Raw genomic sequence first — 113,894 nt, forward strand, 5'->3', positions numbered from 1 at the left:
AGACAGATGGATGGATGTAGGGGTGGGTGTTTAATGGATAGACAGACAGACAGACAGACAGACAAGTGTGTGTGGATGGATGGACAGACAGCTGGGTGGGTGGGTAATTGGGTGTGCGGGGATAGACAGACAGATGGACAGACGAATGGATTGATGGACGGACAGCTGGGTGGGTGAGTAATTGGGTGTGTGGGATAGATATCTATCTATCCCACACAATTGGGTGTCTGAGATAGGTAGATATTAGAGAGATTTAGAGAGCTGAGAGAAAAATACTTTGAAAAATTCACAAACCACATACCACAGATTTCCATTTCAGAAACTGATCACATGCAGGTGTTATTGGGGGAGAACAGTAGATCACTGGGGAAGGATCACTGCTTTGATCATGATAATAAAAGGGAAAACTATGTGCAATTGTTACAGTATTTCTCTCTCTCTCTCTCTCTCTCTCTACCAGCCAAACGTCACTCCTCCAGCAATGTCATTGTCAACCCCAGACAGGCACATAGTGAGGGGGTAAATACTTCCTCAAACACGCCGCACTGTTCAGTCTACACTCAACTTACACATCAGGACTGAAGAGGAGACGCGGTACAGAAACCTATCGATCTTTAAAGTTGGTAAGTTTTGTGCTAACAACTTCTCACTTCTAGAGCGCTTTGTAGGAGAGCGTAAATCCGGCCATTAGGATCAAACATGACAGGAATGTGTAACATTGAAACGTTTGATTTCAGAAACGAGCCGCTTGAAAAGCTTGACGCAGAGCAACGAATGGAACAGAACGCAGGTGTCCCGACGTCTAGTGCAGGTTTAGATAGGAAAACAATAATTAAAAAAAATATGTCCGGTGTGAACTGCCACTTTCGCCGTCAAGATACGCGGAAGAAGCAAAGCTGCCTGGACTTTTCGACAGTATTTCATAGAATGCGCTGTAATATGTTATGTAATAGAAAGACCAGACAGACCATTTTCACTGCTGAAATTCCCTGCCGTCCGAAAATGTAGAACCATCGTTGAACTTGCTTAACCTCACAATAAGTGAGTGCTGGCCTACTGCTCCGTCTTGTTTTTCAAGTTTTCTGACACGGAGAAATACAAAACTCTTGACGATTGCGATTTCTTCAGGTGACGTGTGGTGAAGCTGGTGTATTATGAAATAACTACTGATACTAAATACACGTGCTTTACATGCGAGCTTTTCAAAAGCGTAATCGGTGTTGCCATAGTTACCAACTGCCGCTATTGAGTTGTTAAACGGCATTTTAGAGACTGATGCTGAAACATACTGTATCATCTTTACAACTTAACTGGGTTCCCATAACCCAGTGAAACCCACTGGTTATAGCTCACCTGTAAACTAGTGTTCCACCATCTGCCACCACTTTATGAGCTGTGTAGACTATTATGAAATCTCTGTGACAATATTGACTAAACCATCAAGTATGACAACAGTTCGTGGATGATCTTTGCATCCACCCTTAAACAATAGAGAATATGGTTCATGTCTGTTGGCTTTGGTGTGTGAGAATATGGTTGATGTGCAGATGGTTTGCGATTTTCATTGTCTTTCGCTCTGTTCGCTTTCTAATTTTTTACAGTGTGTACCAAAGAACTTGGATATTTGCTTGGTATGTGTTCAGTATCCAGGGAACATTTGTAAGCGGTTGAGTGATACTGTGCTTTTTATGGTGGTTTAAAAACCTGCCAGTGGCGGTTCTGGTTTACTTGGTGCCCTAGGCGAGATCTGATGTGATGTCCCAGAATTATATTAAACATGTACATTATATAAAAAGAGCTTAAATTGTACAATTAAATGATAGAGTCGGTAGATAAAGAAAATGGCAGAATACATACAGATTGCTGCTTGTGCTATTACACATAATTCTTCATTTCAAATTGAACACTTCCCCTCCATGTTTTCATTTATGCAAAATCATCAATGTCTTTGTCAAATTTGTCCATCAAACACATGGTTGATACCTATTTTCTCAAGACCACGGAGTCGATCCTGTGTCACTGTGTACCTGTACTGTTGATTATGGTTATGTTATGTTCCTTCCGAATGTTATTATGAACATCTATAATCCTAACCATTTAGAGCCTTTTAGGCTGAGTAGCCTGTCAGGAACAACTCGGAGCACCTCTCTCCATCACGAGCCAGGGACGGGGTGGCACAATTCAGGGCACATTTCTCCCATCACGATCTTGTGAGGTCTGTGAAGGGGCGATCGATCAGGTACCCTATCGTATCGTTTTATATGCTCTAAATTTACATTAGAATATGTTTATGTACAGTTGAATTGTTGACCAGACAAATTGACCCACAACAATTATTTGTTAACTGTTTTTATAGCAACATTTATAAATGTCAGGTAGTTTCAGACCAAAGAAGTTAAAGTTAAGTTGATGTAAATCGGTGTTAAAAGTTGTCTGAGCTGGATTCAAGGGTTAAAATTGGGGATGCACCGATATAGAAATATTGTCTGGAATAAAACTGGAATCGGGCATCAGTTATAATATAAAGTAGAAAATATTCAAAATTATAATACAGCAGACATTATAATATACAGTAGATTTTACTGTTTTGTGGATTGCTACTTTTGTAACTTGGCACAGAAGAGAGTATACAGTTTAAATTGGAAATGGGAAGCCCTAATATAATTTTCTTCTAATATCTTCCAATATCTGTAAGTTCATTGAATTATAAAAAATAAAATAAAAATCACAGCTGCCAATATGGTCACCAATATACTTTATTGTTCCTCTTGAGTCCCAAATTCCTTAAAGCAATAGTCTCATCATTTACTCACCTATGCTGTCTAAGGGTGTGTTCACACTTGGCAGGTTTGGGTCGATTAAAATGAACTCTGGTGCGATTGCTCTGTTCGTGCGGTTAATTTGAACAAGTTTGAACGCTGTCGCCCGAACCTTGGTGTGCACTAAACAAGTCGAACCGAGACCATCTGAAAAGTGGGTCTCGGTCCGCTTCCAAACGAACTATGGTACGGTTTGATTGATATATGAACACAACATGGACCAAAGATGTCTAAACTGACCAAAAACAGGAAGTAATTTGCCTAATACTGACCACAAGCATACCTGGATCTTCTCATAAGATGTTTCCCATTACAGTTCGGAAGCTGGAGGTTGAACCCTCCCAGGCCATGCCAGTTCTCCTCATGGGATCTCACCGCGGTCCTTGCGGGCCTCCAGAGAACCCCCTTCGAGCCTCTAGATCAGTTGAGCTAAGTGCCCTCTCCCAGAAGACAGCCCACCTGTTTGCGCTCGCTTCCATCAAGAGGGTCGGAGACCTGCAAGTGTTCTCTGTCAACGACACTTGCCTGGAGTTTGGTCCGGCAGATGCTTATGTCATCCTAATACCTTGACCGGGCTATGTGCCCAACATTCCTTCGACCCCTTTCAGGGACCAGATGGTGAACCTGCAAGCGCTGCCCTGGGAGGAGGCAGACCCAGCCTTTTCTTTGCTGTGTCCGGTACATGCATTTCGTACACATTTGGACCACACACAGAGCTTTAGACTCTCTGAGCAGCTCTTTGTTTGCTTTGGTGGACAGCAGAAAGGGAACGCTATCTCCAAACAGAGGCTTGCCCACTGGCTAGATGACGCCATCGTATTGGCCTATCAGGCCCAGGCCATGTCCGCCCCTTGTGGGTTCGAGCACACTCTACAAGAAGTGTGACATCCTCGTGGGTACTGGCCAACAGCACCTCTCTAGCAGACATCTGTAGAGCAGCGGGCTGGGTGACTCCCAATACCTTTGCGAGATTCTACAATCTCCAGGTTGAGTCTGTTTCATCTGGGTGTACTGCTTGCGCTTGCGCCTTTCCCCTCCACTGAGGCGAACATGTGCGCTTTTTCTCCCAGGTGAGTCCACTAAACTCTTTGCTCCCTGGATGTCTTTCCTCCCTAACCCTCTGGTCCGCGAATTCAGTGGAGGAATTCCCGACCAGACCCACTATGTATACTAACTACTCTCTACTGGAATAGGTGCTCCACAGGGTTTGGCCATCACGGATTAATCCCCCTGTGTGTATTTTCCGCGGTACGGTCCCCCTATCGGCGGACCCACATCTCCCTTGGGCAGCCCCCTCTGCCCCCTGTCGCTGCGTCTGTAGGAACTCCTCCCTCGCTAGGTAGGATCTACCACTGCACCTCTTCCACATGGGGCCTGAAAGCCTATGTGACGTATTCACCGCATTTAACCTCCCCCCAGTCTGGGCAGGATGTGGTCTCCGCGGGGTCTTTTCCCCCCTGAAAGAATAGGAGTTGGAAAAGAACGTCTTCCTCGATGCGTTATAGCGTTAAATGGCCTCAGCCGCATCAAACACTCTATGAGGAGAAACATAGAGAAAACGCCGCGACTGGCATGGCCTGCTCCCATGCTTGCCATGTCGCTTGTTCCAACCCCCCAAGAGAATTCTTGTCGGATGCCGGGAACCTAATAAAAAACTATATGACGTCTTAGTGGGACGTCGGGGAGGGTTACATACAGTCTGATGCTCATGCTTCTTGGCACACTATATAAAGAGATGTTGTGTCCCCCCTTGCCACAACACTGTAACAAGCCGCTGTGATGACCGAACCTTATTCTCGGCTCCTCTGTCCAGAACTTGACTGAACAGATGCACGATCCCTGCCTTTTATACCCGTATGTCCGGGGGCGGGACATGCAAATTCTGTTTGCCAATTTGGCATTGGCCTTTTTCATATTCAGATGTATCCAAGGCTCCCGAAAGAAGCCCCTTGTGTCACTACAATCGACAAAATGTCTCATTCCCTCCGTCAGGGAACGGGGGTTACACTAGTAACCTAGACGATTTTTTGATGAACATATGAAGTGTTTTTCCATACAATGCAAGAAAATGGGGTCCAACACTTCCAAGCACCAAAAACCATAAAGATAATCCACACATTTTGAGTGGTTTATTTTAAGTGGATGTCTTCTGAAGTGGTACAATCGGGTATAAACACCTCATATCTCCATAAAAAAAATATAATTTGTTTTCCACAGAAGAAATAAAGTCATATAAGTTTGAGACGGCATATGGGTTAATGATCAGAGGATTTGTTATCTTTTTGGGGTGAAATGTTCCTTTAAAATGGTTGCAAACATGTTGCTCTCCTAAGGTTCTTCTTGATTGCTTATGCTACATTGCACCATTTTCTAACTGACCACAAACTTGGTATACTATTTTAATCTTGCCAGCTTTCACACCCTGTATCACACCATTTTATTTTTCTTTCTTCCTCTTTCACACATGCACTAGCTGTTCTGTTCTCCACGTTAATGCGACTCTGTAGTTTAAACAGTTTTTAGTGTTTGTTTTTCCTAACGTAATGAACGCTTGTCTATCATCACTTTCTCACTGCACGTTCACAATCTGTATAGTGGAATGAATCAACACACTGTTTTAGCCGGAAGGCACATGTTAGTAAAGGTCTTTATCAACAACATGTTCCTCCTCTGAATTATTTATCTGCCAAACTGCAGGGGAGTAGAAGTGAGTGATGATGGTGCATCTTCACCCTCTCTGTCAACATCTGTGTTTTCTCCGTAACAAACCACTCTTTTACAAGCTTGTACCATTAGGAAAGTTCAAACCTATCACCAAGCTTTGTTTTTTCCCTTAGTCATAGTGCATTCAGAAAACACATATACAACGCACTAACACTCTGTGATATTGTCTGCAGTCTGTACTTTTTTGCATGTCATTACTTAGTTTTTCTTGTTGCGTAGCTTTTAAACACACATTAACAAAAGCTCTGATTTGAGTCCTGATGCAAACACAAACACACATTTGACAGCAAACTGCCAGTCACACAGTAAACCCTGTTTCAAAAAGGAATTGGCTTTTCCACTCTAACCTAGAATGACACTGTGTTTATGGGTGTGTGTTATTGAGAGAAAGAGGCAGGCATAGGGTCTCTTGTTTCTTAGCCAGAGGGAACAGAGAGGGCGAGTAATCAATGCTACACTAAAGCGAATGTCACATGGCACTCGACACTCAGCTGACCTTGAAGTCGCTGATCTCTCACTTTCACTGTTTCACTCTCATGCACACAAACACTTCCTTAATGTGCATTATTTTAACCCAATAACCCTGTGACATTAGTGTAAATAAGAACTGCTATTGCCTATAATCTAACCCTTACACAATGACATTTTTGTTCTCATCCATTGATTGGTGACTAATTAAACTCACTCGCAGCATGGCATTTATTTTGAATTTCAGATCTCGTTTGCAAAAACGATATTTATTTGTATTTGAAAAAGAGATAAGGACAGTCGGTCTGCCGTGATCATGAAGGAAAATAACAGTACAAAAGTAGGAGGAAATGCATAAAGTAGACAGATCGGCCACCTGTGAGACAGCGCATCCTGCCCCATTGGGCTGGATGTCTCTGCCCTCACAAACCACAAGCCACAAAGTGGTCGCCTCTGATGCAAAAAGATCCACTTCTGCTTCGCAGAACTGATGCTATATGCTCTGCACCACATCTGGGTGAAGCCTCCATTCCCCCTGATGTGGAAGATACCTTGAAAGAGCATCTGCTGCCTGATTGCTCGACCCCGGGAGGTGACCCGCCCTCAGTGATGCTAGTCGGGGAAGAGACCAGGTGAGAATCTTGTGAGTGAGATGCAAGGACTTGTGCGACGTCTTGCCACCTTGATGGTTCAGATGGAACACCATTGAGGTGTTGCCAGACTGAATGAGCACATATCAGCCTGCCAGAACCGGCAAGAAATATTGCAGGGCTAGGAAAACCACACATGGCTCTAGGTGGCTGATGTGGTCTGTGGACTGATCTGGAGACCAACAGCCACAAATACCCCTGTGATTCCACATTGCACCCCGGTCCATGAGTGAAGCATCGGTCGTGGTCTCTTCCTGATGAGAAGGAATGTCCCCTAGGGGTACACCTGTCATTAAAAAATCCTAGCGATTCCATTGTGTCAATGCATGAACACAGCGGTGTGAAACAACAATTAATGATAATGTCTGGTGGGGTTCAAATGCAATCTTTTGTTCCACTGCTGGAGAGGCCTGAGGTTGAGTAAGCCCAGTGGAATCACAGAAGTGGTGGCAGTCAGCATCCCCATAAGTTGTTGTAACACTCTGTATGGCAACATCATTCCCAGCCAGAAATGAGCTAGGAGCTGCAGAATATTGTCGGCCCGAGCAGAGTGGCAGACATTGCATGAGAGTCCAGAGTCATTCCAAAGAAAGTAATCAATTGCACCAAAATCAAGCAACACTTTGCCTTGTTAACAGTGAGACCTAGTTTTTGCAAATGCTCCAAAAGCAGTCTGGTGTCATGGAAAGCTTGATGCCTTGTGGGGGCACAAAGCAACCAGTCATCCAAATAAGGTAGCCACAGATGCACAACGCTTCTGAGTCCATGTTGTCGGCGGTAATTCTGAATCCCCGAGTTTCACCGTCGAATTAGGGTCTAATTCAGTGAGATGGAGCCGCCTCTCCGACATAGGCAAAAGACTACATTGCATTACAGCGTTTCGCAAAAATCTGTATTAAGATTAAGATAACTAAGTTAGTGGGTGTAGGATATTTGGTATGCAACATTTAGGAGGGAACTTTAAATTGCCCTCATTTTCCACCATTATTTGATATGCGATATTTAGGAGGGAACTTTAAATTGCCCTCATTCTCACACCATTATATGTAGGATATTTGGTATGCTAAATTTAGAAGGGAATTTAGGGTCTTGAATTATATGAGCTATGAACTAAATTAAACTGTCCTTATGGTACCTTATTAAGTAATGAAATGTATAACGGAATTAGTCACGTTCGACAACCATTATAAATTAGATCGTAATACAATGCCTAGTTGTATCAGCTCACAATTTCTACTGTAAGGAATTAGCTTTAATAAGTGAATTATGATTAGTTCACTTATTGAAGTGATATTATTGTCATGGCGTATTGAAAATAATAATCACACTTATTTAGGTACAGCTTTGAAGCGAAATCTTCTAGAAACAGGGATGAGATTATTTATCAAAATATACCACAGTCACAACGTCTTTGAACACAGACAAACTTTATTACTATTCTAAACATAAATCTAATCTAACACATATATATACATGAGACAGGTTGGTGATAAGAGTGACAGAATGTGTAATAAATGATCAGTACAGTGAAAATGAACTTTATGGAGTCTGATGACAATAAATTAAGAACCATTTATCCTTCTTTGAGTTTACATCGGATTGCCCAAATTATTTAATTAATACACCAGCACTTTGAGCACAATATTGGAGATGTACTTGTGTGTCTTTGTGGTGTTTCCTTGCGTTCGTTGTGTTGCTTGGTTCTTGGCACTTGGTTGAAAGTTTGTTCCGTCAATGTTTTGACCTCTGTATGATCGAAGAGTTATTGTCTGTATGAATTATGGGGTTAGCTTTGAAGCGAGGCCTTCTCATGAATGTGTGAACCGTAGAGAGTGACGAGCTTTCTCGGGACACCCAGTCCCGAGCTTCCTTGGAACCTCACATGGCGAGGAACTTGGCAGTCAGCAGAGCGACCAGAAGTGACTTTTCAGAGTCACATGGTCGACTGGGCTGTCCTGTCCGACAGTTGATTTATTATCCCTAGTTCCAAAGTCTTAAAAATCTCCTGCTCAAAAATAGTGCATATTTAATCATGAGCTTTTATATCTTGAGAATGGAACAAGAGACATGATATTTGTTGTCATCAGCTTTCTCTGCATATGCCAGCGAACGCTTACATACTAAACATGAAATATTTTTCATGGATGTTATACGTGTAGGTAACAAAACATGAAAATCCCTGGTTACAAAATAATACTGGTTAATTCATGGGTTATACAACATTGATTTTATCAAGTTAAGCCTTATAGTTACCATTCTTAGTAGAATGATACTATGATTGTAGAATTAAAGATTATATTTATATCAATTATAGGTGATTGCACATCACTAAACACTAGAGTTGTCAAAAATACCGGTACTCTGGTACCAAGTCTGTACTGAAACAAACAATTTTTTACGATACCAGAATTTCTGAAGGTACCGGAGTACCGAGTACCGGGTAGACCCATGCAGATTCGGGAACTTTTGAACGCTCACAACAAGCAAAAGATGGCGACAAGCAAAGGTGCTGCGGAGTCTCAACTGAATCTTGTCGAAAAGAAAAGTAAAAAAAGCCAGGTTTGGAAATTTGTATTTGAGGCTAATGAAAAGGGAAACATCATAGATGAGCAAAAACCTATTTGTAAACGGTGCTTTCGCAATTTTCTGACGAAAGGAGGAAACACATCAAACTTAATAAAGCACCTGAAAGACAAGACACCCGGATTAATTCAAGCAACCAAAGCAGGTTAGTTTAAAAGCATATTATCATTTGCATTAGGGCTGAAACGATTAGTCGACATTATCGACAATGTCGAAAATAAAAAAATTACGAGAAAAAGTTTCATTGTCGAATAGTAGTTTGATCTCATTTAACGTAAAATGAAATCATATTAAACTGTGAGAATGCGAGAGCAACATTGCAGTTCACGCCTGATGGAGGAGAGAAATAATTACACAGATCACAGTCCAGATGCACTCTAAACTTTCACAGCTTCATTTTATGTAGATCCCAAAGTATTAAGGAATTATAAAAAAAGAAAAAGAAAAAAAAAAGTCAATTCAGAAGCAGTCTCATTGTGGAATAAGCGGAGCCGGAGCTCTTTAAAGGAAACATGCGTTACATCTTAAATGCAGTTATATTTAATGTGTTATAGCTTTATTAAAGTTCAAATAATACAGGTCATGTTAATAACTTTAAACTCAGAAACTGGCATTTCTCTGTGTGGTAAGCACCTCTTCAATGAGTTGTGCGAATGTCCCGATCTAAGGGGGAGAGATTGAAACTGCACCCGGCTGAGAGAGACTCTGCCTTGGGGACGCTCATCCCACACTTAATGCAGCTAGATTAGTACGCAATTGTTCACGACTTATTTAATCCTAATATATGTCGCTGTGGATTTCTTGTCGTGAAGAAAAATGGCACTATTCAGCTTTATTAATACGAGAGCACTTTGCACATTAGTTTGGAAATAGTTTTTATTCATTCTGTTGTATGCTTGTTTGTTTTTTTTAGTTTTTTAGTACTTGGTAAAAACTTAAATTAAAAGTTGCAAAAGTTGAAGCAAATCTTATATAAGTGTTCAAAAATACTTTAAGCATACATTGTACAGTTGTGTTATAATTTAAAAATAATATATTTAAATTAAAGTGTTGCTCAATGGCATATTTCTGTTCTTAGTTCTGCTGCTAATGTTTTGTTAACTTTGTTAATAGAAGAGTGTTGTTTAGTAACCTGTTTTTGCTTTGGTACCAAAAATGGTATCGAGTACCGTTAAATTTCAATGGTATTGGTTCCGACTACTGAAATTTTGGTACCGTGACAACACTATTACACACATTTTAACTCTTTCCCCGCCAGCGTTTTTAAAAAAAAGTTGCCAGCCACCGCCAGGGTTTTTGACGATTTTCGCTAAATTTTAATGGCCCGCAGAATATTTTCTTCCATGAATATATGAAGATGCTATATATCACAATAAAGATCTGAGCCTCTGCTTTTAGGCAAAAAAAAATTATTTTATTTTATCTTCATTTGTTCTTTTTTTATTGCGACTTGAACAGAGGTCGGTTTTGTCAAAAAACAACATTTCAGACAAAAAGCTGAGAAAAAGGCATGTTTATGTCTGATATTTTGAGCTTCTCAGTACTCCACTTCTTCATGTTTGAGACGATCGCAGTCTGTTTCTTTGATCAAAGAGTTGCTTACTCTTTCAAAACATGCGGAGGGGTCTTCCTTACCGTATAACACCTAAAACACGGAAACCCGGAAAATTCTGTGTTTGGCGGGGAAGCGTTTTTTCATAAAACACGGAAAATTCCGTGTTTGGCGGGGAAGCGTTAAAGAGGTCCATCAGTCTATAATCATTCATTTGTCAGGTACAAACGTTACCACAGTTCAAAGCGATTTTCAGCATTATCTAGCAAGGCTAGATTAAGATGAAATGTCTGATGGTCCTTGTAACCGTACACAGAACAGCCTGATTTAACTCTGTGTGGGGGTTCCGGCTGAAGGCCTGTAATTTATGACGTTGAAACATTCCAAACTGAAAGGCTGGGTTTTTCCTAGACTCAAATCATGTTGCTGATATTCTTCTGCATATTTAATCTTACATGGGGGACCACCAACCTTTCAGCACAGTAAATTATATGTTGGTGCACTTTATTCCAAAGAAAAGAAAAATGTTTGTCTCCGTAATCATTTTGCAAAACATAATCACTTGCTCCTCCTCTTTACTTTACTTTTCAGCTGACGTCACCAATCCCTCTTTATTAACCTACATTTTCTTTGTCAATGAATATTCTTTTATTCTAAAAAATATTTGTAAATGGATTAATAGAAAGGAGGAGGCAAGAACCAGCTTGATAATATAAATAATATGAATACGAAATACGAATTATTAATAATACATAACCAAAAAGACAAACACACAAAGGTGTCGGACAGCTGTCCGTAAATCTCTCTCTCTCTCTCTCTCTCTCTCTCTCTCTCTCTCTCTCTCTCTCTCGCACTGCTGTTTCCAGTCAGCCCTTATCCCTCTCTGAGGCTTAATTAGCCTGATTAGGGGCCGGGTGTGTGGAATCACGACCCAATATTACATTATGGAAGTACAGTTGAGTTGTGAATATGTTGAAATGCTGGACTTCTGCATACTGAATTGCTAAACTGTAATTATGAGGACTGCTATGTACAGATGGTTTTTGGGTGGTTTGAGCGATTCTTGTGCTTCACATTAACAAAGTACAAACAGCAGCATAGTGTCTTATACTCTGCTAATGAACTCTGTTATATGTGTGTGTAATTGGATTTAGAGGATGACTGTGCATAAAAAATATGCAACTGCATTATCCGGAATAACAGGTTTTGGATGATGTTTTTTGAAGCATAGCTGTTTTCTTCTAAACTTTCCGGTTCTCTTGTAAACTTAAACTTGTTCCCAAATTTCATTATGTATACACCACACTTCTGGACAAATGTTTTGCAGACATTACATGTTTATTTGTATTGTTCTGTAATTAGTGAAGTTCTACCTTTTTATGTGCCTATCCATTGCCAAGACAAACATCTAGGGCTGTCATTCAATTAAAAATTGTAATCAAATGAATTACATGACATGCTGATTAATTAATCACAATTCATTTATATTAATATAATAATTTCAGATCATTCAAAGACATTACATTATTGTGACAGATGATTAAAGCATTGATTAGACAATACAGAAAGTAGCTTTTAAAGTCAAAATATTGTTTGGTTTATTTCCATATCATTGAACATAAGCCTATCACTGGCCTACTGTCCACAGCGATCTATTTTAAAATGGATTTATCTGTCTGTCCGAGGTAGATGTTCTCACCGACTCTTTCTTGCGCTCCAATTGTACACGTGCGATGGACACTTTTGGTCTGTCTCACTGGTTGCGATTCACTAGTCATGTTTCTAGGCATAAACGATGTGGCAAAAGTAGTTAGAAATGTAAAATATTGCTCACTTTGCACTGCCAAGCTGTCTTTAATCAGTTGTCGGTTTGTTGTCTTTAGAGTCACGTGCTACCTGCAGGGGCGTTGCTAGACTTCAGTGTAATCTGGGGCTTAGCCCACATGCCATATTTTTTTATATAAAAATAAGAAAAATCCTTCCATGTCTTAAAAGATTACCATCCTACCTGTCAAATAATAATTATATTAAGCGCAACACTGACTCCTTTTCAGAACTTTAAATAAGCAAGCGTCAGGTGGTTTAATTACGTAATTTAAATGACGGATCAAATCGAGAATTACAACTTGTCGTCTCTTTGTTCATTGTGCAGAAATTAATGCTAACAATAAAATAAAAGTAATTTAACTATTTAATTTCTTAATATGCAAATGTCATTTATCATAATATTTTGAGAATAAAGTAAAAATAATGAGAAGTCGAAGCCTTATGAGATAAAAGTTGTAATATTTTGAGAATAAATCGAAAGGAAAATAACATCAAAGTGATGTGGTGGACAACAGCAAAGATGAGTGTCTGGGTCTTTACATACAACACCACTAACCAGGGAGATAACTTGGCTATGCAACCGAGCTGAATTTGTGGGAAGTTTTTGCAAGCTCTCTGTTCATGAATGAGGTGTACATAAGTATAGGAGTTTTCAACATGTAGCGCCTGTCAATATACATAGGCTCACACTCGAGTGAAGTGAAAAATAACTGCTGTGAACTTATAAACTAAAAAAGAAATGTCCTCTCACTTTCAACTGCTTTTATTTTAAGCAAACTTAATGGGTAAATATTTGTATGAACGTAAAAAGATTCACCAACTAAGATATAAACTGAACAAGTTTCATAGACACGTGACTAACAGAAATGGAATAATGTGTCCCTGAACAAAATTAGCAAAAGTAACAGTCAGTATTTGGTGTGGCCACCAGCTGTATTAAGTACTGCAGTGCATCTCCTCCTCATGGACTGCACCAGATTTGCCAGTTCTTGCTGTAAGATGTTACCCCACTCTTCCACCAAGGCACTTGCAAGTTCCCGGACATTTCTGGGGGGAATGGCCCAAGCCCTCACCCTCCAATCCAACAGGTCCCAGACGTGCTCAGTGTGGTGATATTCTGAGTTGCGTTTAAGGAAATTCCATTACAATAAACATTCTTTGTTCCCACATACCGAATCCAGACGAAAACCTTAAAACCATTCCTTTAACCGAATGGTAAAAAAGGTAACCTTGCACATCCCTACTACAAATTATCAACGGATAATGATAAATCCAGATATTTAGTCACTTGGCTACCTGGCTTTTGGCATAAGAATCGTACATCATACAAATCTTATCTTTGTTAAAGTTTTATTGTACTGAAGGTATTGTTACTGACATACAATTTTCATTGTGATCGAATAATTGTAAATAAAGTCTGGTTGGTTCGCCGTTCAGTAAACTGGCTGCTAATTTGATATCGGATGGTAATTCTTAAATGCGCTAACTGATTTCACCTAGGAAGTCCATCAGAGGGAGCGAAGAAGGGATGCTCCAAACCAGTTGACTGGTGCATCCATTAAAATCTACTTGATGTATGGATTGTGAACAAATGGAGATTAGAAATTAGATTTATAGATTACTGTATATATTTAGAAATAAACTTGCATAAGAAAACCTCTGTGCCTGAGAAAAGCTGCACCCTTGTGAGAGAAAATAGAAAGCTACCACTCGAGGCGTTCATAACATGTCTGATGAACTTGAGCACGATCAGTGATAAAAGTCCAATTGCAGACTGGGCTCACTGATCGGAATTCATTTACATTTGAAGCCATAATTGCAGCCCACTTGTTGCTTTTGTACCCTGATATAACAAACATTACACCTTTACACATTTTTCATCACAAAAAAACATTAACTAAAAATCCAGGGCTTCAGCCCTATCAGCCAGGGTCTAGTTAAATTAAGATAGAAACTGTCTTTTTTTGCCATGGCCCTTTATTTTTTACTTGTATAATCTCTCACACACGTCTCATTCAGGAGGACCATGATCCTCATTAAACAGTTTTGTATGTTGTATTAGCCTGTAATCCAAACCTCCATCTTTCTCACGCACAGGGTTGGGAGGGGTTACTTTTGAAATGTATTCCACTGCAGATTACAGAATACAGAATACTCAAGGTCAATAATGTATTCTAAATACTTTGGATTACTTCTTCAGCACTGGCAGATTTTTTCACTTGTTTTGACTAGAAAAACTCCATTACAGTACAGTAAGACAAAATACACATGTTAAAAAAAATACATTCTCTGAAAAACCTAAATACCTTATGTAATGTTGTTTCTAAAACAAGATAAATCAAATTGATTTGTTTTAAGGATTTTTAGATATTTTTACAAGAAAACAATATCAAAATTATCATCAAGAATTAGATTTTTGCCCTAATATCAAATATCTTACTAAGAAATTATGATCCAACATTAATTTTCTTAATAAAAAAATATGATCATGCCTGGTAAAATGTGCATGTAAAATGGCTAGAAAAAAAATACATATATATAGCATTTTAGCTTAGCGTGAAGCTGACAATTCTCACACAGGATTTATTTATATTTCTTCTGCTCCAAACTTTCTTCAAACTTACTTCTCTGTCTGCTCGTATGAATGTAACACATCATAAGAAAGTGTTTCACAGCTGTTCAAATGCACTTTGGATCGCATCATTTATATGTATACATTTTTCCATCTGAAAGGACTAAATATTAAATGAAAAAATATTACAATAAAATGCAAAGTAATCTCTTCAGTAATCAAAATACTTTTTGAATGTAACTGTCTCAGGAGATAAAAGCACACATTTCAGTTTTTACGTAATGAGGACACTCTTAAACTGTGTCAAGGACAAAATTCAGTTCTCTTAACACACTCTGTTTAATCTATTTTACACTCAGACAATCTGAACATGTAAAATATGTGCTTGATTTTAGCCCAGTGTTCATAGAGAGCAGTTTGTAGACTTTTGAGTGTGTGTAATTTTGTGCATGCGTGGAGCGAGTCTCTTTCACTGGGACAGCACAACACACCATAATTCTTACCAATTACTTCTACACAATCACACCCACATGCGGAGATCACCAGAACAGACAGCCAGTGTAAGATGAGGCTAATAGCACAGAAAGAAGAGTGTGTTTGTCTGTATGCATTTCAATATTTAAATAGTATTAAACAGACAAACCCACGACAAGTCAAGCCAAAAACAATAGAGGTGCAGCCTTCATATGAATGTTTTTTAGTGTTGCTGTTTGTTAAGGCAGTCATCATTATTAGTATTGTTCATACTTTTTATATTAGATTGCACACAATTAATTTAAATAAACCCTCAACCTTAAGTATTTAACTTAACTGCATAAGGCACCATTTCAGCTATGGACATGAATTATACATTAAATTGTGGGGCTTGTTGAGAAGAGGTTTTTACATTTCTAAGTATTTCGTTTTAAGTTTTTTGCTTGGTGCATGATAAAATGGCGAAAATATCCAACAGACTTGCATTGAAGGAGAGACCTGAGTCTTTACATTTATTTGCCATATAATGAAAGTAAATTGTCACTCAGGTCTTTCAAACTTGAAAAAGGACCAAAAAAAAACCACAAACCCACAGTTAAAGTAATCGATACGAGTCATGTGCTGTATTCCAAGTTTTCTGAAGTGGTGCGATCACTTTGTGTGATGAAAAAAAAAAACTTAGTCGTTATTCACACTAAAATAAAATAAATTAATTGATAAAGTGCTGAAATCAAATGTGGCGGCTACTTCGATAACATCAAAACACATTGGTTCTCATAGCGTGTTGTGACCAAACATCATGATATTCCAGGAACAAATGGGATTTGATAAAGTTATATATACAGTTATAACTAAGCCATTTCTACAATTAATTTTCTCAAACTGTAAACTCTCTGTTGCACTATAAAAAATCCTCTGTTTTGAGCTGCCCATCCGGCCCTACAAAACAAAATGTATTCAACCAATAGTTTGAGATCAGGGTGGGACTTTCTGTTTGCTCAAATAACAGCAAAAGAGGGGCGTATTCAGAGAGCTGTTTGAAAACAATGTCTATTTTTGCAATTCCGTTGGGTGGAGTTAGTGGCACAAAATTACAAACTGCAGTTTTAAATCATTATTCACTATCAAATTGATATTGATAAAGCTTTAAGACATTATGTTGCAAGAACTGCAAGAAGTAGCTTCCATATTTGATATCAGCACCTTATTAATGATTTGATTAAAGGGATAGTTCACCGGGTGAACTTCACCCAAAAATGAAAAAATCTCTCATCATTTACACACCCTGTGTGTGACTTTCTTTTTTCTGCAGAACACGATTGAAGATTTTTAGAAGAATATTTCAGGTCTGTAGGTCCATAACTCCTGAACTCTGAAGGTCCATATATCACATAAAGGTATGAAAGTAATCCATATGACTTCAGTGGTTTAATCGATGCTTTCTGAAGGGAACCAATTGGTTTTGGGTGAAACAGACCAAAATGTAATTCTTATTTCACTATAAATCTTGACAGAATTCTCCTTGGAGATCTTGATTTCAAGCTCGATTACACCATCGCCATCTAGCTCTGTGCATGCGTCAAGCATTAGGATGTGCAATCGAGCTTCAACTCATGATTGTGCCTAGAGACTGCGATGGCAATATGTACACTGAAAAATTTGTTAGAATTTGGTGTATTCTTACCCAAATTCAATTGAATCGCTTCAGAAGACATTGAATAAACCACTGGAGTCATATGAATTACTTTTATTATGCCTTTTATGATATTTGGACCTTCAGAGTTCTGGCCACCATTCACATGCATTGTGAGGAACCACAGAGCTGAGATATTCTTCTATATTCTTAATTTGTATTCTACAGAAGAAAAGAAGTCCTACACATAACATCTACGATGGCATGAGGGTGAGTAAATGATAAGATAATAAAAATTTTTGGGTGAACTATCCCTTGAACAAATTAGTTAATATTAGACAAATTAGTTATATGTATTAACCGCATGTTTGTGACATATAACATTAAGTTATTTTTAGTAATGCTAGCTGCTAATTTTAACCTTTATTCTAATGTGTTTTTAAAGATAAAGTATTGCCTTTCAGGAAGGATCTGTTTCAACTGAAAAGTTCCTCATTCTTAAACTAGAATCTTTTTCCTCAGAGACGTTTACGTAATCTTCTAGTAATACATTGCTTCATTTGTTTAGCATAGCATTCTGGCGGTTGCCAGTTTTTGCATCTTCAACAGCAAAAGAGAGTAGAGTTTAAGTAGTAACATTATCACATTTCGACACCACAAAAATACCAAAGGGATGTGTGTTAATTAAGCAGTTACCCATATGAATATGAAGGAGGTGACCTCTCTTGACAGATTAATGGACCACTGAGAGAAACCAAGCAAAAGACACACACTAACACACACACGCACACACACATACATGTGCGTCTGTTTGTTGAGATGGGCAGACGCATTTGACATTAATGTTGTTGATGAGACTTTGCAGTAATGTGTTTTCTGTACACTGTGGACAAGGTAAAGTCATAGGTGTCCATTAGTATGACTGTCAATTAAGTGTATGAATAGTTCTCAGTGAAAGAGTCAGAATTTTTAGCAAGCATGTTTAACTTCCCCTATGCTATAGACATCACTGCTCAGTGCTTTATTTCTTCCCTCACCCATCCCTCCCTTTTTCCTTCTTCCTCTTCGTTTTGTCTCCATCCCCTCCCTTGCTGCATTGGCTCATTTTTCCACTCTCTCAAGGGAAACTTTTTTTTTTCCAAAGTGATATGAGTGTAAGAGGTTTATGTTTGACAGAGTTTCATTATCTTATATAAAATATTTTTTTTTGTTGTAACATGTGTGTGTGGTCTCAGATTATCCTTGATCCTTATGGTTTTCCCTGTATCACTCTCGATATCATAGATTTTACATGTTTCAATGTACTGTATAGCACATCATAAGCACAATCATTATGTAGAACAAGAGACTTATTTCTGTACCTCATCATTTGAGAAGATGTGTGGTTCCAACTACCTTTTATGATATAATTCATTGAAAAATTTACCCTTTCACAGGCTGTCGCATAGGGGTGTAAACAGCATTGCAGTGTTATCGATACAATGCATAAATATCAATATAGAATTTTTTTTAAGATGCACCTTTAGTTTAATACTCTCATGTCAGCCACGTCCATACGCATTTCCGTTGAAGCAACCTTATTAAATTAATTTCATTAAGAGTAAAAATAAACCATGACCTCTATAGAGTTTAACACAAATCTCTTATTTTTTCTTTAATAAAACAGCTACAACAGTGATTATAAGGGTCATAATCTGATGTTCCACTATATTTTTAGAGTTTGGACATAAACCGTCTTAACACCTGCTGGTGGACTCTCCAAACTGCAAATAAAGGAACTGAATTTTAGACTGTGCTGAAAACAGATGTGCTTCTGAAATGTCTTAGAGCTATTACCTATTTTTCAGGAAAATAGCAAATTGCTCTTTGCGCCACTTCTTTAACATACATTACACCCACGGTTTGCGCACATACACCCACAGATAGCACAAATACTCCTATCCACGGTCACTTGCACTTTGCACTCTCACGAAAATTGTGCTTGGAATTAGCACGATCACAAAAATTGGATAAGACATAACGCACAGTGGTTGCACATTGTGCAGCGTTAAGCGCGGACACAAAAATAGAGCCCAATGTACGTATAGTGTGAGAGAGAGAATATTGCTCAACCTCATGTGCCTTATTGCTTTTATAAAACAGTTACTTGTATATTAACATAGTTGTTATTATATTGTGGAATGTAGCATGGCTGGAGCGCTGCATTCACCAATCAGCATTCTGGACCATTTCAACATTCAACACTTGTTTTGGGCTTGAAGCATTTGGCCCAAAACTGTGGCGCTGCAGCAGTAGCGGTTCTAGATTGTTTTGCACCCTGAGCGAAAATCGCTTCAACACGCCCCCAAAGTTGCCCCACGCCACCCATGCCTAAATCCGCCACTGCACTGCAGTGTTGGAAATGGATATATCTCAATTAGTCTCTCAGTATTCTGTCATCTACAGTGTCAAAAATGGTCCCACTTCACCTGCTTCACATTTCAGCTCTCAGTGATCAGTTATGCATTAAAAGCAAACACAGAAAGCTTCAAAAATGCACATTTTAAATATATTCCAGCCTCTTTGTAATCATTTTGTATTATAATCGTTATGACAACAAGTAGATTAAGTTAATTTATTAAAGAAATACTAAGCCAGAAACTTCAGTCTCAGCTATTTGTTTTCCAGGAATGAAAACCGATATTGTGACAGATTTCTGTATAAAGCTTCCATTCATGGGCAACATTTACTGATTTTTGCTTGTTTTTGCATGCTGTGGTCATGTAAATTCCCTTGTCACAAGATTTGTGTTTCTTAATTCATTTCTTTTTTCATTGTGTCTGCATGTGTGCATGCCATGTATTTGAACTCTTAATCCTAGTGATTCAATTGTGAAACCAAGTAAAGGACTGGAGGTGGCTAGTTCTGCCCTAGACCCCCTTTAAAGCTCTATGAGCTATTGTTTATAAAGTAATACCGCCAGGAATCTGGTCCTGCCTGAAGGTTTGGGTTTGAAAATTTGTGCAGTTTTTCACCTTTATGGTTTGTGATGTTATATAACAAGTTTAGTGTCCACGCTACATTTTGCTTATTAGGAAAACAAAACTATCAGGTTGGTCACAGTGAAACTGATGTAAGCGGAAACCTAAAAAGAAACATTTATGAAAGATTTGGCTTTGCATATTAGGAAGTTAAAACAATCATACTGAAACTTTCTTTAAGAAATCTTGATGGCTTTTATGAACGTTACTCATTAAAGATGCAGACTAAAATGTGATATACTCTATTTATAATTGATTGAGGTTTGCATAAAATTAATAAAAAGTAAAGAGTATTTATTTGGGAACCTGCTTGATTAAAGGGCTATACTTCTATTTGTTTTTGTTGAATGAGAAATTATGACACTTTTCCTGCAGACATTTTCCTCATTTGATTATAATATTGCTCAAAACGATGCACAGTAACGTCTAATCTTTATCTTTTTTCTGTGTTTACATGTAAGTGTGTGTAAGCAAAGTGATTGCTTGCCATGGCTCCGTTCTTGCGGATTGCCTTCAATGATTTTAGCCTGGGAGACCTTCCTCCTATGACGGAACAACCGTTCTGTGCCATTAAGATGAAGGAATCACTCAGCACAGGTTAGTTTGTAAGAATAACTTTAATTGGGTGATATATTCTTTTTTTGGATGAACTATCTATTTAAATATTTCTCACTCATACTATTTCTTGCTTTCTTTCTTCAACCAGAGCGAGGGAAGACACTGGTCCAGAGGAAGCCCACCATGTATCCCGCTTGGAAATCCTCGTTTGATGCGCACATCTATGAGGGACGTGTCATAGAGGTGGTCCTGATGAAAACAGCTGAAGAAGCTCTGTCAGAAGCCACAGTCGGGGTCTCGGTTATTGCAGAGCGCTGCAAAAAAGGCAACGGCCACGTTGAGTTCTGGGTGGACCTGCAGCCCTCTGGAAAGGTGATGATGTCTGTCCAGTTCTTTGTAGAGGATTCAGACCCAGGTGAGCATATGCATGTATAAACACACACACACTTAGGTTGAACACTCTTTCTAACATCCAACACAAAAAAACTCCAGATACATCTCTTCAAAATATCATAGACAGGGTTCAAATTTACTTCATTAAAAGATATCCTGCAGAAACTATATAATGTCTTCATGTTTGGCAGTGATGAGCAAAAACATGAACTTTATTTAAATTAATGGGAACAGTTTGACTAATGGAGTGCTAATTCACTTACACACTGTTTGTTATTTGGGAGGTTTCTTTTTAATATCCTATCCTTTTCAGGTTGCCTCAAACACATCATAGTGAAATGTTTTTTCAATGGTTTAAAATGCCTGAATGCCATTCTCCATTCATTGTCTCCGTGGCCTCAGGGAGACTCAGCCAACTTCCAAGGGGCCACAGTGTGATGTAAAATGACTTAAAATAAGTTAGATTTAAATAATCTACTTAATACTTCAATCAATTAAAAGTAAAAAAGGTTAAGAACCACTGCCATAGACTGATCAGAATGTTAGCTCATTATTCATTTTCTCACTGCTTTTCTTTGTGCCACTCTGGTTTTCCCCTGTTGCTTTAAATTCAGTCTCTAATTCCTCTTTTGTTCCTATTATCATAACCTTCAGATACCAGCTCTGAAATCTGTGCTGTCTTTGCTTACTCATGCTGTCTTACTCATGTTTTCATGCAGTTTTTTTGGTCTTCTTCCTCTCTCTCTCTCTCTCTCTCTCTCTCTCTCTCTCTCTCTCTCTCTCTCTCTCTCTCTCTCTTCTTCCCTTTGTTTTTTCTGCCTCATTGAAATTTGCACCGTACAGCAAATTCTTTACTGCACTTCTGTAATTTATGTAAAGAATGCTAGGTTAGGTTTTCCACAGTGATATTTTAAAGACTGTTACTGAACTACAACAATATTTGTTGTTGTCTTTGACAACACAGAGAGCAAAACTCGCTCACAGCCTACGAGAACTCGGTTGATTTATTACTAGCTCTCAGCAAGAAATACGCTGCTAGTGATCTATAAAATTGCTGTTGGCAGCATAAACAGAACCATCATTCTCTCACAGTGAATCACACAAATGTAGTTAGTTTCTCAAAGCTGTATGGCCCAAGTTAATGTTAAAACTTGAGTTGGGGTAAAAACATAGTAATAAAATTGTAATTACTATAGTCGAATTTCTTTATAACTAATCAATATATTGAATCCATAAATCCACTTAACTCTTTACCACGGTTACCACGTGAAGTATGCGGAAACCAAATATGGAATCTAGTCATAAAAATGCCATTACCTAAAAAATGCAGAATCAGAAATAGAATCAGCTTTATTGCCAATTTGTCTCGGTGACAGGAGCTTCTAGTGCACAGCAATACAAAAAACAATGCAAAAACAGCAGCAAGACAATAAATGCACAATTCATAAAATTAAAATAGCGAAATGTCCTAATGTGATCATTAAACTGCAAAAGTCTGTGACTTAATTGAATAAATATGTAATCTGCAAGTGATGCGTGCTTCAAAATAAATGTGTGAAGCTGCTCATACACTAAAAAACACTATCAGGATAACGCGCTCACTTCTGTGTGTATTAGATGACAGAGAGCGGAGCACTTTGAAGTGTGCAGCACATACAGACTATGTACTGTATTTATTTAATTAAATCACAGCTTTACAGGCATTAATAATCACACTGGGCCATGTAGCAAATTACTTATCTGGAGGTGAGAAACTACCGTCAAAAACAAACAGAAATATAAAATAAAAAAAATTAAACATTTGCTTAAATATTACACTTGTCGGGCACATAAAATGTCCTGGAAAATTGTGCCATGAAAAGAGTGGGAACCCCGTTTACTTCATGCAGTCCATTAATAAAAGCACATTAATTTTTATACAGTGGCCCCAAAAAGCATGTATTTTGTCCTATGCCTTTTGTCCTATGGGCCTGGGTAGCTCAGCGAGTAAAGACACTGACTACCACCCCTGGAATCGCGAGTTCGAATCCAGGGCATGCTGAGTGACTCCAGCTAGGCACGGTTTCTAGGGAGGGTAGAGTCACATGCAGTAACCTCCTTGTGGTCGTGATTAGTGGTTCTCGCTCTCAATGGGGCGTGTGGTAAGTTGTGCATGGAGCGCGGAGAATAGTATGAGCCTCCACGTGCGGAATCTCCGTGGTGTCATGCACAGTGAGCCATGCGATAAGATGCACGTATTGATTGTCTCAGAAGCGGAGGCAACTGAGACTTGTCCTCCACCACCCGAACTGAGGTGAGTAACAGTGCTAAGGACCTACTAAGTAGTGGGAATTGGGCATTCCAAATTGGGGAGAAAGGGGGGTCAAAAAATACACGTAGACAAAACAGTCTAAAGTACTTTGCTTTATGCCTGGGAGCGAACAACAGCGTGTCACACATTTCTGAGTGCGTGTGCTCCTCCATCCTTATGACTTTACCGACTTTTTTGCAAATGTGTCAATAAACCTGCACTTCAGCACAGTTCAAGTTTGTATTCTACATTTTTGCTCTGCAAACTCTTTGCAGGCTTTGGATTTTCTGGACACCAGTATTTCAGGATGACTAGAGCAACATTTCTGATACATTGATTGGTCCGCTGGTTAGACCAGTAATGAGTTATTAATTTGATGCTCATCTTGTATTCGTATTAAATTAAATTGGAGCTTATTCAGTAAATGTGTTTCCATCATAGATTATGCACATTTCTTCTTATAAAATAGGTTTTTAAAATAGGTCTTAGGTTTTTTTATGTACATTATGTACATCCAGCAGTTTTTATGCATTAACCTAAAATGTTCATACAAATATGTGGCTAGTGTGAAAATAAAGCTCATTTTAAGTCAGTTCAGTGTGGTCATTTTTTTATTTGAATTTAAGTGTGCATTTCCCACTTGTAATCTAACTATATATCTAAAGAATCTGTTATGACCTGCTTCACAGAATCCAATTCATCAGTGACTGGGAAAGAGGAAGACAGCGTTCTTACTCTAAACAGAAGGAGAGGAGCCATCAAACAGGCCAAGGTTCACTTTATCAAGAACCACGAGTTCGCAGCCACTTTCTTCAAACAGCCTACCTTCTGCTCTGTCTGCAGGGAGTTTGTGTGGTAAGTAAATAAATAAGTGAATTAAAGAAAAACAAATGAAAATACATAGCCAATTTTATTGCACAGTGATTGCCCCAGCTGGCATGTGCACACAAACTTTCATCCTTCTTAAAAGGAAAATATATTGCATTACCATTTTTAAAAGAAACTGTGAGTGGTATTAGTGCAAAAACTGTCACCACAATGTTAAAGGTTTGTTAATCCATTGCTATATGGTTGCTTGGATACTCTGAGCAAAGTAAAATGAGTCTACCTCCAAGTCCAATATACTCTAGTTGCTAAGGGTTTATTTTCTTTCCATTTTATTGTCAAGCAAAATCATTAGATCACTTAGAAAAGTATACATTTGTACCATTTATATATTGTCTTTAGCACAAATAGTGCAGGGACTCGCCGAAGATTAATACATGGTTTTGTTCCCACTAACATAGCAAAAGTAACATGCTGCTTCTCTCTGTGCCTCTATGGTTTTGTAAATCTGCACAAAGCACAATACAAAAAAACAAAGGTTGCTAGTTCAGTCTCAAATTGGAATAACCCAGAAACTGGAGAGTTACTGAGATTAAAATCCAGCTCTGTTGTACCCTTAAGCAAGGTACTTCTCATTCAAAGTGACGCATAGCCCTCTGATTGGTGTGCTATAACAGATTAGTCCAAAGAGACAAGATGCAGGGAGTCCATATGTCAGTTTTATGAAAAGTGCTTAATATATAGAAGTAAACTAGCTACCATTCAATTCCAAAAATGAGTATGAATAGCCAGAAATCTGTCCCTCCTTTTATCCCTTTTAGAAATCTGAAATGGTGTTCTGAAATACATTTATTTATTAAGCGGATGCTTTTAACAATAATACATGGAAGCATAGTTGAAACAGAAGCTGCTCATAGCCAGCAAAAAAAGCATGTGGTCTAACTGTAATCTTCGTGTGTTTATGTTTGTAGGCCATAGTATTGGATAGCATCTGTGTTAGTGTTTGTCTGCGCAAGCGCACTTGGACTTTCCTCTGATATTTCAGCCGCCTCAGCAAAGTCCCTAGGGCAGTCTCCTTCCTGTGCAGTGTGAGATAGAATTTTGTGCTTTGGTGCTTTGTTCACTCTGGTGTACTCGAGAATTTGTTATTGGCCATAGATCAAGTGTTCTCAAGTCTTCCTGACAAAAGATTTCCATTCAAACTGACACTGCATTTGCTGTGTAGATTTGTAAATCTCCAACATACTCTCTTTGCTTTCCAGGGGCCTCAACAAGCAGGGCTACAAATGTAGACGTAAGTGTCTTCACAACATTTTCAATCTATTTTAGACATTCCCTTCAGCTGCACAGTAAGAACACACATTGTACATATGGAACTGTCTTATCCAGTTCTTAATTTAACTGTAGACACCAATAGGAAAGTCAAAAAATGACAAACTGAAGTAATTTAACTTGTTACAATTTCACCTATTTTTCTGATGCTCAAATCATCCACCTCTGTGGAATTAAAGAGATTGTTCACTCAAAAATGAAAATTCTCTGATCATTTTCTCATCCTCATAATATCCCAGATGTATATGACTTAATTTTTTCAGTAGGAGTCATGCACATCTGGGATGGCATGAGGGTGAGTAAATGATGAGAATTTTCATTTTTGGTGTGACTCTTTTGAAAAGCATGTTATACTTAATGGTATAGTTCACCCAAAAATGAAAATGATCTCATAATTTACTCACCCTTATGCCATCCCAGATGTGTATGACTTTCTTTCATCTGCTTAACTCAAATTAAGATTTTTAGAAGAATTTCTCAGCTCTTTTGGTCTATACAATGTGTGAAGTGAATGGGTGCCACTACAAAAATCAGCATAAAAGTAATCCATATGACTCCAGTGGTTAAATCAATGTCACCAGAAGCTATATGATAGGTGTGGGTGAGAAATAGATCAATATTTAACAACCCCAATTCCAAAAAAGTTGGTACAGAAGGAAAAATGCTAATAAAAACAAAATGTAAATTATATTTACCCTTTGCTATATTGAAAGCACAACAACTACACATTATATGATGTTTTACCTTCAACCTATTTCATAGTTTATTTTTAAGTTTTTTTTTTAAATGTAAAATGTTTTAACTTTACAGTAATTTCATATCAGATGATTGCAACACGCTCAAAAATATTTGAGACAGCACTTTAATTAGAATAATAAATTGACAAGTTGAAATATCAAGGCGATGTGAAACAGAAGTTAAACATGTGAGGTATTTGTGCAACTGTATACTGTATAAGGAGCCTCCAAAAACAGCCTAAGCCTTCAAGAGCAAAGATTATTCGAGATTTGTCAATTTGCCAAAAAATGCTTCAGCAAATAATCCAGCACTTTGAGAACAATGTTTACCAAAGGTAAAATGGAAGGATTTTCACCCTCTACAGTGCACAATATAGTTAAAAGATTTAAGGAATATGGTCAAATCTCTGCGCGTAAAGGGCAAGACAAAAACCACTTCTGAATGCGCGTGATCTCTGATACCTCTGATAAAAAACGGCATTCATCTGTAATGAATATCAGGAACATGGGTTTGGGATTACTTTAGTAATCCTTTGTTAGTCAAGACACTCGCTGCTGCAACCACAGATTTCCAAAATAGTTTTTGGAAAAAACAACCATTGTGTTCTCTTGCCCAAAGTGGAAAAGTACCATACAAGCTGTTATTAGCATCAGATCCAAAAGCCAGTGTCTGTATGGGCCAGGGGTGTCAGTGCCCATGGCATAGGTAACTCGCACATCTGTGAGGGCACCATGAATGCAGACAGATTTTTTTTTAAATTGGAGCAACATATACTGCCATCCAGCACTGTGTTTTCCAGGGACGTTCTTGCATTTTCCAGCAGGACAACACCAAACTACATAATGCTCGGATTACAAGTGCATGGCTGTGTAAACAGAGATTGTGGGTGCTAGATTGGCCTGTCTGCAGTCCTGACCTGTCTCCAATAGAGAGTGCGTGGCGCATTATGAAGCACACCATATGCCATCGAAGATCCCATACAATTGTGCAGCTAAAACCTAATGGATGAATGTGGGGAAATTCCACTTTCTAAATTAAAAGTTGTGTCTTCAGTGCCCAACTGCTTAAGTGTTATTAGAAGAAATGGTGATGTTTCACAGTGGTAAACACTTGACTATCCCAACTTATTTGGAGTGTGTTGCAATCATCTGATTTGAAATTACTATAAATAAAAAAAATATATATATATCAAATTCACTACATAAAATATCATATAATGTAGTCATCTATATGTATGTCATATAATATAATTGTAGTGCTTTCAAAACATTTTTGTAATTGGGGTTGAACTATAAATTCTCCTCCCCGCTCAGGCAATCTCCACTTTAATTTCACATTCTTCTTCTTGTATTTTGGTGACTTTTAATGCACATCGCATTGGGAAGAGAGAAGAATTTTGCAATTTAAAAAAATGACTTAAATATCTTAAAGATCTGTTTCTCACACACATCATATCTCTTCTGAATATATGGATTAAAACACTGGAGTCGTATGGATTACTTTAATGATGCCTTTGTGCTTTTTGGAGTAACATTTTGGCACCCATTCACTTGCATTGTATGGACCTACAGAGTTGAAATATTCTTCTAAAAATCATAATTTGTGATCTACTGAAGAAAGTCATACACAACTGGGAGGGCATGAGTAAATGAGAGAATTTTCCATTTTCACCCAACCTATATTATTCTATCATTTACTCCCTCTCATGTTGTTCCAAACTGATCCAAGACTTTACTTCTTCTATGGAACAAAAAAGGAGATATTTGGCAGGATGTTTAGTTTGTCACAATGCACTTTTATTGTAAGGAAAAATATGCAACAAAAATGAATGGAGACTGTGGCCTTACATCTCCTGTGTGTCACAAAAGAAAGTAATTTACATAAACATTTATGTGGAAGCTGAGTAAATGGCAGAAAGTAATTTTGGGGTGAACTCTCCTTTTAAGATGATTGTTTGTGCCATTCAAGTTAATTAAAGAAGTTAATTAATAAAGCACTTAATAAACTGTGAATTTGCCCAGATTGCAAACCATGAGTGTACATTAGTATCTGCCCCCTTCCTTTTTCCAGAATGCAATGCTGCCATTCACAAGAAGTGCATTGATATGATCATTGGAAGATGCACAGGAACAGCAGCCAACAGTCGAGATACAGTGGTAAGCGTCAGTGTCTCCTTAAAGTAATACTATACCCAAAAAGGAAACTTCTATCATCATTCACTTACCCAAGTTGTTCCAAACCTGTATGACTTTCTTCTTTGGAAGACAAAAGGAGATGTTAGCCTCAGTCTCCATTCTCTTTATTGCATCTTTTTTTGCATACAATGGAAGTTAATGGTGACTGAGACTGCCTTATATCTCCTATAGAACGGCAGTACAACCTATTAAACAGACTGCACAGATCCTTCAGCCTTGTTTTTATTTGCATCAAATTAAATATGGCTGACTGCCTTGACTAGAGGTTCTCCCCTTTTCTCCCCAATTTGGCAGTCTCAGTCAGTCTAGGTTAGTGTCTGACTGGCCACTGCATCATCGAGTTTTATGGATTCCTTTAATTACTTTAAAGTCATACATATCTGGGATGGCATAAGAGTGAGTAAATGATGAGAGAATTTTTGGGTGAACTATTCCTTTAACTCCATTATATTTATCAATGTGCTAGTCTTGACTTCAGTTTAGATTTTTGTGATTGCATTAGTTAGCAGACAGTATCTCTTCTTTGCATCAGGGGTCAGTACAAAGGCTAAGATTGGCTGTCTGATGCCAGAGTCCTAAAGGACATCATTTTAAGACCTTTTCAAAAAAGAAAAAAAGAAACTTGTAAAAGGGTGGTCCATCTGCTCTCAATGCCAAGCAAAGCAAAGATCAGAGTCTGTCAGTGATCAATAGAAATCCATGACATTATAAAAGTTGAGCAGCCTCATCGTGAATACATCTGTGTCAGGGTCACTGAACTCACAAAGGCCATTTTGGTTTCTTTTGACTAGTAGATGACTTGCTCAAAACAGTGTTGGACCTGCCTAATGTCACAGCATTGAGAAAAGCTATTTTGTTCTTAGCGAGAAGTTTGTCTGCTGGTTCTGTTTCCAATAGTGCTTGTAGGCAGTTGTGGACAACTTGCCGCGAGGAGAGACGTCTCCTGGAAAGGGCGCCATGAGTGGTTTAAAAAGTTACATTCATGGCCATGACCATTTGGACTCAGTCTGGTTAAGTAGTGATAGTCTTTTTGTGTGTCTGCAGTTTCAAAAGGAGCGCTTTAAGATTGACATGCCACATCGTTTTAAGTCACACAACTACATGAGCCCAACATTTTGTGACCACTGCGGCAGTCTTCTTTGGGGAATGGTCAAACAAGGCCTCAAGTGTGAAGGTATGGAAGATTCTTTTTTTTTTTTAATGGTTACTTCATTTCTTTACTTTTAAATGGATAGTTCATCCAAAAATGGAAATTGTTTCATTATTTATTCACCCTTATGTCGAAGCAAGCCCATATGTCTTTCTTTCTTAGGAAGAACACAAAAGTATAAATTTTATTGAATACCGCCATTGATGATGTCTATACTATAGCAGTTGATAGTGACTCACTTTAAAGATTTACAAGCACCCAAATGTATCATAAAAGCAGTCCATGCAAATCATGCGTCATATTTCAAGTATTCTGAAGGCATGTGATCACTTTGTGAAACAAATCAAATAAACGACACATCAGTAGCATTAACTTCACACATATCATGACGTCATGACACAAGAACCATTGAGATTGAGTTGTTGCCATATTTGATTTGGGCTCTACATACATGGCTTGATGGTAAATGGTCTGCACTTATATAGCGCCTGTTTAACCTTAACAGTATTCAAAGTGCTTTACACTGTGATCCATTCACCCATTCACACACACATTCATACACCAATGGCGGCAGAGCTGCCATGCAAGTGCTAGCCTGCCATTGGCAGCAACTTGGTGTTCATTGTCTTGTCCAAGGACACTTCGGCATGTGGAGTCGTGTGGGCCTGGATTTGAACCACCAACCCTGCAATTAGTGGCCGACCCGCTCTACCCACTGAGCCACAGCCGCCCCATAACTGATCAATTGATCAATGTTCATCAGTCTAAGTGATTGCATGCCTTCAGAATACGTGGAATGTGACGCACGAGTCACATGGTTTACTTTTGATGCTTTTGGGTTTTTTATATGTTTTAAATCTGAGGCACTCCACTGCTCTTGTACAGAAATTTTTGATTGTGATATTCTTCAAAATAGAGTTGTCGATTTAACATGTTAATTCAGTGTGATTAATTATATAAAATAAAATAACGCATAAATAAAAAAATGCAATTAATCATATCCTATCATCGGAGCAATTCAAGCTTGAAGTACCACTTGTTTTCAGCAGGGGGCAGTAAGCGAAACTCCAACTGAATAGGCAATGCACGGCTGTAAAACAAACAACACCCAGGCTTGCATGACGCTAGTAACAGCACAAGATGAGAATGCTTTCTTGCATTCAAACACTGGTGGACGGAGCGCATTTCCAAATACAGGGATCTCGAGACGTGTTAAACTGTGTTTAAAGGGATAGTTCACCCTAAAATGAAAATTCCCTTATCATTTACTCGCCCTCATGCCATCCCAGATGTGTTTGACTTTCTTTCTTCAGTAGAACACAAAGATTTTTAGAAATATCTCAGCTCTGTAGGTCCATAGAATGCAAGTGAATGGTGATCAGACCTTTTGTAGCTCCAAAAATCACATAAAAGAAACATCCATTGAGATTAATCCATGAGACTCCATTGTTTAAATCCATATCTTCATAAGCAATATGTGTGGGTGAGAAACAGAACAATATTTGAGTCCTTTTTTGCCGTAAATCTCCACCTCAACTTTATTTAAGTGAATGTTAATGTGGAGATTTAATGTAAAAAAAGGACTTAAGATTTTTATCTGTTTCTCATCCACATCTTTTTTATAGTTTCTGAGAATATGGTTTTAACCACTGGAGTCATATGGATATGTGATTTTTGGAGCTACAAAGGTCTGATCACCATTCACTTGCATTGTGAGGACCTACAGAGCTGAAATATTCTTCTTAAAATCTTTGCTGAAGAAAGAAAGTAATACACATCTGGGATGGCATGAGGGTGATTAAATGACAAGACAATTTTCATTTGTGGGTAAACTATCCTTTAAACTTGACACAGCGACCTAAAAATGTGTTGTTTATGACACGTCATGACCAAAGTGAGACTCCAAAAGCATGATTGCATTGAGAAAATCCCTTAAAATAAATCTCGAATAGATTGATGAATTCCATTGCAAAATGAATGGCTGTGGACTATTGGCCTATGATATTCATGCAAATGAACAACATGAGGGTGAGTTAATCCATTTTCCATTTTGGGTGAACTATTCCTCTACACCTCTCTCTGTTTTATTATCTAATACATTTAATTCTCTCTGTCCAGAATGTAGTATGAATGTCCATCATAAATGCCATTCTAAAGTCGCCAACCTCTGTGGAATCAATCAAAAGCTCCTGGCTGAGGCTTTGAACCAAGTTAGCTTGGTAAGTGATTCAACCGTTATGATCCAAACTTACACAAAGATTCTGTCATCATTCATATGCCCTTTTTCAAAACATCTGGAACAACTTTTATATTTTGTAAACCAAAAAGATTATATTTTTGTGTTGTAAAGTATTTTCATATGTAGGAAATTTGTATTTTTGACCACCGTCACGTTTTCTTGATGGAACTCCCAGAAATTAGCTAGACAAATTCTGTTGTTCATAGTATTGTAAAATTTTCCATGTAGAAATCTTCCACAAAACGCCCAGATCCCACTTTGTCAGAAATTGGAATCTATCAAGCCATAGACAAAAACATGCCAGTGGACTTTAGTGGTAAGTTTCCATTACTGCATCTTCCCTGCTATGATATTACTCCCTGTTAAACTATTAAATATAAAAGTAGCTTTAATTTTAATAAATCTTTAGGAAAACATGAAAATCCAAAGAAAGTTTTCTTTTGTATGTTTATGTGTTTGCAATGGCCTATAATTTTATTTGTGTGTAATAGGGGAGGGCTCTCAGTATGGAAAACTATGGGATGACATGAACCCTGCCCCTCCCAGCAATACCGTCAAACACCAGTCCCGCTTCTCCATGAGCAATTTTGTGTTACTCAAGGTCCTGGGCAAGGGCAGCTTTGGAAAGGTAAGAAGCAGAGAACAAGGTTTCTTGAAGGTTTCTTTTTTTATGTCCTCCTGCCCTTAAACAGTCCTTATATCCAATTAGGTGATGCTGGCGGAGCTAAAAGGAAAGGGGGAATATTTTGCAATAAAGGCCCTAAAGAAGGATGTGGTGCTTATGGACGATGATGTGGAATGCACTATGGTGGAGAAAAGAGTGTTAGCACTGGCTTGGGATAACCCTTTCCTCACACACCTTTACTGCACGTTTCAAACAAAGGTCTGCCTTTTTCCATTCAGTAACATGTTGCAACATTATCTAAATGATTTTAACGATATGATTCTGTAAAACATGACTATGACTAATTAAATATATACAAGAGATCCTATGCCTGCTTACAAAAGTGCTGTTAGCATTTTTTATAATAATATTCTTTATCATACGTTCTTTTATATAGAATGTTTTATTATTTTAAACCATTATGTTGTACTAAAAGTTGAAATGAATAAAATGTGTTGAGAGATACTGAGCAATGTGCTACTGCAAAGTGGAATCCCTACCTGTGACAGAAATTAAATAAAAGGTTACAGCAAAGCTTTATCATTATCGTAATGTATGCTGAAGGACTACTTCCCCCATTATGCCATGTTTATGTGACTGTCTGTCAACATGTCTGCGATTAACCATTAACAAAATGACATCATGGAATGTTAAAAAAGTAATGCAACATTCCATTTGGGATGAGCTCATGCTATAACATGAAATTAAAGCTTTTCGGAAAATCATATCTGTCTGGGAATATACAGCCATGGCCAAAAGTATTGGCAGTGACATACAGTTTGTTTTGCAAGGTTTTCTGCTTCAGTTGTTGTGGTGTTGATTCACATTGTTTCTAGATTATTGTGCAGAATGATCAGATGCATTTTAAATAATTGCAAAAAGCTTCATTGGTCATAAAAATGAACTTTATCACAAAAACCCAAATTCCCCATTTTTTTGGTGCTGGCACAAAATAACCAACTAACATAATTTCACTAATCATATCAGCAGCACCTGGGAAAGTGTGAACGAATACTAGTCATGGTGAAATCACTCTGTCATTCTGATTGGATTATAAGAGCAGACTGATTTGCTATAAAAGGAGGGAAGAAGTGCTTCCAATCATTGTGTTCTTGTTAGCAATGGTTAATTCTAAAGAAAGACGTGCAGCCATCATCACTTTGTATCAAAATGGCCTCACATGCAAGGAAATTGCTGCAAAGAATATTGCACCTGAAAGAACCATTTACCGAATAATCAAGAACTTCAAGGAGAGAGGTTCAACTGCTGTGAAGAAGACTTTAGGACATCCCAGACTGTCTAGCAAGCACAAGGACCGTATCCTCCTGAGGAGTCAGCTACGGAATCGTGTCACCACCAGTGCAGAGCTTGCTCAATATTGGCAGCAGGTTGGTGTGAGTGCATCTGCACGCACAGTGAGGCAAAGACTTTTGGACAATGGCCTGGTGTCAAGAAGGGCAGCAAAGAAGTCACTTCTCTCCAAGAAATACATCAAGGACAGACTGGAATTCTGCAGGAAGTGCAAGGATTGGACAGCAGAAGATTGGTGCAAAGATATTTTCTATGATGAAGTCCCCTTCCGACTGTTTGGGACATCTGGAAAATCGATAGTCTGGAGAAGAAAAGGTGAACGCTAACATGAGTCCTGTGTCGTGCCAACCGTGAAGCATCCTGAGACCATCCATGTGTGGGGTTTCTTTTCATCCAAGGGAGTGGGCTCGCTCAAAACACTGCCATGAATAAAGAATGGTATCAAAACATCCAGCAAGAGCAACTTCTCCCAACGATCCAGGAGCAATTTGGTGATGATCCGTGCATTTTCCAGCATGATGGAGCACCATGTCACAAGTCAAGAGTGATAATGAAGTGACTCGGAGATCATTACATTGAAATTTTGGATCCGTGGCCTGGCAACTCCCCGGAGCTTAATCCCATAGAGAACCTGTGGTCAATCCTCAAAAGGCGAGTGGACAAACAGAAGAACTCAAATTGTGATCAAATCCGAGCACTAATAAGTCAAGAATGGATCGCCATCAGTCAGATTTGGCCAGAAGCTGATATCCAGCATGCCAGAGCGAATTCCAGAGGTTATGAAGATCAAGGGTCAACACTGTAAATGTTGACGCTTTGCATAAATTGAGTGTTTTTGCCAATAAAAGCCTTTAAAACTTATGAAACTTATAATTGTTTTCCAGTATACTATAGAAATATGTGAAAACATTATCTACAAATACTGAAGCAGGCAAACTTTGCAAAACACAAAATGTATGTCACTGCGAATACTTTTGGCCACGGCTGTACAGAACTCTTTTACAATGGGGAACTACATGAGAATCTCAGTGTTATTGTATGTAAAAATTGCCTTGCTGTCAGCCTCATTTGACAGGCTTTTTAAAATCTCTAAACATGATAGGTTTGTTTAAAACTATTTGAAATGGTATTGTTTTGTGTGTGTGTGAAGGATTTTGTCTCTCTTTCTCTCTCTCTCTCTCTCTTTATAATGATGCTGATCCATGTGTTTATTAATAGGAGCACTTATTCTTTGTTATGGAATATCTGAATGGAGGAGATCTGATGTTCCACATTCAGGATAAGGGCCGTTTTGATTTGTACAGAGCCACGTGAGTGAAATGCACTCTTATTAGCTTTCTCTCCAAAGAGCAAAGAACTGCTTTTTTCCCCCCTCTCCTGTACTCAGGAAATGCATCCAATTAAAAAAAAAACATAATAATTATTATTATTATTGTGAAATATCAGCCATTGTCTTTTACATCCATTAAGGAATTTTCTTTTATTAATTTTAAAGGAAGTTCTATCGACAGCTTATGTGATGTGCTGTTGGTTACCAAAGAAAACAATATCAACACAACTCTGTTATTGAAAACATGCAAAAAATGTGTTTACAGTGGAAGTCTATGGGGCAGTTGTCAAGCAGTGGAATAAATGTTAAAAATACACATTTTAATCAGTTTTATTTTATTATAAATAGGTGCATTACTGTAAACTAGTTTTTTGTTTGTTTTTATAATGAGTGACACATTGATATTATTTTCTGTGATCATTAACTGAAACTGTGCCATGTTGTCGATTGAGCTTACATTTTAACCTAGAATATTCCTTTAAAATTCAACAATTAGAACGCCTGTTTGTATTTATATATTAATTCACTAGTCAAAAAAAAAGTTGACTTGCAATAATGACAAAACTGATTGCAATGATGGCAAGTCCTACTTATGAAGGTTATGCTTATCTGTTTTCTGTCACAGGTTCTATTCTGCTGAAATCATCTGTGGACTACAGTTTCTCCACTCAAAAGGCATTATATACAGGTAAGATTTTCAAGAAATGTGGTCTGTTGACATTTCAATGTGTAGAAAGTATTTTCTTTTATTTTCTTGAATTTTATACATCTGTCCCTACCTACTCAGGGATTTGAAGCTGGACAATGTGATGCTGGACAAAGGTGGCCATATTAAGATTGCAGACTTTGGAATGTGCAAAGAGAACATGCTTGGAGAAAACCGAGCCACCACGTTTTGTGGTACACCAGATTACATTGCTCCTGAGATCCTGCTGGGGCAGAAGTACACTTTCTCTGTGGACTGGTGGTCGTTCGGCGTGCTGCTCTTTGAGATGCTGATCGGCCAGTCGCCATTCCAGGGCGATGATGAGGACGAGCTGTTCGAGTCCATCCGCATGGATGCACCTCACTACCCACGTTGGATTACCAAGGAAGCCAAAGACCTGCTGGAGAAAGTATGATCCTATTTTATACAATCTTAAAGGGATAGTTCACCCAAAAATGAAAATAATTTGATCATTTACTCACCCTCATGCCATCCCAAATGTGTATGTGAATCTTCTGTAGAACACAAACAAAGATCTTTAGAAGAATATCTCTGCTCTGTAGGTCTTTACAAAGCAAGTGAATGGTGGCCAGATCTTTTAATTCCAAAAAAGTAAATAAAAGCAGCATTAAAGTAATCCATTTGACTCCAGTTGATTAATCAATGTCTTCTGAAGCAATCAAATCGTATTAGGTGAGAACAGACCAAAATGTGACTCCTTTTTCACTGTACATCTTGCCATTGCACTCTCTAGTCACTATCATGACCTAGTGGTTTACTCATGCGCAGAGCACTAGATGGCGCTATAGGAAATGTAATCTGGCTTGAAATTATGATGGCCAAGGAGACTGCTGTCAAGATTTACAGTGAAATATTTACATTTTGTGAGTTAAATTTTGGCCTGTTCTCACCCAAAACCGATAAGATCACTTTAGATGTCATTGATTAGACACTGTAGTTTTATGGATTATTTTTATCCTGCCTTTTCTGCCTTTTTGATCTTCAATGTCCTGGCCACCATTCACTTGCTTTGTATGGACCTACGGAGCTGTGATATTCTTCTAAAAATCTGTGTTTGTGTTCTGCTGAAGAAAGAAAGTCATACACATCTGAGATGTCTTGAGGTTGAGTAAATGAGGAGACAATTTAACATTTTTGGGGTTAATGAACCCTTTTAGTTTACTTGCACTGACTCATCATGAAACCATTTTATTTATTTATGTGTTCAAAATTGAAATCTGTGCACTTTTTGAACAGTTATTTGAGCGAGATCCGACCCGACGACTTGGTGTTGTTGGCAATATCCGTGGACATGCCTTCTTCAAGACAATCAATTGGACTGCGCTGGAGAAACGAGAGGTCAATCCACCATTTAAGCCAAAAGTGGTAAGATTCTGACAATTATTTTAACAAAATCTAGTGAAACTGTTGCCCACTCAAAATGTGACGGAAGTCTATGGCTATACATTTCTAGACCAATGTTTTAAACACAGTTCACTGTATGATTCATACTGAAATACAATTTTGGTATAGTCATTTTGAAATAAAAAGTTGAAGATGGGGAGTTGGAGGTATGCCGGAAGTATCATCACCGGTGTGAGGGAAGCAGCCACTTATATATCCTTGAGATAAGATTGGCAGGCCTAGATAAGAGAGCTCCTCCCGAATACATAAAAAAAACTATGCTATGATCCCCTTTAACAGTCTTTTTTATCATAAAACCTGTGACTCCTTAAGAGATGCCGAGTGACAAGATCTCTGTTCCTCTAATTGCAGAAATCCCCCAACGACTGTAGCAACTTTGACCGGGAGTTCCTCAGTGAAAAGGCCCGTCTCTCTCACGGTGACAAGACCCTGATAGATTCCATGGACCAGACAGTCTTTGATTGCTTCTCTTTCATTAACCCAGAAATGGAGACCATTATGGGAAAATGAGAGGTTTAGACTGGGTTTTGGCCAAGCCCTCCAGACCTACCCACTCAAAGCAAAAAGGGCATACAGGAGCCAGGAGTTCAACCAGTGTTACACTTGTTATTCTTTCTGGATATGTTTATGTCTTCATCGTTCACAAAATAAAAACTTTAAATCATTTTGAACTTTATATGATGATGTTACTATATTAGTTATAGTAATATCCTTAACATAGAAATATGAACACACTTTTTGTGATATAAATGAACCTTATTTCCATTCACACACACATACAAACTCAAACTGATGAAAAGGGACTCAAAACCTTAAAGAAAGGGACTGTATATCGCAGCTCTTTGTGGTGTTAAGTTTAATATGCTGGGACTTTGCGGTTTGATTGAATAGTGGCCTTCTTAACACCCCTGAATCCTCTTTGTGCATTCTCATACACCCAATGTGTAGGGCAAGTTGACTCTCATTTGTTAATAGAATCTCATACTAAGATTTGTTTGTGGGATGTTTAGGCTTTTTGCAAGTTATCCTCTCTTGCTTATGTGAAACCATTTCTACTGTGTACATTTTAATTTTAAGATGCTGATTTCACCAGTGGGAGCTGAGCATAGGCTCTGCTGAGCATGCACAAAATAGTGTTTTTTCAGTATGTGTCTATAATTCATGGAGGTTTAAGAAGGCCGCGTATTTTAGACTCTCATATGAAACCTCTGCAATATGAAAAGTCTTGATAGACATCTTGTTCATAAAAAGAGTTACAGTTATGGTACTGTAATAGGTAGTATGTTGGTATAGTATATTGGTGGTGCTAAGCAAGTGAGAGTATAAAGATACAGTTATTTAATGTTGGTATTTTAATCAAATATGATACTGTATATAAAGATATATGTATATTGTTCTGAACAGTTGTTGGTATTGGAGGTAATAATGCTCTTCTTTTTTTACTGAATTTACTCCTCAGAACTCCACACCATTAAATGTATCTTGAATTTTAATTTTGACTTCTGCCTGATTGTTGTGTTGAAGTGGAGGCCCCTTCATCTCTCACAAAAATTGTCACATTAATCATAGTTTCAGCCAAAACACCTTACTCTCATTACGCCATCTGTGGTATCTTTGAAATTAGCCACCACTTTTATTAAAAAAGTAAATGATTAAAATCACAGAAATATTCTGAAAGCTTCTTGCACTGTTTAAAGGGAATTCCATATTAATCTATTATAGCTTTACAGTTCAGTGCAGTTTTACAGCAGGACGGCCAAACACAGGGGGGCCTCGTCCACCCAATCATAAACTTGGCCCATCTTTCCAATCACACCCATGAGCCTCCAACTCCTTGGCCCACCTGGAGAGTCCAGTGGCCTGACTTACATCTTAGAGCTAGTGCCAGGTCTGTTTTAAAGTATTGTTTGTTCAGTGCTAAGCCATCACCACCTATCATAGCTTCTTAAAGGACAACCCAAAAAAAAAAACATTTTTCACCTAAAAATGAAAAAAATATCATAATTTTTCACCCTAATGTCATCCCAGATGTGTATAACTTTCTTCTGCAGAAAACAAATTAAGATTTTAGAGAAATATCTCAACCCTGTAGCACAATTCAATGCACGTGAATGGTGGCCAGAACTTTGAAGCTCCAAAAAGCACATAAAGGCAGCATAAAAATAATCCATACGACTCCAGTGGTTAATGTCTTCAAAAGCGATGTGACTAGTGTGGGTGAGAAACTGATCAATGTTTAAGTCCTTTTTTACTATAAATATCAACTTTTCATTTGTTTTATGGGGGGATAAACATTATTTGCATATCAAAACCTGGTGGTCTGGGCTGGTTAAAGGTGGAGATTTATAATAAAAAAAAAAAAAGAAAGACTTAAACATTTATCTGTTTCTCACACAACCCTATGATATCACTTTTGAAGATAATAATTTAACCACTGGAGTCGTATGGATGACCATTATGCTGCCTTTATGTGCTTTTTGGAGCTTTAAAGTTCTGGTTACTATTCACTTGTATTGTATGGACCTACAGAGCTGAGGTAGTCTTCTAAAATCTTTGTTTGTGTTCTGCAGAAGAAAGAACGTCATACACATCTGGGGTGGGATGAGGGTGAGTAAATGATCAGAGAATGTTCATTTTTGGGTGACCAATTCCTTTAAACAGGTTTATAAGGTTGGAAACTACTGCCATCTAGCGGATGTGATTTAAAAAGGCATTTCAGCAAACAGAATTAAAGACAAAGATTATATAGAACATAGCCTGCAGAAATATGCATGTTATATCAAAGAGATTAGATAATAAGCGTGAGGAAATGTTAATGTTTTGTGTGTGTGCAGCTCACTAATAGTCTATAAATTCTGATTACAAACATTTTAGTTTTCTTTTAAAGAGAAGCTTTGGTGATGACTAATTTTAACAATAGACCAGCAGTTATTACGTGACGCCATGCGAGGTTCGGACGTGTGAACTGCGAGCTCTGCACGCTTTACTAGTTTTAATACTTTTTATGTCATAAACAGATGAGGTTCGATGCACCCTGATCCTTAAATGTTCTAGGAAGACAATATGTCAAAGAATTCAAAATCCTCGGGCTCTGGAGACATTAAAAGACACATGCTAAATCTGAGGCCCCCCTGGATGCCCCGAGCGATTTGGCAAGAGAAGTGAAGGAGACTTTGCGAATTCGACAAGAGAAAAACGTGATCCATTGATGTAAGAGTTTCTTGCAATCCTTGAATCGAAGTAAATAGATGCTAAGTATGGCTGTAAAGTATTTACATGTCCCCAGCCAGCGATGTCCTTCATAAAGTTATTTTGTGATACTCACATTGCAATACATCAATACATCAAATGGCAAAGTTGTCACAGGGTCTCTTTGAGTTGTCACGGCATACATGGACTGTTTGAGGTTAGAGGGATGGACACCGGTTGGCGCTGTCGTGGGTGGGGTTAATGCACACGTTTTTCTTTTTTCTGTTTGTTTTGTTCGGGGGGAGGTTTGGAGTTTGATTGTTGGAATGTGGTCTTTATATTTTTATTTTTGACACACAATCTGTTTTTCTAATATGTAAAATGTTAAATGTTAATATGAGTCGATTGTCTCTCTCCATGAGGAATGTGAATGGGTTGGAGCACCCCATAAAAAGAAGGAAGGTTATTTCTCTTCTTAAACTTCTTTCCCCACAGGAAGCTGAAAATTCTGACTCAAGAGCAGGGAGTCATTACACTGATAAGTAAATATCTACAATTCAAATGTCTCAAACACATTAAAGATAAATTAGGAAGAGTCATTATTGTTTTAGCAGAAATTCAGGGGCAAAGTTTTATTTTGGCTAATATTTACACACCTAATGCTGATGATGCAGATGAAGGGGTGTTGCAAGCCGCTGGCACCCCTCATGATATAATATTGGGAGGAGACTTTAATCTATTGATGGACTCTGTCCTTGATCATAGTGAAGCAAAAGTGTGTAAGCCCCCTAGAGCAACATTGACACTTCACATTATGTTTAAAAATCTTGGTCTTACAGATATTTGGAGACTTTTGAACCCATCTGGTAGGGACAATACATTTTTTTCATCAGTTGAAAAAGCACGAGAACTCATGGAGATCTTGAGCCGATTGAATTGAGCCAATTGAAATACAGATATAATACTATTTTCTCCCGGAAGGTGGAGTTTTGGCTATTCAGGGCAAGACAGTCAGACTTTGAGTTGGGAGACAAAGCAGGGAAGCTTTTGGCTAGATATATAAAGCAGATAATCTTTTCTACCATTCCCTCAGTGAAATCTGATGGTGGTGAAATATTTACCTCAGCCATTGATATTAATAATGCTTTTTAAGAATCTTGATCTCTATAGTTCCACATCCTTGTTTACTGATGAGGATATTAGAAACTTTCTGGAACCATTAGATCTCCCTAAACTGATGACTGTGCTAAACAATTCTCTTGATTCTGAGATAACTTTGGAGGAGCTTGGCGAGGTAATTAAGGCCTTGCGTACAGGCAATGCTCCATGGCCAGATGGCTTTTCCACTGTATTTTTTAGATCTAATGCAACAGAACTGGCTCCACTTTTGGCTCCAATTTTGGCTAACCGAATAAGTAAAGTTATGACATATCTTATACATATAGATCAGGTGGGTTTATTCGGGGACGCAACTCTTCTGATAACATTAGGTGTTTCATCAATATCATCTCACTTTATGCTGAAAAGGTGTTTGATATTGTAGAATGGGATTATCTTTTTTAAGATTTTAGAAATATACGGGTTTGGGAATATTTTTATTGGATGGATTAAGTTAGACACCTGGTATTGGAAGTACAAACAAATGTATTATTTTCCAATTATTTTACTCTGTATAGGGACACCTGGCAGGGTTGCCCTCTTTCCCCATTATTGTTCTGTTTTACCCTGGAACCATTAGCAGCCGCGATAAGAAAGGAGGATGATTTTCCAGGGTTGATCGCGGGAGGTGTGGCACATAAGCCTTTGCGTTATGCAGATTATATTTTACTATTCTTCTCCAACCCCACTAGATCTATGCCTTGCCTCCACAGAATTATTCTCAGGATACAGAGTTAATTGGTCTAAATCCAAAGCTTTGGCTCCGACAGCGTACTTCCCAGTAACAGCTTTTTTAGCTGGGCACCTTCCAGTGGCATTAAGTATTTGGGTATTTTATTCCCAGCAAATTTGTGTGATTTAGTTATAGATAATTCTGACCATTTAATAAAAAGGTTTTCGAGCGATGTGGGCAGGTGGGCATCATTACATTTATCTATGATTGGGAAGGTTAAAAAAACTTAATTGTATTCTAAAATTCAACAACCTGCTACAATCTCTCCTTATAGATGTACCCCTCGATTATTTCAAGCAATTTGATAGCATAGCGAAGTCCTTCATTTGGAATGGTAAATGTCCCAGATTACATTTCAGTAAATTGCAGAGGCCGATTGACAAATGTGGGCTAGACCTATCCAAGATTTAGTTTTATTATTATGCATTCGGTCTCAGACCCTGCGGCCTATTGGTTGTTTCCGCCGGAGAGAGCCCCTCCCTGGTTTTGTATTGAATAGGAAGTTCTGGCCTATTTCCCCTACTACTAACTTGCCCCTACTGTTGTAACCTCCATTCCCCGATGGAAGGAACGAGACGTTGTGTTCCCCTTGCCACATCACTATCCCTACCACTGAAACCATATTCTCGGCTCCTCAGTGAAAACCTGTCTGGCATTCGCTCGCCCGTTACCTTTATACCCGTATGTCTGGGGCGGGGCATGCAAATTCTGTCTGCCAACTTGACATTGGCCTTTTCTCAAGTTCAAGTTTAGAGGTACGCAAGGCTCTCAGAAGAGACCCCTTGTGTCACTACAATCGACACAACGTCTCGTTCCTTCCATCGGGGAATGGAGGTTACAACAGTTACACCCATTATCTCGCATTTGCACCGATTTGGACAAAAGTGTCCAGAGTGTTTAATTTGGAAATAAATGCTGCTTCGAGCATATGGCTGAACCCAAAATTATGTATTAATAAGTCCCCTTTCTGCTGGACAGAGTAGATTGTGACAGAGGTTAATACGGTTACGTTAATAATTTTGGGATTCCCAGGTCTCAATTCTTTAGATATTTACAGAGCATCATCTGCTCTATAATATGTTCATAGGGAGGGATATATAATTTGATATAACTTGATTCTGTGTGTCTATGTTATGTTTTGTTTTTTTAATCAATGAAATTATAATATAAAAAAACAATTGTCCAGCAAACACAGAACATTGTCTCAACGTTGTCAACCTTCTACCTACGTTGCGACGACATGGCCAAAAGGTTGGCTATTTTACATTGTGTGATGAAGGTTGTCACCACACTGTCACAACGTTGTTATTTTACCATCTTTTTGAGTTGTGTTGACTACCACTGTACAACATACTGTACAGTCACTGTCCTGAAGCGCAAATTTCCATGTAAATTTCAATTGACAGTTAGGCCGTCTGAAGCAGATCTGCCGTGATTCATCGATGATATGCGAGTATTGCTTTTCATTTCTGCGTCAGCTAAATAAAATTAGTAAATACTGAAACAAAACCTATAATGTGGGAGTTCAAATGTTTAAAATGTGCCAATGTAATGTTTGAATTTATATTGTTCAAATAAACAAATACCCAGCAATTCAATTTTGGTATTAGGCCTATGTTTTATTTGAATTTGTAAGACGTTACACGTCCCTGTAATTATTAATATTGGTGTATCTTAAAGTGGATATTCAGCCTTTTCTGTCAATTTTTAATGATTTGTTTTGTGACATTTTCAGTGGGATGTCGCAATGAGTATCTTATGTGGAAATGCAGTTAAGCCAAAAATATGAGTTGTTGTTGTAGCAAGAAGTTTTATGTATGTCTGAACTAATCTTCCATCAAATAATGTGTGAAAAGGTGGAACAGAAACATAATAATTAGCCTAAATCCATCCTTAAATGCCATAGAGCATCAATGGCTGACAGGCGAAAACACTCCCGTTTCACTCTCTCCGACCTGTGGATTTGACAGTTGCATTTCGCCCTCTAGTGACAATTATGTATAATGTTTAATTAGCTGTTATGAATCATATTCCTTAGGAGGGAGAAGATATACCTTCGTGGATCGCAAAAGCAGAGCATTCACCTGCCTGGGTGTTCAGTCTATCAGTACAGCACAACAACAGAGGTGGGTAGTAACGCACTACATTTAGTTCGTTACATTTACTTGAGGAACTTTTTTGAAAAAAATTACTTTTATGAGTATGTTTCATGGGGGGTACTTTTCATTCTTACTCAAGTAAATTTCGGATGAAATATTTTTACTTTTAATTTGTTACAATGAATAGCATTCCTGTCGTTACAGTACTGGTTTTAAGTGTTAATAAATGCGTCACTCGAGTCGTGTTCAACACTAGGAGCAAGCTTGAAAAATCTAAATGTATTTAATCCACACAATGGCTTCATTTTACACCAAGACAAGGATATATTTCAAGATTAAAATTGCAGCTCAAACTTAAGAAAACATTGTGAGGTCAATTTTAGAGATTGTGACATTGTGGGCTTGTCTGTATCATGGTGATACTCATTCATTTTCAGCATGAATCTGTAACTGTGGGCTCTTATGACCTCAGTTTCTAAGTTTGCATTTTTATATCAGTGCTGCAACATATAAGTGCCTACTGTATAAATCCTTGTAAACATCCACGCAGTGGCGGAGCTAGGAGGTGGCCAGGGGTGGTCGTGGCCACCCCATTGGCCACCCCACTCCCACTCGCAATTGCTATTTTAGTCTTTTTTTTGTCATTTTGTGGCACAATTTAGTTATGTGTGCACACCCAGGTTGCCAAACCTCTCCGTCCTGGGTGTCATTGTATCCACTCACCCCACCTGAACAGTCCGACGATATAAAAATGCTGCCCGAACATTTCTGTGCCACCACAGACTGATCGCTTGCCCCTGCCTGGCCACCCTTTTGAAAGACTCCTGGCTCCGCCCCTGCATCCGCGTTAAGTGCAAATGTTTTGCCCTGGCAATCACGATTGTGAGCATTTCTGCATGTGCAAGGTTGGCACGTGCAAAGCGTTTGACAGATGCAGGTGGGTCTTATGGACAACAAGCTTCCAAACATTCTTGTAGCACCAAGAGTGCAAGTGTGGAGTCAGGAACATAGTTCAAGTCCTGATTAACGCCAAAGTATTGTTGCATTATTTTGAAAATATATATATAATAAACTTGTGTGTCTTAATGTATATATATATAAAACTAATTTCAAACATCTCTCTCTCTCTCGCTCTCTCTCTCTATATATATATATATATATATATATATATATACATAGAGAGAGAGAGCGAGAGAGAGAGATGTTTGAAATTAGTTTTGTACACAAAAACAACATAGATGGCATGTTTAAAAAGCATCCCATGGTGATTTTACAATTATAAACACAATTGCTTGCCTTTCAGATGATGGACATTGTTCAAAGTTTTTTTTTTTTATACAAGCATGTCAATCTGATAAACAGAAGTCCTTACAATCTGACATGAATAGATTTACAACTTTATATTCTCAATAAAAGATGGTCATTTGTTGCCACCTACTGGCATATTGATGTAACAGAAATATTCACTAAATGTAGGTGGCTCTGGGTTACTGACTAAAAGGTCGGGGGTTCAAGCCCCAGCACCGCCAAGATATCACTGTTGGGCCCTTGACCCTATCTGCACCAGGGGTGCTGTTTCATGGCTGACCCTGCGCTCTGACCCCAGCTTAGTTGGGATATGCGAAAACAACTGCATTTCATGGGCTCTGTAACTGTACACTACACAATGAAATTAAAGTTGACCACACGCTTTATGCAAAGCTCTCAAACTGATTTGAAACGGCATGTGCACAAACATTTGAAGCATCGAGGACTTGAACTAACTGTTGTGTAATGTAATTTTACATTGATCAGCTATACATGAATCAGTGTGAGTGCTCTTGTATTGTTTAATGTACTGTACAGCTGGTATAGATATAACACTAAGTTTGACATTTTTAATTTTACAGTGACCAGATATTCCACATGTACAGGATGCTTCACTGGACCTCTTCTCATCATAAATAGTCTGAGACGTGCCCTGAACATACTCTGACATGTAGCACTTCCACTCTTCTTACTATCATTTTCTGTCACTTCTGCACTCTCCTGTCCCATCAAAGGCCTAAAATAAAATAAAAAGATGTTTAAATGTTTTAGGTGCAATAGAGTAGTGTCAGCACTATACTAATGTTATGTATTTCTTTTTTTAGCAGTCCAGTCATCAATCCAGCTGTCTGAGCTGCCAGTAAGGAGAGGGAGACAATAACTAAAGAATGTTAGGTTGTAAGATTGTAACGTATACAATTTTAATTTATAATTATTTTTTTTGTTATAATTGATAAAGGAATATTGTGAGTTCATTTAAGATTAATCAACAGAATTTGTGACGATGTTGATTATCACAAAATATATTTCTTTTAAAAAAAATTTGGGCCTCGGTAGCTCATCAAGTATTGACGCTGACTACCACCCCTGAGGTCATGAGTTCAAATCCAGGGTGTGCTTAGTAACTCCAGCCAGGCCTCCTAAGCAACCAAATTGGCCTGGTTGCTAGGGAGGGTAGAGTCATATGGTGTAACATGCTGCAGAGAATAGCATGATGCCTCCACACACGCTACGTATCTATGGTAAATCACTCAACAAGCCATGTGATAAGATGCTTGGTTTGACGGTCTCAGACACGGAGGCAACTGAGATTTGTTCTTTGCCACCAGGATTAAGACGAGTCACTATGCCACCACAAGGACTTAAGAGCGCACTGGGGATTGGGGATTCCAAATTAAGGAGAAAAAAAATGCTAAATCATCATTACAGTGAAAGTGAAATTGGGCCAATTTTTTGAGGTTTTAAAAGGCAGAACTTTTATAAAAGCACTTACATTATTTATTCTATTAAAAGTTGTCTATTATTTGAGCTGTTAAGTTTAAATCAACAATTTTAAGGTCGTTTTAGAGTGTACCACGTTACATCATCGTGGCAGCAAACTTTACACAGAAAAAATAAAAAAGCGATTTTATCACTAAAATCATGTTAACATGCATATTGTTCACATCTTGTGGCTATACAGTATTGTTTACAGATTGGCCCAATTCACTTCTATTGTAAGTGCCTCACTGTAACCCAGATTTTTGCTTCTTTTAAAGAAAAGGAGGGACGAGTCGAAATTAATTTCTGTGGTTATCAATGTTGTGCTACAAAGGCTGTTGATTGAATTTCCATTGAACCTAGAATATTCCTTTAATTGTACCTAATACACTACACAGTAGTAAATTTACAATAATTACAATACCATTGTAATATGTATAAATAAAGTTGATGACCTATGACCCTGTGTTGCCTTTGTTTTACTCTCCAAATTTGAAACTGACATGTTGATTATAATCTCTCCAATTTGGAATTATGGTTAAAGGAGCAATATGTAACATTTACATCAAACGTTTAAAATGGATACTGCAGTCCAAAATTAAAAAATATCGGGGAGAGTTGTCTCCACCGCCCCTTCCTCCCCAGACTCGAAGCAAACGCGGGTTGCCTGGTTGAGGACATGCAACAGGAATGAGCAAACTGACAATGGCAAGCTCAAATTACACTGTAAATTGATCAGCTAATTTATTGTTTGCAAATTAAAAATCGGCTCATGTGGATTTTTTTTGTAACTCTGTCAATGTTAGCTAGATGTATAGCTGGCTTCCATGGCTTCAGCGTGCTGTGTTTTTCCGCTAACTTGTTTCAAATCTGGCAATGCGGATGTCGAAATACTATTTGGAAACGGACCGTGGGCGGGATCACACAGGCCAAAACACAAACAGAAATTCCGGCCCAGAACTGATATTTCAAAGTAGAATATACTGGCTGTAGCATTGTTTTCGGAGAAGCCAGTATTTCAGCTTAGCATGTTTCCTAAATCTATGATAACATATTATGATAATTTTGTGCTTTAGTAAAGTAAATATATTACATATTGCACCTTTAAACCTAACGTATAAAACAATATTACAAATGTAATTACATTATTTGTTATTTTATTTTGAGGCTGTGCGTGTGATTACTGAGAAATATTACCCATAATATATAAGAGCAGGAAGAAATAATGTGTAATCGAGTCTTGTGTTGCAATGGCATCAGTAATAAACAAATGTTGAAACCGCTGAATATTGCGCAACAATATTGCCACAGCCTTCACGTCTCACATTTCTGCGTGGACACAACTTTGAGAACACGTCTTGAACAACGTTGCAATGAAAAAAAAAAGTCTATGAAGACCAATGTTAGTCCATGACCTCCTGCATCTCGTCCTGATTTTAAGCATACACTAAACATCCAAAGTCCTGTTTTTTATTATTATTATTATTGTATAATAATTATGTATCTTTGTTTCTTGCTATATCTTGACACAATAGAAGCCAAAAATTGCTTTTTTGATTTTACCAAAATATTGACCATAAAACCCAAATAAGCTTAGAATTATATAAATATATCTATATATCTTATATATATCTATATAAAAAAATATATCTTAACTATGAATGATTGTGTATTCCGCCGAATTGAGTCTTCATTAGACGTTTAGCATAAGAAATGTACATTCTGAAGGCAACATGCTCTCTCCGAATGTAGCATTTGTCCTCATTAGGATCACTGTCCAATACTTTTTAGATTGTGAATATATATATATATATATATATATATATATATATATATATATATATATATATATATATATATATATATATATATATATATATATTTATAAATGTTTCCACAGAGAAGGATCCAGAAAGATGCATCACATAGTGGAACTAGCTGCTCAGCGTGGCGCAGTTGTGCCATAGATTAAGCTCTCTTTAATGGTACATTCTAGCCAATGGGACAAACACTTTCTGTACTGAACACAAAGGCAGGGCGGCAAATCTTGTATACCACATTATATATTATTTTGCAATCCTCTCAGCAGATACGAACTTCAATAAACTAGAATAATCGTTCATTCCCGCGCAGATAAAACCTGAACAGGTTATGGCAGTTGTCCCACCGTTTTTTAATGTTCAGTCAGGGCACATTTCAAATAAAGGCACTAATAGTCAGCAAAAGTGTTGTTTATACGTTAATTTAGTGTTGTTTCTAATGGACAATGGAAACATTGGGTTGAAATATGTGACAAGTTTGCCATTTTAATCTCTGAAAGACAACAAATAGCACTCCCGGGCTCGTGGATGAGAGGCACGCGCGAGCGACGGCGCATGCGCATTGATACTTTGTGCCATATTGGAATGAGGTCGTGAACGACTAGGCGGAAAAAGACACTGCATCTAAAATCGACTTGAAAAACTCCTCACTGGTAAGAAATGAAATGTGATCCCAAATATTTACGTATTTTAGCATTGGCACTAATCGACCTTGGCTTTAACGAGCGATTTTTCGTTGCCGGCATCTTTTTTCCCGTCTCCAAAAAAGGTGACTTGTGCTCGTATGAGTGCCTGGCTCTATTGCTTAAGCTATGACGTTTCAGTAACTTGACTTGGTTACAGGCGTTTTTAGCATGTGCACGAAATCAGCCGCGCTCGCACCAAGAAAAAAAGCCACGCAAAACAATGCATTTGAGAAACGGCGTAGTTTCATATTTATTACGTTTAATTGCATGGTGTGTCTTTAGGAATGAAAGTTGCCCGAACGGCGTGCGTGTATTAAATGCTATTATCCAGTTAAATGTAGCTAGCCGAACACACTGCGCTTGAGCAGCCAACTATCACCTCTTTCAGGAGATTTTCTCTGAATTACACAAAATTAAACGAAGAATATTAAATGATAGCTATCGTTTATGTTTATTGCTGCCTTTGGAATTTCTAAATGGCGGTTATTTTTGCTTTGGTGGAATGCAACAGAGATGCTGAGATTTTATTTTTGGAAAACCGTAAACATTAGTAAGCTTTCATATTTAAACGATAAAGTGATATGGTAAGCTTCCTCAATCTCTTTCAGAAATGCATTAGTTTCATTCTCTGGCCGGGTTACATAATAGAAGTTGTGTTGCAAGTCAACATCACTATTGTAAAGCACAGCAAGTTCTGCGTCAACGGCAACTCGAGCTCTCCATTGGTGTCATTCTGCCGTATAAATAAAAGAAAGCGGGCTCTTACTGCATTATTTTAACGCTTAGTTTTCAATATTAGCTAAAAACTGTCCGTTGTTTATATCTAACCTATGACAGTACCGTAGTGAATGTATTTTTATTGGATTTGACGTTTAAATTGTCTGTCTAAACTAAATATATTGGCCTCATGAGTATTCTCGCGTGTTTGTTTTTAACAGTTGATATGAATAATTTAGGATGTCTATAAATCATTTCTAAATCATGTTGATCAGTCGGCTCGAGCTCCTAACTTTGGATGATCCACGTGATAGCGGTCGCTGCGTCATTTGTCATGTTCTTCTTTTCGTCATTAGCCTACTGTTGTTGTGTGCTCATGCATGTCAGGGGTCTTACCAATTGTGGAAAGTTGTCTTTAGCGTTAGGTGATGGAGTTTGGCAGGAATGGGAAATAGATTTCTGCTGTCCTGGGGTATCGTCATACTGCATAATATCACTGTACATTTCCTCTCTGATTTTAACCATATCACCATGGTAACCATATTTTCCTCCTACACACCATAGTAATAGCTAGGTAGGTAAAGTTAGTCAAGACAAACTTTGATGTTGGCTTGAAAGCCTGACCTGTATAGCAGTTTTGCATCATGCTTTATAAGTAAATTCAACTTATGGTCACTTTGTCAGGACAACATATAACCTTTGTTAGATATAACCTATGTGTATCAGTTCATTCAACTTTATTTACTTAAAAGTATGTCACACGAGTAAGATTTAGCAACGAATAGCAAGCTGTCTCAAATCGTTGTTCAATATCATTTTAGTATAATAAAATCACTTGCAGGATTTGCTTCATCATGGCAACAAAGTTGTAAAATTGGATAGAACTTTACATGTGATAAGATTAGTAAGCGGTTTTATCACACTAAAATCATCCGAACACGTATAATTTCTACATCTTTTTGCTCTACTTTTGATGTGTGTTTTATTGTTTATGGAATGGCCCCATTCACTTGCATTGTAAGTGCCTTACTGTAAATGAAACGAGGGACGAGTTAAAAAAAAAATTGTGGAGTAATCAACATTATGCCACAAAGGCTTTCGATTGAGCTCAGCTAGTGAACCCAGAATATTCTTTTAATAATTACAATGAGATCTCCTTCAAACAGTGTTAAAAGCTTTATTCTTTGTCATTATGGTGAATTTTCCTGTTTTAATTATTATTTGTATTTATTTATTTTTTGATGACAGCTGGTTAGTATCAGGTTTTATTGTTGTAACAGTAACTAAAGCAACTTAAGTATTTTGGTGGAAAATATGGTTGCCATGGTTATTTTAAATGTTTTTGTAAGGGTAATTTCTTTAAATAATGCTTTAAAGTTGGTAATCTGAGGGACATGCCTTTCTAAACAGCCCTGACTGTTCTTTAGGTCCCTATTGGAGACCATTGTGACCCCCAGTACATTGTGTCTTTGGCCCGGGCTGTGCTCCAAGGCTCTGAGACAGAGCTGGAGTGGAGGGGGGGTGCACTGAAAGAATTGATCCCAGCTGAGCTGGAGGGTCGTGGCCTGCCAATGGCTGTCAGGGAGAATGTCTGACTCTTTAATAGAGACGTCAACCCTCACAAAGACAGCTTGACAGCTCTTGTTGAATAGACAGAGTTAATGTAATTATTTTTTTTTTTGACATTTTCTTTATGAATTTTGTATTTTTTTGTCACTGCATGTCGATCGAGTATATATATTTTATGTTTTGCCTTGTTTGTTGTTTTGCGTAGCTCAGCAAATAAAGACGCTGACTACCACACCTGGAGTCGCAAGCTCGAACCAGGGCATGCTTAGTGACTCCAGTCAGGCTTATTAAGCAACCAATTGGCCGGGTTGCTAGGGTGGGTAGAGTCACGTTGGGTTAACCTCTTCGTGGTCGCCATAATGTTGTTCTCGCTCTCGGTGGGGCGTGTGGTGAGTTGTGCTTGAGTGCTGCTGTGAATCGTGTGAAGCCTCCACATGCTATTTGCATAATTGGGTATTCATACAATGTAAAAGTATGTTGGTTTGGTTTCAGTATAGAATGGCTAGTTAATTAAATTGATTGCTAGAATCATATATATATATATATATATATATATATATATATATATATATATATATATATTAGTAGTACAATATTATAGTCATATACTGTGCCTTTTTAAGTGAAATATGGCATCTACACAAGTCTTGTCATTTTTTAAGGCTGTCATTAGTTATTGTGCCACATTTTTGATTGAAGGCCCTGTGGAGAAACTGAGCGATGTAAGTGGGTTTTTATCTTCGAAGCTACAAACACACTTTAGATTCCTCCTCCCACTTACTTAAATGAGCTAGGCTGTGAAATGTGGCTGGTTTAAGTCTTATCAAATTTTGTCAAACACATTCTTCCAAACATGCTCTCTAAGAGGCAAATCATTTCACAAATTATTTTATAATAAACCCAATGCAAATTTCACAAATTATCTCTTTGTTTCAATGTTTGTTTGTTTTGGGGTTTTTTTAACCTCATTTTTCATGTAGGAGCTGTTGGATTGTCTTCCGGGGACTTCAGACATGAGCCTTGAGGCACTAGAGTCTGGTAAGTTATTCATTTTGTTTCTTTATTTTCCATTGCTAAATAAATTGCAAAAGCTGTGCTATAGTCTGTTCTCTGACCCTGAAAGTATTGAGAGCTTTTGGCTGTATCAAACATATTTAAATTAGATTGCCACTGTGGTTTATCATGACAGAATGGTACACTGAAAAAAATAAAAAAAATGCTGTTATATTTATGGTAAAATACTGGCAGCTGTGGTTGCAAGAAATGTTATGTTAAAAATACGGTGACTGTGTCGATGTGTGATAAGCTGTACGGGATGTCATTTTAATGCCTATATTTTACATTCACTACTCTTTATATTATTAATTGATATAAACTGTATATACTAACCTTCTGGAATTATAAATGTCTGCTTTTCCCCTTAAAATGTATTTTGATTGACTGTAATAACTACAAAAGACCAATTGATGACTTAAAGTTCATCAAGAGTGGCCCTTTTCAGGAGCAATAATTAAAACGTGTAGATACAACCAGTATGAAAAATGCTAATAAATTATAAATTGTATTCAACCTTTGCTAATATTGAAAGCACAACAACTATACATTATGATGTTTTATCTTGTCAATTTTATAGTTTATTTTTCAAAAATGTACAGTAATTTCAAATCAGATGATTGCAACACACGGCAAAAACTTTGAAGCCGTGGCAATTTAAGACTAATAACAATTTGACGAGTTGAAATAGCAAGGCAATGTGAAACAGATGTTAAACAGGTGAGGCAATAAAGTCAAAGTATATAAGGAGCCTCCAAAAACAGCCTAGTCATTCAATAGCAAGGATCGTTCAAGACTTGTCAATTTATCAACAGATGCTTCAGCAAAAAATCCAGCACTTTGAGAGCAATGTTCCCCAAAGACAAATCGGAAGGATTTTGTGCATTTCACCCTCTACAGTGGACAATGTAGTTAAAATATTCAAGGAATATGGTCAAATCTCGGTGCGTAACGGGCAAGACAAAAACCACTTCTGAATGCTCGTGATCTCTGATACCTCAGACATCACAGTCTTAAAAAACGGCATTCATCTGTAATGGATATCATGAACATGGGCTTTGGATAACTTTAGTAAACCTTTGTTTGTCAACACCACTCGCTGCTGCATCCACAGAGATTTAAAGTTAAGACTTTACGATGCAAATCAGAAGCCATACATCAACACTGTCCAGAAGTGCTGCCGACTTCTCTGGGCTCAGTCTCATCATAGATGGAAAGTAGAACTGTGTTTTTGGTCCGATGAGTCCACATTTCAAATATTTTTTGAAAAACATAGCTGTCATGTTATCTGTGTCAAAGAGATAAAGGGCCATCCAAGCTGTTTTTAGCGTCAGGTCCAAAAGCCAGTGTATGGGCCAGGGGTGTGTCAGTGCATCATTAATGCAGATATGTACAAATTTTGGAGCAGCATATACTGCCATCCAGCACTATCTTTTGCAGGGATGTCCTGGAATTTTCAGCAGGACAACTTCAAACCACATACCAGGGTTTTTCCTGGCTCAAAATGAGGCAGAGGTGGTTCCATACTGATCAAAAAAGTGACGTTAAGAACACGTAAATGTTGGCTTTGCATTAATACAATCTTAATGACCTGGCAACTGAATACTAGTGTTAGTTTTGTCAGCTGTTTTTTAATTTAGTCTTAGTCCTGTGTCAAATGTCCTTTTTAGTTGTTATCATATTTAGTCAACCTTATCCTATTTGTTTTGTAGTCCAGTTTTAGTTGACAAAGTCTGGGCATTTTAATGTAGTTTTAGTCAATGAAAACTGAGTATTATTGAGTATTATTGATTTGTCAATCTAGTCTATCCAAAACCAAATATATATAGATACACACACACATACACATTTTATTGTTGTTGTCATTTTAGTGTTATTTGTCGCATAAGATTGATCATATCTCATCAATGATTTAGAGTGCACATCAACCAGCAGAACTTTAAATCTCTCCCGGTCTCGACTCCCGTTCTGATTGGGTCACTTCCGCAACTGGTTGAAGCAGCTCTGACCGCACAGAGAATGACAGTTTTGGAGTATGTGCTTATTTACATGTCATACTCTCATATTATATGAACTTTAATTAAGGATGAAATAAAGATATGTCGGCAAGCTGTGATCTGTGTTTCTATCAGACACTCGAGCTGCAGAGCCCCTCTCATCTCTCGTGTCATCGTTTTAGTTTTATATGATCTCATGTTACGTTAAATGACATCAAGCGACAACTTAATTTTTTTTATATTATCACTGAGATTTGTAGTTACAAATGACAATCCACCGAGTGCAACGCTTGTTAGTATTTTCCATGAAGACACCCACCAGAGTTTTGTAGACAGCCGGAGGCGGCACGAAATTTGACAGATGCGGCCGTCTAGTAATTCTCTATGCAGGAAAAACCCTGCATACTGGCCGAATAAGCAGATTGTGCGGGTGCTAGATTGGCCTGCCTGCAGTTCTGACCATCTCCAACTGAGAATGTGTGGTGCATTATAAAGCGCACAATACGGCAACAAAGACCCTATTCAATTCTGCAGCTGAAGACCTGTATAATGATGAAAATTCCACTCTTCAGTGCCCAAATGCTTAGTAAGTGTTATTAGAAGAAATAGTGATGTTTCACTGTGGTAAACACTCAACTGTCCCAACTTTTTTGGAGTGTGTTGCAATAATCTGGGGCCGGATTCACGAAACGTTCTTAAGAAGAAATGTCTTCTTAACTACCATTTCCTTTTTAATTTATAACTTAACTTTATTAACTAGAACTTAAAATGTATTGTATTCTCGAATAAACTTTCATAAAGTTCTAAGAAACCTAAGATATTTAATGAATTTACTGGGTTTTTCATGTTGAGTCTGTTGCAGTGGGCTGTTAACGTAGAAATTTTATTCTACACCAAAAACTTTTTTTTGTTTATTTTAATTTCAACTTGTAAACCATGTAAATGTTATCACCAAATTCAAACAATAAATGTTGTTTTGAAGCTTCTTAATGTGGTGACCAATGATGCTTATTCAAACGGATGTGCTACATAGCGCTATCTTTCCGCAATCATTAGAGTTCAAAGAAACATAATAAATATAACAAATTTTCACCACCTATCCACATCCCTATCGGAGATGGGCACAGCGAAGAAAGCCTCCACCACCACCTCCCATTTATCCGCCTCTTTCTGATGTGATATTATTATCAAGCTTCTCAAGGAGAACTTTTTCCTTGCTGTAATTTCCTCAACCAGCTCTTGTCTACTGAAGTTTTTGTTTCTTTTCTTTTCCTCCATGTCAAATCAAGTTATCAAATGGTTTGCAGAAACTAAATTATCTTTTGACTGTTAATAGATTGAGTTAATTGATACATTTATCGTTACGATTTGCCAGTGTTGAAGTATTGAATTTGTTGTATTCTATTAGACAAGGAAACTCCATTAGCAGGCTGATCAGACAATGTCAAAGCCTGTCTTTTTATTCTTAAAAAAAATATTAAGATGTTCTTGAGAAAATATATGAGAATTTCTGCCCTATTTGGAATGCCCAATGCACTCTAAAGTCCTCATGGTTGCGTAGTGATTCGCCTCAATCCGGATGGTTGAGAACGAATCTCAGCTGCCTCAGTGTCTGAGACTATCAATCTGCGCATCTTATCACGTGGCTTGCTGAGCGTGCTGCCGCGTGGATGCTGCGGAGACAGCGCGTGTGGAGGCTTCACGCTACTCTCCGCAGCATCCATGCACCGAGAGCGAGAACCACATTATAGGGACTACGAGGAGGTTACCCCATGTGACTCTACACTCCCTAGCAACCGGGCCAATTTGGTTGCTTAGGAGACCTGGCTGGAGTCACTCAGCATGCCCTGGATTCCAACTTGCGACTTTCTTAAGAAAATGTTTGTGAATCCGTCCCCTGATTTGAAATTACTGTACATTTATATAAAAAAAAAACTCAATGAAATTCACAAGGTAAAACATCATATAATGTGTAGTTGTAGTGCTTTCAATATAGCAAAGGGTGAATATAATTTACAAATCACTCCTTTTTTTTTTTTTAATAGCATTTTTCATACTGTCCCAACTTTTTCAGAATTGGGGTTGTAAGTGTCACTCACACAAACACAAAACACCCTGATTACTCTGTTACCCTGATACACATGTAACACTGAATTATTTAAAGAAACTAAACTATAAAACATAGTACCCCAATGTACATAATTTATATTAAAAATAAGAAGAAACATAACTATTCCCATAAAATATTATAAAATGTGATATTAATAATAAATATTACTATTTTCTATATATTTTTTTGTTAAACATAATATACATTTTTACTGTTAATTATATGGTAGAATCATACATTTTATATCTATAAACAACACATTTTTAAATATTTTACCATAAAATTACATGTATTGTCTTGTTAAATATATCATATATTTTTTTAATGTATGTTATGGTAACCACCTGTTAACCAATTTGTAAAGGGGTTTAGATGGCCAAGGATGAGGCGAGAACCGGCTTGATAATATAAATAATATTTTAATTATAAACTTAACCAAAAAGACACACACACAGGTGTGTGGGGGGGGCTAATTAGCCTGATTAGGGGCCGGGTGTGCGGAATCACGACCCTGGCCCGCCCTCCACCCTGCCACATTCCTCCCTCGTTCTCTTAGGCAGGGGAGCCCTTTTTACATTCTTTTACCATTATAATTATGGAATTTTATTTACAGTGTGGATCTTTTTGCACAGCCTCAAAGCAAAGGTCACTTAAAATTAGTGTGAACTAATATCTATTATTGCTAATATTTTAGCCCTCACTTTCACGCTCTGTTGCTACTGATGTGAGTTGATAAGACTTCGTGTGGTGAGAGCTGAAGTGTTTGAGCTGTTGGGTGTCATTTTTCAAATGCAGACTCTGGTCAGGATGAGTTTAATTGGGATGACTACTTGGAGGAAAACGGGGCACTTTCTGTTCCTCATCATGCATTCAAACACGTAAGTATATGGGACCAGCCCCGAATAAAAGTCTCATTCACTATCTGAATTCTCCTTGTGTCTTTATGATATTGGTGACTCTCTGAAGTCAACATTTGGATTAACTTGCTAAGCATTTGTGTTGTGTTCATTTGTTGTAAGACCAATAAGTGTCAATTGACTGTGATATCCTCTGTTTTCAATCTGTCATTTATCTTTTAATGGTTTAGTGCCTTGCCTAGTGACTTGTAGCTGTCAGAAATATTTATGCTTTATCTCAGTGTTGTTAAATGTGTAGCAATTGTGAAATGAATTTCGGTGTCAAGATAACCATTATTTACAGCTACTTTTCGGTTTGCTGTTGATTTAATTTCATAGGCAACAGCCATACTTTATCATGAGAATTTATTTCAATAAATTAATTGGATCATGGCACAGTGTGTGTATTTCCGGGGGGAAATATAAATTACGGTGGACAAATATCACCCCTTTAATTTCTGATACTGTTTATTTGCTTAATGGTTTAAATTATATGTCACCTTTTGAACCATGAACTTGCTAGACTGTACTTCTTATTTGCCAGATGTTCTTTTTGAAGATTTGTCTGCTCAGGTCAGCTAATGTTTTTGCTTTACAGGTGGATCAAGGTCTTCAGACCGGTCTGGCTCCTGGTATGAAGCTGGAGGTGTGTGTGCGTACGGAATTGGAAACCGCCTACTGGGTGGCCACAATAATTACCACCTGTGGACAGTTGCTGTTGCTACGATATGAGGGTTACCAAGATGACCGACGTGCTGACTTTTGGTGTGATATCATGACCGCTGACCTGCATCCGATTGGATGGAGCAAACAACAGGGACAACCAATGAGACCTCCTGAGGGTGAGCCGAACTTCATAGGAATGACTTCTGAAATTCAAGATCATTGCTGCTTTATAAGTCTATCTCTGCCGTCATATTAATATCACCAGAACTTGAATTTGAAAAAGCCTCCGAATTCTTTATCTTGAAAAAAGGCAATGTCATTTGATCGAGGACGACACCTGGGAATGCAAGGAAGAGTAAACGAGCGTTGATGTAATCCATCTCTCTCTTGGACAACTGCAAAGCGTTGAAAACTGCTCAAAATAATTGTAAACAACTGTGACTGCGAAAACACAAAAAGGTATATTGTAGGGATACTTATTATGTTTCACAAATGTGTTATGAAGAAAAGATCAATTTAATCAGTAAATTGGATCCTTTACCTAACAGCAAGTTTTGTCAAGGACCTTATTTCATAATCATACATGTGAAGGACATTTACCAGTGGAAACGAACAATCAAACTACTTAATTTTAACTGCATGTCAGCAATAAATAAAAACTAAATCACAAGTATTAAATAATATATCAAGTTTTTATATATATATATATATATATATATATTAGTAATCTATCTTATTATATATAGTATTATATAATAAATATAAAAAATATATATTTTTCTGTTAAACGTGACCTCCCTCTCTCTCTACACACACACACATATATATATATATTATTATTATTATTATAATACACCACGGGTCTGATGAATGCTTGATTCTGATTGGTTCACGGACATTCTAAGGTGTGCAATTATTTTTCAAATAAAACGCACTGCTATAAAGTAGTCCCAGGTTTTCACTACATACCGGTTCCATATCACTTTGCCAAATAATTTCATTTATTTCAAAGAGCCCTACAGGCTACCACAACAAAATAACCAGTTAAAACAAAGACATTGGTTTAAGTAAATAATTTAAGAACGTCAAACAATGTCTTAAATATCCTACATTATTTAAATTTTGGTTAAAAAGAGCCCTTACACACTCTCATCTTCCCCGCACTAACACACGGTCTCGCTCACACGCACTGAGAATCGAGTCGTGACTGACAAATGGAGCTGCACACCCGCGGCTTGATCAATACAACAATTTCTATTATCCGAAATAACTTTTAATATTTCACCCTAATCAGCCTCAAATAGCTGTAGTGGAAAGCACCGTTTCGCTTACAGACAGACAGAGAGAGGGAGAGAGGGAGAAAGAACCAGCACATCCTCCGTTGCTGGTTCTAACATGACGTTTTCGAATTGGCAATGAAGGCTTGAGCTGTATTAAAGCTAGATACACTTGATCATAAGTTTCTATATTAGCTGAAAAATCTCTGGGAAAAACCCTCACGCTCCCCCTCTCTCTCACACACACTCATGTTACACACAGACATTATACGCGTAAAGCACACACTTAAGGCCCAAACATACTCGTGAGAGAAAAACAGAGTCATCATGTCAGCACACTCCTGCATCTCAGTGGGAATGAATAAAAAGTTGTTACGGTTTATAACGGGAATATGGCAATTTTACAGCGATGTTACTTCTGACGAGAGCTGCAACAAAAAGGTAATCCCAGAAGCGATCTCTCTCTCATTTTCTTTCGAGCCCTCAAATACAAACTCGCACAAACTTGTTTGTCCTCCAGTAAAGCAGCGCAAGCCTCCATTGATGGTTCTAACATGACGTTTTCGAATTCGCAACGAAGGCTAGAGCGGTATTGAAGTAAGATGCTGAATCCGTGGCGGTATGAGCGTTTTAGGGGCGAAAACCAGAAAATTATGCTGCGCGTCATGACCGCATTACCACCTCCAGTGTGCATTATTTTTTAACAATTCAATAGTCTGTCATTGTATATGTGTGTGTGTGTGTGTATATATATGTATATATGTATGTGTGTGTGTATATAAATATATATATTGCAAATGGTTCACTGAATGTTTTTTAAACATTTTGAAACTCAATCAATTATTGCAGTGTGACATTGTTTTTTGTTGAAAAATTAAAAACGGAAATATCTTGCTTGCATAAGTATTCAACTCCCACACATTAATATTTAGTCGAGCCACCTTTTGCTGCAATAACAGCTTGCTTTCAGATGGTACTTTTTAAGTAACCGCTTCTTACTTGCCACCCTCCCATACAGGCCAGCATTATGCAGTGCTCTTGATATAGTTGACCGGTGCACCATTACTTCACTTCCAGCCACTGAACTCAGTAGCTCCTTCAAAGTGATAGTTGGCGCCTCTTTGGCTTCTCTCGAAAGTCTCCTTTTTGTTAGAGTGCTGAGTTTTGAGGGACGGCCTTTTCTTGGCAGTGCCTGGGTGGTGTGGTGCAGCTTCCACTTCCTGATTATTGATCCAACTGTGCTGACTGGGATATTCCAAACATTGGGATATTATGTTATGCGCTTTCCCTAATCTATACATTTTTTATTACTTTATCTCTAACTTCTGTGGTATGCTCTTTGGTCTTCAGATTCACAGCCTGACCAATGATCCATGAACAATGGGTTTTTTATCCATAAAATGTGATTGCAACTTAAATGATTCACAGGTAGATGCCAATGGTAAAGTAATTGTGTCCTCGTTAAGGCAATTTCTTTCATCGGTGTAACCTGGCAGCTTCCACAGCACAGGGGTTGAATACTTATGCAAGCAAGATATTTCAGTTTTTTATTTTTCAACATAAAACCAATGTCACCTAACAATAATTGATTTTGAGTTCCATTGTTTTTAAAAATAAAATATCAAACAGAGTGAAATTTCACTGCACCATTTGTAATTCAGTAATATGAGATAATTGGTCAGGGGTCTGAATACTTTTGCAAGGCACAGTATATTTACTGTACATATGTACAGATATATATTAGAACACACTCAGAGGTAAATCTGATAAATGGAACTTGAATAATGATTTTAATCAGAGTGATCGGTATTGTATAAAGCATGCTACGTGAGCTATATATAAGATAAACAATATACTGTTCATACAAAGAAATAGTATTAAAGATTATGTGGTGGTAATACTTAGTAGAGGAAAAGGGAAAAATCTAATAAACAAAATACTGTATGTGTGTGTATATATATATATATATATATATATATATATATATATATTTAAGAGCTGTTTCATCGCTTTGCAGTTGTTCAAGAGAGAGATGGATTACATCGACGCTCGTTTGCTCTTCCTTGCATCCTGAATATTGAGACCTGAATTTCACAACCTAAAATACACCACTTGAATAATTAAAACTTGAATTTGACAATAAAAGGTCAATTCACGCAAAATATTTTCAAATATTTAAAATTAACAGCAAAATTTTTCAATAACATAAAATTACACTGAAGATCATGATGCTTTTTCAAATTAAAGTTCAGGTGATATTAATCTGATGTCATATGCTAGAATAGTTCTAGAGGTAGACTGATATATCTGTTTTACCAATGATATTTGCATTGTGGAACTAACGGTTATCTGTCAAATGCACTGGCATAGAATTGGGGGTGACAATGCTGTGAAGGGGGTGATTTGGTGGTTGCATCCGTCCTTGTTTATATATTTTTATCCATGCTGAAAATAATTTTGAAGGAGATGCCTTGCAGTTGCGTGGCTGTGAAACTGTCATATTGAGACAAAGGTTGGTATCGCCCAACTAGATGGTTGTTACATGTTATTTTTCTCAGCGCTGGCCAGGATGCATGAACTCCCAGTTGTTTATCATTACTGGATGAGGATTTTAAAAAAAATGCTTAAGAGATAATGCTGAGGTGGATTTTCATTCACAGGTTTGCAATTGTCCGTTTATTTATTTTATGCCCAATTCCCACTACTTGGTAGGTCCAAACGTCCGAACGTGGAGGCTCATGCTACTCTCTGCGTTCCACACACAACTTACCATGGGCCCCATTGAGAGTGAGAACCCCTAATCGAGACCATGAGGAAGTTACCCCATGTAACTCTACCCTTCCTAGCAACGGGCCAATTTGGTTACTTAGGAGACCTGGCTGGAGTCACTCAGCACGCCCTGGATTCTAACTCACGACTCCAGGGGTGGTAGTCAGCATCAATACTCGCTGAGCTACTCAGGCCCCCCACAATTACATACACAAAACGATCAAAATTATCCAGTGTAAAATTGGATATAATGCGTTCTTAGATTTAAATTTGGATGCATGGAGGATTCGGTTTTGAAGGGGCAAGCTCACCTTGCAGGAATAAAACTCACAAGACAGTCAGTGGCTGACAACGTACAATTTCGGTCCGTTACCAGTGGTGGAAAGAGTACTAATTTTGTTTACTTAAGTAAAAGTACTGTTGCTGAAGAAATAATTCACTTGAGTACAAGTAGAAGTATTCAGCAATATTATGACTCAAGTAAGAGTAAATAAGTAGTTTGCCAAAAAACTACTCAAGTAATTACGTTACAAGTTACTTTATGAAAATTATATTATATTGTATATATGCTTCCATTTTTAGAACAGACATTTTTGTTCTTGAAAGATACTTATGCTTCCTTTCACCAAGGATGCATTAAATTGATCAAAAATACTGTCAAAATCATTAATTGCAAATATTATTAGGGTTTGAAATGATTGTTTTAAATTATATTTATTCAATTTTCTCTTTACTCGTGATGGCAAACATATACTGTGTCAACTATTCCTTACAAAAGCATTCTAAAGTGCTAATTTGGCACTCAAGAAAATTGTCTTATTATTGGAACAATTGAAAATGTTTGCAATACCATGTGGAAATCACAATACAGTGGTATTTTTCCCCATTTGCTGAGGTATTGAGTTCTTACCAATTGCTTTACAATTGCAAGTCTTAATTTTGGTTTGAAAAATAAAATGGGCAAAAAGAAACATTGTTCCTGAAATTCTCTAATCTCTATCCAGGATAGAGAGGGAAGTGGATGGCCAGATGCACATTAAAAAGACAAAAACATTACAGTCTCTATTTGAGAAACCAACTCCTCACAGGCCCTAAACTAGCAGCTTCTAAATGCCAAAGACCTGCATTGCTGTAAGAGGATTCTTGGACAAACAGAACATTTATTTAAATAGAAATTATAAATGTTTCTAAATCATCTCTAAACTACATAATGTGCATTGTGACTGAAAACAATTCCTATTTCAGGTTTATTCTCATTGGGTACAAAGTTGAAAAACTTTGCATAGTGAGGATGTCTTCAAACATAATGCCATAAATATTTTTCATTTATCACTTAGTGTCATACAAAGTCCAGTAAACATAAAAAAAGCTAAATCAATACTCTGTGTGAACACCTTTGCCTTTATAACAGCACCAATTCTCCTAGGTACACCTGGACACAGTTTTTCATGGTTGTTGGCAGATAGGATGTTCCAAGCTTTTTGGAGAATTCGCCACTAGGCTGTCTCAGTTGCTTCTGTCTCTTTATGTAATCTCAGTCTGACACAATATTCAGTGGGGGCCATGACATCTGTTGCAGGGCTCCCTGTTCTTCTATTCTAATTCTTCTCTATTTGCAGAAGTAATGTTTGGGAGTCTAACATTTTATATTTCCTATTGACACACTGAAGTAGCAGAATGTTCAGTGAAAAGTCAAATGAAGATTGCAATGTATGTAATTGTAACAATATCAGATATTATTAATAAAACACAAACTCGTTGCATGGGCATAATTTGCTCCCTGTGACGAGGAGGAGGGTGTGGCCTGACCGTAACGATGGACGCCCGGCACTGAATCAGCCCAATCAGGAGAGGGATAAAGAGGAGCCGGAGACGCCAGTTCGAGAGAGGGCGAGAGAGAGAGAGAGAGACAGACATGTGGCCGCTGTGTGTGTTTATGTGTATATCAGAATAAAATGAAATATGCAGAAAATCACAGTATTAAAGTTCTTGTGTAGTGACAGGGCAGAAAGTCTTGAAGAAGCTAGAGAAGATAGGTCACCGACGGCAGTTTATGAGAGCTGCTGTGCTCATGATGCTGTGCCCTGCAGGCTTCCATCATGCTACGCACAGGGCGTTTTAGTTTAGAAACAGATTTAGCGCTTATAAGTACTGAAAAAAGTACTGTAACGAGAGTAGTTGTAATTTGATACATTCCACCTCTGTCTGTTACCCAAACAAAACTTTCGTATGAATTTAGAAAACATGAAATATATCCCATAAGTCATATGTGGAGTCAGTGAAGATGATTAAGGCGTCCATAGAAATGATCAGTTGTTTTTCATTGTGAGGAAAGCAGACAGGCATTTCAGATAAGCAGGTAAGAATTAAAAGTTTCTTGAAGGGTAAATTTGATCTGAAACATTAACCCTAATGCTTTTTCTGAATGTTTGAGATGATACAGTGTATAAATATTTAAGAATATGTATTTAATTGGGGATGACAATGTGCTTTGCGGTCCCCTTCAGCTTATCATGGCATATCGCATCCACCGGGAAAAGTCCCAGTTTTCCCGATGGCCTGTCCGCCTGTGTTCTACAGTATAGCTGCGGCCTTTAGAGATGAAATAACAAAATTTGGTACCTTGTGGAGATTTGATGTATCAAAATCTCTCATTATTGACAATATTGATACACACAGTATTTTATCCTGACTTCAATGCATTTTTTGTGATTTCAAATAGATAATTAAGTGTTGTAAATTGAAGCAAGGACATGCAAAGAAAAAGGCTACCATATGGAAACATCCTCTGTGTGCGCATACATTGTGTCTCCAACTTGTGTCTTCCTTATTAAATCTCTTCTGGTGAAATGTATTAATATGCACAAAACCCTTCATCTGTTGAATAAATAGGCTATAAAAAAAAGCTTAATTTGGTTCAAGCTTGAATATAGAGCATTGGAAGAGAGCCAAGCCTCCGTCATTTCAAAATAAGAGCCCTTGATGCGCCAACATTTCATCATTTTGTCTTTACTACATCTGGAATGTTATTTATTTTAGACTCTTGTCTGTGTCTATGCCCATACGGAAAGACTACAATTTTATTTAATTATTTTTACATTCTATAAATCGATTTTAAAAACTTTTATCTGTTATCGGCCTTTCCCACCACCTCAATTATCAGCAAAATCCACTATCGGTCGACCTCTAGATAGTTCAGCCAAATATTTTAATTCTGTCGTTTTTACTCACCCCCCTGCTGATCCTTGCCATTCAACTCTTCCATGGAACACAAAGTTGATGTTTAGCAGTATGTTAGTCTCAGTCACCATTCACTTTCATTGCATCTTTATAAAACTATCACTTTTAACTATGCTATCTAATTTCTTATAATTAGCCCTTCATTTTTTTCATTTCATTTAATTGTTTAATTTGCGTTGGCCATTTAAGTAACAATGGTTTTGAATTTAGGCTTTATAGAGGTTATGCTCTTAGCCCTGAAAAGCTTTGTGTATATCAGCCATACAGTACCAAATTTAAATTATTTATTTTTAGTTCAGCTTCTGCTGTGTTGCTTACAGCATTAGTGCTAATTTCTGTTGGTGGTTGTTCAGACGAATTGAGCCATATTCAGGAAATGGGGGAGGGGTGTTTGTGTTGGGGCTTTTATTTAGCTTGCGAGGTGGGCACGGCGTTTTCTCCTCTCAAATTATTAAAGAACTCATTTGAATACTTAAAGCTTCTATGTAGAGTGGAGCAGGTACAAGCGTGGAAGAGTGCAGATGCTTGCTGCCTTTTCCTTCTTCCAGGCAATGCCTTATTGACAGCTGGACGTATGCCCAATATACCAACATAATTGCAAAATGGCATGCATCATTTGACATGACCAGTATGTTAGAAGATCAGCTATTTCCGACTTTAAATGGGTCATAGATTTTTTTTAAATCATTTTATTATTCCCCATTTTATTATTCCACTAATGTTATTCTCCAGAATGTGTCCCATACATCTTTGTATGTAAAATGAGATGCAGCTCTTTACTACGCTCCCACACAAGCTAAGGGTTTACTGTCAGCTCCAGTCTAGTTTGCACTACCCCATCCTTCTAAAACAAACCCTCTTTACAAAGCCTGCATTATACTGTCACAGGTTCACCAAACAGTCCATGCTGAAATGTGCCACTCAAACTGTTGTTCAAATTATATGACCCCTTTTACCTCTAAACTATGGTCCTGTGTCTTTGCTTAGGTGTGCGTGAGAAGTGCCAGGACTGGGAGGCCCTGCTGGAGAAAGTGCTGACTGAGTCCTGTAGTGTACCTGCTAATCTACTGGAAGGGGTAAGACACATTTCTCAATAAGCAACAATTATATTTTAAAGAGAGAGTTCTCTTTAAATAATTTACTGAACCTTATATTGTCACAAACCCGTGTGACTCTCTGTTTTTCTTGGAACACAAAAGACAATATTAGGCAGAATGACAGCCTTGGCCACCTTTCACTTTCATTGTATGGAAAAAAATGCAATGAAAGCGAATGATGACTGAGGCAAAAAAAAAAAAGAGAGCCACACAAGTTTAGAACAAAATGAGGGTGAGTACATCATGATAGAATTTTCATTTTTGGGTGAACTATCCCTTTAATGAATTTAATGAGTGAAGAGCAACAATGATATTTCAGTGAAAACAAGAAAATTGATCATGTAGATTTAATGTGGTCTTTTTGTTTGTGTGCATGCAGGCTCAGCGTGGCTGTAACCCTATAGATCTGTTAAGTCCTGGTCTAAATGTCGAACTAGTGGACCGTCAAGATGCTGGAGTGGTCTGGTCGGCAGTCATTGAAGATAATGTAGGCGGGCGCTTACGTGTTCGTTATGCTGGCACAGAGGTGCTCCCAGACAACCATTCCATCACATGGGTCTTCTACCTGGACCACCTGCTTCATCTGCCTGGCTGGGCACAGGAGCATGGCTGCACCTTTAGACCACCAGCAGGTGAGATTTACATGAAGTTTGTGACCACTAATTTATCAATCCATTACAGACGTATCAGCGTACTAGATCATAAATTCATCCATTCCAGATGTATTCCCACTAGATTTGTAAGGAAATGTGTTTACAGAATTTACATATTAAAGTTCTGTATGCATAAATTGATCTACAACATTTGCTGAGCCAAATAAAAAATGTAAACCTCTTCACACTTCTCATCAGAGGCCTCACAATAGCTCTGGAAATTGCCAGTCTGAATCTGCAAACTTTGATAAGACTGTTGTTGTACTTATGTCAAATGTTGTTATAAATGTCTAATATTGAAAAAAAAAACATTTTAACCATAAATACGCATCAACCTGAAAGCCCTAATTAATCTCTGGGGGAATGTTGTAAGTTGTGACATTTGATTTAAAATACTACAGTTCAAACCTTTTAAAGTTGCATTCGGTGAACTGTAACCTTTATAGAGTTTTATTTTCATGCAGTACACGATAAATACTATGTAGTGTGCAGGGAAGTATTATTGCTAACATGGCTAGTTTTCATGTTTATGTGCTCTGTGTTGTACTATACTAATGCAGCTAAAACAAAGGTAACAGAAACTGAAAATACATTTGGAGCTTGAGTGTTTTCATTTTCATTTCATACACTGAGGTATTTAAAAAAAAAAAAAAAAAACATGCTAATTTGTGTTCAGTAGAATAAATAAAGTCATACACATCTGGGATGCCAAGAAGGTGAGTCAATGAAAAGAGAATTAAAATTTTGGGGTGAACTATTCCTTTAAACTGTGGTACCTTTAACATGGGAGACCCACAAATTACAGTTTAGCTAATCAATAGAAGGGATCGGTGGATGGGGGAAGGATTTACAGGGCCTTAGATCAAAGTCCACTTGCTTGTTGAAGATAAACATTTGATTAGGTCAGCTGAGAGCTGATAGTGTTTTTGTATATGTTTGTTGTAGCCCTGCTCCCTCTGCGCACTGAAACTGAATGGGAGGAGGTGAAGAAAACCATCTCCTGTCAGGACCAGGACTCCAGCATCAGTGATGATTTTTACAGGGTCAGTAAATTCTTACTGTGATGTGTTTGGTTCAACATGGGAAGTTAACCCTAAGTTTGCTTGTTTGAACACTGTTGGGGCGATCCATAAACTGAGCGTTACTAAAGTCCATTGTGACCTTTGTGCTCCAGGGTGATTGTCCAAAAGTCATCTTGGACAGAAGCATCTGCTATGTGCCAACAGCTATGTTTGGAATAGCATGCTACTCTTAATATTTCTGCAGTATATAAAATGTAAACTTTTTATAAACATGGATTATCCATATGTTGGACTGAGTAAAAGTATTGATTTAACAATGCATTGCAGTCTTCGTTTGAACAATCTCAATATTGATCTTTTACTCTGTGTGGCAACCCTCTATAATGAAAGTAAATCACTCAAATGTATGAATATAGTTTGTACTATATGACTAAAAATGTCTAGCAACTGGCTGGTTGATCAGATTGTACTCACCAGTGATTTAGTGTAGTGGTGAAGAAGAGTGTGTTGAGAGTAAAAATTTGTTTTTACTTGTTCTGTGTTTCCAATGACGAGATCCATGCAATCAATATTAATATGTCATTAATGTCTATTTTAATATCCTTTCTGCTCTTAAATAGTCCATTTTAGATTAAAATAACAAAATAAGAGAAACATTTAATTCTAATCACACATGAATGCGCTAAAGAATCCATGCATGTCCTCTCGTTATATGCGCTCACTGGCTGATGCTGGTAGTCTTAAAGACACATTACCGGTTTAGCGTGTGTTCTACATATCATTGTAATTAGTCAAAATTATGCAATTAAAAATAAACATGTAACAAAAATATTTATGCAATAAAAAAAAAACATAATATATGCAAATTAAAGACATCTATTAATGGAATACACTGAATTTGAAAAATTTTAAACACTATAATGTGACCAATATGGTGTATAGGTAGTGATAACATATAATTTTTAAATGTAATATTTTTTTAATTGTACCTAGAAAAGTTAACTATAAGGTTAAAAGGTCCCATAAAAGTTAAGAACACTTGCTGAGAGAGAATTTCTTATGTAAGCAAAATGGACATATTAACAAAAATATACCTATATTAAACGGTTTAGAATCAAAATCAGATTCAAATCAAGAGCTTGTGAATTGGAATCCAATCGGGAAATCTGTATCAATATCCAGCCCTATCCATATGACCAACATTTGAAATACTGCACTGTAGAGTTGCACAATTAATCGTTAAAAGATTGCAGTCTCGATTCAGACACCCATGCGATCTCATTTCTAATGACACCGATTCTGAAACGTATATTAACATTCCAGTGGCATGCCTTCACGGCTCCGGTGAGTTTATCGTTTTTTTTTGTATGTTTTGTCATTTTCTCTCCCACATGTCTCGCAGGCACGGCCAGCATGCATGTTCGGCATTTCCGTGGGAACACTGATTGTTCCTGGGGGAACGCTGATCATGCCACTCATTAGCGTGCCAAGCAATACCTGTTCTCCCCTAATTCACTCCATTCTTAAGCCCGTCATGTTCTCAGTATCTTTGCTAGATTGTTGTTTGATGTTGAGTACTAACCTCACACTCTCAGCCTAGCTGGTCTCGTGCATCTGTTAGTTGCGCGTGTCGGGTGTGTGGTTGCCTTCCAGTAGTGCTGCGTGTCAGCTGGTCTTCCATGGAGGATACCTTGTCTCTGCCCGTGTGTCGGGAGTTAAGTTCGCTCATTTCTGCTAGGTGTTGTTCTGCATCTCACTAAGCTTCAATGGAGGATTCTAAAAATCTGTTCCTGACTTCCACAATGCACACACATATCCTATGAACACACACTTCACAAATTGCCCCTTGTGCTACTATGATGCGCACGCCATTGAAGATTGGTTCCCGCTGCTGCAGTCGGTGTTGGGATTTTCTATATTCCTCAACCCAGTGACTGCTCATTATTGCTGTTAATAAATCATTTGAACTGTTCCTCTGCTCTTGGGTCTGTTTGTCTCACAATCGTTGGTTACAAAACAATCTAGCCTAGTATGGACCCAGCAGAGGAATCCACATTCATTACATTCCCAGTGGATCAGAAGATTACATACACCTTGTTTTTATTTGGTTGCATTGCCTTTAAATTGGGTCAAACATTTTGGGTAGCCTTCCACCAGCTTCTCACAATACGTTGCTGGAATTTTGGCCCATTCCTTCAGACAGAACTGGTGTAACCGAGTCAGGTTTGTAGGCCTCCTTGCTCGCATAAGCTTTTTCAGTTCTGCCAACAAACTTTCTATCGGATTGAGGTCAGGGCTTTGTGATGACCACTCCAATACCTTGACTTTGTTGTCCTTAAGCCATTTTGGCACAACTTTGGAGGTATGCTTGGGGTCATTGTCCATTTCGAAGACCCATTTGTGACCGATCTTCAACTTCCTGGCTGACGTCTTGAGATGTTGCTTCAATATATCCACATCATTTTCCTTTCTCATGATGCCATCTATTTTGTGAAGTGCAACAGTCCCTCCTGCAGCAAAGCACCCCCACGACATGATGCTGCCACCCCCATGCTTCACAGTTGGGATGGTGTTCTTCGGCTTGCAAGCCTCACCCTTTTTTCCAAATATAACGATGGTCATTATGGCCAAAGAGTTCAATTTTTGTTATATTATACCAAAGGACATTTCTCCAAAAAGTAAGATCTTTATCCCCATATGCACTTGCTAACTGTAGTCTGGCTTTTTTATGGCAGTTTTGGAGCAGTGGCTTCTTCCTTGCTGAGCAGTCTTTCAGGTTATGTTGATATAGGACTCCTATTACTGTGGATATAGATACTTGTCTACATGTTTCCTCCATCTTCACAAGGTCCTTTGCTGTTGTTCTGGGATCGATTTTCATTTTTTGCACCAAACTACATTCATCTCTAGAATGTGTGAGCAGTATGATGGCTGTGTGGTCCCATTGTGTTCATACTTTCGTACTATTGTTTGTACAGATGAATGTGGTACCTTCAGGTGTTTGGAAATTGTTCCCAAATATGAATCAGACTTTTTTTCAATTGTTTTTTTCTGATGTCTTGGATGATTTATTTTGATTTTCCCATGATGTCAAGCAAAGAAGCACTGAGTTTAAAAGTGGGGCTTAAAATGCATCCACAGGTACACCTCCAATTCAGTACATCACGTATCAGAAGCTAATTGCCTAAAGGCTTGACATAAGTTTCTGGAATTTTCCAAGCTGCTTAAAGGCACAGTTAACTTGGCGTATGTATACTTCTGACCCACTGGAATTGTGATATAGTCAATTAAAAGTGAAACAATATGTCTGTAAACAATTGTTGGAAAAAGTACAATTGCACAAAGTAGATATCCTAAACGACTTGCCAAAACTATAGTTTACTAATATTAAATCTGTGGAGTGGTTAAAAAATTGACAACCTAAGTGTATGTAAACTGTAAGTTCGCTCATCTCTGCTGGGCATTGTTCTGTATCTCACTAAGCTTCAACGGAGGATTCTACGAATCTGTTCATGACTTCCACTCATCCTACGAACACACTCTTCACTGATTGCCCCTTGCGCTACTACGATGTGTTAATAAATCGTTTGAACTGTTCCTCTGCTCTTGGGTCTGGTTGCCTCACTATCCTTACATGCATTTGTAAGGCAATCAAATTTAAATAAAAAAATTCACTTAAAAATGCATTTTTTAATGTTGATAAACTTTATATGGCATCTACAAAACACAATGCTCCTGCACTAGATGCTGAATAAACTAAAACGTTCAAAGATGTTTGTCCAGCACAGTGCTTTACAAGCTGCAGGGTGCAGCCATGATTAGTTAGGAGTGTGACATAATCTCTGTTCAGTTCAATATTTTAATAGCCACCAATGCTACAAAATTATTACAAATTATTACCAAGATCTGACTAAATTTGCTACCCGTGCTCTGTTTGATCACAGCCGGCTGCCTTCAAACATTCACATGCGTGTGTCTGCCCATGCACTTGTGTCTTGTGATGAATGCAGCGCTCCTGCACGAGACTCTTTGCTGTTATTAATCAAAATACCCCTCTATAGGTGATACTGATGTAAACACAGCTGTTAATTACCAGTTTAAACAGACAGGATTAAATCTGCACTGAGATATTAAAGCAAACACAGCCGTTAATGTTTAAGCAGAAGGGACAAATTCTTCAAAATGTTAGATTTGTGCAATGTCTAAATGTATATAATCTGCATGCTGTCTGTTATAGCCATTCAGGCATTCTTACTGCATCAAATCAGTATTAATGTAGAGTAAAGCTTTTCAAGTATTTAAGTATTTTCGTTTTGCGTTAAATTCCATTTTTTAATGTTTTATATAATTCATTTTAAATGTTTAATTGCTACTGTTGCTAAAAAAAACTTAAGCACTGTTTACTCTGTTCTCGATTTAATTACTGGCTCTTGAATAATTCCTTTACAAGCTTGAAGCAAGTTTTACAATATAAACACTTAAGACCTCATTGTTTTAATGTAAATTGTTAATATTTTAAAAAAAAACTTTTGTAAAATAACAGTGTTTATTGCATATTTGCTTACAAGTGCAATACCAAGCTAACATAGAACTGTTAATTAAGCTTTTTTTCCGCTCATTTTGCTGTTTACTTGGCATGTGAGAAACGGGTTAAATACTTTTTTTATTTATTATGCAGTTTAATAGGATTTCTTTTTCTTTTTCTTTTTTGCAATAACCACAAGGTGCAGTGTAATAAGGTCATGTGACAACAATGTAGAATACTGCTGTTCGAAATGCTCATTGTTCCATATGCGTTCTGTTTTACATGCTTTATTATATCAAATTATAGGCAGTTAACTATAATTACTGTGAAGTATGTTGTAAGCTAGTATTCTATTCCGACCATTGCCAATGTATCAAAGTATACAGCAATTGCTACAACAGTAGCATTCATAAAAGAAACCTAATGTATGATAAATACTATTTCGACTTGTTTTGTACTTGTTTTCATAGCAGCATTGCCGTTATAAATTAGTCAGTCATATTGATGGTCTAAACGCTCCTATTTATATCAGGACAGATCAGCCATCACACCCCACTGCTTTACTGAAGGGATGAAACTGGAAGCTGTAGACCCAGCAGCTCCATTTACCATCAGCCCGGCCACCGTGGCAAAGGTATCGTAACTGACCCTCCTCATCCCCTGAGATACCTCCTGGTCCCTGGAAATATCAGGATATTTTTTAAATTGTTGTTTTCGAGACATAGAAAAGTGGAAACTCATAAAAAGTCATGTTTTCTATGGTCCATCATAATTTTCTTTTTGTACTATGCACTAAAATATTTCATTAGCTAGCTATTGCTATTATGTAGAGTAAAACTTGCTTGCAAGCCAACGTGATGTCCATCAGAATTATTCATTAGTAAATCAATTCTTGACTGAAATGGTGAGCAGGGTCAAAATATTTAGTTCCATAACATGAACATTGTGGACATTGTGCTTAGTGTGATTGCACTTTTAAGGGAGGTTGTATTCTATATGGCTGAGTTCAGAATGAACCGGAAATCCGGTTGTAGAACTCTGCCTTTATTTTTGCTCTATGTGTTGTACTTGTTTACCTGTTTATGTGTGTGACAGGTGTTTAATGATCAGTTCTTTCTGGTGTGGATGGACGATATGAGAGAGGAGGCACAGAGAGAGAAGGGTGGGCGGTCATTCCTCTGTCACAGGGACAGTCCAGGAATCTTCCCAACACAGTGGAGTCTGAAAAATGGAGTGAAACTCAGCCCACCTCTAGGTCTGTAGATATTAAGGGTGTAACGATCCATCAATCTGGATCAGTGCATCGTTCAAATAACTAATGATGCAATGTCATCGATGCAACGCATAAACATCCATGTATATTTTTTAAGATGCACCTTTATTTTGGCACTCTAATGCCAGCCGCATTTCCATCAGGCGATGCAACCTTATAATATTCATCTCATTCTATAAGCACTAAATATGCTTCTCATGTTGGACACGGATGCGTGAGGGGTGATTGGAGCCTGAAGTTTCCGTGTGCACCTGTCAACCGCAAGCTCCGCTGACTGGATAGCACAGAGCGACTCACATGCACAATTAAATCTGGCTTCCTTTGGTATCATGGCGCATGCAACCCATTTAATTTCTACATGAGAATTTTCTGTTTTAATGCGCAATGGAGCAATTCAACCGTGTAAAATGGTTAAACAGCCCTGAAATTCTGAACAGTGCTGACGAGGGAAAGAGAAAACACCTGCCCTGCACCAACATCAGTTATAAGACTTTTCACATCTAAACAGCAACACCCTTGCTAACATTTATCTCAGTAAACTGTAACAGAATTTTTCAATACAACTGTGGAAGAAAAAAAAAAAAGTATTTTGGATTGAAAGACTTGCTTGACTGTTGTAGAGATGAAAAATTGTCACTGTAGTGTTTACCTCATTCCACAAGGCAAAGGAGCTGTCAATTGATGATAAAATGTGTGGGTGACTTTATATGATTTATTTATCTGTATTGTGTTTTTCAACATCTGAAGGAACATATATATATTTATAATATATATATATATATATTTATTTTATTTTTTTTTATGTCCCAATGTAGATACTGGATTTGCACTTTTCAGTGAGCTCAATAAAATGTTCAAATTATGGTTGCATTTGTAAGATAATAAATGTAATTGTGTAAAATAGGCACATAATATCGTAATATTGATTGCAGGCCTCTGAGCCGAAATCACATCGCAGCAGACTTTGAGGTATCAGCAAACTGGACTGCTGGCAAAGACAATCGATATAAGATTGTATCGTGATTAAACTTGTGATTTACACCCCTGGTATATACAGTATATCCTCTTTTAGTCAATATTTGCACCGGAAAATCTAAATAAACCAAATTCCTAACAATATATTAATATTAAGGACCTAGTAAGGAGTAGGCCCATCCTTTGCCTTCACATCAGCTTCACGCCTTCTCAAAATGCTGTCCTACAAGTCCTGAACTGTCTGTAGGTGGATATTCTCTAGAAGGGAATCGACATGACTTTCGCTAAAACTTAGCATACAGGTTTATGGATGTTGAGATCTGGGATATACATCAAATGTAAATGTGTTGGACATTGAGACATTATGTGACCCCTTTGAACTATTGATGTTGTCTAATGTTGCTTTGTGCAATCGCATATTAAAGGGCTAATTGTAGGGCTAATTTAATTGCTGACATGCTCTTAATTGGCTATTGACATGATTAGTTATTCATTTGAGTTGCCATTGGGGCTATATTTGTAATTGTGGTTTACTTCAAAGCTAAAATCCTGTTTATGTGTTGTTTCTGTTATTTTGTATATGTATATATTGTATATGTATATATTCTCTCAGTTGCACTTGTTGACCTTTTGTGTGTTTGTGTAGGGTTTCAAGGTCAGGACTTTGACTGGGCCGACTATCTAAAGCAATGTGAGGCTGAGGCAGCTCCTCAGCACTGCTTTCCTCCAGTGAGTTTCTCTTCTACATGTATGAATCAATGAGATCAACTCTTAGGACCCGAATATCCTAAATCCATGCTGAGAAATGTATTTCCTTTCAGTGTTAACCACAAGCATCAATGCATTAACACTCATACGTTATACATGCATAATACTGATATATTGGCAAATATTTGGCCATTCTTAGATTATTGGCAGATAATGACTCTTGTATCAGTCTCAAAATCTATCTACAGTCATTTTATGTTTATACATTTTTTGAGTAAATATTGCCTTTTAAAAAGTGTTTAATTCAGTATGGGTTAATTTTGTGTAGTGCATGTCAGTCACATTTGTGTAAATAATATGCTTGACTGATATTTTATTACTTTAAAATGTTCTTCTAGGACCCATCTGATCAATGCATTAAAGAGTCCATGATGCTGGAGGCCGTTAACCCTCTCTGCCCTGAAAACATTCATGTAGCAACCGTTACCAAAGTCAAGGGCCAACATATGTGGATTCGTTTAGAAGGTGTGATGTCAGCACTCTTATTTTTTCTTGTGTGACAGTTCCAAATGACCAAAAATAATTATGCAGTGTCTCCTTGGACTGCTTTCAGCAGGAACTAACAAAGCTGAGTCCCTAAATAAAAATAGCAAGACCACTAATGGACAAATGTAATATTGGGCTTAACCCTTTATACCCTTTATATTTGCAATGAGGATTAGTCTCACTCAATGTCTCTCCCTTCTCTTTGCTCAGGTCTGAAGCAACCTGTTCCAGAGATCATAGTTCACACAGACTCCATGGGAGTTTTTCCAGTGAGCTGGTGTGAGACAAATGGCTACCCTCTTCTGTACCCCTGCAAGCCCAAAAGTAAGTGTTGCAAAACTATCTGCAGTATTTCAATCTACAAAGTGCTGTGATCACTTTGTGGTCCTCAGATGCTGTCCACATAAGGACCTTCAAATTCAGTCACAACCACAGACATCTTTTGAAAGGATACTAACACATTAAGTAAACATTAAGTACAATTTTGAAAGAAGGTACTTCACCTTCAGAAAATGTTGTTCATCCAACTCATGAGGTCAAACTTAATTTTAAATGAGGTTTGCTATTTTAGTTACTCTATTACCAAAACTTGGTACCCTTGAAATATTTTTAAACAAAGTGAATCACAATCAGTTTTAAAAATGGATCTAAAACATCTAAAAGTTGATGTGTGTAATTTTTTTATGTTAAAATACTTTCTTCTATCCTATCTAAATATGTAGACATAACTATAAGTAAGCCATTCGGTGGTTGATTTCCCCAAAAAGTGTGGCTGAGGCTCTGTAGGATTTTCTTCTTTTTCTGACCAATTGCAGACAGTGTATTTTGAAATACTGTTTGAAAACAACATTTATTTTCGCAGTTCAGTTTAGTGATGCTAGTGTCGCAGAAATTATGTTAATAGTTTATCTACCTCTCTTTATCCATCTAGTTTTCTCTTTTAAATAATATGGGTTTTGTGCCTTTTATAAAAAAAAAAATAATAACAGGACACCTATTTGTTGCCTATTGTATTGGAAAGTGCCTGTTAAAATTTGATATCGAGTTGATATGAGATATTATGTCTTACAATGTTTTGAGAGATTATGTGTTATTTTACAGTTGAGAAACAGAGAAAAGTGGCGGTCGTTCAGCCAGAGAAGCAGTAAGTAAGACACAAAAGTATGTATTTGAATATACTGTTAGTAGTTTTGGTTGTGAAACTCATAATCTCTTTCATCACAGCCGGATTCCATCCAAAGACTCCTCACCTGATCCTACCAAACCGATCCACAACAATCAGGCTGAGATAGGTGAATGTTGTTACTCTAATGGCAAATACACACCTGAACACCTGAATGCATTTACAGTGTTCCTTGTTAAGCCAGTATACATTGTCACAAAGCCTCAATTCTCACTAACACGGTACTATATTAATCTTGTTTGTGTGCCACTAGTGGGCCAGGCAAATGGGAAATACTGCTGCCCTAAGATCTATTTTAACCATCGGTGCTTCTCAGGGCCCTATCTCAATAAAGGCCGTATTGCAGAGCTACCCCAGTGTGTGGGCCCTGGAAACTGTGTCCTGGTACTAAAGGAGGTTAGCCAATTTATTTTTCTTTGTAAGAGACCTAAAAGACCTTTTAAAGAATTTCAATTCTTTTAGCAAATGTTTCTGTTCAGTCCTATACAATTCTTATGAAAAAACTAGATGAATGTGCCCTTTAAACCCTTGTTAATATCTTAGCTGTGTGATCCATATGCTGATCTGTTGACTTGTGGCCCATACAGGTCCTGACACTCCTGATTAATTCTGCCTACAAGCCCAGCCGAGTACTGCGAGAGCTACAGCTGGACCAGGAAGGCCGCTGGCACGGTCACGGAGAGACGCTTAAAGCTAAGTGAGTATACAGTCCCGTACACAACTCCCTCTTTCACTAAGATTTGCACCTTGTTTTTCTTTAACACAAATTATTTATTTGTTTAGTAAGACGATAAATTAGTACGTTTATGCTCGTTCCTTTTATGAATGTACATAATAATAATTGCATTTGAATAATATTATATTAAATTAAGGAATGTACTGTATTAATATTTGTATAAAGAGTTCCTTGCTTTATCTGACCAGTATGCACGGTTCACAGGTACAAAGGGAAAAGTTACAGGGCAACAGTAGAGATAGTTCGCACAGCGGACCAAGTGGCAGACTTCTGTCGGAAGACCTGTATTAAGCTGGAATGCTGTCCCAATCTGTTCGGTCCACGAATGGTTCTGGATCGCTGCTCGGAGAACTGCTCTGTGCTCACCAAAACCAAATACAGTGAGCATACCTTCAGCCCCTTCCACTGCTGTGTGTGTGTGTGTGTGTGTGTGTGTGTGTGTGTGTGTGTGTGTGTGTGTGTGTGTGTGTGTGTGTGTGTGTGTGTGTGTGTGTGTGTGTGTGTGTGTGTGTGTGTGTGTGTGTGTGTGTGTGTGTGTGTGTGTGTGTGTGTGTGTGTGTGTGTGTGTGTGTGTGTGTGTGTGTGTGTATGTATGTATGTATGTATGTATGTATGTATGTATGTATGTATGTATGTATGTATGTATGTATGTATGTATGTATGTATGTATGTATGTATGTATATATATTACTTTTAATTGCTCACTGGATTGTACTTGTATTAAAGGGATAGTTCACCCAAAAATGAAAATTCTCTCATCATTTACTCACCATCTTGCAATCCCAGATGTGAATGTCTTTCTTTCTTAAGCAGAACACAAACAAAGATTTTTAGCTGAATATTTCAGCTCTGTAGGGCCTCACAATGCAAGTGGATGGTGATTTGAAGGTCCAAAAACAACATAAAGGCAGCATAAAAGTAATCCATATGACTCCAGTGTTTAAATCCATATCTTCAGAAGCAATATAATAAGTGTGGGTGAGAAACAGATCAAAATGTAAGTACTTTATTTTTCTCTCTAAATCTCCACTTTTACATTTAAAAGTCACATGTGGTATCTGTTTAGTTTCACCTTCACGTCTGAGATTTTGAGGGAAAAGGTCTTAAATATTGCTCTGTTTCTTACCGCATTTAACCACTGAAGTCTTAAGGATTACTTTTATGCTGCCTTTATGTTATTTTTGGACTTTCCAAGTTCTGGTCACCATTCACTTTCATTGTATGGACCTACAGAGTTGAGAAATTCTTCTAAAAATCTTTGTTTGTGTTCTGCAGTCTTCATCTAGAATGGCATGAGGTTGAGTAAATTATTGTTTTTGGGTGTACTTTCCCTTTAAGGCACTGTTGTAAATATCCTGTTAATTTTTCCTGTTACATTGTTATCAATATCTGTGAATCCCACCAAACATGCCCAGGTCACATATCACCCCAAAATCCAAAGAAAAAAAAGACAAAATTAACCATATTTGTATTATTTACATTATTTTCATTACTATTAGACACATTTCACCTGAAATCCTCATTACCTTAATGTGTAGGGACGTTTTACTTGCGAGTTATTTTGTAATTCCCAAATAAAAAATAATAAAAAATATATTGTTGATGATGATTCTCATTATTGTAATGCAGTAATTTTGTCCTATAATAAAGTGGAAATATGAATGTAATGCAAAGTTTTTCACAAAGTAATACTACCATGATATATAAATACTTTATTATATGAATACAATTTAAGTAATTTATTAAAAACAACTAAAAATTCTAATTATACTGTAGTAATGAGACCAAAACAAATTGCATTTCAGTAATGAGAATCAGGCTGTGGTTAATTGTCATAATTAGGGATGCACCGAAATTTCGGCCACCAAAAACTTTAGGCCGAAAATTGCATTTTTTTGTTTTGGCCGAAAGAAAAAATACTTAAAATATGAGCCGATATATATATATATATATATATATATATATATATATATATATATATATATATATATGCCTCCCTGCCCCTCAGTGCTCAGGTTTCACTCTCGATCAATCTAATCATAATCACGGCGCTGCCAAGCAAAGGCAGATGTCAGCGGTGTGGAAATACTATATGATACTAATAAGCAGTGCTGCCGCAACCTGAGTAGGGCACCAACTCCCTAGGAGGGCACCATCTTTACCTAGGAGGGCACCAGAAAGTCCACCGGGTGCCCTTCCTCGCACGTTATACGTAATTCAAGGATCCGAAAGCAGTTGCGGAACACAGTCGACCGCTTCACGCTCATATTGCGAATGCGTCGATCCTCTTGACTACTGGTACACAAACAAAGATTGCTTTCCATTGCTTGCGTGGATTGCACACAATTGGTATTTATCTGCCCAAGCACCAACACAGAGAGAGAGACTATTCAGTGCAGCATCTCATGTTCTTGAGTTGCCAGAAAGTTTAACAACTTTTGTTCTTGAAGAGAAACCTGACACTTTTACTTAAATAGAAAGCGGTCCAATTTGCTATGTGTATAGCAATTACATTCAAATTTGTTTAGCCCTGCAAAACTTTGTTCTTTACTTAAGGCTACATCTGTCAATTTACAGTTGAGTTTGCAAAACAGCAGTAATTAAACTAAAACCAATGTTGATTTGCACAATCATTTTATATTAAAGTGGAAATACGTTTACATAAACAGAATAGAGGGCCTCTGCCGTTCTGTGTTTTGCCTGTTGTTTTAATTAAAATGACTGTGTAGCATATTTAAATGTTTTGAATTCGCAAGATGCTAGCCTAGAGCTGCTTAGTTCATTACTTGACTGCTGTTTTGCATATCATTAGTTTTCTAGAACGTTAAATTTATTGGATAATTGGTAAAAATAAAAAATCTGTTAAATTTGATTGTTAAAGAACTGAATAAAGAATAATATATTTAATATTGTTATAATATATTTTCTGTCCAATTTTGGTGTGTTACAATAAAAGTGTTATCATTTTATTGAAGTCATGAGATTAATTAAAAAGTATAATATTAATACAATTATATATAAAAAAATAAATAAATAAAAACGTTCTCGGCCAAGTGCATCCTGAATTTTCGGTTTCGGCCCAGAATTTTCATTTCGGTGCATCACTAGTCATAATGCATGATTCTGTATAAACAGTACTGTGCAAACGTTTTAGGCACTTGTGAAAAACTTTGCATAGTGAGGATGTCTTCAAAAATAATGACATCAATATTTGTAATTTATCACTTAGTGTCATACAAAGTCCAGTAAACATAAAAAAGCTAAATCAATACTCTGTGTGAACACCTTTGCCTTTATAACAGCACCAATTCTCCTAGGTACACCTGGACACAGTTTTTCATGGTTGTTGACAGATAGGATGTTCCAAGCTTCTTGGAGAATTCGCCACTAGGCTGTCTCAGTTGCTTCTGTCTCTATGTAATCTCAGAATGACACAATATTCAGTGGGGGCTTTGTGGTGGCCATGACATCTGTTGCAGGACTCCCTGTTCTTCTGTTCTAATCTTTTCTATTTGCAAAAGTAATGTTTGGGAGTCTAACATTTATATTTCCTATTGACACATTGAAGCTAAAGATATAAATAACCACCTTAAGACAAATGCTTTTGTGAAACATCTTATGTGCCAAAGACTTTTGCACAGTACTGTATATACAGTATATATGTACAGAAGCTAAATGTGTATATATATATTTTTTTTTAAATGTCACCTGGGCATGTTTCATGAGATTCAAACATATGAATAATTAAAATAATGTCATGTTTAATATAATGTGCTTGCCTTTCCTTTCTGTTGTTGAAGACTGTTGTTGAGGTTGTTCTGTGAACTGACCGTGTTTTTAGCATATTACTATGGGAAGAAGAAGAGCAAGCGTGTGGGTCGACCTCCCGGCGGACACTCCAACTTAGAGGGGGGTGTAAAGAGACGAGGCAGGAGGAGGAAGAGGAGGAAGCAGCTCTTCGTCCACAAGAAGAGACGTTCTTCGGCCTCAGTCGACAACACTCCGGCAGGCTCCCCACAGGTAACCTAAAAAGAGCTGTTGAGTGTTAACTGCTAATCAAGAACACATTCATCCATCTGTTTTATTGTGGTCATTGTAATGTGAAATGGACAATCTGGTGACACATTTGCAGTCAGAGCAAACTGTCATTGTAAATGTCATTGATATATAAATTCAGCATATGAACAGAGTTCAGTTACTCTACCATCACTGCTTAAAATTACAATTCAATGTGGGTTTGATGTGAACACACTTGATTTCAATTACCTCAGCAAAGGTCATTTTTAACAAGTCTTGACTGAAGCAGGCTTATATTTAAAACTTATTTCTAAAACTTAGATGAAAACTATTAATCTAAGAAAACGAAAAATAAATACAGGGTTCCCACAGTCATGGAAAGCCTGGAAATATCAGGGAATTTTAAAATGTACATTTCCAGAACTGGAAAAGTCATAGAAATAAGGAAAATCGTATAAAGCGGTGAAAATATCTATAGTGAATATGCAGTAAATGTTATGATATGCTCTAAAACATTTTATTGGCTAGAAATCGTGTTTTTTTTTTTTTTTTGGTCTCTATAAATTACTTTTTAAAATCTTTTACCAGTAATCCAAATGAATGATTGAAAGATTGTTACATTTATATAGTGATTGTCTGACACTACATTCAAAGCGCTTTACACAGTGAACAGGGGACTCTCTTCAACCACCGCCAGTGTGCAGCATCTACCTGGATGATGTGACGGCAGCCATAGTGCACCAGTACTCTCACCGACAGCAGCTATTGGTGGAGAGAAGCGTTATAGAGCCAATTTATGGATGGGGATTATTAGGAAGCCATGATTGATAAGGGCTAATGGGGGGAATTTAGCCAGGACACCGGGGTTACATCCCTACTCTTTACGAGAAGTGCTCTAGGATTTTTAATGACCACAGAGAGCCAGGACCTCAGTTTAACATCTCATCTAATGGACGGTGCCTTTTTATAGAATAGTGTTATATATTGTTATATATCGGGGCATTAGGACCCACACAGACTTTCTCCAGGAGGTCTCCCATCCAGGCACTGACCAGGCTCAACCCTGCTAAGCTTCAGTGGGAATGACCAATTAAATCATGGAAATCTATTGGTCAAAAGATTTGGAAAACCTCAAATGAATGCAAAATAAACTTATAACTGTTTTAAATTTAGTTTTGTTTTAGTTTTTACAGTACTGAAGTAAATAAACCAAAAATAAAGTGAGATGCCAGTAAGTAACTGATACTGATAACAAAGATACAGCTTCTTTCTTCAAAAGTCTTGGCTATTTAAAATTTGAATCTTAACTCTGGCAATGTTCTTTTGGTTCCTTAACTGATAACTTGACTATAATTACTAAAACATATGTTCTAAATGTATCTGAAACTATCAAAACTATGGCTGAGACTAAAACTAAACTCAAATGTAAAGTACATTATGAAAATTATATTAAAATTAAAAACCAATTTGAAAATGCAAAACTGTAATAAGTCTTAGAAACTTGTCAAACCAACGTTAAACCAGAAGGAGCTTCAGACATCATATTGCTTGATTTACAAATGAACTAATGTCACTGACTGCTGTTTGGCCTCACAGGGCAGTGGTGATGAGGAAGATCTGGATGAGGATGACTCTCTGAGTGAGGACACAGGTTCTGAGCTGCAGGACGAGCTGATGGAAGACTCCGAATACTCTGAGAAGAAGTCACAGCCCCCTTCCCCCTCTCCTCCTGAAACCCCCCGTCCCACTCGCAGACGGCGCAAAGTTCGCTCGTCTTTCTGCTCAGAGGATGAGAACAGGCCACCTTCACCCAAGGTAACAGTGCGAACTTTAACCCTGTTCCAAAATCTAGTGAGCTGCGTACATATATGCCAATAGGTGACCATTAAAGGCTAATTGATACTAACTGGGCGAACAGGCTTCTTTTAGTATGTTTTAGTTCTCCCAAAGGTGTTCATTTGCTGATATTTCACCTGTTCGCGCACATCTCTAAAATTCTTGACCTTGGAGAACTCTGCTAGTTGAAGAGTGTTAATGAATTGTAATCATGGGTATGGTATGGACGTACTGTTTGTTTTTTTTTATTTATTTATTATTATTTATAATAGCTTGTGCCAGCTGAGGAGCAGTTACTTTTTTAATCAATAACTTTGAAGCCTGTCTCTTAGAAATGTACAACACAAACTCCACAAAAACAAATGTTCACTACAAATGCATGAGTTATCGGTTAATGAAGTCAGATCAGATAACTTGGCCTCAAAGTGGAAGGGGCTCATTGACGCGCTTAATAAGAAGCGATACATGGCTGAAAGTAGTGATCCATGGAAAGAAAGACCTGCATTACTCGCTTTACATCCGTGGGTGGAACTGTACGTTAAATAGTGACGTCACCCTCAATGGACTATTTTTAAAACGGCACTGTGTGTAGTATAAAATGCTGGCTTTGTTTGCCTATGGTGCTTTAGTTGAGAAAAAAGTTCAGCATCTTCAATAGTATAAATTAGGCTTAAGAGTTGCTGCCTATGTAGAGCATTTCAGATCATTCTCTTATGAGGTTCCATGTTGGTTAGGATGCAGCCCTAGAAGGTTGCTGCCTTTGTAGACAGCAAGGCAGCTCAATAGGTAATGGAACAGACTTTTTGTTTGTTCTGTCTGGAACTTGCATTATTATTTTCATTATTCGTTTGTTCAAAGAAAATAGACAATCTCCAATATGGTTAAAGTTTTTTTCAGTTTGTTTAGCCAACATGCAATACTGACTGTTTCCCCATGCCTCTTTTGAAGAGTCCACGTATTGAAGCTCCTCAGAAGCTTTGCTTGGACAGCAGTCCACTAGAATGGAGTGTCACTGATGTAGTGCACTTCATCAGGACCACCGATTGTGCTCCTCTAGCACGCATCTTCATGGATCAGGTAATTGAGCACACACACCTCCGCATGCATTACATAGACTTAAATGCATCTTTTGAGACTCAATTGTTGCAGTGACTTTCTGACAAAAGAGCTCACATGTTTATTGCTGCTTATTTAGGAGCCTACATCTGTAAATCATTGTAGAGATGCTCAGGTACCTTTTTAAGAGATTAACCTAGATATATCAGTGAATTTTAAAATTGTTTTCCAGGCCTGGAAAAGTCATAGAATTTCTGTAATCATACTTTTTTTTTCAGGTTGTGCTGTAAAATATTTAATCGGATTGATTTTGCTCTTTTGTAGTAAAGATAGGATGTAAAATTTGCTCACAAGACAAAGTGATGACCAATTTGTGTGCAAATTATTATATTGAATCAGTTCTTTTTAATGAATTAAACCATTTCACAAATTGGTCTGAATGACTCATTAGGTCTAAATCAAAACTGTATGAAAAAGCCATAAAAATTCATTTGACAACGTGAGAGAGCCCTTTTATTTGCGGCAACATTTATGCAACGAATGTTATACATACACAGCATGGTACCTGTTTTTATATCAGAGCATTTTAACGAGTGATGTATGAGTACTTTAGTACATAATCCGACACTATACCAATATCAGTATCTGTACATTCCTCTATTAAACAGGAGATGCAAGTACACGCTGTCTGCAACTGTTTCTGTTTACCTTCCAGGAAATTGACGGTCAGGCCCTGCTTCTATTGAATCTTCCCACTGTACAGGAGTGTATGGACCTGAAGCTCGGGCCTGCCATCAAACTGTGCCATCACATTGAGAGGGTCAAGCTGGCATTTTACCAACAATTTGCCAGCTGAGGGTGACATTAGAGCGTAGTTAGAGCTATGACATTTTGTTTGTGATCTTCCTTTTCCTCTATGGGCAACAGAACCTTTAAACTCCCATGCGCTTTAGAGGCCTCACTTACCATTAGTTCTTCTACACAGCAGACACGGTCGAGATTAACTACTGGAGGGGCATTTTTCAACAGGGTGAATCTGGTTTGTTTCCAGCTGGACTTTCCATCTCAAATTAAGTCTAGTTCTGGACTACTGTTTAGTTTAATTTTGTGATCCTTAAGGGATTAGTTCAGTTCGGCGTTATGTTAAACCTGGGTTAAATGAACTGGTCCATTCAGTCTTGGCAAGAATAAGCAAAGCTCTTTACTTGCTTTTGAAACCATTATTAAGTGTAAAGCGGATGACAATGCAGTGACCTTAAGCACAAAAAACAACACAAATTGCCCATATACTAAACAGTAAAATGTATTGGTATGCAAAAGTGTACATACAGGAGTGTGAATGTAAATACTGTAAATAACCAGATGTTAATTTTAGTGGGACTGCTTTCATGCTCCCATTTCGGTTTGGTTTTCTATAATAGCTTGTGAATACACCATTCAAAAGATTTTTCAGGCATGATATGGCTGATGCTGCCATTGTAAATACTAACAAACACTTGCTAATCCTATTGAAGCATTGCTAATTAAAAGTGCAAAGTAATAAAAAAAAATAATGAGGTGTTATGGTTAAGACGTAAGCACACAATTTTTCAGGTTATGTCACTAACTGTGATAAGGATAATATAGTGGCAAATCCAGGGTCTATCAACAACACCAAATATAAAGAGTCTTGGTACTCTTACAAATGCGTCTGCTCGTAAAAGTAATATTTTTAATATCACGTAGAATACAACATTTGTTTAAATGCATATACTGCATTAAATAATTGCAGGGGCCTCTATTTGATTAGTATCTGATATGGCCTTGCATTTCAAAGCTATGGCCGTTAACTTTCAGATGGAATCATCTGATTCGTCATTTATGGACTGTATTTGAATTGATTATGAAATATGCAACAGCCTCCCTTTTCTTGATTAAACATCCATTTCCCTTGCTCCTCATCCTTGTGCTGGAATGGTGAAAGATGATCTCATCTTGCCATATTCTGTTTATTTACTTTTCTTTGTTTATTTGATTCAAGTTTGTTGAATGAATATTGCTTTACTTTGAATTATATGTTGGTGGAAAATGTTATTTAAAATAAAATAAATTGAATCTTACCTTTTGGGTTTTTCTTTTCTGCAGGTGAATTTAAAGGAACTCGTTGCAGTCTTTGGACATAAAACATGTATTTATGCTCCGAGTTAGAATGTCTTTTTATTTATACAAGAGGTAGTCTTATTTTGTTAAGTATATATTTTATTGTTTCCTGTTAAACCCTGAACTTTAATCTAACAACCATCCACGAGTCCACCTCATTCTCTCGGTTTCCCTCTGAAACTATTCATTTTGTTTAATGCCATATTCAGTTAAAGTATCCTATTTGTTTCTTGTCTGTATCTTGTTTTTGTTTTCAGTTAAACAGTAATTGACTAATATACTGGCCTAGTTGAACTATTAAGTGATGTTGACAGAGAGGGACATCTGATACTTTTATAGTTCTTGAGCATTTGATAGAATTTAAAAAAACTTAAGTAATGCACATTTGGAAATTGAGCAGTCTAAATGTGGTAACCCGCCTAAGACTGGTAATCAGGCTTTAACCATATACATGCTGTATAACGTATATACACCGATCAGTCACAACATTAAAACCACCTGCCTAATATTTTGTAGGTCCCCCTCATACCGTCAAAACAGCACCAACCCGCATCTTAGAATAGCATTCTGAAATGCTATTCTTCACACCACAATTGTACAGATAGTTATCCGAGTTACCGTAGACTTCATCAGTTTGAACCAGTCTGGCCATTCTCTTGGCCTCTCTCATCAACAAGGCATTTCTGTCCACAGATCTGCCACTCACTGATTGTTTTTTGTTTTTGGCACCATTCTGAGTAAATTCTAGAGACTGTTGTGCATGAAAATCCCAGGAGATCAGCAGTTACAGAAATAATGTAATCACTGAGATTGCATTTTTCCTCATTCTGATAGTTGATGTGAACATTAACTGAAGCTCCTGGCCCATATCTGTACATGATAAGTAGGTCGGTGAGTGTATACAGTACTGTATATTAGTGTAGGCTTTGTCCTATGTTCATTTCCTGCATTAAGAAAGTGAATGCTGAGATTAAAAAAAAATAAAAATTTCACCTGCTAGTAAAGGGATCTAACCTTTCAGACTCGTAGTCGTGCTGTTTTTACGGATATCAGCATGGCTGCGATTTGGCGGTAGGAACAAGGCTGCTGGTGATGATATATGGGAGAAACGGCATGATTGTGAGTGTTATGTTGCTTATACAAAAGTTCAACAAATCAGTAAATAATATTACATTTAACTAAACTTAACTAAGCCAAAACATCAAGTACAAATCACTCTTAATTTGTGATGTTTCATTGGTAAACCAGTGTTTTGAATGAATTTTTGGTGTGAACAAATTGTTCTCATTCACAAACATTGTTTCAGTGGTGAAAGTCTTGTGTTTTTAAACAATCTCCAGAGTAGTCACCTAATCTATCGGGGGACAGAAATAAAAATGAACAATTAATTATAATCCCCACCACAATTTGGTGCGAACAAGGGGAAGCGGATAACAAAGCGTTTAGAAATTGTGAAGCGTTCCAGAACTGCTGGACTAAACGCTTTTGGAACGCCGATCAGCCAATCAGATTCGGGGATCAGGACTAACTACATATCCCATCGTGCTGTAGTAATACATGACCGTGATGACGCATTTAGAACGTCGCGTAAATGAGAGGAAACGGTTAACAAGGAACAGTTCTGTTTTTAAAATGGATAATACATCGCTTTATCACATACGTATGTGAGGAGACTGGACGCTGACCTTCATATTTAATCTGATTCCAAGCAAACTCCTCTCTTGATACAGGCGCTGACGGATTTTCCTTGTGGTGTGCTAGCAGGACCCTTTCTATAAAAGAGCTTTAAAAACACCGACAACTGTCAACTCGGCTGTCAGAAGGCGTTTATAATCGTATCCTTATGCATTTCTAAACGCTTTATGGCTTGACTTCACTACCAGCAGAAGCAGTGATGTGGATATGAAGACTGATTACTAGCTGTAATTTAACCAGAACTGTACAGAATTGTAATCTACCAGCGAACAAAACCCGGTCTATTATTGATCTTACCTATATATACACATCCTAAAGACAACGTCCTTGGGGTAGTATTAAGTGCATCAACAGCAAACTACCGTTAGACATCTCCGTCTGTAGATTGGTTGCTCGATGCTAAGGAGGATGTTTATACAGCACAACTTGCTAACTGATATTATGTAGCCAACAACTGGATGACGCTTCCGCTGAGTTTCAATATGATATATCTGCATGACAGGAGGCGCTTGATATTTTAGTAGGAGCAGAGAGAGATAATTAATTATGTGCTTACGATAGCTGTGTAATTCGTGCTATCGGTCACCATCACTGCTTATAATTTTGGGGGCTTGTAGTTTGAAACACCCGTGATCCACTGACCTCTTAGGCAATGGCGGTTGTTGGGGTCAGTGTGTTGTCCCGGGATCAGGTGCCGTCTGTATCCTCCAACTCTTCACGCACTGATGTTGATACCAGGGGCTGCTCCAACGGGGTCTTCATGGACACCTTTGGCATCTTCCTGCAGGGCCTGCTGGGAGTGGTGGCCTTCAGCACACTTATGTGTAAGCACACAGACTAATGCCTTAAATGTATCACCATTCATGCAACATTAAAGCTGATATGTAGATTATTATTTTTTCTACGTTAAAAGTCTTCCTCGTTTTCGATCTTGATATGCAGATACTACGATAATTAAAGGAACAGTTCACCCCAAAATGAAAATTCTCTCATTCATCCTTACTATTGCCATCCCAGATGTCTATGACTTTCTTCTGCAGAACAAAAAATAAGATTTTTAGATGAATACCTCATAAAAAATAGATAATGTGGTCTGTTCTAACCCAAACTGATTGGGCTGTGTCAGAAGACATGGATTAAACCACTGGAGTCATAGAGATTACTTTAATGCTGCATTTATGTGCGATTTGGAGCTTCAAAGTTTTGCGTAACATTCACTTGCATTGTATGGACCTACAGAGCTGGGATATTCTTTTAAAAAGTTTTGTGTTCTGTTGGAGAAAAACAAAAGTAATGCGCATTTGGGATGGCATTAGGGTGAGTAAATGCCCAATGCAGCAGCATTGGCTCGACCAATGGCGTGAGCTTGGGCCGAGGCTATTGGTTTGTAGAACAAATGGAAGACGGAGGGAGTTTTCAGGAACCTGTTAGAAAACAGTGATTTTTATTATTTTTTTTAATCGTTTGGTGGTGCAAAAATTACACGCATCAGCTTTGATGTCGTCTTGAAAAATAAATTTCGACTGTCTTCTATATTGTAACGTATTTATGAGTACAACAGTTTATCAAACAAGAAAAGAAAGTAGGATGGGGACTTCATTTTATCCATTGGTTGTTGATTGGATTGTGAAAACGGAAGTTGCTTACAGAATGTGGGCAGACCTGAATGCAAGTTTGCAGTCGACACATACATACACCATTTCCACTGTGCCCCACTGACTGGAGAACTGAAAAACTGACTAAATGCAGCATGGCCTTGCACACATCACCAGAGAAAAGTCAGTCATATCACTGCAAGAGCAAGTAATGACATTTTGATTCAAGATAACAGGGCAAAAATAAAATGGCAAATATGCATGGATGAATCATTAAAAAAAAAAGCCAATCACGTGCATTAATAAAATAAATAGGGTCACTTTTGATTTCATGCCGACTTTAAAGTGATAAACAGCGTCAAAACACAGATACATTTTTATACATATGGTTTTCATATAATGACAAGCAAGGCTGAATTGTGTGAGGACTTATTGGTTTCATTAGCTCATGTAGCCTCTTTGAAGGCTCTGTTAAGCCAGAAGTTTTCAAGTAATTACATCATAGAAGTAGGCAGGTCAAGGCATGTCAGTGCAAGTAATGCAATCTTCTCACCACTGTGTGAACCTGACACTGTACTTTAATTAAAGAGTATGTGTGAGCACATTTAAATGTTTCATAACAGCCCCATCTTGGTTTTCCTTTGGTTTTATTGGAAAGACTCAATGGACTTTTAAATAAAATGTGTAGTTAGTCACTTCCCATCAAAGGACTGTTCTAGGTTCAATATACACCAATCAGCCACAACATTAAAACCTAAAATACTCAAACCAGCCCTTCTGGCACCAACAATCATGCCATGCTCCAAAGCACTGAGATCCCCCCTTCTGATGGTGGATGTGAACATTAACTGAAGCACCTGACCCTTATTGGCATGATTTTATGTTCTGCACTGATGCCACACGATTGGCTGATTAGCTCCCATGGATGATTGTTGGTGCTTGATGGGGTGGTTTGAGTATTTCTGTAACTGCTGATCTCCTTTGGTTTTCACACACAACAGTCTCTAGAATTTACTCTGAATGGTGCCAAAAACAAAAAACTTCCAGTGAGGGACAGTTTTGTGGTCGGAAACGCCTTGTTGATGTCAACAGAGAATGACCAGACTAATTCAGACTGAAGTCTACGGTAACTCTGATAACCACTCTGTACAATTGTGGTTATCTGGTTGTGCGGCTTGGCACTGTTTTGGTGGCACGAGGGGGACATACCTGTCAACAGTCCCGTTTTTCCCGGGAGTCTCCCGTATTTCACACCCATCTCCCACCCGCTCCCGTTTTGTTATTTCTCCCGGGAAACCCCCTTAATTTGTATGGCCCAAACCTCCGTTATATGAATAATCACATCAATATGTTATTCCAAGGTTGTCCAGTTGCCAGATCTTGTATGAAACGCATCCTAATCACACAATCGACACATCATACAAATTTCAACCAATTTGTGACCTCAACCTACAACCAATTTATGCAGGTAGTAATAATTACTGGTAGATGGGAGAAGACTTAGGAGGTGCTCTGGTGAATTTTTGGGCTGATGTATGTTATGCTCCATTAACAGCATAATGGCTTGCTTGCATTATAAGTACCTTTCTATTTTTTCTGTGACAGATGAGTCAAAATGAAGCTTAATTGTGTCGTATTGAACCCAGAACATTCCTTTAAATACTGGGTTAGCTAGTAGAAAATACATGCATAAGGGAATTATTTTTTAGGAGATGGACCATGTGATATATGATGAGAAATTGCCATCTTATTTCATCTGCTTTAGTGGTTATGCAAGTCGTAATTGTAAAGAGTAGGAGATGTTGTTCAGGGACACACAGAGTTAATAGCCTTACACGAACAAACAGCCATTGTGAGAAACAGGCTGCCCTTTATTTGTGTGAGTCATCGGGTCACGTTTGGCAACTGGGTTGGCTGGTTTCGACAGCTCGGAAGGCAACAACTCACACCTCTGGTTTATAAGCATTGCTACAAGCAATTGCTGTAGATTTTATCTTTACTACAATCCTCTCTGGTGCTATTTACAATCTAAATAAAATGTTTTATTGATGGACATTATTTAATATAGTTTCAAAGACGTCAACTATATTTACACCCTAGAGGTCCATTATTGCTATAATGGTTGCTATTTTCCAAAAAAATAAAATCCATTGATTGGTGCCAAACAAGACCAAAGCTATTTGAATTAGAATTGGAATGGGGACCAAAAGTCACAGAACATTTGGGGAAATGTTATCAATGTTACCATATGAGTGAAATGTCACATTGAAAAATGCACAAGAATTTGTGAATTTCTTAGTATTTGTATCTTCCTTTTTGCTTCATTGACAGCATGCACTAAAGCTGGCATGGGCACCAAATATTTTAGCAATACCTGATGATCCATGTTATTGTAGCATGTTCTAAAAATGTTCCAAAGAGCAACTTCTTTTTCAATAAAAGCAAGAATATCTGACCTTTTATCATGATCAATGTCATGTGACATACACCGATCAACCACAACATTAAAACCACCTGCCTAATATTCAATGCTTGAAGTGGAAGAAAAAAAAAGTGCAGGTTCTCTCCTTGCAGAATGGTTAATTATGTGTTTATTTACATTAAAATAGTATTTAATTTTGTTAAAAGAGGTATTTAAATAACATTTTCAACAATGGCAATTTAATGAAGAACTTTCTGTTTACACAAAATAAATGTAGCTTAAAACTGAAAAAGATAATTATGTCTGTTCCTTTTTTAAAAAAAAATATTATCCTCCCATTTAATGAGGTCAACATTTTCCTTCCTTATCCTGCACACATTCATTTGCACACACAAGGCAGATACTTGTGCAGATAATAATCATGAGAAATGGTGCACAAACTGATTTGATGATGTTCAGGATTGAGAACGATGTAGAACCAAACACAGGATATATGCATAGGCAAGTTCAATGACAATTCACATAATCGTTTTACAAGCACTGCAGAAAAGAATGGAGAACAGAAGCAAATTTTCTTATGTATTTTCTTTGAAGATTCAGTTTTCATCATCATTTTGCCTCTTGTGAAATAAGGTTGTGCATATAAACTGACATCACTTCTGTAACAGCAGTTACAGAAATACTCAATCCAGCCCGTCTGACACCAGCAATCATCCATGCGATTATCTAATCAGCCAATCGTGTGACAGCAGTGCAGTGCATAAAATCATGCAGATACGGATCGTGGCATGATTGTTGGTGCCAGATGGGCTGGTATGAGTATTTCTATAACTGCTGATCTCCTGGGATTTTCATGCACAACAGTCTCTAGAATTTACTCTGAATGGTGCCAAAAAACATCCAGTGAGCAGCAGTTCTATTAAATTAAAGTAATCTCAGAATGCTATTCTGAGATGCGGGTTGGCACTGTTTTGGCGGCACGAGTGGGACCTACACAATATTAGGCGGTGTTTTAATGTTGTGGCTGATTGGTGTGTGTATGATATTTTGAAATCTTAAGGTAAAATCTTAAAGTAATCTTAAAAATCTCTGCTTTTTTTCTCATAACCTTTTTATTTTTAATATTATTATTTAAAATCCTAAAACATTATTTAAAACTTTTTTGGTTACATTTTGGGCCCCATTGTTCTTTATTTTCCCCACAGGGAAATTGATCTTTTGCAAAAGCATAAAAATAATATTTGGGTTTCAGTTGAGCTCAGATTATAGCTTCTGTGGCATAATATTAATTACCACAAAAATACATTTTGACATGTCCCTCCTTTTCTTAAAAAAATTAAAATCATGGTTACAGTGAGGCACTTGCAATAGAACTGAATGGGGTCAATCTGTAAACATTAAAAAACTGTTTTAAAAGTGAATCCACAAGACTTAAACAATATGTGCACTAACATTGTTTTGGTAAGATAAATCGCTTACCTTTTCTGTTCTTTCCAAATTTCTGTTCAAGTTTTATCCAATTATACAACTTCTTTGCAGTGACAATGTAACTCCGTAAATCCTAAAGTTATTTAAACTAATTGCAGCTCAATTAATACAAAAGTGCTTTTATAAAATAATAAGCTTAACATTTCTGCCTTTAAACCATCCAAAAATGTACTTCCATTGTAAGTGCCCTGTTGTAACCTTGATTTTGGGTTATTTTTTTAATTTTTTTTAAGAAAAGTAGGAATTAGTGAAAATGTGTTTTTGTGGTTATCAACATTATGCCACAAATTCTGTCGATTGATCTTAACCCTGAATATTCTTTTAATTTGCACTGTCCGTGTATGTGTGAGTGTAGGGAGCTCATTAAACTCACGATAATGCCATTCCTCATTCACCTCTTCCCCTTTCGAGACTTTAATGCTATGTAGCATTTATCGACCGCTATGTTTTTTATAGCAGCACACAAGATCCAGGAAACTGTTTTTAGAATCAGCACTACACCCATGTGGTAAACATTATTGATCACCCATTTTCTGCTGCTACCACAATGAAAGCCTTCTGTTTCTCATCCACAGTGAAACGCTTCAGGGAGCCTAAACACGAACGGAGACCCTGGATAATCTGGTAAAGTGCCATTTTGTGTCATTAGTAAGCATTGGACATTTTAAAACATGCACGATAATTGCTGCACAGCACTGACCAGAGATCTGTCTAGTGGCCATCTTGAGCCCCATTGCCCTTGCTCAGGCGAGGGGTTTGACTGGTTATGGTGAGTTCTAACCAGGTCTCCTCCCTGTCACTGACCCCCCCCTCCCCTCCACCCCTCTCAGGTTTCTGGACACCTCCAAACAGGCCATAGGGATGCTGTTCATTCACTTTGCTAATGTCTACCTGTCTGACCTCACAGAGGAGGACCCATGTTCACTGTGAGTCTGTGTGGGTGGTGTTGTCAATGTTTCCCCCATGCGTCGTTGTACCTTCCCACAGTGTTTAGTGTCTAAAATTTGCATATCTATGATGACACCGTCTTCAGTAAGAACATTCCATGTGTTGTTTCCATAGATACCTCATCAACTTCCTATTGGATGCGACGCTGGGTATGCTGGTAATCTATGGCGGCATAAAAGCTGTGAGCGTCGTGGTTGAATGGAGACAATGGGACTCGTTACGATTTGGAGAGTATGGTATGAGGAGCAGCTTTAATATTAACTTTAATCAAGTTAAGTAAAATGAAAGTCCAGTGGGAATTGACCAAAGATGTTTCATGCAGTATTGAGACACATGGGTTAATTATAGATTATAGGACTGATTGGATAATTGCTGGAGAAGCTATTGTAAAATGACTGTATTCACATGCAACTTGCAACGTTTCTTGGCAACCCTCAAACAACCTACAGTTTGGCCTATAAACTAAATTACTTGGATGAACTGTTTATTCTGATAATATTAATAATAAATGTTAGTTTATTTAAGTTTTTATTTATTTTTATTTTTTTTTCAACAGTGCTGTTGCTGTCCTTTTATAAAAGCAATAAGCCATTTGAGTACATGCATTACAACCACAGGTAAGGGGCCGCTTTGTGTTGTGCCTAAGAACACTCCTTACCCATGGTCAAATCACTGTAACGCATGGCCTCTTGTGGCTTACTGCTTTATTAGACAATTCTACAGTGCTGTTAAAGGGGATGATTTTATTTGCTTTTCTTGTATTTGTAACGATGACCATGTGTAGGCGAGCCAGTGCAGTGCAGTGCCTGGGCGGGTCAGTGTGCTCTCTATATCCTCATCATGATGTTTGAGAAGGTCATGATCATGCTGGTCCTCCTCATCCCACAATGGAAGAAGGTCAGTTAGGTCTCCAATCATTAATAAGTTTGTAGTTTGTGCTTCATGTTTCGAAACTTTACATTTACATCATTGTGAGAGCCTCATTAACGCTGTGTGACGTACACATGCGTTGATATATTTTGTAAATTTAAAGGGATAGTTCACCTAAAAATGATAATTCTCTCATCATTTACTCACCCTTATGCCATCTCCAAATGATATGAGTTTCTGTCTGTGGAACACAACGAAGATATTTTGATGGAGATACTGATACTGTGTTTTTCTGAATACAATGCAAGTCAATGGGGTCCAAAACTTTCAAGCTCCAAAAATGACACAACACAATACAGGCATAAAGATAGTCCATTCAACTCAAGTGGTTTAATCGAAGTCTTCTGAAGCGATATGATTGTTTTTTTGTGAGAAACAGACCAACACGTAACTCCTTATTTCACTATAAATCTTGACATTTGCTGTCTCCTTGGTGTGATCAAGACATGCTGTACAAGCGTAATCATGCTATAAATCACGATCATGCCAAGCAAACTGCAAATGTCAAGATTTATATGGATAGTATGGACATAAACACATATCACCATCAAAATATCGAAACTATCAAACAGTCATGAGTTTGAGTAAATGAGATTATCATATTTGGGTGAATTATTCTTTTAATATAAATCTTATAAATCCCTATTTACATAATATTGAAAACATAAGTCTTTAGATAATTTATGTATATGATTGCTGTGTGTGTGTTGGACAGCTGGCTACACTCAACCCTATTACGAACCCTCATCTGGAGCTAGCTATCGTCATGCTAATTGTCCCATTTTTCGTGAACGTAAGTGACAGTCAAGTTTTTGTTTAGGAGTGCATTTAATCCACTGTAGCCATATCAGACTTCTGTGCACTGTAACAAATTACTCTTTACATTGCTAACCAAATGTGCAGCATGGTTAATTTATTAAATGTGTTACATATAATATACTCACACACAGTGTATTCATAAAGTATTCAGACTCCATTTTTTTCTCTCCATATTTTATGTTGCAGCCTTATGCTAAAATGCTTTAAATTGTTATTTTTTTTCTCCTCACAATCTACACTCCATACCCCATAATGCTGAAGCTAAACCTGTTTTTTGATAACTCTGCAAATGAATTAAAAAGGAAAAACATATCACGTTGACATATAGTATTCAGACCCTTAACTCTTACTTAATTAGTACTTAGTTGAAGCACCTTTGGCAGCGTTTACAGCCTCAAGTCTTTTTGGCTATGATGCATCAAACTTTGCGCATCTGGATTTTCTGCCATTCTCTGCAGATCCTCTCAAGCTCTGTCAGGTTGGATGGGTACTGTCGGTGGACAGCCATTTTCAGGTCTCTCCAGAGATGTTGGAATGTTTTCAAATTCTGGGCTGTGGCTGGGCCATTTACAGAGTTGTCCCTAAGCCACTCTTGCATTGTCTTGGCTGTGTGCTTGGGGTCATTGTCCTGTTGGAACGTGAACCTTCTGATCAGCCTGAGGTCCTGAGCACTTTGGACCATGTTTACATTTAGGATATCTTTGTATTTTGCTGCATTCTGCTTTCCTTCAACCCTGACTAGTCCCCAGTTCCTGCCACTGGAAAAACAGCCCCACAACAGGATGCTACCACCACGCTTCATTGTTGGGATGGTATTGCGCAGATGATGAGCAGTGCCTGATTTCCTCCAGACATGACACTTGGAATTGAGGCCAAAAAGTTCAAGCATAATTTCATCAGACCAGAGAGTCCTTTGAGTGCTTTTTTTTGCAGGCAGTTCCTTTGATCTCATGGCTTGGTTTTTGCTTTGATATGCATTATACAGACAGGTGTGTGCCTTTCCAAATCATGTCCAATCAATTGAATTTGCCACAGGTGGACTCCAATCAATGTGAAGAAACATCTCAAAGATGATCCAGAGAAATGGGCTGCACCGGAGCTCAAATAGCAAAGGGGCTGAATATGATCAATGTGATATTTCAGTTTTTTCTTTTTATAATTTTTTTTTTTTTTGCATTGTCACTATGGGGTATGGAGTGTAGATTGATGATATATATATATTTTAAAGCATTTTAGCATAAGGCTGCAACATAAAATATGGAAAAAATGAAAGGGTCTGAATAATTTATGAGTGTGTGTGTGTGTGTGTGTATATATATAAAATTGTTTTTGTATCTGCAATATATGCTTTGTTTGTAATGTTTTTCCACCTCACTTTGAAATGCAGAGCAATATGTTTTTGCTTGTTTCAGTTGCAGCCTCAGCAAAATAAACACTAGAAAATACATGACAGGGTAGTTCAATCATTGTAACACTCCTATGTTTGTTTGAACGTGTGCCTCTGTGTGCACCCAGGCTCTGATGTTCTGGGTAGTAGATAACTTCCTAATGAAGAAGAGCAAAACAAAAGCCAAACTGGAGGAGAGAGAGGTGGGAGATGATCCTCGCGGCAATAGCAAAGTGCGCTACAGACGGGCCCTCTCACATGATGACTCTGAATCAGAAGTATGTTACACTTACTAAATCAATTTGATCCAACAGCCATATAGGAGATGGTTCATTACCAACAACATCATAGACTTACAAACAGGTCAGACACTGAAGTTGCCAAAAATAGTAAAAGACCTGTAATTTAACATGTTTTTATTGGTAGTTGGATAAATTGTATCTTAGTTCCCACTTATAGCTTAAAACATTTCATCTTATCAAAGTAATACATTAAATACATCAGAGTAGACTCATAACTGATTACATAAATGACAACATTTAATAAGTAATGAAATGTATTAAACAGTTTTGAAACAACAATTATCTTCAGACCTGACTGAGGAGATCTTAGTCTAGACATTGACTTGTTGGCAAAGATACATTGGCTTCTTTAACAAAGCATTTTCTGGACTGAAAGTATTCTTTTTTTTTTTTTTTTTGAGTATGTTTTAAATGGGACCTCCTTATACACCACTTTATTTTTCATGCTAGTTACAGAAGTTGTTTGGCTGATCCTCACTGACAATAATCTTATAATCTTTCCATAACACTTCAGCCAGTAAGTTTGCAATCTAATGAAGCAGGCGTGTCTTTGAGAATGGTCTACGCTGATTGTTCCGGCATGCAAAACATTAGCACATCCGGTTATGAACTCTAGGTACACATCATTTTCATGTTACTCATGTTTCTAATGTTTTAAAGTTCTGTGGTGTTGACATTCTCTCATTAATTGGCCTTAGCGTTTTACATCTATTAAATAAATGTGCATCCTTCTCAATTCACAAAACCTTTTAACACACTAGATTTGACACAATGCAAGCAATTTGAGCAGGAAATGTTGAAAAATTAATGGTTTGAACAAGACAGGCCACGTGGTGCTTATCACCTCCACCCACATGCCACTTTTAGGTGTCAAATATAAATATGTTGATGCATCTGATGATCTGTGTCAAGATGGTTTGGTCAAGTGATTGTAGTCCTCTCTTCGAAGATCTCCCATCATGGGTTATATGTGTAAATAAAGCTACTCAGCCCTATTTACACATTTTGTTTTGGGAGAATGGTTTAGGATGTATTCAACAAGAAACGTAATCTATGTCACCTGATTTTTTTTAATAAAAAAAAAAAAACAGGTTTATTAGTCAAATTCTCTCTGTCTCTTGTCCCCTCCTGTGCTGGCCAGATTCTGTTCTCTGCAGATGACGAAATGGAGGATTCAGATGGTGACGACGATGTACGAAGACTCACAGGGCTCAAGCCTGTTAAGAAAAAGAAACACCGGCTTGGTATACAAGTCTGAGTTGCAATGTAGACTTGAGGCCTCCTTCACTCCCATGACACCCACCTCTTTTACCTGAGCTTTACACCTGAACGTGGATCAGCAAATGGTGGGCGTAATGACTATAAACTTTAAACAAGTTGCATGGGAGCAATTTTACAATGAATTCATAAAAGGACTAGGGTATAGTCTGTCACAAACTCTTTGGATTTACACCCATGCATACACATAAGAGGTGCCTCCTATTTGGAGACATAGTTGAGGTATGTGGAAGGTGATGAGGATTTCTGAGCAGCCTGTTGGGGATGATTGGACCACAGAATATTTTTAGTCAGTCTGATTTTTGCACATTTACAATCTGTAATGTGCTGCTTTTTAAAGCCTATGCATGATCGCCTCTTGTGGTCCTACATCGGATGTACAACAGTGGGAGATCTTGGTTACAACATCTCCCCTATGCATCTATCCAGCCTTTATACTGAGAAACAAATTTAAACCTTTCATTATGTTTTATTCCAGGTGTCCATCTACCTTTACAAATAACACGCTACTCAGATAAGTACCTTAGACATATGTATGTGACTGCAATGCTTGCATAGCCAAACTGGTCAAGGTTAAAGCACATTTGCAAGTGTAGCTGTAGAGTTTAGTTGTTTTCGGAATTGCGCTGATAAATGTTAAGGAACAGGATTTGCCAGCAGCATTACAAGCCCCTGATGTTATAATACGGCTGGGTACGGTCTGTTTGCATTGTCTTGGTTTAACCTTTAGTCAACAAACAGAGACGAGTCAATGAGAAGGGTACATAAATCGTGAATTTGTGATGGCATGATTGTCAGATTGTTTTTTACTGTTATGAATGTATTTGTTGTTAAGTCTTTTGTTTCCCCTCACCTTTTTGCTACTCATTCCAGGGTAGATGCTTTGGTACAGGATGCTTTAGTAACCTCTTGCACAGTTCTGTGCTTCATTGTGGTCTTTGTGTCGTTTATGCAGTATAACCTTTGGGATGTGTATGTCTTGAAGTACAACAACTTGTCTGTCTAACACTAATCTAAATGGTATTTGTTCCAAATTGTTTCTCCCAACACTTTTTTTTTCTCTATTGAGGACTTGGTTTAATTCCAAAACTAAAGCACAGACACTTTCAGAGTGATGCCTTTGTACCATGCACTCTGCAGTATCGAGTGCATGTCTCAGATTATTGTTTATATTGCTTATTCTGAAGAATGAGAAATGAGGAAGATGCCTGAAGGTTTTCATTCTTGGATTAGGATGTTTTACAGAGATAACTTTTCTGTACACTTTTGGCCTTGAGTGGCAGTGAGAGAATTGTGAGTAGAACCAACCATATTTCCAGCATGTTAACTGACATTAATAGACCAAGACTGTGTGAATGACCATACTATGTTTGCATACAATACATGTTTGTCTGTGTGCGTTTTTACAGGGATACGTACATTTGAAACCAGGCTTTCTGGGTCAGGCCTGCTGGAAGAATATTGTTACTTATAATGAGGATTTTGTCTTGATGGAAATGTTACTGCCTTTCTCCAGGTTGACTCCAATTTCTGTTCGATTTGGTGGTGAGAGAAATAACCAAATATGAAATGGAGAGGGTTTTTAAGTACTAAACTATATTAGATTATTAAAATGACTGACAAATTGTGATCTTGCATTACTATGTATGCGTTTTTCAATAAACAAAGTAAAAATAGCTATTTGTGTGTGTGTTCTTTTACACTTATGTATATTATTCTGTAACATCTCTTCCATGCCTATTTTGACATATCAAATTCTAGTAAATTCTAGAGACTGTTGTGCATGAAAATCCCAGGAGATTTTACACTTTCTTGCTCCTTAGACTTAGAATTTAAGTCCTAATGTAATGATCCAGATTGCTGAAAGTTCCACATTTAGGGTCAATTTATAATGGGAATGGTTTGAGTCTTAGTGTTTAAACTTTTTGGGGGTTACCATGGTAAATATAGTGTGCATGCAGAATATTTCAGGTTCAATTTTGGGTTGATTATCTCTGGAGGGGGACCAGATGGAAATTTTCACACACATAAGTCCTCTATGGTACCATTCTGCTGTAAAAAAAAAAAAACAGTTTGAGATTCCACTGGTTACAGAGCTAGGGTTAGTAGAAATCTGGGGAAAAACCTACTTTATTCATGCATTTTGAGAAATGAACAGATGGCTTTAGTGTAAAAAAATTATAATAAAATGTTCAGTTCACATCGGCAGCATCATTGGTGAAACTTCTCAGGTATACCAAGATATTTCAGAGAAATTAATAGAATGATTGAAGAAGGTCTTTGACCAAAACGATGTAAGCTAATAAAGGTTTACAAGCAATACAACATTGTGCAGGTCTTTTTAAATGTTTTCCATTGTATTGTGTCCGCACCTGCCTGCGACATGTTTACATATATGTTTAAAAACATATGCACTTACCATATATCAACTGAATATGATTTATCACTAGATTATGAAACCTAAATTATAGAGCTCACATGAAATGAAGAAATTGTCCAACAAGTCACGTTATAGAAGGCATTCATATTTTTGTTTAACACAAACTGCATCTTTCTACAAACTTTCCAAGCCAAGCAATTCAGCTGGTAAAGCGATATAAAATTAAAGCTACACTATGTAAGATTTTTTGTTAGAAATGAATACAATTGCATTAATGAGCAAGTACTGCAACAATCCATCTTTCAAACCATGTATTTGCCTTAACCCGATTCACTACGGTATGTCCATAATAATGATTTTTATTTTAGAGCTCTCGGGATGGATTTGAAGGGAAATTGCATACTTCCATCAGAAGAGCAGAGCCAAACCCCAACTGACGTAATTACCAATATGCCTCTGTCGCTTGTTCTCTCATGCACCTTGCCTTGTGTAAGACATCATAGACATGAGCACAGGTACATTTTCTATCTTCCATCCTTTTTCCTCACTGACAGCTACTCTTATGGCACTTTTCCACTGCACGTTATGGCTCGACTTGCCTCGACTCCACTCGCTTTACTTTTCTGAGTTTGCATTTCCATTGCAGTTTAGTGCCACCTCAACGTGGGTGGGATTATAGGCTGATCGTCATAGTTGTGCCGCCTCTACTGCCGTGACATCATCTTAAACACGACACAAACCGACCAAAACAATAACACGACCACTAGCTGTTAGCTACTAGCTCATTTTGCTGCATAAAGCAGTTGTTGCATGGTGATTTTACACAAGTATAACAGTTAAATTGACCTGGTTGTTTTAGAAACAAGCTTCCAGTAGCTGGTCAACTAAATAAAGTGAAGCTTTCAAGCAGAGTATAGAGTTAATGTAACAAAACATACCATCCACCATCGTGGATCAACGCCAGTCCAGGGCACTCTCCCTCTAATTGCTCGCCGGTTTAGATAGCATCCATTTGGTCAAAACACTTCCACATTTCCTTGATGGTTCTATAGTCAATTTTAAGTATTTTTTTGTACTTTTCCCTACACTGGTGGTAGCCGTGTGTGGCCAACAGCTGAGACACTTCCTGAGAGACTTTTTAATTTCACTTATCACTAACGAGTGGACCGTCTGCACCTCGTTTATTGACCATGGCATGGTTTTGCGCACAGCCATTTCTTTTTTCACAATTCGAAATTTGTGTGAACAAATGATACTGTTATCGCTGTTGCCAACTTTAAAACTAGCAGGTTGATGTTGCGTGGCGAAAATCCAGTTATGCTGGTAGTGACAATTCTCTCTGACCAATCAGTGATCTGCAGGGTTTTGATGTCACATTTTGTATCGGCTCACTTGGAACCTCGACTGAGGTGGTACAAAAAAAAATTATCAGGTACCAGGTACTATCCACAGTGGAAAACCCCCCAAAATATTATCAGAGTCGAGATGCACCGTGCAGTGGAAAAGCCCCATTAGTTGTGGCATGAGGAAGTCTCTTGTCATCGTGATGCCACTTACATCTTTCCTATAGCAACTGATGTAGGATCACTGGATATTGACTAAGAACAATCAGACCAGATTTCATAATTTACAAAATAACAGTGAAACAGTCCTAAAGATCGTATTTGAAGAAAAATAAATGAATATACAGTATGTGAAGCCTTTGAAGTCAGAACTGGTTGTTAACAGGTTTGTGGAAGACTTTAAGATGGACTTACTTTACATCATCCTCTTGTTTGACAGTGGGCATTTGGAAGGTGGAATCTGTTGGTTTCTCTGTGCGATGTGACCAGGACCCCTTGGTGGACTCAAAGGTGCTTTCCTCCATACGTGGCCTTTTAATTGGTAATAATGTGAATGGAGGTTTGGGACTAACAGCAAAGTCCTCTTCGGAGCAGGACATGCTAGCACAGTGACTCACAAGAGGTTTCACTTGAATCGCTGATATTACACCACACACAATTGAAAATCAAATCAATTAAGCACAACACAAAGAAAATGTACAGGGAATGTGTTGAAATTGTATTAAAAAGTTAATAAAATGTTACCTTTGCTTCGTATTTTTGGCTTTTTCTGCATGCGTATTGCTTGCACAGAAGCATTCTTCAAAAGTGGACCATGACATTGGCAGCCCACCTCTCGTGTCAGTGGCTGTGGGACAGTTGCAACATACAGTTGGAAGCTAACAATAAAACTGTGATTTATAATTTACTATAAGACATTCTCTAATTTAGAGAGAATGTCACTAGCTATGTTTCCATCCAAGTTGTGAATCTAATTTATGCGAAAAACCATAAACGGTATCATATACCTGAATAAACAATAAATTGTAGACACTGTGACTCTATTAATAAAAACCTCACGGATAAGAACACCCTCTGTCAGAAATGCTTGGTTTTGGCGCTGCTACTCCTTTAAGACCTGACAGTAAACGCCCACTGTTATGATTGGCTCTCTGCTCTTGACTGACCTGCTCTCTCCTTGCCATCGCACTGCTCATCACTACTTGGCAGGGCCACTGAAGTAATAAGGTAAAGTAGCTCTTGATGTGTTGATTGGGTCTTGATTGTTATGCTGAGGAGGTGGTCAGATGCTAAGGTATACCACAAAGTGACATCACAATGTGGAGGAAGTAGAGAACGAGTCGTTTTGGCAGCTTAGTTTCAACAAATGCTCTTTTTGCAGTGAGAAGAAAGTTTTGAGTTTTGAAACATAGCGTATGTTTTGCAATACAATGAACTCTTACATGCGGAAAGATCAAGGAAATATTCAGTCCTGTGTCTTGACCACTTTAATGAATGGACCACCTGTCCACTTATCTTCAACATGTTTTACACTAAACAATCCTTTTGGAATTAAGTATGGGTGGAGTTTACTACTATACAATTGCTGTTTTATAAGAGAAGTCACGGACAATTTTGTGACAGGTAGGTGTAGGTAAACGGTGACTTGCTGTCATAACAGTTGAGTTGATCATTACACTCCCTCCCATGGTATCAATGCAGATGTTATTATCTCTTATGTATCTTATTAAAGATCTGTGGTATTGGTATTTGTGGGAGAGGACATTCTCATACAAGACAGCATCTTATTGGACAGAAATTTGTATACACCCCTGAGAACAAGATGAATAATCAATAGTTTTGGTACATTATTCCAGAAGATGATTTTATTTTTAATATAATTTTAACAGTTGGCCAGACTCGGTTTGGAACACTTTTTTTATTTACTTTATTTTTTACATGATTTGATATTTTTGTCATCCAAGATCTCTAAGATAATTAAGGAAATTATAAAAATATAACTGTAATTTAACTTGATGCTATTTTAATCTCTTGAAAAAAAGGATACTGACTTGTGCTGGAGGGGAAGGCCCAACAGTGTACAGAGTGGGAAAGACTGTTTCTGCCAACATATTGCAGAGTTTACACTACATGATTTTAAACCCGATTTTCGCTCGTCGACAGTTTTGTGGAGATCGCTTAAAAAAGCCTGCAATCGTAGGCAAATCAGAGCCGATCACAATCTATGAACTATCAAAGACACAATCTGAGATAAGGGCCGACGTGTCGCCGATGTTAGCGAGATATATAGGATGTTAAATATCTGGACCTGTCTGCGATACCAAATCATGCAATGTGAAATGTGTTTTGACTGAATACAACTGCAGCGTTGACCTATAGCCGATGAGAGAGCAAGAAACGGGCCACGGGAAGTTTCAGTGGGAGGAGTCTTGATGTACCTGAAACAGAACTTCAACTAGCATGGCTGCGGTATCAAGAAAGTATCATTGGACCGAAGAAATTGAGGAAAATTAGCGGAACATTGGCAGGCGCACCAGTGCCTATTTAATGTTTCATCTGAACTCCACCACAACCGAGTGGAGAAAGAGAAGAGTTGGAGAGAAATGGCCAATTCTCTTGGACAGTCAGGTAAGCAAATAGGTAGATTTTTCAGTTGGAGGTACTTTTTCATATAGTAACCAATAAAATATATGATTAAAAACACACATCATATTCTGAAATGCATAACATATGATCATGCATTTGTTTTTGTATCTCGTATCACTTAATTTGAAAACGCTATGACTTCCATGACAAGACAGACAGTTGTGTAATATGAATGGTACCACAATCCGATGTCTTTAAAAGTCGTGTAGTGTGTAGGAGGCACAAGGTAGGACACCGCCCCTATGCTGAACATCCCCAAATTGGTGAATTGGTGAATTAGAAAAATGCCTGTCACTCAGACTTGAGCTGGCACAAATACCTCTTTCTTCAAAATGAACAAACTCTAGCCATTTAATTCGCAACCAGCTTAAGGTTGGTAAACTAAATAATGTACGCGTTCGAGCAGCCAAACACACACACCGATGTTTGCTGTTGCAAAGCGAAGGCGGTATTTCTCATTTAGGGGAGAGGACGTTCTCATTCTAGGGCATTTGATTGGAGAATATCTGGGTAGTGCAGGTTGAGTCGTCATTATTTTTGGTCCGTTTTCCAGGAAGCGAAAGAGTTTACACCTTAAAGGCGTATACTTGCTAAAGTGACTGTTGTTAACGTTTATGAGTACACTAGCACATAGATAATCTTAAAGTCTAAAGTCTAAACATGGACTAAAAGTCACGTTTAATTGAGGTATCAAGTCAAAAATTTGTCAACACGACACTACATACCTTCAAACTTTGCGACGGACCAACGGTGTATACTGTCGGGACAGCCGTATCTATCAAGTACAGAAAGTCTGAGAACCCCATTTCGTACTGCTTTAAATTTGTGAAGCATTCAGGAGCGAAATGCCTGCCACACAAACGCGAGCTCTCAGATATTCCTCCTTCCTCAAAATGCAGAAATTCAAGCCAGCGGGTTCGCAACCAGGGTATTTTAGGAAAAGGGAATAAGGTTTTATGCGGGTAACAACCCAAAACACACCTCTTCACCATATCTTTATCGCTTGCTATGCTCGTTCAGTGAGGACGTCCGAACCATTGAACCGACTCAAAAGATCCGGTTCAAAAGATTCCTTTGCGTCATCAAGCTATTACCTCACTATGCAACAAAAAGCGTTTCAGAGACGGAGAACATTAAAACGTTTTGTTGAAGGACTCAAAATAAAACCTTTTGTGGTTATTAAAGACAAACATTCCCCACCAACTTTCAGTCACTGGATAAGAGATATTATGAATTATCAGGCTCTAGTTAAGATGTATTATTCCACAAAATGTTTTATTCAAACCGTTTACATCTCGCAACCTGTTCTACTGAATTATGATATACGGTTGTTATTAAAAAATTATTAGATTTTTTAATGGAAAAAAAAAAAAACTTAAACTGAATATAATTTGTACATTTGTACAGATAAAATACTTAAGGATACAGTATGATAATGATGCAGTGGATTATGGAGCAAAAATATTGTGTTTTTTTGTTTCATAAATACAATTGTATTACATAAACTATTATTAATAATAATGAAAGATGGCTCATGCACAAAAAAAAAAAAAAAAAAAACAGGGAAATTAATGAATGAAAAAAATATGATTTTGATTGGCTGAATAGCTCTTTTTATTCTGACCCACACAAATGTGTATGTACATACATATCTCTGTCATTACACATCTCTGTCATTACACATTTGACAAGCTTTTCTTTTAATTATTATACACAATTACTATAAATTATATTGCTCATCAATGTAAAACAAAAATGTTTTAGATGAATGGATAAATTTGATTTATTTTATAATTTTTGTTTCTTTTTTACATTTTATAATGTCAGTCATTGTATAAAATTGACGAAACATGAGACAACTGTCTGTCAAACACATATTGAGCTACATCTAATACACAAGATACACATTAGCTACGCATATTCATTCTCTCAGGCACTTATTGAGTCTAAATAGTTGTACAACTTACACTATTTCAGTGGTACACACAAATAACTATGGACAAATACTGTTCATATGTAATACTTGCTATAGTTTACTTCCATAGCGCCATCATAACCACCTCAAATAGCATGTATAATAGGTATGTATACACACATTATATTCTGATAGTCACCATTGTTGCACAGCAAATCGGCATTATATAGAAGTCATTTGTAAGAATAAAGTACTCATTTATCTTGTAATAAACAAAGAAATAGATATCCTGTGATAGTAAACCTATATAGATATAAAATAAGTCTTAAACATACGATTTATGGAAGCACATAAAAAATAAAAACAATGCTATTACATACCTATAGGGCCTCTAATGGCTTTTAGCTATTTTATTTATGTTATGCCATTTATAAGAGAAAAGCTGAGTAATACTAAAGAGGTGTGGGCTTAACTAAAAAAAGCCCACACAAGGAGTGGAATGAGGTCCTGGGTCACTAAAGACCTGAGCTTATATGCGTAAATATGAATCTTCCAGCATTTACTGGTTAATTTTATTAGGAATCAGAATTCATTGTCAGCTCTGTTAAGACTTTTTGGAACTCAGCACTGTCAAATACATAAATAAACTACACGTCATTGATATGTATAGAGCTGAAGCAGTAATAGGAGGATGTTTTGTCTTTAATCTGTTCAGCTGTTCATAGTAGTCAGGTTAAGACAGAGGAAACACCCACTACAGGCTGTCAGACACTTACTGCAGAGCTAAAAATATATAATGATAACAGCTGGTAATGGTATAAAAGAGCCAGAACAAAAAGGAGACAAAGTACTCAAGGGATCAGCTTGCTACTTTCCATAGACAAGACCACCACAGAATAATATGTCTCAGGTATGTAGATATGTCGTTAAAATTTGTGTTGCGACTGGTTATGAAAGTGTGTGCTAACCATTTGCTTACCTATTGATAAAAATGTCAGTAAGTTAGAGGACTGAAAGACAATTCTCTTTTGAATATTTCTATATTTGCATCAGCCAGAGGTGAAGAAGAAGAAGCGGCCACCTGTCAAAGAGGAAGACCTGAAAGGAGCCCGCAGTAAACTAGGGCTGAAGGGAGAGGTCAAAAGCAAAACATATGAGGTTATGGTCGAGTGTGGTGAGTTTGTTGGATTTACATTTCCATCAAGTTTTTTTCTTATAAAGCAACAACTCGCAATGAAGTTTTGATTTGAATGGAAATTATCTTTTTGAAATGAGTCATGTAGATTTTGATAGCTTTCAAACTCAGCGTGATGAACTCCTACCATTTTTCTATATTAATTTTTCTGGTGAAAAATAAAACAAACATGAAACATGTTGATATCTAGTGTTAAAAGAGTAAAGCGGATATAAAAATGCTGTAAGACCGTTATCATTGTATTGCATATTGTATGATTGTTGCTTAATATTATGTTGTATATTGTGATAATTTCATAAAAGTAACCTCTATTTGTCTCATGTAGAGCGCATGGGGAAGGTTGCACCATCTGTATTCAGTGGAGTAAGATCTGGTGGCGAGACAGTCCTTGAAAAACCCAAGCCAGGAAGTGTGTTTGGCAAGTGAGAAGATGAGATTAATAAATGGACTCTTGTTGTATGGGTTTTATATGAATATCCTATATAGGTCCATGACTATAATGGGCTAAATTTGTTGTGTAAAATTGTATAACTCTTTTCTACTGTTTGATTTGTTGTAAAGACCCATCTGAGCCCTTGTGCGCCAATTTCTAATGTCATGTTTTGTATATAAAAAACATTTCTAAATGATCAGTCACTTAATATATCTGTTAAGTCCTGTACGGAAAAGTCTGTAATTTCAAACCTAGTGTGCAAATATTAAATGACACAGTTGGTCATTACTTAAAATGTAGCCACACCATGATGTATTTCCTTTCCCAGATTAAGAAAAGAAAATATATTTGGATTGCTGTTCACTATATCCTTGAGACTTGTTTCAACATCATCTGAGTGTCATCAGTGAAGCAACTTCCATAGTAATTCACTAATTTCATGACATCACACTGTAGGTTAAAGGCCAAAGATATTCCCATCAGATTGTAAAGCCAACTGGTGAATGATGCAACATCTACAAAGGACAAACTTCCAACTGTAAATGACTGCTCTTAAATGAATAAATAAACTTTGCAGAAATCGTCAATTAACAATCTTAACTAGGTGTGTGATCGGTTAAGATAATTTGCCTAGCAGTTACACCTTCGTTGTAATTGTTTTCCTTTTTTTGGAAGAAATCCTGCAAATGTAATATTTTCTTGTACCACTGTAAATACCCAAGGCTTGTAAACTGGGTTAATAAATGATTAAATCAATAAATAACCAAATACTACATCATTCTTAAAAAAAAAAAAATACAATACCACACTGATTATTTTGTCAAATTTTAAAATGCAAACACATTTTCCTGTTCTGTCTTGGAAAAGTTGAACTCTCCCAACTGCAAAACCAGGTTTAACAATGGAAGAATTAAACTGTTAATTATGAAATATCATTGAATCTTTTCAGGAAAATACTACATTATCTGTATTTAAAAATAGTTATGGAACATAGTTATACAATATAGTGGGACTTTATGTATTCTGATAAAACTTCTTTGTACCATTGGTTAACTATAAGATCTGCTCAATAAGTCTTTGATGCTCTGATTCAAATAAATGATTTAATACATTTAAAAATACACTGCGCCAGATTTGCCAGTTCTTGCTGTGAGATGTTACCCCACTCTTCCACCAAGGCACTTGCAAGTTCTCAGACATTTCTGAGGGGAATGGCCCTATATCCCTCACCCTCCAATCCCACAGGTCCCAGACGTGCTCAATTAGATTGAGATCCGGGGTCTTCGCTGGCCATGGCAGAACACTGACATTCCTGTCTTGCAGGAAATCACACACAGAATGAGCAGTATGGCTGGTGGCATTGTCATGCTCAGGATGAGCCTTCAGGAAGGGTACCACATGAGGGAGGAGGATGTCTTCCCTGTATGCACAGCATTGAGATTGCCTGCAATGACTACAAGCTCAGTCCGATGATGCTGGGACACACCACCCCAGACCATGACGGACCCTCCACCTCCAAATCGATCCTGCTCCAGAGTACACGCCTCAGTGTAACGCCCATTCCTTCAACGATAAACGCGAGGCCGACCATCACCCCTGGTGAGACAAAACCGCGACTTGTAAGTGAAGAGCACTTTTTTCCTGTCTGGTCCAGCGATTGTGGGTTTGTGCCCATAGGTGACATGGTTGCCGGTGATGTCTGGTAAGAACCTGCCCTACAACAGGCATACAAGCCCTCAGTCCAGCCTGTCTCAGCCTACTGCAGACAGTCTGAGCACAGATGGAGGGATTGTGTGTTCCTGGTGTAACTTGGGCAGTTACAGTTGCCATCCTGTACCTGTCCCGCAGATGTGATATCAGGATGTACCCGATCCTGTGCAGGTGTTGTCTTAAGGCCAGTTCACACTGCACCAACAGACACTGTCCAACGGCAACAATCACCAACATTCTTAAGTCTTCCGTTAGATTTAGAATGTTGGAAACACAACGGTTATGTTCACACTGCACCAACAGACACCAACAGACTTTGTTACGGAGAGACAGAGTGGTTAAAAACCTTTACATGTCTTTACATGTCGTTCTTCACCTGAAAAGAGGACAAATGAAACGAAGGACGTTGTGGATGAAGCCTTGGTTGTTGCGACATGAGAGACCGGGTGCTTAAATTTATGCAGATCACTGCAAACAGACGATGTCCAGAGCTTTCAAAATTATGCTCCGTTTGCCCCCACTCAGTTTCAATAACTACTTCAGATGGTGACACCAATAATTCAGAGGCAAACTACAAATTTTATATATGATATTTCACCCGGTGAACGCCTAATAATTACACTTCGTTTCCTGGTAACAGGTAATAATCTCATATTTTATCCATTGAAATGTCAATTTAACCAACTAACAGTATTTGTTACGGTAATTAAACAAGATAAATTAAGCTATTTAAGTGGAAATTATAAATATAGCTATTTCTAACAGCCATGTTTGTACCTATTGAATTGTTTTAGGGGAATCTTTTTGTAACCTGCACTTGTTTCCAATTGGATGGTCAATTTTAACTGAGCTATTCCCAAAACATGTAGCGCCATCTACCATGTTCTCCGAGAAAGACATCTTAAGGTAGGTTATGTGATATGATCAGATCATTGTTAGGTCATACATTGTGAACAATAGTTTCTCAAATTTATGTTATAAACATTTAACATTTGCGATCTTGCTTCTTACTTCATACAACAGAATAGCCTACTAAAAATGGCACACGGTTAAGTGGATGATCCTGATTGACAGCAAAACACAAGGGTAGATGATCTTCAAGAGGGAATTGCCTTTAGATGTCTCACAGTAAGGATATTGCAATTTATTGCCCTGGCCACATCTGCAGTCCTCATGCCTCCATGCATCATGCCTAAGGCACATTCACGCAGATGAGCAGGGACCCCGGGCATCTTTCTTTTGGTGTTTTTCAGAGTCAGTAGAAAGATATTTTACAACTGTGACCTTTATTACCTACCACGTTTAAGCTGATATGGTGTGTTCACATACAATGCGAAACGAGCGTTTCGCATGCCGCAATTACGTAGTCGATGCAAAGATGCGAATAGATGTGAATTT

General features: G+C 37.6%; 5 protein-coding genes across 8 annotated transcripts; 4 read left to right on the forward strand and 1 right to left on the reverse strand.

The window, feature by feature from the left end:
- Nucleotides 1-488: 488 nt before the first annotated feature.
- LOC127632946 (protein kinase C delta type-like) lies at nucleotides 489-38,941 on the forward strand. Its single transcript, XM_052111793.1, has 16 exons — nucleotides 489-623; nucleotides 20,784-20,919; nucleotides 21,029-21,295; nucleotides 24,253-24,418; nucleotides 25,651-25,682; nucleotides 28,529-28,614; nucleotides 29,698-29,827; nucleotides 31,922-32,022; nucleotides 32,271-32,358; nucleotides 32,534-32,670; nucleotides 32,752-32,925; nucleotides 35,236-35,327; nucleotides 35,973-36,035; nucleotides 36,135-36,462; nucleotides 37,311-37,439; nucleotides 37,830-38,941. The coding sequence occupies exons 2-16, from the start codon at nucleotides 20,811-20,813 to the stop codon at nucleotides 37,986-37,988; spliced, it is 2,061 nt and encodes a 686-aa protein (XP_051967753.1). The 5' UTR covers nucleotides 489-623; nucleotides 20,784-20,810; the 3' UTR covers nucleotides 37,989-38,941.
- A 10,901-nt stretch (nucleotides 38,942-49,842) lies between these two features.
- LOC127632582 (scm-like with four MBT domains protein 1) lies at nucleotides 49,843-87,932 on the forward strand. 2 transcript variants are annotated; one of them, XM_052111243.1, is made up of 21 exons: nucleotides 49,843-49,917; nucleotides 53,217-53,274; nucleotides 58,192-58,274; nucleotides 58,891-59,134; nucleotides 67,232-67,320; nucleotides 67,721-67,973; nucleotides 68,940-69,037; nucleotides 74,074-74,175; nucleotides 74,637-74,796; nucleotides 76,436-76,518; nucleotides 76,896-77,022; nucleotides 77,254-77,367; nucleotides 78,145-78,187; nucleotides 78,268-78,335; nucleotides 78,480-78,622; nucleotides 78,814-78,923; nucleotides 79,167-79,342; nucleotides 82,804-82,982; nucleotides 84,576-84,794; nucleotides 85,764-85,892; nucleotides 86,587-87,932. In XM_052111243.1, the coding sequence occupies exons 2-21, from the start codon at nucleotides 53,250-53,252 to the stop codon at nucleotides 86,725-86,727; spliced, it is 2,586 nt and encodes an 861-aa protein (XP_051967203.1). In that variant the 5' UTR covers nucleotides 49,843-49,917; nucleotides 53,217-53,249; the 3' UTR covers nucleotides 86,728-87,932. The 2 variants fall into 2 exon arrangements, with proteins under 2 accessions (XP_051967203.1, XP_051967204.1); XM_052111244.1 differs by lacking the exon at nucleotides 74,074-74,175.
- A 1,657-nt stretch (nucleotides 87,933-89,589) lies between these two features.
- Nucleotides 89,590-103,509, forward strand: LOC127632593 (store-operated calcium entry regulator STIMATE-like). 2 transcript variants are annotated; one of them, XM_052111269.1, is made up of 9 exons: nucleotides 89,590-90,529; nucleotides 95,786-95,834; nucleotides 96,041-96,136; nucleotides 96,273-96,394; nucleotides 96,943-97,055; nucleotides 97,804-97,881; nucleotides 99,423-99,572; nucleotides 100,111-100,212; nucleotides 100,738-103,509. In XM_052111269.1, the coding sequence occupies exons 1-8, from the start codon at nucleotides 90,358-90,360 to the stop codon at nucleotides 100,210-100,212; spliced, it is 882 nt and encodes a 293-aa protein (XP_051967229.1). In that variant the 5' UTR covers nucleotides 89,590-90,357; the 3' UTR covers nucleotides 100,738-103,509. The 2 variants fall into 2 exon arrangements, with proteins under 2 accessions (XP_051967229.1, XP_051967228.1); XM_052111268.1 differs by lacking the exon at nucleotides 100,111-100,212 and having other exon boundaries at nucleotides 100,738-103,485.
- Nucleotides 100,002-108,296, reverse strand: LOC127632595 (uncharacterized). Of its 2 annotated transcripts, none has more exons than XM_052111273.1 (4): nucleotides 108,225-108,296; nucleotides 105,342-105,444; nucleotides 105,012-105,234; nucleotides 100,002-100,813 (listed from the first exon to the last, which is right to left on the reverse strand). In XM_052111273.1, exons 2-4 carry the CDS (start codon nucleotides 105,370-105,372, stop codon nucleotides 100,771-100,773), a joined length of 297 nt encoding a protein of 98 aa, XP_051967233.1. In that variant the 5' UTR covers nucleotides 105,373-105,444; nucleotides 108,225-108,296; the 3' UTR covers nucleotides 100,002-100,770. The 2 variants fall into 2 exon arrangements, with proteins under 2 accessions (XP_051967233.1, XP_051967231.1); XM_052111271.1 differs by having other exon boundaries at nucleotides 107,969-108,271.
- A 1,632-nt stretch (nucleotides 108,297-109,928) lies between these two features.
- On the forward strand, nucleotides 109,929-111,830 carry LOC127632599 (musculoskeletal embryonic nuclear protein 1-like). The gene is made up of 3 exons (XM_052111278.1): nucleotides 109,929-110,068; nucleotides 110,212-110,332; nucleotides 110,679-111,830. The coding sequence occupies exons 1-3, from the start codon at nucleotides 110,060-110,062 to the stop codon at nucleotides 110,777-110,779; spliced, it is 231 nt and encodes a 76-aa protein (XP_051967238.1). The 5' UTR covers nucleotides 109,929-110,059; the 3' UTR covers nucleotides 110,780-111,830.
- Nucleotides 111,831-113,894: the final 2,064 nt, after the last annotated feature.

This window comes from Xyrauchen texanus, chromosome 39, assembly GCF_025860055.1.
Source record: "Xyrauchen texanus isolate HMW12.3.18 chromosome 39, RBS_HiC_50CHRs, whole genome shotgun sequence".
NCBI lineage: Eukaryota > Metazoa > Chordata > Actinopteri > Cypriniformes > Catostomidae > Xyrauchen > Xyrauchen texanus.

Excerpts from the sequence above, each read along its gene's own strand:
- LOC127632599 (XM_052111278.1), top strand. Across the intron at positions 110,333-110,678 it reads TGAGGTTATGGTCGAGTGTG|AGCGCATGGGGAAGGTTGCA; the intron begins GTGAGTTTGTTG and ends TGTCTCATGTAG.
- LOC127632946 (XM_052111793.1), top strand. The coding sequence starts at position 20,811 with ATGGCTCCGTTCTTGCGGATTGCCTTCAATGATTTTAGCCTGGGAGAC. Across the intron at positions 29,828-31,921 it reads ACAAGGCCTCAAGTGTGAAG|AATGTAGTATGAATGTCCAT; the intron begins GTATGGAAGATT and ends CTCTCTGTCCAG. Across the intron at positions 32,023-32,270 it reads CTTTGAACCAAGTTAGCTTG|AAATCTTCCACAAAACGCCC; the intron begins GTAAGTGATTCA and ends TTTTCCATGTAG.
- LOC127632595 (XM_052111271.1), bottom strand. The coding sequence starts at position 108,235 with ATGGTGAAGAGGTGTGTTTTGGGTTGTTACCCGCATAAAACCTTATTC. Across the intron at positions 105,445-107,968 it reads GTCCGTCGCAAAGTTTGAAG|CCACTGACACGAGAGGTGGG; the intron begins GTATGTAGTGTC and ends ACTGTCCCACAG. Across the intron at positions 100,814-105,011 it reads AAACAAGAGGATGATGTAAA|GCTTGAGCCCTGTGAGTCTT; the intron begins GTAAGTCCATCT and ends TTTTCTTAACAG.
- LOC127632593 (XM_052111268.1), top strand. The coding sequence starts at position 90,358 with ATGGCGGTTGTTGGGGTCAGTGTGTTGTCCCGGGATCAGGTGCCGTCT. Across the intron at positions 90,530-95,785 it reads GGCCTTCAGCACACTTATGT|TGAAACGCTTCAGGGAGCCT; the intron begins GTAAGCACACAG and ends TCTCATCCACAG. Across the intron at positions 97,056-97,803 it reads TCATCCCACAATGGAAGAAG|CTGGCTACACTCAACCCTAT; the intron begins GTCAGTTAGGTC and ends TGTGTTGGACAG.
- LOC127632582 (XM_052111243.1), top strand. The coding sequence starts at position 53,250 with ATGAGCCTTGAGGCACTAGAGTCTG. Across the intron at positions 78,623-78,813 it reads GTGTCCTGGTACTAAAGGAG|GTCCTGACACTCCTGATTAA; the intron begins GTTAGCCAATTT and ends TGGCCCATACAG. Across the intron at positions 85,893-86,586 it reads CACGCATCTTCATGGATCAG|GAAATTGACGGTCAGGCCCT; the intron begins GTAATTGAGCAC and ends TTTACCTTCCAG.